Below are 144,179 nucleotides of genomic sequence, written 5' to 3'. Positions count from 1 at the left end.
CCTTGCAACACTCCTGGAAATATTCTGCAGTTGTTCTCTTTATTCTGTGTACTCTGTCACTTTGTGGCCCCATCAGCTGCAATGGGTCCAATTACCGTGTCTATGTAAATGAATCCCAGATCTACATATCTGCACCTAGTTTTTCTCCTGAGTTCCAATCCTGCATCACTGTCTATTAGACATTTCAAATTGGATGACTCATAGACGTCTCAAACTTAACATGTCCAAAACAGACCCAATTTTTTTTCCTCAAAACCACCCATATTCTTAACCCCTTCCAGGTCTGTGGAGGGTACCACCATCATATCACTCATACAGGCCCTCATCCCTCCTTATTTGAACTATTGCGATTGCTTTCTATTTGGTCTCCCTATCTCAGTCTTTTTTTTCATTGAAATCCATCTCCCACAAAGCTACCAAAGTGATTTTCCAAAAGAGTAGATCTGATCATGTCACTCACTCACATGCACACATACACACACCCACACATACACACACCCACACATACACACACACACACACACTAATACTCAATATGTTCTAGTGGCTCACTATTATCATATAAATTTCTCTCTGGCATTTTTAATCTCTTCACAGGTCAAGAAGTTTATATTTTATCCTAAAGGATATGTGTGGGCACTGAAATATTTTCTGCATGTTAATATGTTCAGGCCCATACACAAGGACAGTTATTTGGGTAATTGTGTGAAGGATACCCATGCTTACCTTCTTCTGACACCCTGGTTGCTCAGAAAACTATTAAATATAAAATTTAAAATAGTCCAAGTGATTGGTGATAAAAGTCTAAACTAGGATGCTGTCCATAAAAGCAGAGATGACTGGGCAGAATTGAGAGATATTTTAAGTGGAAGAATTGATAGAGATTTTCAATGCATTAGACGTGGGTGTCAATAGTTATGGACAATTCAAAGATAACCAATTTTTCAAGCTTTTATGATTGGGAGGACGGTACACCATTGACAGAAATAGGGAAGTTAGGGGAGAAGGTGATGTGTAGGGAGAAAGTGATGAGTTCTTGTTTAGATATTCTGAGTTTGGAACATTCAGGTAGAGCCATCCAGAAAGCTATGGATGATGTGGGACTGGAGTTGAGAAGAGCTCAAAGCTGAATATTTAGGCTTGGGGGTCATCAACATAAAGATGATCATTGAAGCTACGGGAGGAGATGAAGTTACTGAGAAAGAGGAGGAAGAAGGAAAGGAAAAAGAGGAAGAGGAGGAAGAAGAAAAGAAGAAGAGGAATCCAGGACAGGTTCTTGGTAGCATAAAAAGAAGAAAATGAACCAGTTTAAGAACCCAAGAAAAGGTAGGCAGACAGTTCAGAGGAGAATCCAGAGAAAGAAGTGTCATGGAATGATGAATGTAAATTGTTTTGCAAACTTTGAAGTGCCATATAAATGTAGGTTTCTATGAAAACTGAGATGAAAGAGTATCTAGAAGGACTGAATGATTCCAGTATCATATGCTTCAGGAATATCAAGGAGAATAAGGACTGAGAAAAGGCCAATGGATTTAGCAATTTAAAGGATTTTTATGACTGTGAAAAGAGTAGTTTCAGTGGAGTAGTGTGGTATGGAGGGTCTCTGAGAACTCTTTAATCTCTAATGATTCTGTAATGATACTCTATGATTCTGTCCCTTAGAATATACAGTGTTCATCACTTATATTACAGGTGAATACATTCAAAAATGAAAGGTTAAATGATCTCACACTTGGGCAGTGGCTGAAAATAAAACTCAACTAACACAGCTATGATGCAATGGAGAACAGTGCTGACTTTGGAGTAAGAGGGCCTGAGTTTAAATCCTAGTTTTACCACTCTTTTCCTCTTGGGTAACTCCCTTACCATCTCGTATGTGGCCTTGGGCAATTTATTTTACTTCTCTGAGCATCAGTTTCTTCATTTATAAACTGAGGACTTTGGACTAGATGACCTCACAGGCCCCTTCCAGTTCTAAATCTGTTTTTCTCCTTTTTTTTCAAGTGATCTTAAAACCAAACCCACCCACCTGCCCCCAACCTTTTTTCCTACCCTAACTCTCTGACATCTTTTTTACTACTTCTTTAATTTTTTGGAAATTAGTCCAGTTATGATAAATTTCTTTGCAACTCAATTTTGAAGGATAATAAGAGCTCACATTTAAGGTCTACAAAATACTTTCTTCATAACAATGCTATGGAGTAAGAAGTACAAGTCTTATTTGCCTCTATTTTTACAGATTAGGAAATTAAAACTTAGAGAGTTTTAAGTAACCTGTCTACAGTCATCCTGCTGGCCATTGTCAGAGCCAGGATTTGAATCCAGATCTCTTGACTCAAAATCCAGGGCTCTTTCTATTCCTTTACTGTGCCTCCCTTGATGGAAAATGTCAAGGGCCTTTTTATATAGCTAGCCCTATGGTTGTTTCCTTAATGTTTCTGTTACTGCAAGTGAGTTCAAGAGCTCCATCTAGCACCAGAGGGGATTATTCTAACCCTGCTTCCTTGCAGTCACTCATCCTGATAGTGTATCTATCTTTTATAATCTTATAATAATACCCTTGTAAATTCTCCCTGAGAAGACAACTGCTCACTTTGGCCTTGAGGGCTGTCTTTTCAGCCTGTCTAGCCACTCATGCAAGAATTTCATTTGCCCTGGGTTTGAGGAAGGGTGATTATTTATAAGTGTGTTCCTGTGAAATCAAGCTCTCTCCCTTCTGCATTAAATTTATGCACATTGTCTTTTCTTAACTTTTTTCTGTAGAATTTATGAGACAATAAAAAAGGGAAGCCTGAAAAATCATGATGACAATTTGTTGTCCCTGATCTGTAAATACTTGTCAATCTCACCTTTCCCTCCTTCAGTCCATGAAGCTCTCATTTTTCAAAACAGCTTTTCAAAGTGACTTTAGGAGCTAAATGTACGCTTCAAAGCTTTTCCAATCTTCTTGTCCTTGATCTCTTGTGCCAGGCTAGTATTTTCATATGCTTAAACTCCAAACAGTCATATTATCTATCTAAATATAATGGTATCACCTTTAATGTTACTTTTCATTTTTATCAACTCACTCTTGGAAACATTTGAAAAAACGTGAGCCACTTGGTTTAGAATTTCTTTGACAAGATATTCTTCATCTCCACAGAGGACAGAACTAGAGGATATGGCTTCAATTGGAGGAAGAGGGGTTTAGGCTCAGCTGGCAAAAAAGATCTTCCTGACAATTGTGAGGAAATTAAAGAGTGGAACATGATGCAAACAGACACCACAGAACCGTAATTCCTGGAAATTTCAAGGATCAGATAAGAATTCCTTATCTAGGAAGGTCTGGGTCTAGTCTTACAAGAAGGCAAAAGGCCGATTTAGTTGACCTCTAGAAAGTCTTTTCAATGTATAGTTCTATGATTCTATGAATCTACTAAGTAGCAATAATCATGGTCAACTTCTTTGCTTTTCTCTATTTCCCCCCTTTCAGAGTCAGCTATCCTAGAATTCTCCTTGATGTTCCTAATTCCCAACTATAAAATTATTCTTTCAGGGTTCCAGCAACTGATCAGACAGTGCCAAGTTCTATAAAGTGTGCTTAAAATTATGCTGTGAACTAACTAGAAAGTGTTGTGCATTTTTCTGTGAATTAACATATCTGAGATTAGCCATGATGGATTGCTTTGTCAATTACCTTAACTAAAATAATCTGGTTATATGAGTTTACAAAGAAATTTGCAGTGCTTAGCAATGCATCAACAGCTTGACATTCCAGACTCCTTTCCAAAAGCCCAGAGCTAACCAGAGCAAAAAGTTCACCCCACTTAGAGGATACAGTCCCTGACCAAAACTCAGGAAAAGAGGTAGTGTGTCCTGTTCAAAAGGAACTGGTTAGATAAAGGGACCACCACCAAGATGAGCACTAGGTGAGCACTTGAACTGTACATAATGAGCCTAAACAGGTATTTAGCAATACCCATTTTTAGAATGATAAAAGGATTAGAGGGATGAACTGAGGGTGGAAGGAGATAATTCAAGAGGTAGAACTTCATGAACTCTCATAAACACATGCACACATAAACACACAAAGACATTCACATACTGCAAAATGAAATTCTGGAAACCCTAGGGTTAATGCCCCACAAGAACTGAGCTGAGTTGTTATTATACCCTTTGAAGTAAGTATTTCTTTGTAAAAACTTATTTATTAGTGGTTAAATGTAACTAGGGTACAAAGGGTCATCCCCTAGCCTTGAGGGAACACCATCCATGGGTGTTACAGCCATTGGCAAAGAGCCTAGACACCCCGCCCCCCCACTCCTTTAAGGGTACCAGAGGCTTGAGAAGGAAAGAGATGTAACACACCTGGCCTTTTCATGCAGTAGGGGCCAGGATAGTCAGTGTTATACTTGAAGAACAAAAAACAAAACTATAGAGAGTAGACCAACAATTCCGATGGAATAGGCCTATAGGGCTTTGTTATTTTGTTTTGTATAGACAAAATGGATGACGACATTTATGATAGGATTTCAGGAGAAAGTCAAATGCTTATTCCCACACTTTATCACTTACCCTTTCCCCTCCCCACCCCCAAAAATTCTTCCTTTGGTTAAAGAAATTCCTTTCTCAAAATCTCATTCCTTTAGGTTAGGATAAGCTAGCTGTTAAAATACAAATGCCAGGTAAAAATAATAAGTCAGCATTAACCAGCTTGTTATTATTAAATTTTCATTGTGAGCATTTATTTACATCTCAAATCAGCAATCACCACAAATCAGGTTGGATTTTTATTGTTGGGTTTTTTTTCTCACTACGTGGACTCTAAAAAGTATTAATAATGCAGATTAAATTTAAGAGCACATGTACACATACATTCTCCCTCCTTCCCAGCCTGGTTGTTAAACATTTACCAGTATACCCCTGTATTGCTCTAAAAACACTGCTTGAGCTCAGCAGGAGGGCAACAGAAGACCGAGGTAATGAAGTCATCACCAGACTAGAGGCCTGCTGACATAGGCTAATAATATCAATAACTAGTATTTATATATCATTTTAAGGTTTGTGGTGCTTTACATCATTATCTCATTTGAACGTTACAACCCTTGTTTCTGAGTAAGGTAACTCACAAAATTACAGAGCTCAGGGATTGGAAGGGTTATCAACAGCCATCTAGCCCAATCCATCTATAACATACCTGACCAAGTATTCTTCATGACTCTGCTTGAAGACTTTCAAGGAGGTAGAAACCATCATCTCTTTAAGCAGCTCGATTTCCTTTAGTTTTGAGTTATTAGGGAAGGGGGAAGTACTTTAAAACTAGAGGGTGCTGTTGTTTTGCACTTAAGCATGAGAGTTTTCAAGGACACATGAAGAAAACTGTTTGTAACTGATGTTTCGGCTAATAAGAATTCACTTATAACTGCAGTATGATGTACCTCTCCTCCAAATATCTTAAGGTTCATGAAAGAATAGACTGGCACTTAGCCAGACTTACAGTCAGTGGTTTTTTTTTTTTTTAGCGTTTATCATGCAAAGCTTTAGGGTTGTCCAAGCAAAGACCAATTGTGCAAGGCTCTGTCTTAGAAAAACAAAGGATTGCCTGACATCTTGTCTAGTATTTCTGATAACCTTTGTAAATAAGTAGCTATGATACAAAAGAGAGTGAGATAAATACAACTCTGAGCAAAATGCTATGAGAAATCTGAGGAGAAAGAGAGATCAATTTTACCTGAATGGGGAAGGGAGAGATAAGAAAGGCTTCATGGAAGAGTCAGCACCTGAGTTGGACTTTGAAGGAAAAAAGGGATTTTGACACATATAGTTGGGGGCTATGGTGGTAAGAGGAAAGAGTCTATACCAGGAATGGATTAAAATGCTAGCAAAAGTAGAATAGGATAAGGATAGCAGGTGGAAAATAGTCTAGTCTGGCCATAATATGGAACACGGGGAAAAGAAGAGATGTGAGAAAAGGTGAAAAGTTGGGTTTGACTTAGATTGTGGAGTACCTTGAAAGCCAAGAGGACTATTATTGCAGGGGACTCCTGAAAGTTTTGTAGCTCCAGGCTTTTGTATAGTCACTCTTCATTCCATTTGGTTTATTGTGATAACCCTGGTGGTAGCCAGGATTAGGAAGAGCAGAAGAGATGGGAGCAGTTTTAGAGTCTCCATCCCAACATCTTCCAGGACATCTAAGTCAAGGACCCAATAAGATCACAGTATAATACAGAATCACAAAATTTTAGAGTTGAAAGAGACCTCAGTAGCTTCCTAGTTTACCCAATGCCTAAACAAGAATGTATACTACAGCACACCTGGAAAATATTAATCTAAGCTTTGATTAAAGACTTTTAGTAAGGAAAATCCACTGCTTCTAAAAGCAGCCCATTGTAAACTATATGCTCAATATATAAATTATATATTTCAATATATAAATTACATATTTAGTACCTAAACTAATTTATATATGCAATGCCATCCCAATTAAAGCACCAAAATTATTTTACTGAATTAGAAAAAATAATGACAAAATTCATTTGGAAGAAGAAAAAAGTCAAGAATTCAAAAGAACTAATAAAAAAAAATTAAAGGAAGGAGGCTTAGAAGTACCAGATCTTAAACTATATTATAAGGCAGTAATTATCAAAACTGTCTGGTACTGGCTAAAAAATAGAAAGGCAGAATCAATGGAACAGGGTAGACATACAGTTTATAGCAGCAAATAAATATAGCAACTTTGTATTCATCAAGTGTAAAGACTTAAGACTTGGGATAAGAATTTATTATTTTGTAAAAATTGTTGGGAAAACTGGAAAGCAGTATGGTAGAAATTGGTCATAGATCAATATCTTACATCATTTACCAAAATAAAGTCAAAATGTCTAGATATGGTTTAGATATAAAGAAAGATATTACAAGAAAATTTGAGGAACATGGAACATTTTAATTATCAGACTTATGGATAGGTGAACAATTTATAAATAACCAAGACATGGAGAGCTGAGTAAGGCATTAAATGGATAATCCTGATTACTTTAAATTAAAAAAGTTTTTGTAAAAATAAAACAAATGTAGCCAAGATCAGAAAGAAAGCAAAATACTGAGGAAGAAATTTTATAGACAGTTTCTCAAATAAAGGACTCATATCTCAAATATATAAAGCTTTGTCAAATCTGTAAGAATGAGTCATTCTCCAAAAACAAGAAATTTTCTGATGAAGAAATCAAAACAATTTATAGTCATATGAAAAAATGCTCTAAAACATTATTAATTAGAGAAATGTGAATTGAAACAAACTTGAGATATAATTTTAAACCTATCAGAATGGCTAAAAATGATAGAAGGAGAAAATGACAAATATTGGAAGGGATGTGGAAAAATTGGGACACTAATTCATTGTTGATGGAATTGTAAATTAATCCAACTATTTTGGAGATCAATCTGGAATTATGCCCCAAGAGTTATCACGCTTTGACCCAGCAATACCACTATTAGGTCTGTTTCCAAAGATGATTAGGTGAAAAAGGAAAAGAGCCTATATGTTCTAAAATATTTATAGCAGCTCTCTTTGCGGTGGCAAAGAACTGGAAATTGTGGGGATGCTTATCAATCGGGGAATGGCTGAATAAGTTGTGGTATATGATTGTGATGGAATACTACTGCGCTATAAGAAATTATGGGCTACTAAATCACTATTGATTAGAGAAATGCAAATCAAAATGACTCTGAGGTACCACATTACACCTATCAGATTGGCTAACGTGACAAAACAGGAAAATGATAGATGTTGGAGAAGATGGGAAAATTGGAACACTAATGCATTGTTCGTGGAGTTGTAAACTGATCCAACCATTTTGGAGAGCAGTTTGGAAGTATGCCCAAAGGGCTATAAAAATATGCATAGCCTTTGATCCAGCAATAGCACTTCTAAGGCTGTATCCCAAAGAGATCATAAAAATGGGAAAAGGACCCACATGCACAAAAATATTTATAGCAGTTCTTCCTATAGTGACAAAGAATTGGAAATTGAAGAGATGACCATCAATTGGGGAATGGTTAAACAAGTTGTGGTATATGAATGTAATGGAATACTGTTGTGCTAAAAGAAATGACGAGCACGCAGCCTTCAGAAAAACCTGGAAAGGCTTCTATGGACTGATGCTGAGTGAAACAAGAAGAACCAGGAGAACACCTTACACAGTAATAGCCACATTATGCAATGACTAACTTTGATAGACTTAGCTCTTCTCAGCAAAGCAAGGATCTGAAATATCTCCAAGAGACTCATGGTGGAAAGTACTATCCACCTCCAGAGAGGGAACTTTGGAGTCTGGATGCAAATCAAAGCATACTATTTGCTCTTTTTTTCCCCTTCTGTTTTGTTTTGTTTCTTCTTTCTTGTGGTTCCTCCTATTAGTTCTAATTCTTCTTTACAGCATGAGTAATGTGAAAATATGTTTAACAGGAATGTATATGTAGAGCCTATATCAGATTGCATGCTGTCTTGGGAAGGAGGGTTAGGAGGGAGGGGGAAAAATTGGGAACTCAAAAATTTATGGAGGTGAATGTTGAAAACTAAAAATAAATAATTAAAATACATTAAAAAAATAAAAACTTTTAAAATAAAAAAGAAATTATGAGCTCAGTGATCTTAGAAAAACCACGGATAAACGCACAAAATAATGAAGAGCAAAATGAGTAGAACCAAGAGAATGTTGTATACATTAACAGCAATATTGTTTTAAGAACAACTTTGAGCAAATAAGTCATTTTGATTATTACAAATACCCAAATTAACTGCAAAGGACATATGAAGGAAGATTATTATATGTATCTAGAGAAAGAACTGGTAAATAGAAATATATATAGAATGATTTTACACACATATGTGTATCTATATATACATATTTGTGTCTAATGGTAATCATCTCTAGGGTGGGGGAAGGGAAGAAAAAGTGGAAAAGAAATTTATATGATAACTTATTACATATTTAAAAGGAATGACAAGTTGTAGATAATAGATCCACAGTTTCATGTGCAATTATCTTTTTATTATACTATGTCATGGAAATGCTTGTTTTATTCCATAACTTAAAATTTAAATAATTTTTTAAAAAGCAGTTCATTCTACTTTTGGACAACTCTGTTTGAAAGTTTTTCTTTACCTCAAGCATAAAATTTCTTCTTTGCAAACTCTACCTGTTTCCACCTTCTGGGACCAAAAAAAAAAGTATATATAGAAAATCCCTCTTCCACATGATGATGCTCCAAATAACTTGAAAATAGCTATCACACACCTCAACTCTTCTGTTCTCTGGGTTAAATATCCTCGGTTCCTTCAACTGACCCTCATGTGGCATGGACTTCACCATTTTAGTTGCCTTCTTTTCAGCTGCCTCTACCTTATCAAAGTCCTTTGTAAACAATTATATTAGAGTGCAAAAATCCAGATGTATCTGAGCATGGTGAGACCATGCCTTCTTATTTCAGAAGTTAAGCCTCTTTTAATGCAGCCATGATGCTTTTTTCTTTGGACTGCCATATCACAATGTTTGACTCATTAATTTTATGATACTAATATCTCTAGCTCTTTTTCAGACAAATTGCTATCTAACCATAGCTCTCCCCATTTTGTACTTATGAAGTATGGTAATAAACCCAACAATCTATCCCTTTCTAATTTTATCTCATTAGGTTGATCCTAATATTCTTGCTTGTCAAGATCATTTTGAATTAGCTTCACCTGAGGTACCAAATTTCTGGCCATAAATTATTAAACTACATTTCACTATCTATTTTTAAAATGTGGATGTTATACTATTTGGTGCATATGTTTAGTGTTGATATCACTTTATTGTCTATGGTACTTTTTAGTGAAATGTAGCTTCCCTGTTTATGTCTTTTTATTAGATCTATTGTCTGAGATCATGATTGCTACCCTTTTATTTTTTTAAATTTCATTGAAGCATAACAGATTCTGCCCCAGCCTCTTACCTTTATTCTGTGTGGGTATATGTGTCTCTGCCACAAGTATGTTTCTTTTAAACAACATATTGTCAGATCCTGGTTTCTCTGATAAAGGCCTAATTTCTTGAATACATAGGGAACTTAGTCAAATTCATAATAATACAAGTCATTCCCCAATTGATAAATTGTCAAAAAATATGAACAGGTAGTTTTCAGATTAAGAAATCAAAGCTATCTATAATCATATGGAAAACATGGCCTAAATAACTAATGATTACAGAAATGTGAACTAAAATAAAACTCTGAGGTACCATCTCACACTGATCAGACTAGTTAATATGACAGAAAAGGAAAATGACAAATGTGGGAGAGGATGTGGGAAAATTGGGACACCAAGGCACTGTTGGTAGAGTTGTGAACTAATCCAACCATTCTGGAGTACAATTTGGAACTATGTCCAAGGGGCTATAAAACCATGAATACCCTTTGGCCCAGCAATACCACTACTAGCTCTGTATCCCAAAGAGATCAAAAACAAAAAAGAAAAGGACCTATATCTACAAAAAATGTTTATAGCAATTCTCTTTGTAGAAGCAAAGAAATGGGCATTGAGGGGATGTCCATTAATTGGGAAATGGCTGAACAAGTTGTGGCATATGATTGTAATGGAATACTGCTGTTCTCTAAGAAATGATGAACAGGATACTTTCAGAAAAAATCTGGAAAGACTTACATGAACTGATGCAAAGTGAAGTGAGCAGAAGCAAGAGAAGCAAGAAGTAAGAGCAATATTATATGATGATTTAGTGCAAATGACTTAGCTATTCTCATCAATACAATGATCCAAGATGATTCTGTAAGACGTAGAATGAAGGGTGCTATCCATTTTCAGAGAGAGAACTGATGGAATCAGATGCAGATTGAAGTATACTTTTTTTTTACTTTATTTTTCTTGGTTTGGTTTTTTTTTGTCTGTGTTTTCTTTTGCAACATGGCTAAAGTGAAAATATGTGTTGCATGATGGCACATGTGTAGTCAATATCTAGTTGACTGCCATCTCAGGTAGGGAGGAAGGAAGGAGAGGATGTGGAATTCAAAAAAAATTTTTTTTTTAGGCAATTGATATTAAGTGACTTGCCCAGGGTCACACAGCTAGTAAGTGTCAAGTGTTTGGTCTGAGGCCAAATTTGAACTCAGGTCCTCCTGACTTCAGGGCCGGTGATCTATCCAATGCGCCACCTAGCTGCCCCTTGGAATTCAAAATTTTAAAAAATGAAAGTTAAAAATTGTTTTTGCATGTAATTTGAAAAAATAAAATACAAAAATGTTGACATTAAAAATGTATGAATGCATTCAAAGGAGCAATTTATAAAAGCTTCATGGGCTGACTATGAGATTGAGCAGTGTACTACTGTCTAATACAGTAGATTATGCACTTGTAGTATTAGGTAATCTGCTATTATCAGGCAAGTTGCTATGCTTTTCAAGTATGTTTTGTTAAATCAATACATCAAAATATCTTGGAAGGAAATTTTTTTGGGATCTAGATGTATTATTTAAAAGTACAGAGATTCCTCAGTGTGGAAACTTCCCTCACTGCTGCCAATGGGCAGCTCATCTGCAGTGTAGTCTTAGAGATTTGGTATGTATGAGAGGAGGACTTGAATCAAATCTTTCTGGTTCCAAGGCTGATCTCCAAACCATCATTCCATTCAGTCTCTATTATATCTACTAAAGATAAAATTATATGAATTAAAAAGTTGGATTTCTTTCTGCCAGAAAGGGTCTATTAGTGTTGTATAATGAATAGAGCACTAGGCTTTGGGAATGTTGGACATGCTTTGCCCAAGGACACACAGCAGGTAAGTGTCAGAGGCTGGGTTTGAACTCAAGAACTCCATTCTTTCCACTACATTGTTCTATCTTTTATTTTTTCTTGTTTAGTTCTGTGATTTCTTTGGAATAGGGAACTCCTGATGAGGAAACTCCTGCAACAGTGCAGAACTTTGGCTGTTCTGCAACTTTTATATTTATAGAGTTGCTTAGGTTAAATGACTAGCCCAAGGTCTCTCAGCTGATATGTATATTAGGTGACTCTGAAACTCTCTCTATGATACCACTCTGCCTCCTCGCTGCTGCCTTTTATATAGTTGTGACAATGTAATTAAACTGCTTACATCGAGAACTACTTCAAAAATCAGATCACACGACTAATAATAGCTATCATTTATATAGGGCTTTAAGGTTTGTAAAATGCTTTGCATGTGCTATCTCATTTGAGCCTCACAGCAACCCTATGAGGTAGGTGTTATTATTATCTCTATTTTATAGATGAGGAAACTGAGGCCCAGAGAGGTCAAGTGACTTACTCAATGAAAAAGCTAGTAAGAATCTGTGGGCAGTTTTGAACTCAGGTCTTCAGCACACTATCTGACTCTTAGGTATGAAGAATAAGTAAACAAGCTCTGGATTATAGGATTAGAGCTGGAAGGGACCTTCCCTTTACAGATGAGGAAACAATGGCTCAGAGAGTGTAAGCGACTTGAGCAAGGTCACTCAAAGATCAGGTGATAAAGCTGCAATTTGCCCAAAAGTTTTCTGGTTCCAAAGACGGCACTATTTCTACTCCAGCAGCAGTGCTGGAGAATCTGAAAGTAAGATGGCAAAGCTTGCTCAGTATCACCACTTGGTCAGGCCAGAAGGGCTAACCTTACTTGCTGGTTCTCCCACATTGACTTCAGATGGGGTTCAGGGGAGGAACAGGCATTTTTTAATACCTCAGTCTGAGTAGGGAAGGCATTAGTGAATACCTAGTGGCCAGATGTGGCAGTGGCACCACTCAGAAGCCAGAAAATGCTAGTGGGTCTGGGAGAAGAGCAAGAAGGAACAGAGGCAGGAACTGCTATGCATGTAGACTTTGGAACAGCTGTGGATGTCTCCATGGGAGGCATTCATTAGTTTTCTTGTTCCCCACCATTTCTCCCTCCCCAACACACATCATGTGACAATGTGCAGATTAGGGATCTGTAAACAAATGGATGGACAGGACTATAGCAATAGATGATTCTACATTTCCAATACATGCCTCAAAATTGTCTTTGAGGAAGTAAAGTCTCATTACTGAAGCCATTTCTGCAAAGGCATGGAGATGGAAGGTAGAGTATTGTGTATGTGAAAGTTTGTCTGGATTATAAAGTGGGAGGAAGGGAATAAAGTATAAAAAGTCTGAGATCATGTAGTTCAACCCTTTCATTTAACAGGTTAGGAAAATGAGGCATAGGAAGGTTGCAACTTGTCCAAGGTCACACATGTGGTAAGTGCAGAGCAGGTGTCTGAATGCAGGTCCACCAAATATAAATCAAGTATTTATCAATCAATAATCAATCAATCAATAAACATTTATTAAGTACCTGCTGTGTTCCAGGCACTGTGCTAAGGGCTGGTAGCATTGTCCTCAATGCTATTTATTTCACAGCATGCTGTCTCACAAGTAAGAGCGGGAAAGGAAATACAGCAGCTATATTTTTGATGTACAGATGTATCTGTTGTGGTATAATCCCAGAAATTTGTGATACAATTTCAGGCAGTCACTAGTAATGGGACATTAGTTTCAGTTACAAAACAGCAAGGATCTAGTGGATTACAGTAGTTACGCAAAACGAAGTGGTAATGTTTGTTGTGGTAGACAGAACATTGGACTTGGAGTCAGGAAGACCTAAGTTTGAACTTTAACTTTCTCTGTAGAACAATCAATCAAATAAGAAAATCATGTGATAACAATGTAGCCCATTCTTTTCCTCCTATTTAATGCTAGGCCCATCACTATATCCTCAATAACATGCATAACTCATGCAATATATGACATAATTTACATGCACAATAAGCAATATATTATGCCAGAACAATAAATTACTTCTCATGCCTTATTTTCTTCTTTAACATCCTGACTAGAACCTTGAATTCGAGTGATGTCCATGGCTTGAACTCCTGGGTCCAGGGGGGATTAACACTTGCACCTGAAACTGAGAAAGATAAAAGAAATGGATCAGAAACAGAAATATCCCAGACCTGTTTCTTGGAGCCATGTGGTAAAAGAAGAGAAGTGGGGGGAAGGTTTATAGCACCAGAACTATGGGTGAACTATGTGATATCACATAGGCCAGAGACTGAGACTGTCCTGTTCTAGAGGTTTTAAAGATTCAGAGAATGGTACTGTCCCATTTAGGAGGTTTTAAAGCTGGCAACCTGTTCTATCTAGGAAGCCCATTGAAAGAGGGTCTTCCCACCCTACTTGCTAGGGAAGTACAGAGAAGCAGAGTGCCTCCATGTCAGGAAATCTGGGCATGCTCCAAGCAAGACCCTTTCATATAGGCATTTAAACATATTTTAAGTAGGTGTTCATAGGGTTTAAAAGACTGCCAGACCGGGCTATGACAGAAAAGGTTAAGCACCCTTGCTATAAAGGATCAATTACTGTTTTTAGTTTTGATACAACACCTTATAGATGGTACTTAATACCCGTTTTGTTGAATTGAACCTTGGAAATCTTCCATCTTGATCAATTTTTTACTTTTTCAATCTGCAGATAACTTTATTATATAAACAAAAAGCATAACATCATCTTATATGCATTTATTTTATTATATTGGCTCAAAATTAAAATTGAATAACATTTTGTTCAGTGTGGCTGACATTGCTCCTCTTTCTGAATGGAAAATCATGAATTGCATATCCATAATATTATGGTGAATTCTGACATTACATTTTACAAAGAATATTACTAAGCTGGAGGGTATACAGTGAAGGTCAACCAAGATGGTGAAAGTTCTTGACCTAATGTCACATGAGAATTTGTTGAAGGGAATGGGTATATATATAGCCTGGAGAAGAAAAACTTGGAGAAGATGTGATAGCTGTCTTTCCATATAGAGAGGGTTTTCAAGTGGGAAGAGGGATCAGACACCTGTTCTGTTTTGTCCCAGAGGGCAAAATCAAGAACAATGGGTAGAAACTGCCAAGAGGAAACTTTAAGCTTAATGTCAAATTTCATAAAAATTGGAGCTATGCAAAATTAGAATATAGTACCTTGGAAGACAGTGGATTCTATCACGCTGAAAGTCTTAAAGTAAAGGCCAAGTGATTACTAGTTTGATCTGTTGAAGAAAGTGTCCTTCAATGGGACTGGATGGACACTGAAGCTTTTTTCATCTTAAAAATTATAGTCTAACCTCATGCTGTGAAATAGACTATTTCAAAATGTGGAGACTTTATTTCCTCACTGTTTCTAAAAGTAAGCATCACAAATTTAGAGGTAGAAGAGACTTTTAAATATCATCTAGTCCAACCCCCTCATTTTAGATCTGAGGGAACTGAGGTCCAGATACACATCTATATGTTAAGTAACTAAAGCAAGGTAATGCAAGTAGAAAGTAGTAGAGATTGAATTTGAACCCATATCCCCTGATTTAAGATCCAGCATTCTTTCCACTGAACTTACTGGGATTCTAGTGTCAGTTGTCATTATGACATCATGTAACTTGCTATTTAGAAGCTGTGAGTTAGTACAACAGAAAAAGTAGAAACCCAAACATTGTTTTTATGTCAGTGGTGGTGGCAGGATAATTAATATTATGTTGCATTATTTTTAATCTAAATAACCAAACTGATTTCATTAAGTTTACTGAAACTCAGTGAGATAAGTGCTATGTTTATCCCTAGCTCTACTCTTTCCCTTCCTTGATTTATCCTGTATGCCATTTCCAGATTATCCTTCCTTTTTCTCCTCATAATCTAAAAATCTTCATTTTTTAAAAACAGTCTTTTATGTCATGAATTAATGGGGGATTGGTTCCTACAGCTTGGGTTCCTTGCCATTGGTTCTCACAAAGTGTGCTTCTCTGAGTGGAACAGGCTGACCCTTCAATTGAACCCAGGTGACTTTTTCTTTGGCTTCCTTCTTCTGAACATTTTCTTTCACACACTTCAAGAAGCTCTCTCTGCTCAGAGAGTGCTTAATATGCTTAATACATACATTAATTCTCTTGGCTAGAATCTTGCCTTCAACTTGTTTGTTTACAACAATGCTTGTAGCATGCTGAGCAACACTATAAACCCATCCAGTTTTGCCATGGTATATGAGAATTCCCTGCTGAACTGTGCCCATACCATTGATACCTAATCACCCTTCTTGTATATTCAGATATACATAGCCAAAGGGAGAACCCCATATTTTCAAAAGGGCCTAGAAAACATGTATCAAGTCTCTCTCTCCTTTCCTTTTGTGTTCATCATTTTGGCAACTCACTGGAAGATGTTGGAGCTGGTGAGAAAGATAAGGTTATCCTTCCTAACTGGTATATTTAAGTACGGTCATGATTTTATTCTGCTCAAAAGTTTCACATGGCTCCCTAAGGCTTCTGCCATATAAAAAGTAAACTCCTGAGTCAGTGAAGGCGCTCCCCAATTTGGGTTCAAGGGACAGCTAGGTGGCATAGTGGATAGAGCACTGGCCTTGGAGTCAGGAGGACCTGAGTTCAAATCCAACCTCAAACACATAACAGTTACGAGCTGTGTGACCCTGGGCAAGTCACTTAACCCCGATTGCCTCAATTAAAAAAAAACAAATTAAAAAAACACAAACCCCTCCCCCCACAATTTGGGTTCAAGAAGATACCTTTCCAGCTTCATCTCACACCCTTCATCATCATGTACTCTAACTCAAAGCCCAACCCTGGATTATTTCCACCAGTCATTTTCTTTGTCCTCATGAATGCCTCTAGAGGAAGTAATATAGCTGTATTAGCTAGGTCCACTCCAAATTTATGTTCTCTAATTTCAATTGGATCCTCACTGCTACTCATCAGTCCTTTTACTCTGATGAACTATCATTCTTCTCCTAGTAGCTGCTGGAAACTTTCTTTCCTCATTATGCACTCTATTATCTCTCCTCCTCTTTTCTTTACTGAAAAACATTAAAACTGTCAATTGCAAATTCCCTCACCTTGACAATTCCACACTTTAAATCACCTCAGCATCATTCCCTGTTCTCTCCCTTTGCACCAGTTTAAAAGGATGAGGTCACCTTCTCCTCGCAAGTGCTAACTCTTGTGCTCGTGCTATAGAACTCATTCCCCTCCCCACCCCATCTCCTCTTGCAGTTTGCTGCTCTGATCATCCTCCCTCTTTCTCCCTAATTGCAAATTTTCTTTATCCATTGGATCCTTCTTTGCACCTTCAAACATGCCAAGTCTTCCATATACTTAAAGAACCCTCACTTGATACACCCATCTTCTCAAACAATAATTTTATTTTGCTCTCTGTTTCACAAACTCCTTTAAAAACTGTGTCAATATATGTTACCTCCACTCTCTCATCTCTCACTCACTTCTCAACCTTTGCAGTCTGCCTTCTTTTCCTACCATTTGACTATACTTGCTGTAAGACTGATCATGATCTCTTGACTGCTAAGTCCAATGACCATGACTCAATCCTAATCTTCTCTGAACTCTGAGACATTTGATACTGTTGAATATCCCGCCCTTTGTATATTCTTCCTCAAATGGATTTTCCTGATACTGCTCTATTTTGGTTCTCTGTCTATCTCTTTCAGTTTCCTTTGCAGGATTATTACTTATGTCATGGCCCCCCTGCGAGGATGAATCCAAAGTGCTGTCCTGGGTCCTCCCGCTATGTCCATGACTCCTTACTTCCCATGGATTCAGTTATCACATCTATGCAAATTAATTACAAATCTCTATCCCATGCCATCATTTCTCTCTTTAACTAAAGTCCCACATTTCCAATTGCCTCCTATAATTTCTACCTAGATATACTGTAGGCATCTCAAACTCAACCTATCCAAAAGAGAACTCATTGTCTTTACCATAAATCTGCCCCTCTCATCTTCCCTATTGTGTCAACATTTTCCCAGTTACCTAGGTTCACAACCTAGAAGTAATTCTTGGTTCTTCATTCTCATTATTTGATTATATCCAGTCAACTGCCAAGTTTTGTCGATTCTATCTCAACATTCCCTTCTCCCATCTCATACCACAAGCATCCAAATTCAGATTCTCAAAGCATTTCTTCTCCCTAGAATTCTGTTCTTATCAAGCAACCATATGAATATTCAATTTGTTTTTCCAGGTACTTTAATAGGAGAAGAAAGGGCCTTGCATAAAAAAAGATATTTGGGGATCTGAAAATTTTGTGGGCCTTATGTAAAGTAAAAAAAATGGTTTTTAAAATGAAATGGGTGACTTTTTAGCACAAGTGAATCTGGATAATGTGAACCAGTTGCTTTGTGGCCTATCACCCTTGCAAGAGCTAACTATCAAGATCTCAGAACTTTGTAACTGAGAAAACAGACAACAAATTCTAATAACTCTGCCAGGTTGTGGTACCTTGGGATAAATAGTCTTTCTTGTCTCTATGTACATTACAATAATAGGGTGGTACATACAACTATTGCTTGCTATTTCTGGTTGTTCTGCTACTAATTCACTAGAGGAGTGAGCCAAAAGGTGTGAGGGAAACACTTATCAGCAACCTTTCCCAATTACTTCCTTAGGACAGAAGGGGTGTGTGTGTGTGTGTGTGTGTGTGTGTGTGTGTGTGTGTGTAAAAATCAGATAGGGCAAGGTACTAACAAATGATTAATCTGTTCCAGCTTATGACTTTAGATATATCATTTAACATTAGTGGGTATCAGTTTCCCTTGCTCTAAAACAAAAAAGTTGGTCTAGATGGTCTCCAAAGTTTGCTCCAGCTGTAAATCTACTATCCTCTACTTTCTTCTCTATATGTTAGGGATGCCATATTATGTATTCACATTAATTACTAACATTACTTTTCATCTTTCCACGTCCCTGTTGACTTTTTTCAGCCTTATTTGACTATCAAGGCAATTTGCATGGCCAGGTATTAGGTCTGAGCTGGGGAAGGGAAGGGGGATTAGAAAAACAAATCGAAAGGTTCAAGTATTTATCTTCAGTCTCGAAAATACTCCTCAGGAAGTGCTATATTGGGGTATCTTCTCTATACCCTGAAGCAGGGGAAAGTTGAATGGAATTCAAGTGGCCTAACTTAGCTAGATTAGGAGTAATGGCTAGATATTCCTTTGAGAAGAGTATGCAAAGCAGGCTTGATATGTTGGGGCATTTTGTGTACCAGCCAATTAGGGCAGTAAGGTCTCCCTAATGACAGAGATGGACACATATTGATTAGCTTTGAAGTATGTTAGCCTGAGTTGTTTCCTTTCAAAAAATTCTTCACACTTCTCCAAGCCAGGGGCAGATCTAGTGGCTATAGCAATGGACAGAGGCGCTTCGTATCTAGGACCTTCAGGATATGAAACAAAGAAGGAACAGAGCCATGTTCATAAGACCATGAATTTAGAGCGAGTGAGTGACTTTAGACATCTTCTAATCCAAATCCCTCTTTCTATAGATAATGGTCCTGGGGCCATGAGAGGTGAAACACAAGATCAAAGTGAATTTTCTTGGAAGCTCTGTGTCTGCAGCTACATGGATGACTACCTGTCCTCCATCTAGGTGTGAGGGTAAAGAGGCAGCTAAGTGACATACTAGATAGTGTGCTGGCCTGAAGTCAGGAAGATCTGATTTTGAATCATGCCTCTGATACTTACTAGTTGCATATCTCTAGATAAATTATTTAACCTCTGTGCGCCTTAGTTTCCTCATCTGTAAAATGAGGATAGCAATAGCACCTACTTCATAGTGTTGTTGTAAAGTTCAAATGAGATTTTATGTGTGTATGTGTGTGTGTGTGTGTTATTCTGCAAACTTTTAAGTGCTATATAATAAATATTAGCTACCATTATCCTGTGGTAGAGAGAATTCTTTTTCAGAAAAGGTTGGACTACATGGCCATAGAGACCATCAATGAAATCAGGTTGTCCTGCATATATTATATACATATATACATATACAAATATATACATATATCGACATTGGCATATATTGACATGTATATATGCATGTATTGACATATACACATATATTGACATGTTCGTGGATTTCAAGATCAGTATGAGTTAACAATGCGACACAACAGCTGAAAAGTTAATGCAATTTTTGACATTAATAGTGGTATTGTGTTCAAAACAAGGGCGATTGTAGTCCCACTTTACTCTGGCAATGAGACTACATCTGGAGTGCTGTAGCATTTCTGAATGCTACATTTTAGGCGGGGCATCCGTAAGCTGAGGAATGTCCAGAGGAGGGTACCCAGGATAGAGAAAGGAGTGAAAACCATGACATACATGGACCAGGTAGAAGAAATATGTTTTATATAGCTCATAGAAGTCTTGAAGAAAATATGATAGTGTCTTCATTTTTTTGAGAATCTCAGTGGAAAAGAAATTAGATTTGTTCAACTTGTGCCCTGGGAAACAGAATTACAATAGGAGCAATGGGTTGAAATTGCAGAAAGGTTGAGATTCTATGATTAAAAGGGTCAAAAAATAACTTATTTGCCCAGTACAAGTAACATATACAGTGGATAAACAGAAATGAATGTTAATTTTATAGATAGCAATAATCCTCCGTAGAGCCAAGAAACCTGAGTTTAAAAAAAAAAAGTTTTAAAGAAAGAAAAATCATTGTAGGTCATAAATTTTGAGTTCTTACTTGAAAGATTAATTTTAATAGACTTTTAAAAATAAGTTACCTGTCATATATAGTATTTTAGATGGCAATAAGTAGAAATCCCTACCTATACACACAACAGAGTGAAGATATTAGAAAAATAGATTTAATATGTGAAGCACATTGAGCTCCTCCACAGAAAGTAACTATACAAATTGTTATTGTGACAAACTGCAGGGCACATTTTTTTAACTTTGTACTTTTTTTCTCAGAGTGATATAGTGATTCCTTGAGAGCTGGTAAGATGTTGTCATTCATTAAAACTTTTTGTAGCGTATTACCTAATAAATGAATGAATGAATGAATGAATGAATGAATGAATGAATGAATGAAAAACCATTTATTAAATGCTTACTATGTGCCAAGCATGGTACTAAGCACTGGGGAGAAAAGCAAGACAGGCTCTGCTCTCAAGGAGCTCACATTCTAATTGGGGGAAAGAATCCATAAAACATCACATTTTAAATAAAATGTTAACAACAACATGATGTAACAAAATAATGGATTAAATAGTAAAATCTGAAAGTCTTCTTTTTGCTTAAATATTTTTGTAATTAAAAAGAAAAAAAGAACCCTATGGATTTTCAGCTTCTATTCAGTTATTTCATGAAACAGTCAAAAATTTATTTTATTTCTTTGTGCAATGTGTCATTCTATATATCCTCACGTGACAATTAAGTATTTGGAGAATAGCTCTTTTCTGCATATCTTGAAGTATGTAGAGAAGGCAAAATCTTCTCTTTGCCTTTGGCTCACCTCACTTACCTACTTGACCTTGTGAAGGAATAAAACAAACATTTATTAAGCACCTGTGTGCCAGGCACTGTGCCAAGTGCTTTACAGACACTATCTCATTGATCCTCACAACCACCCTAGGAAATAGGTACTGTTATCCCTATTTTACCGATAAGGGAATTGAGGACCAAGTAACTTGCCCAGGGTCACCCAACTAATAAGCATCTGAGGCCAGATTTGAACTGAGATCCTGACTCCAGGTCCAGCACTTTATCCACCACCTACCTGCTTGGTCTAAGCTGAGTTTGTCATGCCGGTCTCCAGTCCTAAATCATCCCTGCCATTTGATCTCTCTGACTCTGGGCAGAGAGTTCCTTAAAGGCCACCCAGAATTATGTACTGGCACAATGCAGATTTATGCTGTCCAAGGGAGGCAGCATAGTGTGGTAGGACATGCATTGTCTCTGTAATCAGAAGACCTGGGTTCAAGTACCATCTATGATATATCCTACTTGTGTGAATCTAGGGAAATCACTTAACTGCTCTGGGCCTCAGTGACCTCATTAATAAAATGAGAGGCTTGGATTAGGTGACCTTTGAGGTCCCTATGAGCTCTAGACCTATGATCTTGTGAACTTGACCTTTCTGCTATAAATTAAATCTTATATCATGGCAGAACGCAACTCCGGACTCCTTTGGACTTGAATTGAATCTTGGAGACTCTTCAATCTTAATATCAGGATTATGTTTGCCACCAACTAGAAATCTCATAGAGAGATTTCTCTATGAGAATATCTGATTTTGGCTAATTTCTAGCACTCTCATTGCTGTATTCAGTCCTTCTCTTTAAGCAACAAGCACCTGCCTACATAAAGCACATTTATTACAAAGTAGATGGAAACCAGAAATGGAACTCATTTTGAGCCTTAGTTAGCAGGCGAATGAACATAGATAGAACCTTTCCATTCCTTAAGAGTCAATTCCTATACCTTCATTAGCAAACACAACATCAATGGAAGAAGTCTTTTAGTGTGAGTATAGTTGGGAAGATCAATGAAGTCAGAGTCCATAAATTCCTTGTGCTAGCTTCCCCTAGTAGTTTCTTTACTTATTTGTACTGGCACTTGTGTCCTGGTCTATAACCATTTTAGCCAAGTAGCATTTATACTCAGAAGACCATATTTATATTATTGTAGCTCTCATGCTCTTCTTGGCTCAGGTACTCTTCACTTAATTAGCAGCCAGGTCACACACATCATGTATCATCTCAGGTTCTAAGACAATCAAGTAGTATTTCTGACATTTCCTCATAAACTAACATAAATACATAAACTCATTAATTAATTAAAAATCTCTGCCCCCACACCAATTAAAAAATAGAGAAACTCCATGATTACTCTTTCTCAACTTCTCTAGTCTTACAGGCTTAAACAAACAACAATGTTATTAGTTATGTAGCTTGTTAACTATTTTAAAATAATATATGTTTCAACAATGTGTCACAACGAGAAACATTACAGTCAGAATAGCTTCTATCAATTGCAACAGTTTATTTCACCTCAACTCTGGAAACATAGTTCCACTATTTAACTCTCTCAGATTGGCAGTCAGTCTCTCAAGAATTTTCTTTAGAACACTTTTCCCACAGCATATGAGTTCAACTAAGTTCTTGGAGGAAATGCCTCTTCAGGCTTTCTTAAAGATAAAGGTAACTTGTCCAGTCTCTAAGGAAAGTTCTTTTGTTAATTTCTCTGGGTGCATCACATTCCTCCAGTCATGAGAGTTAATGGTCTTTAATGGCAATTAAACTGTAATTCTCCCCAAGATTCTATTCTTTCTTAACAGATAGGATTTGGATGGGTAGGCAGAGAAGTAAGTGCATTCTAGATGAAGAAGCAGCAAACAAGAGAAAGCAATAAGCAGTAAGGAAACTAGTCTTACTAGAGCAGAGAGGGTGTGTTGCTGAGTAATAAAATTGGATAACTCTCTGCTCTAGCAAGGCCAGTTTCTGCACTGCATCTTTCTTTGTTCACTTTTCTGTTTTTCCCATCTAGAATAACCTCCCTTCTCCATTGTCTACCTATTCAAATTCTATTCATCCTTCAAGGCTCCATGCAAATTCTACCTTCTCCACAAAACCTTCTCTAGTCATACCATGCCAGCTCCACTGACTTCTACTTTTTCTAGACTATTGCTGTGTATTGAATGTTATACAGCTTCACACTTATTTTTTTTTATTGTCTAATGAAAATTGGTCTTGTCTACCCAACAGAATGGAAGGCTGGAGTAATATTTTATGTTTCAATTCAACTCATATCAACAAAAACTTTTCAAACCTCAAATTCTTTTGTATTTCTGTATCTCCCACTGTGCCCAGGATAGTGCTAGGATCAGAGGTGGGGAACCCACAGCCTCAAGGCCACATGTGGCCTTCTAGGTCCTCAACTGCAGCCGTTTGACTGAATCCAAACTTCACAGAACAAATCCTCTTAATAAAAAGATTTGTTCTATAAAATTTGGACTCAGTCAAAAGGCCACACCCAAGGACCTAGAAAGCCTCAAGGCTGTAGATTCCCCTCTCTTGTTTAGGTGCTCATTCATTGTTGTTGTTGTTGTTGTTGTTGTTGTCATCTATTCTATCAAATATGATCTTCTATTTTTATTAACAATGAATGAATGGATAGATAATGAAAATGCATTTAAGTGTTTACTATGTGCCAGGTACTGTGCTAAGCACTGGGGATACAAAGATTAAAAAAGAGAAAGTCCCTGTTCTATTTTATTAGAGGAAAACAACACACATAGGAGATAGGTGAAGGAAGTTTTGTTCTTTCAAAGTAGAAAGGGGAGTGTGGGAGGAAGGTGGGGGGGTCTGGGTGGATGGCTAGATTGGATAGGAAGGTGAAACATAGTCTGATATCTAGGGCCAGACAGTTGATACAGTGTGTTAAGTGAACTAAACTATATAAACTTAGTCACTGATCAACTTCCCTAGAGAAAGAGATCCAAACATAAGTGACTAACTTCCTTAAGAGAGCATTGATTCAGGAAGACCTAGGTATGGAGGTCCAGGTCTAAGGAAGACTGGGGTAAATACTAGGTCTAGTGGAGAGGAGTGGGTCAGAAGGCATGTGTGTGTGTGTGTGTGTGTACTTATGCTTTTATTTGACAAAATTAATACATTAATTAACATAGAAAATTCCAGTTGCTCTAACTTAATAAAAATACCTCTTATTTGTACAAAAATTTAAAGTATAAAAAGCATTTCCCTCATTAAAATCCCATACAATAGGCAGTGCACATATTATTATTCCCATTTTTATAGTTAAGGAAAGTGAAGTTCAGAGACTTACCAGAGATTCTTAGGTCTCTGTTTTAGAGGCAGACCTGGTATCCTTACTCCAAATACCCGAGTATCCTGACCCCAAATCTAGTGTACATTCCATTGTACCAAGTTGCCTCCTAAGGTTAACCTAAAGAATCAATGTTAAACAATATTCACTAAAAATTCACTAATCCCATGGGTGCTTTTGTTGAATAGTTTCCTACTGGACATTATAAAGGATAGGTCAGAGATCAAAATTATAGACCCAAAGTAGGAATGCAAAAAGAAAGGGGGAGGAGGTAGAGTGAGAGAAAAAACTAAAAATTAGTTAACCATATGGACTTCTAAAGCTAAAAAAGAAGTGATTATGAATGAAAATAACATGGTGATAAATCATCACTACTGTTTCTCAGCCCACTTTGCCCACTTATTCATTTAAATGTAATTTCCTTTTCATTTCCTTTGTATCACTTTCATAGCTTTCCTTAGAAAACAGTTCCCCAGCATTATGCATTACACAGAGTGAGTACTTAATGTATTTTGAACTGAAACGTTGAATTGAATTGAATACCACTGAAGTAAAATAAACATTTATTGTAGCTTTTGGATAATCTTTGCTAAAGTGTAGAACAGGACCACAGTCTTTGGCAGAATTAGGTGCATTACTCAATAGGTTCTTAATACAAATATGTTGAAATAAAATGAAATTTTAAGGCGCAAATGAGCAAAGAGTTGATAATTCAGATTCATATGATATTTATATATAATTTTCATATTTGTATGTACCTACATGATAATCCATTTTCAAATTGCCTTTACATTTCCTCAAAACTTTCTCATCCCCTAGATTCTAAGTGTTTATTCTGTCTTCACTGCTCCTTTGCTATCTTCTCCTCCTCCTCCCACCCCCTACTTGCTTTGAAGAACAGCCCACAGTGAACTCCCTGGTCTCTTAATTCCCATAGGACTTATATTATTATTATTTCTTCCTCCTTTGGGAGGTGGCATATGAGCAGACCCTTGAAGGAAGCCAGGAATTCTAAGAAGTGAAGATAGCATGGAAGGGGTCGGGGAAGAGACTGTGCAAAGGGAAGGAGGTGAGTAATGGAGTACTAAGTTCAGGGAACAGCAAAGATTGGCATTTTGGCTGGAACGCACAGTGCATGAAGGAGAATGATGTACAATAAATCTGAAAAGGTAGGAAGGGTCCATATTGGGAAGGGTAGGCCTGAGATGGATGGAGATGAATGAATGGGGAGTGAGAGCATGGTAACAGATTTTTGCCTACTCAGTCAATGATAAGGAGAGGAAGAGATAGGACTTTGTAAGTTATAATGCAAATATATAGTATTGTTTGACTTTTAAGGGTACTGTGGTAGCAGAGTTACTTCTTTCTCAAGCAGCAGGGAAGAAGTGAGATTTGGCCGAGTGTTGGAGACCTGACTCCTAGACAAGGCACTAAGGACAAGAACTTTGTGTCTGAGACTCTTTGTCTTGAGCAGAGTAGTGAAGATGGGGAGCCTAGTATCTGAGGCTCTAGTACTAGGTTGCTTCTGGTCTAGAAACAGCTGCCCTATCCCAGGTGATAATGGATATTTGTAGAGTATTCAGCAAATCAGGCCTGAGTAGCTGTAGATTCTAGTGCAGAAGGTTATGAGTGGGGTTTAGGGGAAGAAGAGGATAAGGAATCTACTTACCGATGATGGAAAGACCATAGTCCTGGCTGGCCTTTGGTGGCTGATATCAGAGATGTTTGCACTCCTTTGTCTCATTGTCTTCTTTGTTGATGGGGGGAATACACATGTCCTTCATCTCCTCTACACCACAGTAGCTGAAAGGGGGCTGCAAGAAGGTCATGGGTTTTGTTGGTAGAGGGGAGGTTGTTGCTCAGGTACATTTAGTTGGTCATGTCACAGGCAGGTAGATACTGAGGACTGTACAGCAAATCTAACAGGGAAAATAAGTATGAGTATGAATGCTTCCAGAAAACATAGGAATAGAGCTCATTTCTAGAGCAGAAGCACCCTGCTAAAAGTTCATCTTTTGAGTCTCAGGTTTTATGGACTCTCACACTAGATTTTTTTTTCAAAATGTGATATAATGAAATTTTGAAAAATGTACCTTTAAAAGTAGAAAACAGATTTGTTATTTTGTTATTTTATTAAAAGATATTTTTGACATCTCACCAAATTTAAGATTTGAAAGTTATCAGAAATCAGTTATGGGGAACATGGGAATGAAGCATTTCTATCAGAATGTCTGTAAAAGTTTTGCAGTTGGTTTATATCTTCCTACTAACAACTCTCTTCTGGGACCGTTAGTGGTCATGGAATCTCTCCCTTGAAGCCTAAGTTGAATGAGATGGGGTTGGAGTGATACACCTAGTTCTCATGTTGTCATCCTTTAGGAATGGGGAGAAAAAGGAAAAGAAGATCTCAAAAATGGATGAAGCCCCCAGGTATAGACTTAGTGTGCCTATTGTAGTATCAGTGGTGGTAACTAGCAACTATATGGCACTATAAGGTTTATAAACCCTTTTATAAATATTATTTTATTTGATCCTCAAAACAACCCTGAAAGGTAAGTGCTATTACTTTCCCCATTTTACAGATGAGGAAACTGAAGCAGGCAATGGTTGTGACTTGCCCAGGGTTGCATAGCTCATTAGTGTCTGAAATCTGACTGACTCCATGTCTACCACTCTATCCACTCTTCCACCTAGCCAAATAATCATCTGCATTCCGCTATCCCATGCAATTTTGCTGCAACTACTGAGTCCATTCTACTTAGCCTACTCCCAACCTTCCCATTATAGACCCTATATTAGATGTGAGAACCCAACCTCAACCACATTGAAGGCTTGACTTTATTTCTAACAACTATAGTCTGTAGTTCAGCTATATTATGGGTTTAGTAAGCCTTTGAAGATAGGCTTAAGAACTGAACAATCAGTTATTGTATTGTTATTATCAGAAAACGTATTCAAAATTCTGGATGAGGGATTTAATAATGTGGTTTTGGAATATGAGTGCTACATTGGAAGTTGCCAAATGCTTGTTGTTCAATATGAGTTACTCCCTAGCCTTTATTTTATTTGTCTGTATATATTATATGTATATGATGATGTTTGTGCATGCCATTTATGCACTTATCTGTGTGTATCCTTTAATCACATGCATATGCATATATAGAACATACACAGTTAAGCACAGTAAAAGGCAGGGAGTGACTCATATTGACTCATAATGAAGTTGTGATCCACTAAAGCCCCTAGATATATTTCATATGAAATTATGTCTAGTCATGCCCTCCCTAGCCTGTATTTGTGCAGTGGATTTTTTAAATCAAAGTATAGCACATTATATTTATCTTTATTAATTTTCATCCACAGTACTTGTCTGTTTAGGTCTTTTTGTATGCTTACTCTGCCACACGTAAGCTATACTTTTCACCTTTGTATCATCTGCAAATTTGATAATCATATCACCTGCGCTGCTATCCAACTTACTGATGAAAATGTTGAATAGCATGCGATTAAGTTTTTTTCAAATTCAATTTCATTTTCAATTCCAAATTCTCTCTTTCCACCTCCTCTAACCATTGAGAAGGCAAGAAATAGAAAATCTATTACAAATATGAAGTCATGAAAAGCAAATTTCTACATTTGTAATGTATTGGGGGAAATGCCAGAAAAAAAAAGAGAAAAAAATGCTTGAATCTGCACTCTGAGTCTATCAGTTCTCTATCTGGAGTGTCCCCACAAACTTTAAATATCAAGATATCATAAATTTAAGGCTGGAAGACACCTTAGATACCATGTAGTCTAACTCTATAATTTCATGGGAAACTGAAGCCCAAACAGGTTTGTGATTTGTCCAAGGCCACATTTAGCAAGTAGCAGAATGAGGATTATTGACTTGGCAGTTACATCCATTTAATGCTCTTAAACGTAGTTTATTTGGCCTGATGACTTGAACTCATTGAGAATAATTAGGATCCATCTTACTATCTCTTCACTTGCCTTGGATTTCTGTTCTATCAACCATTTTTGCTTTGTTTACCCCTCACTCTCCAGCTGTACTTCAGACCCTAAGGACTTTGCCATCATAACAGCTGCCCTCTTACCTTTCTCTTGGTACTTGGGAGTTTCTTACTACACAATATCTCTGCAGCCTGCTCTCATCCCCTCCCACTGGTGAGTTCTATTTAGTACCTCAATTTGGGGATGGACCCAACATAGCCATGCTGCATTGCTGTCCCAGAAGAGCTTCTGACTGGACTTTACCACTCTGTTTGTGCTTGGTACCCCTCCCTATCCTCCTTTCAGATCTCTTTTATGTGTTGTCAAAACCCCCCTCCCATTAGAATGTAAGTTTCTTGAGGGCAGGAATTGTCTTTCTTTTTGCTTGTATTTGTATCACCAATGCATGGCATACTATGTGCACTTAATACATGTTTGTTATCTACCTACTGAGGTACTTACCTTTTCAGTTCAAAGATCATTCTTCTTGGCATAAAAAGCACAAGGAACAGAAGATTTATATAATTTTATCTTCTCCCTGCCATCCATTCCATCCATCAAGCAGTATATCTTTCTTTTCTTTGATTGTATTTTTTCTATCATAGATGAAAATCCAGTTTTTATTGTTCTTGCTATTAACAGCCTCTTTTTGTTCTGAGTTTTAGAGCTTCTTAGACTGTTACTTCCTCTCTTTTGTATTCCTCCTCAATTACCTACCCATGCTCTCATTTCCGATACATGTCTTAAAAATTTGTTGATTGTGTGTACATACCCACTGCTTTAGACAACTCCCTTTCTTCCTCAATGGAGTTACTTGCATTTGTTGTCAGAGCATTGTTCCTGAAAGCTTCCTAGCTCCCTTAGGTTCATTTCCTTTATATACTTTTAGGTCATGGAATGTCACATCTTTTGTCTTTCTTTGAAGTCATTGAAATATGTTCTTCTATGACCTAGATTTATATCAGACTACACCTCAATTTCCTCTTCTTATTTATGATGAATTCTTTTTTTCTTTTTAATTTACTTACTTTTAGTTTTCAACTTTCACTTCCAAAAGATTTTGAATTCTAAATTTTCTCACCATCTCCCCCTCCCCTACCCCAAGATGGCATGCATTCTGAATATCCCTTATCCTAATCTGCCCTCTCTTCTATCACCACCTCCCTTCTCTTATTCCTTTCCCATTCCTTTTTCCTGTAGGACAGGACTGATTTCTATAACCCATTGCTTGTATATCTTATTTCCTAGCTGCATGTGAAAACAATTTTTAACATTTGTTTTTTAAAACTTTAGGTTCCAAATTTTCTCCCTTCTCCCTCCGCACCCACCCTCACTGAGAAGGCAAGCAACTCAATACAGGTTATACATGTGTAGTCATGCAAAACACTTCCATAATAGTCATATTGTGAAAAACTAACTATATTTCCCTTCATTCTATCCTGCTCCCCATTTATTCTATTCTCTCATTTAACCCTGTCTTGCCTCAGAAGTGTTTGCTTCTGATTACCCTCTCCCCCAATCTATCCTCCCTTCTATCATCCTCCACTCTCTTATCCCCTTCCCCCCTATTTTCCTGTAGGGTAAGATAGATTTCCATTCCCAATTGAGTGTATATGTTATTCCCTCCTTAAGCCAAATCTGATGAGAATAAGATTCATTCATTTCCTCTCACCTTCCCCTCCACTGTAAAAGCTTTTTCTTGTACATTTTATGTGAGACAATTTACCCCATTCTACCTCTCCCTTTCTCCTTCTCCCAGTATAATCCTCTCTCACCTTTCAATTTTATTTTTTAGATATCACTCCTTCATCTTCAATTCACTTTGTGCCATCTATCTATCTATCTATCTATCTATCTATCTATCTATCTATCTATCTATCTATCTAAATTTTTTCCCTCCAACTACCCCAATACTGACAAAGATCTCATGAGTTACAAATACCATCTTTCCATGTAGGAATGAAAACAGTTCAACTTTAATAAGTCCCTCATGATTTCTCTTTCCTGTTTACCTTTTCATGCTTCTCTTGAGTCTTGTATTTGAAAGTCAAATCTTCTATTCATCTCTGGTCTTTTTATCAAGAATGCTTGAAAGTCCTCTATTTCACTGAATATTCACTTCCCCCCCTGAAGGATTAATTCTCAGTTTTGCTGGGTAGGTGATTCTTGGCTGTAATCCTGTCTCCTTTGACCTTTGGAGTATCATATCCCAAGGCCTCTAATCTCTTAATGTGGAAGCTGCTAAATCTTATGTTAGCCTGATTGTGTTTCCACAATACTTGAATTATTTCTTTCTGGCTGCTTGCAATATTTTCTCCTTGACCTGTGAACTCTGGAATTTGGGTATAATATTCCTAAGAGTTTTCCTTTGGGGATCTCTTTCAGGAGGTATTTGGTGGATTCTTTCCATTTCTATTTTACCATCTGGTTCTAGAGTGCCAGGGCAGTTTTCCTTGGTAATTTCTTGAAAGATGATGTCTAGGCTCTTTTTTTGATGATGCTTTCAGATAGTCCAATACTTTTAAAAATTATCTCTCCTGGATCTATGTTCCAGGTCAGTTATTTTTTCCAGTGAGATATTTCACATTGTTTTCTATTTTTTCATTCTTTTGGTTTTGTTTTACAATTTCTTGATTTCTCATACAGTCATTAGCTTCCATTTGCTCCATTCTAATTTTTAAAGCAGTATTTTCTTCAGTGACCTTTTGGACTTCCTTTTCCATTTGGCCATTCTGCTTTTTAAGGCATTGTTCTCCTCATTGGCTTCTTGGACCTCATTTGCTATTTGGGTTATTCTATTTTTTAAGGTGTTCAAATACAAGACTCAAGTGGAACATGAAGAGGTAAACAGGAAAGAGAAATCACAAGAGACTTATTAAGGTTGAACTGTTTACGTTCTTGCATGGAAAGATGATATTTATAACTCATGAAACTTTTGTCAGTATTAGGGTAGTTGGAGGAAAAAAATTATATGTATGTATAGGTAGATAGATAGATAGATAGATAGATAGATAGATAGATAGATAGATAGATAGATAGAGACACAGGGTGAGTTGAAGATTAAGGGGTCATATCTGGAGAATAAAATTAAAGGATGACAGAGGATTATATTTGGAGAAGAAGAAAGGGAGAGGTAGAATGGGATAAATTATCTCACAAAAAACAGAAAAGAAAATTCTCTTACAGTGGAGGGGAAATGGGGAAGGTGAGAGGGAATGAGTGAATCTTATTCTCATAGGATTTGGCTTAAGGAGGGAATAACATACACATTCAATTGGGTAAGGAAATCTGTCTTACCCTATGGGAAAATAGGGGGAGAAGGGGACAAAAGAACAGGGGCAGATTGAGAAAGGGGGTAATCAGAAGCAAATACTTCTGAAGAGGCACAGGGTCAAAAGAAAGAATAGAATAAATGGGAGGGCAGGATAGGATTAAAGGAAATAGAGTTAGTTTTTCACAACATGTGTACTATGGAAGTGTTTTGCATAACTGCACATGTATAACCTATATTGAGTTGCTTGCCTTTTCAATGAGGGTGGGTGGGGAGGGAGGGAGGAAGGGAGGAAATCTGAAACCTAAAGTTTTAAAAACATATGTTTAAAAAAATGTTTTCACGTGCTACTGGGAAATAAGAAATACAGGAAATGGGGTACAGAAGTCTGTCCTGCCCTACAGGAAAATAGAAGGGGAAGGGGATAAGAGAAGGGGGGAAGAGATAGAAGAGAGGGCAGACTAGGGGAAGGGATATTCAGAATGCATGCCATCTTGGGGTGGGGGAAGGGGTGAGATGGGGTGAAAATTTGGAACTTAAAATCTTGTGGAAGTAAATATTGAAAACTGAAAATAAATAAATTTATAAAAAAAAGAATATATTTTTAAGGTGTTATTTTCTTCAGTACTTTTTTGGGTCTCCTTTAGCAAGGTGTTGACTTGTTTTTCATGATTTTCTTGCATCACTCTCATTTCTCTTTCCAGTTTCTCCTCTACTTCTCTTACTTGCTTCTTAAAATCCTTTTTGAGCTCTTCCACAGCCTTGGACAAATTCTTATTTTTCTTAGAGTCTTTGGATGGAGGAGTTTTGACTTTGTTGTCTTCTTCTGGTTTTATGTTTTGGTCTTCTTTGTCACCAAAGTAAGATTCTATGGTCTGGTTTTTCTCTCTCTCTGTGTGTGTGTGTGTGTGTGTGTGTGTGTGTGTGTGTGTGTGTATGTGCTGTTTGCTCATGTTACCAGCCAATTATCTGAGTTTAAACTCTGTTAAGGCAGGAGTCTGCTTCCAGTGTTGAGAATGTACAGTCCCAAGCTTCAGGGATTTTATGCAGCCATTTTCAGAGATACTTCTAGGGACCTGTAAATTTTCAGTTCTTCCACGGTGGTACCATCAAGGGCAAGGTGTTTATTCCTTTCCTGGCTTGTGCTCTGGTCTATTAGTGACCACAAGCACTCTTTTCTGCCCTGAAACTGTGAGGAGGATTCTCTCTTCATCTCTGCCACAAGCTCTGCCATGCAAGTGGTCCTTGCCCCAGGATCACCACCCAGGACTGGAACCCAGCCACAAGCAAGGACAAAGCAAGAGAATCTTGCCTCATCACTAGCAAAGAGATCCCTGCAATCCCCCTCTGATCAGCTGCTTGATCTCCCCACCATCTGTGGGCCAAGAGCTCCGGAAGCAGCCACTGCCCAGTGCTGCACCAGGATTGGGGCTGGACCAAGTTTGTCTCTCACCACAGTCTGACAGACCTTTCCTACTGACCTTCTAAGTTGTCTTTGGTGTTTGTTGAATCAAGCTCCCCTTGATTCAATCCCTGCTTCAGGTTTGCTGAGGCCCAGTCTTTGCCTGCATAGCCCATGCCTCCCAGCCCAGTATGATAAACCTTTCCAATCAATTATCTTGGGCTGGAAATTTGTATCATTCTGGTTTTTTGTGGGTTCTGGTGCTCTAGAATTTGTTTAGAGCCATTTTTTACAGGTATTTGGAGGGGCTTGGGGAAGAGCTCAAGCAAGTCACTGCTTTTATTCTACCATCTTGGCTCCGCCCCATAACAAATTCTTCATGGAATGGTTACTTCTTCCAAAAGGCCCATCATTTCAATTTCAGTCACTAATTACTCCATATTGGTCAAAATAAAACTAGAAGAGCAATTCCCCTGAAGTCCATTAAATTTAACAAGCATTTTAAAATACCAATTATTTGTCTGGAGTTGTGCTAGGTGCTAGGGATACAAAAGCAAAATGAAATGGTCCCTTCCCTCAGGTAGCTTACATTCTTTTACAGGGAAACAACATGTACACACATGAGTAAATACAAAATATATACATATTAATTTCTGGAGTGAGGGCACGGGTCTAATATGAAGGAATAATATCTTTAGAACTTAGAAGTCATCTAATCCAATTTGGGGATTTTTGCAGATGAAAAAAATTGGGTTAAAAATGTAAGTTCCTTTCCCAAGGTTGCACTGGGAATAGCAAATCCAGGATTAGAACTCAGGTTCTTTGACTACACATACATTACTCTTCATATTGTGCCATACTGACTTCCCAAACATCTGTGGAGTCAGCTGCTTAGTGACTAAACTATTTAAAGAATGAATGTCCCTTGAGGGCAAGGACTTTTATTTTTGTATGCCCAGTGACAGTGCACAGTGATTGGTACATAGGAGGCATTTGCTAAACACATGTTGTTGGGTGAAATTGAATAATTCATTTAATTTTAAGTGTTATACTAGCCATATAAAAACAAAAATTTCACAAATACTTTACCAATAATTCTTTCCCAGGGAAGCACAAAGATAGTAAAATAAAATTAATCCTGACAAGACGATTTGTAAGACTGTTTAAATGAGGAATTTGAACTAAGCTGATCTTTAAACTAAAAATCAGAGCAAAATATACTAATTTGTGAACTTACCCAAAGTTTTATTGTATTGGATTTTAAAAATCTAACAAACCATCTTAAATCACAATGAAATCCATATGTTTTCTAAAACTATTGAACTGAAACATTACAAAACTTCCCAAAACCAACTGTAGTCCCTGGCTTAAACACGTATTTTCTTTAATTATTTTTGCTTAGTATCATCTGGGTTTAAAAAAACAAAATAAAGATAATCTAAGAAATATTTCATTATATACTAATGCCGGTTATTTGATTATTGAAGAAATATAGGAAAATGCTAAAAAAAATTTGTGATAAAATGTCTGTGATAAAAGTGAAAGCAAAACAATGCATTTATTAATTCTGTGCTCATTTTGAACTGAGGCAATGGGCTTTATGCATTTTTAAACAATTAAATCCCTTGGTATCAGTCTGAGATAGATACAGATGCTGCAATACTCTCCACCATCAGATTGCTATTGAGAATGAATCAGAGTATAAGTAAACTGTATAATGTCACTTGGTAGCTTGGTGAAACCAGGAATAAATGCTAGCCCTTTGGACTTCCCATTTAGTCCTCTTTCTGCCAGGCATATTGACTCCACTGAAATTTTATTGCTCTATGTTGTGAGCTAACTTATAAACAGGATAGGTTAAGTAACAATGTTGAAGATAAATTTACTCCTTATCTATGAACATGTGAAGAATGATAACACTTAAATAATTAGATCTCTGATAGCTGGGGAATAATATAGAAACAAAGCTGAGATTTCCTTACTCCTGTCTACTATGTTATTTTCCATCAACTACAATGAAAATTTATAGCTTTATATCACCAATTAAATTTGCTTTACTATGCATACAAAAGAGATTATATATTATGAATTATGTACCTAGGTAAATTGATAAGATAACACAAAGGGTATGTGGTAAAAAAAAATGCTACTTTTTAACAGAATATTATTTGTCCCTGTTCTATTGGCTAATGCCAAAGCAATCTGCATGTTCTCATTCTTTTTATTTTGAGCTAAATACTTTAAATACATAATTTTAATAGTAATTTTAGGAAGTCTTCATTTCCATTAGAAAAGTACTTTCTATTTGTATCTCATACACTTTTTGAGTTTGAGTATTTAAAAAGTAGTAATGAGTAAAATTTTAGAAGGAAAAGAATGTTCTTAGTATATTATAGTAGCTGAGATTCCTCTTAAGATCTGATAGCAAAAAAGATCTCTGGTCATTAATAAGCTGCATTTTCAAAAGAAGCAATTGGAAACAAGGAAATTCAACTATTTGAGAGCTGCATCTATATTGTTGGAGTACTAGTGTTATCTCTTTGGGTTACAAAAATGGAAATAGCTATTTGATGGATCATCTCTGTTTTTCTTTCCCCTTTTCCAAAGTTGTATTAGTGCCCTTGTTTTTTATACCATAATCATTTTCTGACTATAATCTACACCTAGCCCTGTAGACACCTTCATTGTAACAAAGAAAAACAGTTAAGTGGACAGGCACTTTATGAAACATTCTGATCTACATTTTTACACAGAGCAGAAAGTGTTTCATTATCTATCCTCTGGGATCAATGGTGGTCCTTGTATTTAATCTGAGATCAGCTGCCTTTAAGTGTTATTTTCATTTACATTACTTCAGTAATTTTGTATATTTCTCTCCTGCATCTTCTTTCATTACTACATGAATTCATAGTTCCTGGCACGAAGTAAGTGGTAATAAATGCTTTTTGACTGTGTGTCTATATTATATGTTTTCTCATGTTCCTCTGAATTTTTCATAATTTTTTCAATGATTTCATAGACCACAATTTGTTCAGACTTTACCCAATTGATGGGCACCCACTTTCCAGGGTTGTTTTTATTTTTTGTTACTATAAAAAGTCTTAGTTGTCACATTAAGGTACATATGAGACTTTGCTTTCTATCTATGTTGTTGCCATTACTCAGTCATGTCCAACTGTTTGTCGGACCAAAACCCATTTGGGTTTTTCTCGGCAAAGATACTGGCATGGTTTGCCATTTCCTTAGCCAGCTCGTTTTACAGATGAGACAAACAGGGTTAAGTGACTTGCCCAGATCATATAGTTAGTATGTGTTTAATGCTGGATTTGAACTGATGAAGATGAATCTTCCTGACTGCAGGCCCTGTACTCTATCTACTCCACCCCCTAGCTGTCTTTGATCTCCTTGCAACTGATATATACCTAGATGTGGGGGATTATTGTGTCAAAAGTTACCTTTGATTATTCCTTCTATCTCTAAACTTTAATCTTTATACATTGACTTCTTCCCGACTGCCTACAAGCATTTGCAGGTCTCCTTATCCACCAAAAATTTAAAAAAGTCTTCACTTTATCCCAATATTTCCTGATATTTTTCATTCTCTTTCACAGTCAAAGTCTAGACAAAGTTCTCTACAAACATTGCTTACACTTCCTCTCAACCACTCACTTTTCAACTTCTAATCTGGCTTCTAACCTCAAATCTCATGGAACCTACTCTTCCCAAGAGTATTAGAAATCTAATCTTGGTGACCTCCTTGGTTCCCACGGCTTCAACAATTTTTGTGAGGCAAATAATATTTAGATCTGTCCATCTAAACTTTTATCTTTCTCCTAAACTCTAGTCCCACCTCACCAACCCCCTGGACACCTTGTGATTCTATTGGGAAGATCAAACTTCATTTATCTAAAACAGAATTCATTATTGTCTTCCCTAAATTCATGCTTTGTCCAAAGTTCCTCTTTTCTGTTGAAGGCCCTATCACCTTTCTGCAACTCTAGTTTATAACTTTACAGGTGTCTCCATACTTCAAATGCAAACATTTGTGAAGTTTGCCCAATGGAGATGTCTGAGTCTTAGCACCTAAACTATATTCCTAGAACTTCTGGGTTTGGGGAATGCCTGTACAGACTAGCCAAGGACACTCTGGATTTGGTCAGAGCCTGGATCTAGTACATAGCAGGCGATTTTCACAGGATTATGGATTTATAATTTGAATAATTTGAAGGGACCTTAGAGGCCAATCCCTTCATTTTGCTAATTAGGAAACTGAAGTACAGAGGAGTTAAATAACTTGCCCAGGACCACAGAGCTAGTGAATGGCTGAGGCAAAATTTGAACCATGTCTTCCTTATCCACTATGTCGTGCTGCATCTGAACTTTTGATGTATTTGGATATATTCCTTTTGCTTCGATAGTAATGATTAAAGTATTATGCTTCTGCGGTTGACTCCATTGTGCTATACTCACCTAATTAAAACACAGCAGGACAGAGAAGGGGGGAAATTATTAAGGGGTGGAGCCGAGCCAAAAGACTAATTAGATAAATACACATAGACCTCAATCCTAGGCTTCACTAGAAAAGAGATGGAGCTGCAGAACAGAGGTAACCTGCTTTGAAAGAACAACAGAGAATTCAGAGGTTTTCCAGAATTATCTCGGTGTTGAGTGTAGCTCTTAATCAACAAGGGTGATTGTCAACCCCTCCCCCACTTCAATGAATAACATCAGGTAACAAGTTAGCAGTGTCCCCCTGGTGGTTAATGGGGGCTAATCTGCAATTATTATCACCCGGTGTGGGTTTTTTTTAAATCTAAGAGATTCATGTGGATACACCTAGAATTCTATGTATTTCCTCTACATTTTTATTTTAAAGAAAATTTTGTGATTCTTTCGAGAAAGGTTCCTCTCTCTCTCTCTCTCTCTCTCTCTCTCTCTCTCTCTCTCTCTCTCTCTCTCTCTCTCTCTCTCTCTCTCTCTCTCTCTCTCTCTCTCCCCCCATCCCCCTTTCTTGGTTTGTTTTCCAGTTGGAAATCCCTTCTTGAAAGTAAGTACTGTTTTATTCTACCCTTAATTTATCCAAATCTTCAAATTTTATATAAAAACTATATAGTTTGCCATTGATTCATATTGTCTAATTGAACCTCTCATTGTGCTAATATCCTAAATTTATGCCATGGCTACAAATTTGCATGGTTTCTTGTTTAAGTGTTGATATTTGCAGTGCACTTTGAGAATGAGATTTAAGCTAAAATGAGAAGTATCAGTGCTAAATGTTTAAGAAGTTTATGTGAAACACAAAATTGAATTTAATCACCTTTAAAGAACTTTTGAAACCAAGTATGCCTATTTACACCAAAGACAAAGCTTTGGGAGGCATTAATGAATGATTTGGGTGAAGACTTGGAGAGGCAGACAGTAGTATATGTTAACTGAATCAACGGTTCATTTTAGAATCTCTGAAAAGAATAATGGTGGTGGAGAATACCTGGAATACCGGAGAATACTAGACCACCCATTACAAAGGCCAAATATATTGAGGTGATAGTTAAGACTTTCCTAAAAAGGGAATCTCTGAAGATGCTGTGAAATGCATGTATGAGAGAAAGTTGACTTCTGGAAGTAGAGAGCAAGTTGGATACAAGCCAGAGCAAGGACTTTCCCTATGGCAAGTTAGGATCCTTCTCAGAAAAGTTTCCTTTCCATCTGTGAGGATCCATTTGAATCTTAAATAGAATATGCTATAGAGACATAATAGTAGTGGCTGGTGATTAAATTGGAGAAATGAAGAAAACTAATGAACAGTCTCAAAGAACAAGTATTCAATTTTATATGCAGTCTGAAAACAGGAATCTAATGTCACAGTAATAGAAATTTTGTAAATGCTAGAAAAAATGATTTGGCTTTGCAAAGAATTGACAGCAAGCTTATGTGCAATTCCTGAATATTCACCAGCATAAATTATAGAATTCTTCCAAATTCATGCTGCATGTTGAGATCTGGCTTTGAAGGGAGCAGTGAAGGCAGATGGATGATGTCATCTATCCATATTCCAAGTAAACACTGGGCAGGTACAGTTCCAAGGACTTCTGATTAGACTCAAAAACATAAAGCAGTGGGTTTGATATGAGCTACTAGATCCAATATGACTATTTGAGGAAAAATCTGATTTCAAAGGGAGAGAAACTGCAAGTTTGCTGTCTAAAATATCTTCATATGTATGGGCGATAAAAGCGAGATAACAGAAGATCCCATCATCCACATCCAAAGAGGGAAAGCTTGATGAAAAATGTAACACTGGGCAACTGTTCCCCTTGGTGAAAAAAGGCTAATGACCACAAGCCATAGAAGCCTCATATAAGTACACTATTATCAGAATACAAAGAAGATCATATTTCTGCTACAAATATGTACTGACTACCACTGGTCACAGTCACAGCTAATAAATTGCAGAATATGGACTCAAAAGCATGTTTTCCAGTTCCAAGTTCAGTGCCATTTCTACCATATCACACGCAAAAAAAGATGGAAATTAATGAATAATAAGAGAATTGGTCATGATCTTGAGATACAATCATTTCAATCTCATAAAAGAATTGCTAATTAGGACATGCATATAGAGAACTTGGCCAATCTTATTCTATAGTTATTACAGTTAGACACATAATCTTACATATAAGTATTTGAAAGTACGAAGAAGTACGACAGTAGAAAGGATACTGGATAGGGAATCAGTAAAGCTTAAGGCTCTAGTACCGACTCTAATCACTAACTCTCCAGGTCTTGGGCAAGATATAATCTCTCACGGCTTTGATTTCATCACCTCTAAAATGAAGGGTTTGGACCAGATGATCTGCGAGGTCCTTCCCAGGTGTAGGATTAATTAGGCTTGCTGCACTTATGCTTACACATTCCTTCAATTCCTTATTGTTTTCCTATAGAGTATTCATCTCTAGAATTAGAGCTGAGGACTAGGGAAAGGCAAGGTAGGCAGCCACCCAGCGTACAACAGATGGGGGTGGATATAATTTAGTTTTTTTTCTTTTTGGAAAGGCACATTTTTTAATTCCAGAAAATTCCATTTTAATGGTTGATAGTATACCCTGGGTAATAGTCACATGTGCCTCTAGTGGACATCAACTCACAAGGGAGGCAATTTTCAAACGTTTCCTAGGGAGCACAAGTCCCACACAATGCCAGTTTGTTTAGAATTTGAATCATCATTGTTTTTACTGTAAACTACTTGTGTCTTCTCCATAGTAGGCCCTTAATAAACATTTATTGAATTTAACTGGTCAGACAATGCCTTCCTTTCTATCATTCTTCAGTGTATATTGTACATTGTAAATACTCAGTACACGCGTGCTATTATCTTGATTAAAAAAAAAAGTCATCCATGTTAAATTTGCTGAACGGGGCCTGCCTCCACAGCTTTTCTGAATTGTTTAAACTTACCAAAGTAAGACAAAACTTAGTTTTGTCTCAAAAGCCTCACAACCATTGAAGTATGTGTGCCATTGCGGACGACAACCCCCAAAGTAAAACGCTTGCTTAGGTTGGTCTCCTCCCGGGAAGTAGAATCAGTTATTAGCCGGGAAGGAAATTTCCTTAAACGAGCTCTTGGGAAGGGTCGAAGGGAGTTTAAACTTTCCTCTCCTCCCCTGGTAGCGCCCGCTCAGGTCGGCCGGGGGCTGAGCCTAGCATTTCTGGAGGGACTCTTCACTGCCTCGCCCCAGAGGACGGGAACACCAGCTGGGGGGGCTCCTGCTCCTCGGGACATCCCGGGAGTCTCCCTCCAATTTCCCCCATATGTCCCCACACAGGGAAGGGGGTAACATCCGGAAGGGCGGGAGCACGGAGAAGAAGACAGGCTTTTGGGCCCGGGCCGCGGGCTGGGGGTGGGGGGCACGGAGGGCGGGGGAGGGATAGGACGCCGCCGGTGTGGGGGCGGCTCCCGAGGCGGAGGCGGCGGCGGCGGCGGCCGCGGTGCACAGACCGTAGCGCGCTACCGCGGGCCGGCAGGAGGAGGGGGGCGGCGTGGGGCAGCCCCGCCTTTTCCCCCCGGAGGAGCTGCCGGGCGGCCATATTGCGGAGCTGTCTGCGGTGGCGGCGGCGGAGCGTCTCCTCTCCGGCAGCCCAGCACTCATTTCAAACCCGGGACCGCTGCCCTCTCCGGGCTCTGGCGGCTCAGTCCCTCGTCGGCAGGAAGGGGACGAAACCGGCAACTCCCTCTTCCAGCTTCGACTTTCCTGGGCTTCCCTCCCCCGCAGAAAGCGGCGAAGGGGGAGGGGAAAACGAAGTTGGTGACAATCCCTTCCCAAGCCCCGCGGGTCCCCCGGCCCCGGACGGAGGGGGTCTGTGCCTAGCCAGCGGAGCTTCGCCCTGGGCTTTGGCGGAGAAGTGCGGGCGGCGCTTCGCCGGCCCTCGCTCCCTCGCGCCTCTTGCTCCCCTCGCGCCTCCGGCGCCGCCGCGCGCACCAGGTGAGCGGAGCGGCCGGCCCGTGGGGGGAGGGGCGGCGCCCGCGCAGCGGGCTCTCTAGGGCGGCCCAGGTCCGCATTTCTGCCGGGGCAGTAGTCCGGGAGGGGACCCTCGGGAGACTGACCTCGACCTAATGGTTCAGCCGGGAGCAAAGTCCGGGAACGACGTGAGGGGAGGGGGACTTCGGGGCCCGGGACTCTGCTGGTGGCGGGTAGAAAGGAGGTGAAGTTTGCGTGTGGCTGCGGGTAAGGGGACTAGTAATGAGCTCTTCTGTTCCCTCTCCCCCCTCTCCCGCCATATATGTAATATATAGCATGCAAACGTGTGGGGCACTCATTAGATATGTACGTGTATACTCATATACACTTAGTTATTAGTAAAAAAAAAATCCGACGTCATTCTAAGCTGCGAATTTATTTTTCATTATTCTAAAATGTGGTTTGTTTCACCTTTCTCTTCCTTGCTTGCCACTACATTATTTCTCTTTCAAATTCCTCGTTTCTCTCCTTCAATTCCCTTGCCCCCCCCACTAAACACACACACACACACACACACACACACACACACACATATTCATTCTCACTCACTCTCACTCAGAAGGCTCTATTTGATTTGGGATTTTATTGGCTCACTATTTTTTCCATCTGTAGAGCACTTTAAAAACACTCATATTAAGAGTGACATGGACTGAATTCTTAAAGATAAAATAGGAATTATGTAGAATTTTTCTCTTTCAGCTTCCAGGATTGTAAAGGGGTGCTCTGTTATTAGGTGTGCTTAATTAAGGTCCTGATTGGGCAAAGGATGTTGCTTTTACAACACTTTTTTTTTGTCACAGCACAATTCTTCTGAGCTCCACCTCTCTCTTCACCCCTTCACTCCCCTCGCCCCCGCCCTTCCCCTGCCGCCTCCTCCCCCATAACTGCAGTAGCGCCGCTGCTGCCACTTGGAGATTGCAGGCTGCAGCATATTGTGGCAAGCAGAGGAGGTGCCTTGGCCGACGGGCCGTTCTAGCTTCACTCTCCCTCTTATGAGATCCTTACCTGCTGCTGCTTCAAATGGCTTTAGTTTCGCGACTTGTAAGCGTCATATTAGCTATTTCGTATCAGTGTCATCTGTTGTAATTACAGGTTATGCGAATTTTTCTTATCTTTGTGAGTTCCATACTTTGCAAAATCAGCTTTGAAGGTGAACCAAACGTTTATTATGTCTCTAGAGTTAATTGTGACTACAATGGAGAATACTGTCTTTAAACTTATTAAACGTTTAATTTGTTTTAAAGTTAGGATGGTTTGTTAAATGTGAACTTTTCCAGAACCTTTTGAAGTACAAATTTTGCAAAGTAAATCTTAGTGCAGGGCATCGTAACAGGCCCCCGGCTTCAATACTGGCATGATGTAAATGTGATGGCATTAAAAAAAAGTACGTATTGATAAATCGCTATTGCCTTCTATTGTTTACAGAGTCCACACATTAGAAATACTAAATACTGGTTTGCGCAGTGGGCAGAGCTCTGAATGAACAATTGTTCTGTGTGGAATACTAGATAAATAATGCTCTTAGCCATTTGGGTAAAAGCAAAACATAAGGTTGAGGAAAAGGAAAAAAATGTTGAAAGCACTTTTTAAAAAATTCAGGATGCTCTTGCTTTCTATCCGCATGTTTTAATCATGGGATTTTTATAATGTAAAGGAGAGTTTATCTTTATTTTGAGTTAGCTGAAAATGTATACTCTTTTGGGAAGATTTTATTGTATATGATTTTCTTAGAGTGTGCTGTGTGATTGAGTTAAGATCCTTTCCAACTCCAAAAGCTTCTGTTTATCAGTCCTTAGGACGGTGTTGAGTTAGATAGTAGGCACTTGTTGAATTATTATTAGCACTTCCATATTTCGTGGAGCTGTGATTGGGGTGGTAGTGGTGGTGAGATCTTGATTGTAGTTCTCTTGACTGTGGTCTTCAGGAGTTGCTGGGACTATTTTCAGCTAATGATGAGCCTCTTTATTAGTTAAGGGAAAATAAAATACAAGAAAACACATGTAGCTCTTAAGATATGTAGATTTAAATACACATATTAATCCTTTGCCCTTTTAAGGAGAAAGAGGCAGAAACATGTCATTTTAAAATTACAAAATTAAGTTTAACTTAGAAGATTTTATAAAGTGGGGGAGAAAATGCCTATGGGGGATTTACTTTGGAATTAACTTAGAATGGAGTGGTTCTCATTTTAAGATGTTTTAGGGGGTGAGGTGAACTTAATAAACCTTACTGATCTAACTTCTGGCTCTCAAGGGAATTAGAAATAAGGAGGGAGGGTTGTTTCTTGTTGCTTTTGCTTTCCCAAGCACAATTAGGAGAGAGTTGGACTTAATCAAATATATTAGTCTTTGTCATGCTGGCATTGTGATTTATCCTTTATCCACATTTGTAGCCTGTTATTTCCAGGTTATCATTGTTCTTGAACAATTACTTTATTGTTGATTTTAGTTTTACAAGCAGAAATTTCTTGTTAATAAAATTTGATTATGAAATCTTATTCTTCATACTCCTGTCATTTAAAAATGTGAACTAATCTTTATTAGTACTGTAAATAGGCAAATTACGCCTAAGGTTGAGAGAATTGGTCTGTGCTGACAGGTTGTTTCTCATGGAGTGATGTAGAGTTGAAGTGATTCTGTTTTTGCTTTGTGAATTTTGAAAGCTGGAAAGGCCTACTTCCTCTAGACAGAATGACTTTACATAGCCTGTCTTATTCTGCATCTGTTGTAATGTGGGAATAGACTGTTATGAACCAACTTTCCTGAGATTCAGACTTTTTCTGGAACTACAGCAGAGTTACTCATGTCAGTCAGTAGACATTTATTAAGCACCCACTAAGTTCCAGGCACTGTGCTAAGTGCTAGGGGATGCAAAAAAGAGACAAAAGACAGTCTTCCAGCCCTTCATATGTCTATTTTGAACTTTATGGCTCCATTGAGCAGTTAAGGACCATGTTGGGAGCCTCTACAAATCTTGGCATTCTTCCATGCCAGTGTTAGATCACATCCTTGGTGCCTTCTCAGCCCCCCCCCCATCCTTGTCTGGATCATTTTTTCTATATTCATGGCCACTTTTAGTCAGCCTCACGTTGGCAACTCAGCCCTGTTATCTTGCCACTTGAAAATCTTGCCTCTGAAATTTACTGTCAAGAACTGTAAGAAACATTGTTTTGGTATATTACTTCTGTGTTATACTTGCACACCAAAGAGTGCTATTATAAGCAACTCTTTTACTGTAACATTATAAACCTTAACTCACTCTAGAAATGCAAGTAATTGTTACAACTTATGCCTGGGGGAGAATCTGAGCAATCAGTACATAGATATTTTTGGGTCTTAATGTGGGAAAATTTAGGTGTACATTTTAAATAACCTTACATGTCTTCAGGTTTGCTTTTTATTTAAGGAATACCCTTATACAAGATTGAATTAAGATAATATAATATGGATGACTTTAAGTGGTGGGAAAATAAACTTAAATTAAAATTAAGATATTGCATTTTGAATGATAATATGAACATATGATTATGTCATTAAATATGAATTCAATAAGCATGTCTTACATCCTTTGATTACAATTTCTTTTTTTTATATCAACAATAAATCAGCAGGTATTTATTAAGCACTTATGTGCCATTCTGCTAAGCACTGGGAATGCAAAAAAAGGGGGAGGGGGGACAAAAAACAATCTGAGCTTACCTTTATAGCAGCTGTTAGGTGGTGCAGTAGATGTAGCATGGGACTTGAAGTTAGGAAAATCTAAGATCAAATTCTGCTTCAGACACTTATTAACTCTAACCCTGGACAAAGCCATTCTGTACCTCAGTTTCATCATCTGTAAAGTGAGGACAATAATAGCACCTACCTCACAGAATTGTTGTAAGAATAAAATGAGGTAACATATATAAAGTGCTATATAAATACTAGCTGCTGCTGCTCCTATTTACTACTACTACTATTACTACTTCTTCCCTCTCCTTCTCTCTTCCTGTCTCCCTCTTTTTTCTCCCCTCCCTTTCTTCTTTCTCTCCTTTGTCTTTCCCGTCTCTCCTCTCCTTTGTCCTTTTCTTTTCACCCCTCTCTCTGTCCTCCTTTTCTCTCTTCTTTCTGCCTTCCTTTTATCCTTTCCTCCTCCCCCTTCTCTTTTCCTGTCACCCTTCTTCTCTTTCCCTCCTTCCTTTTTCTCTCCCTCTCTTCTTTCCCCCCCTCTTTTCCCACCACTCCCCCCCTCTTCTGTCTTCCCTCCCTCTTCCTGTCTGCCTCCCACCTCTCTCACATACACACTTTCTCTTTTGGTCAGGACCTGTAAAATCATGGTTGTGCTAACTCCTTTCAACTGTGAAGATCAGCAGCTCTTCTAATTTGTAGTCTTAGAATTTTTGCCAAGAGCACTGAGAAGTAAAATGACTTGGGGGTAGCCATATAGCTAGTGTGTGTCAGAGGCAGAAACTGAACCCAGTTCTTCCTGACTCCAAAGCAAGTTTTCTATAACATCATGTCTCTATTTATTTATAGTTATATTAAGGGGTTGTTTTATGTCTTTCATTGTCAGTATTTTTGGTAGTTATAGATAGGAAGAAATCTTGGAAAGAAAATGTAGAATATATAAAACATGATTTCATTTCATTACTCCTTTTAATAATGAACTCTAGGGCTAAGTATGTTATTTATTCTACAGTTACATGTTCTAGGTATTGATTTTTTCATGTGCAATCAATATTCATCAGAAAACAAATATAGTTTCAGTCTTATTAAGGTATATTTAACAACACACCAAAAATATTAATATTGGAGGGTTAGGAGTGGGTCTGACCTTCCTCCCTTACTTCAGCCTGAACAAATTCAGATTTGATGGGATGAAATGAGGCAGTCACAAGTCATTGAACAAGTAACAAAAGTTTACTTAGTTCCTGGTATAGCAAGGATGTGCAACAAATATACAGTGGAACTTCATTTCTATATGAACATGTCTGGTCAGTAGGCCAGGATATGGTGACTCTGGTTTTCAGACATTCACCAAATTGGAGCAGCCCTAAGCTCCGCATGGGTTGTACCTTTTTTGCCCTTTGGTGACCAGGAAGCAACTTCAGTTAAGGCAGCACAGCTTGATCCATCCATAGGTCCTTTCAAGTCCTTGGCTTTTGTTACCTTTTCCTAGCTCATATTTGTGGGGAAGAAGCACTGGTAGATATTGGTCCTTTCACAGGAGGCAGTTTAACACAGTGGAAAAGTGCACAGAACTGAGAGTTTAAAGACTCGGTTCCTAATCCTGACTGCCACTAAATAGTCAGTGGACCTTGAACAGGTCATTTGGCCTCTTTAGGTCTAAGTTTCCTCATTTGGAAATGATGGGATTGGATTAGATTACCTCTAAGGCCTCTTCCAGCTTGAAAATTCTATGACTTTATGAATTATTTACAAGTATGAAGCAGTATAATTTAAATTTAAGATATCAAATGTAACAAGTTTTGTGATCTTAAAGCTAATTTGTTGCTTTAAGAAAGCTAAATTCTTTGATACTGTTCAAAATTGAGAGAACAAGGAATATTGGAAGATGGCTTTAGATACTGTATCTAAAGAGTAGTGCTACAGTATTATGTTAAATTTTCAGGAGGGTCATGGGATTTATGGCAGGTTTAAGATAATGTTTTTATAACACTGAGATAGGGAATAATATTCCTTGTAAATAGAATAGTTGTGATATTTACAGTGAAGGGGACCTCAGTTTCCCCAGACAATTTTTGTTCATAAGTGAAAAACTGAAGACAAATGAGTCTGCTCTAAGCCAACTCTGTGTGTGTGTGTGTGTGTGTGTGTGTGTGTGTGTGTGAATCTGCTGAAATCTGTGCACCTCTTCTCAAAATTTTATATTCATAGTTGAAGGAAATGCTCAATTTCAGCTAGAGGTTAGTGAAAATAAAGATGTGCTATTGTTTTCTTGTAAGAAGCTTTGAAGGGCAGACATAGCCTTACATCAATATGAGGGGCAGGTTCTTAGCCCTTGTTACATAGCAATCATCAAAAATTCATAGTGAAAGTAATAGAATCAAAGAGTATGACAATTTGAAGTTACCTTAGGAACATCTAGTCCAATCCTTATTTTAATGAAAATTCTGTCTACAACTTCATGGGCAAATATCTTTTAGCCTTCACTTGAAGACCGAAGGTATTTAAAGAACTTGCTTTCAATCATTCAATAAAAAAAACCATGCATTAAGTGCCAGGCACTAGAGATACAAGTATAAAGTAAAACAGTTCCTGCTCTCAAGGAGCTTATATTCTATGGGAGAATAGATGTTCACAGGTAAGTAAATACAGGATATATACAAATAAATCAAAATGTTTCAGAGTGGGGCACTAATAAATGGAGAAATCCAGAAAAGTCTCTTGCAAGAAGTGGTACAAGTCACCTCTAGAGGTTTTCTTCTTCCTCATTCTGAATTTCAGGGCTGGACTCTTGATGTCATTCACCCATGGTCTCCTTTGCACCAGGCTATTATGAAGAGTTTCTTTACTGAGGCCAACCAACTCTCTACTTGTGTCCATATCCTTCTGTCTCTCTTCAGTCACTCTCCTTGACTTGAATCTCGCCTTTCCTATTTGCTCTAGATCAAGCCTGCGCAACATACAGCCTCTTCCTGTGGCCTGCCAGAGGATTTTGTGTGGCCTGCGAAAAATGTAGGGTTGCCACTGCTCACTCTCCGGTTTGTCATGTGGCCCTTAGCAACCAGCTATCATCAGTCTATAGTCCAGGACTGCCAGCTATCATCAGTCTATAGTCCAGGCCTGCACACCTGCGGCCCTTGCCCACTTAGAGAAAACATCCTCTACATTTTTCCCAGGCCACCAGAAATCCTTTGGCATGCCACAAGCAACCCAAGGGCCTCAGGTTGTACAGGCCTGCCCTAGTCTAACTTATCTGCAGCCTGAAGAAGTTTAGCCTGTTTTAATTTTGGCCCTTACCTACTGCCAAGTTGTGCAGGTCTGCTCTAGATTAATTACTTCTATTCCCTCACTTCTTTTTTTGGGGGGGGGTTTCAGCTAGGCAATGGGTCACACAGCTAGTAAGTGTTATGTGTCTGAGGCTGGATTTGAACTCAGGTCCTCCTGAATCCAATGCTGGTGCTGTATCCACTGTACCAACTAGCTTCCCCTCCCTCACTTCTTAATTCCTTTACGTCTGGCTTCTGAATTTGTGACTTGACTGAATCTAATCTCCAAGATCCTTTTAATTGCTAAACTTAATGAAGGACAAACTACAACAACAAAGGCTTTTCTCATTTCTCATCCTTTTTTTTTTTACTCTCTCTGCAGTTTTTGACACCTTTGATCACCTCTTATTCCTGCATATCTTCCACTTCTTCCTGATTGTCTTAATTGACTTTTCCTTCTCTGTCTCTTTTGTTGAATCATCATCTTTGTTTCACCCTCTAATCCTGGCTATTCCTCAAAGTTCTTCCCTGAGTTTCTTCTCTTCTTTGTAGTCCCTTGAGGGTCAATTATCAGCTTTGTAAAGGGCTCCCAAATCTACATATCTAATCCTAACCAACATCTCATATATATATATGTATGTATATGTATATATGTGTATATATATATATGTATATATGTATATATGTGCATATATATATATATATATATAAAATCTCACTCACCTATCCAATTTCGAGTCCTGTCAGTTCTGCTTTTGTAACATTTCTCCATATAACTCCCCTTCCTGTGACACTTCCATCACCCTGGTTCAAGTCTTCATCACTTCATGCCTGGACTATTGAAATAGCCTTCTGGATAGTGCCCTTCCCCCAAGTCTCCTTCCACTCTCTTTGAGATTACCTCCTCTCTGCCTTCCTCTGAGATTGCCTTCAGTTTACTCTTCTGTGTATCTTGTGTGTACATTGTTGCATGTTGTTATTTCCATTAGAATGTGGGCTCCTTGAGGGCAGGAATTGGGTTTGCCTTTCTTTGTGTTCTTTTTATTTAGCACTGTGCCTCTCACATAGTAAGCACTTAATAACTGCTTATTGATTGACTCCTGAACTCCCATCCTGTATTACCAATTCTGTATAAAACATCTCTATCTGAATGTTCCATAGACTGATCAAATGATTCTTCTCCTATCCCATTCTTGTTCTCCTTCTCCTCTTCTTCCACTCCTTCCCTTTCTTCGTCTGCTCCTTCTCCTTCTGTGCATCTTACTTAGAGTTGAGTTGATTGAAACACTGAGAGGTCAAATGATTTTCCCAGAGTCACCCAACCAGTATGTGAGATCTGGGGAACTCAGGTCTTTTTGACTCCAAGGTTCACTCTCTATGCACTGTAACACATTGCTTCTCATCTCAAACTTCATATGATCAATACAGAAGGGCATCTCCAATATTCCAAGTCACCCAGATTAAACAACCTTAGATCAACCTTAATTCTTTACCTTCCTCAATCCTTATGTTAATTCAGAGGTCGTCTTCTCAATTTTACCACCTCAACATCTCTTGCATCCATCTTTCTCTTTAACCACACAACCACCATTCTAGTATATAATGCTTACTCATTTTCTGAAATAGACTCCTAATTGGCCTCCTTGCTTCCAGTTTCTTGTCTTTGAAATCTTACCCTTCACACAGCTGCCAAAAGAATCTTCCTAAAACACAAGTGTGACCATATTACCTCCATGCTTGAGAATCTTTCCAATTTCTTATTTCTTGCAGAGAAAATTCAGACATTTGAAAGTCCTTTACAGTCTAGTTCTTGCCTGTATTTTCATACCCCTCCCGCCCCCAGTATGTTTCCACACTATATGTTCCAGCCAAACTCATCAACTTGGAGTTTACCAAATTTGGCATTCAGTTTCTTACATCTTTACCTTTTCACAGGTTGTCCCTCATGTCTAGAAAACACATTTTCCTTCCTTATACATCTTAGAATCCTTAGCTTTCATCATCTTAGTGCTGTTTCCTAGTCAAGTCAGCTAGAATTTATTAAGGTCCTACTATGTTCCAGGCACTCTACTAAAGCCCTGGGGATACAAAGAAAGGCAAAGACAGTGTCTGTGTTCAGGTAGCTTACAGTCTAATGATGAAGGCAACATGCAAACAAGAGATATACAGGGATATTTTGGAGATAATTTTAGACGGTAGGCACTATAGGATTTTTATCTGAGACTTGAAAGAAGCCAAGATGCTTAGATGAGGAGGACATAGTTCAAGGCATAGGAGACAACCAGGGAATGTCTTGTGCAAGGAACAGGAAGGAGAATCTTGAAGTAGGGTAGGGAATGGATGAGGGGGAGTTTGTGATGAAGATTGGTGGCATGGCTTGGATATGGCTAGGAAGTGAGGTGGAGGCCTGGATCTAGAAAAGATAAAGTAAATTCTGAGTCCAGGGTATTTCTTAGGGACAGAGTCTCAGGTTCCAGTAGAGAAGATATGGAGATAATGCCACAAGTGGAGAAGGCATGATGTGGAGATAGAGGAGGTATTGACAGAAATGTTGAACAAAGATAGATCCCTGAGGCAATCCAGTAGAGACTTCCTCCCAGAGTAACTTGGATCCATTAATTTTCATTAAAAGTCATTAAACCAGTTTTGAAACTTCTTAATGATACTAAACATCTAGCTCATGTCGTGCCATTTATATAAGGGTTACATTGCCTCTTCAAGGCTATTTTAAAAGAAATCTCTCTCTGCCTCTTTCTCTCTTTTCCCCTTCTTCCCCTCCCCCTCCCCTTGGGAGAGCCTTGAGACATCAATTAGAGGCTATTGTCCTAGTCTGGGCTTAAGGTAATGAGGACCTAGACTAGAGTGGAGGCTATTTGATTAGGGAGAAAGGGACACACTTGAGAGATGTGAAGGTAGAAACAACATGATTCGGTAATGGATAGGATCTGTGGGGCGAGTGAAAGTGGAAGATGAGAATAACACTGATGAATTAAGGGTGGAGGATAGTATAGAGTCAAGTTAGTTCACCAATGGGGCAAGGTAGGGAAAGAAGAGTGTAGCTAGTACAAAGATGATGGTCTGGGGGAACAAAACTAAGGGCTGGATGGAATGAAGGTCATTATGAGGACAAAGTACAGTGTTAGGGGTTATAAGACACAGGTAAATATGGAATGATAAAAGATATGATCAAGTGAAGGAATTTCCCAGATTACAAACCTGACTTCCATGTCCATGAAACACTTTGGAACACTTGTGAATAATTACAAAATCAAGTGTGCCCATATCTGTGTGTAGCTGAGGTAGAGAGTAGATCATGGGAACTGAGTGGATTGAGGAACCAGGAACTCAGGGTAGTTGATGGGGGTATTGGTATGTATGTTGAAGTCCTATAGGAGGCCAGGAGATGGTGAGAAGACAAAAATTGTGAGTTGGACATTAAACTCATTGAGAAAGGGAAGAAAATATATTGGTGTCAGTTGAATACCAACATCTGAATTGGGTTATAAATTAGAATCGCGTAAACTTTTAAAGGAGAAGAGGTTGCTTAATTTAGGCACTCAATGGAGATTCTAGAGTGGCAATGGAGAGTGCCATATGATGGAAGGAGAAAATTTTAAGATGAAAGGAAGTTTGCTAATTATAGAACAAGTATTCTGGAGGGTATAGGGATGGAATATGCAGATTTGGAGTGGGACAATGAAGGAGGAGGGTTGAGGTAGATGGCATGAGGAATTAGCAAATGGGAAATGGTCTTTTTAGGCAGCTCAGGATTGAGCATCACTGAGATGGTGAAAGTATAAGTGGGTGAGATTTGTAGTAACAATTCAGTGGCAATTCAGGTAGTTTCAGTAGAGCAAGTGCTAAGTGAAAGGGGGTGAACTGAAAATGGGATCATTACTGATTTATAGGTTCAGAAATTTTTTTAAATAAAAAAAATTCTTAGGTTGGAGATGATGAGATGACACATAGGTAAAAACGTCCTGAAGGCATGGAGCCTTGGTGGTACAGGATTGAAGCTTAGGAACAAAGTTTTGGATAGGAGCCATCAAGGTACAGTAAAAAAGGAATTGGCTTTGGAACCAGGGGACCTAGGTTCAAATCCTTCTCACTTGTATGATTTTGTGTAAGTCACAACATTTTGGGGCCTCAGCTCTCATCTGTAAAAATTCAGGGGTTGGATTAGGTGACCTCTAAGGATTCTTCCTTATTAGGTATGGTCTTCTTGATGCAGCTGTGAAGGTTCTTAGTGAACACTCTCCACAAATTGTGCCTTAAATAATAACACTATAGAATATTACAACTAATTAAGTAGACAGATTATGTTGCTTGCTATTCCTTAGGTTATTATTTTTGCAAAATTGCTTAAAATTCCTAACAAAAACCAATTTGGGGAAATTTAAAATAATTTGCTCTCATTATGTAATTCCACAGTGGTAATCTATGTTTCTGCAGGATATTTAAGAACCTCAATGACATTAATAATTGACTTTTTATAACACTTTAACATTTGAAAAGCACTTTAAATATATTATCTCATTTTGCTTACACAACAGCCTTGTGAGTTAAGTACTTCACTCACTGTTACCCCCTTTTATGGATGAGGAAACCAAGGCTCTGAAAGGCAAAGTGATTTGTCCACAAACTCAGGGTTAGTAAATGTTGGAAGTGGAATTAGGCAGGCCTTTCCTGACGCCAAGCCCACAACTCAGTCCACCATACCAAAATGTCATGAATTTAAAAGAAAAAAAGAAATATAGATATCATAGGATTTTTATTTACAATTGTTAAGCCTTTTTAATGAATAAAATTATTTACACAATCAGGGAAACTAGATTAAAATCCCAATTCACCACTAAAATTGAAAGCTCCTTAAAACTCCTGTGCTTCAAATTATCAATAAGAGTTCTCAATAGAGCTAAATACTGCCTAAGCCATATGTTCACTGAAAAGATAAATAAGATGCATTTTGTTCTTCCCCTCTACTCTAGGAATGTACCATACAAATAAAAAGATAAAAGCTCCCAAATTTGGTTTATACCTTCACTAAGTAAAGAATGATTCACTCAAATTGTGTTGGTAGCTTTTCAGAATTAAAAAAAAATTCTTAAGAACCATGGTTGTCTTCAGCTACTGACAAAACAGTTTTCCTGTGCCACTTTAAAATGGAGGAGGAAGGCATAAAATTGAGAATTCAGAGGTGGCAGTTGTACCAGGGGAATATAGGCTGCTAGAATTGTCCACAATCATATCTCGTTTTGAAAGAGTGTAAATTAGAGTTATAATATAAAAGCATAAAAAGGGAAAGCATTTTCTCAATATGTAAAATACCTTATGTGGATTTACCATAGTCTTTGTTCACTGGGGAAGGGGGAGGGTAGGGAGAAGCAGACTCATTATGCAAAAATACTTTGCACTCCTTTCAGTATCAATTCCCTTTCCACCTGTGAGGTAAAGAAAGAGGTGGTATTATGTTTTGTCTATACAAGTCTTATATTGAGCTATCAATAATTGATACCAGACTATCCAATTTTGCTATCAAGATTTTGTTCATCCCCAAATATATCTTAAGTGTTTCTTTTTACTCCAAGCTAGCCTTCTGAAATTAAACAACCTCCTCCTCCCATTTCTGAACACATTTATGACTTTCCTGTATGATTGTTCCTTTGGAGCTCTCCCAGATAAAATATTTTATCAAACTCTTCTGTCAATGTCTTTTTTTGGAGGGGGAAAGGAGGGGGAATTGGTGAAATAGTTAAGGTATATGGTGTATATATATAGCAATCAAATGTAAGCTGAAACAAATTTTAAAATTGTGATTATTCAAAAATACTGAAAGCACTGAATAAACTGGCCATTAGGACTACTCAGTCCAAACAACCAACAGAGCTTCTTAAAGCTGTTGGAAGATCCCCTTACTTGATATTATCTGTTCAGACGGCACCTCTAAAGATGTTTTGAATACTCATTCACACCCAAGATAATTGAGGAAATGGCATTTGAGCACTTACATGTGGTAACTGAATTCAGTCCATCAGGTTTGGGCCAACCATAGAATACCAGTACTTTGTGATTGCTGAGGTGCTGTCCGAACTCTTAAAAAATGAAAGAGAAAAGATGCCTAGCTTCAGAACTAGAGGCAAAAAAATGTGGTTATAATTCTTTTTCTTTTAAAAAGGAAAATAGGTAGTTTTTTTCAAGTAGAGGTAAGCAATATTTAATATAAATTAATTTTTAGAAAGTTGTAATCAGTATATCCATATTACCTTATTGTTTTTCTTAAAGTCATTTCATATCAGTGTATTCACTTCTTGATGTAGACTTCCTAATCACCATTTTAAAGTAGCAATATAATATTCCATTGTTTAGCAGTTTCCTCTTTTCCTCCCCCATTGTTGGACTTTGGGATTGTATCTAGTTGTTAAAATCTATCATAAACGGTGCTTCCAGGAATATTTTGTGAATTTTTTTGGTGGGCGGGGAGTGATATTCCCAGAAATGGAGCATCTTCTTAGCGAGTGTTGTAAAGCACTTAGCACAGTGGCTGGCACATAGTAAAGGCTATATAAATGTTAGCTTTTATCAATATTTTTCATCTTGTTGAATTAATCCATTACATATTTAAAGTTATATGTTGGTTTATATTTTTCTCCATTTGTCTCTTTGTTTTTGGCAAATTAAGATTCTTTCCCCTTTCTCTTCCTCTGTAAGGACATCATCACTTCGGTTATTTTTGCTTAATTTACTTTGAGGTAATCTTGTTTCTACTTTCTCTCATCTCTTCATCTTTAGCCCCTCTTCCTTCCTTCAAATATTACTTTTTTCACTTGTTTTGGAGTTTTGCTTCATTTATTAGTTACTTTTTATTCTTTCCTTCTATCTAGTTTTCTAATTCATCCCCCATTTTTTTCTCTCAGTTAAGTAGTCAAGCAAAATCCCCTTTCCTCTCTTCCTCATCAGCTTGTTAGTTCATTTAATTTTCTGTACCTTTTTCTAAAAAAGGATTTCTTGGTCTTTTTTTCTTTATTTCTCTTTCCTTTACATCTACTCTAGATTTTATCCTTTGACTCATGGCCTTATACTTTTTCCTTCTTCAGTCTCTATTCCTTATAGAGTTGAAGTTTTTAACATACCTATTTTGAGTTCCCTCTTCTAAAGTTTTTATGTTGTTGTCTTGTAGCTTTTTGCTACTCTCCCCCTTTTTTCTGTTGTGTCTTACTCTTAGAAATACCAGTTTCTGCCAGAGATAGAGAAGATAGGATTATTGCTTCATGGTAGAATTTTCCTATGTGATGGTGAAGTTCATTACTATCCCTTGCTCTCTTTATGATCATTCTCCCCTCCTCCAATTTGCTATGGCATCTCTTTGGGTCCATGCCTTCCCATTTGTCTGGGTGTCACCTGCCCCTGGGAGCTCTGATTCCCCTTCTGATTAAGGATGCTGTCCATAGAGGCACAACACTTGGAAGTGTAGTGGTCTCCCTGAGCACTAAATTCTTGATGATTATATCCATTGTATGATGTCAGTCTCCCTTTATAGAATTTCTTTCTTTCCCTTCTAGGAGCATAAGAGTCCCTCTTACCAATGAATCAAGATTTTCCCTTTTATTTCTCCTTGTTTAAATTCCTCCCTTTGGCTCCATGTGTGTTCCTGGGAGACTATAAGTTATTAAACACTTGTCATTGACTTGAGCAGCATATATCCCATATTCCTTTTTATCTTCTTTCTTCCAGTCTTCCTTTTATGGACATCCTATTCTGAATGTTAGTCCCACAAAAAAAAATTGACCTGTAGTTGAGTTATTATTAATGTTTGATCTCAGATGTTTCAGGGCCATTCCTCCACTTCTACTTTTGCTTGATTTCTACTTTCATCTTAGTATCCTTTTGCTGCTTTAAATAATAGTTAACATTTATATAGTGTCTATCATGTGCCAGGCACTGTGCTAAGCACTTTACAAATAATAGCTCACTTCATTCTCACAGCAACCCTGGGAAGTAGATACTATTATTATCCCCATTTTACAGATAATGAAGCAGAGGCAAACAGAAGTGAAATGACTTGCTCAGCTTTTGAGTGTCTGAGGCTGGATTTGAACTCAGGTTTTCCTGACTGAAGGCCCAGTGCTCTCTCCACCGAACCATACAGAATCACCTTGTGTTATTTCAGTTTCCTTTTTTTTTTTTTAAATTGAAGGTCTTTCTCTGGTCACTTGAAGAATTTGTTATTTAAATTGTTGAATTTAAACACTGTCTCAGAGTTTGCTGCATAGGTATTTTTTGGTTTTTTTGTCTTTTCCCTAGGATCAATTGTTAAATTTTTTCCATTTGCTCTTTGTTTTCTGTGGTCAGAAGTTCTGAGAGTTTTCTATTATTTGTTGCGTTATAGAGTTCAGATTTTTTGACTTGTCCTGTTCTGAGAGATTTAATCCCTAAATACTCTCTATGCATTCTGTCTTCAAGATCAATATGTTTTGCTTGTATGGAGATTATGTTTTCTTTTAATGTTATTGTTTTTTGCTTCTTTTCTTCTAGATTGTTTACATCATTGTTTTTGTATTCCTTATCTTTTGTTCTCTTTTGTTTATTTGAAGAGACTTGCCACTATGAATTTAAGTTGTTCTATTCTGCTAATTATTTCTGCAGTGCAGCCCCTAAATTCTACTTTTATAAAATATCCTACTGTGGTTTCATACTCTTCTGGGAATCCATAGGGTCCTCTGCCTTATTAGATTCTGATTCATTTACCTTTGTCTTGCTATATTTATTCATAGATATCTGGAGTCGGAAGATCTGGAGGCCATATTCCCTTCTGCTATTAATATCTTCCCTGTTGACTTATCAGCTTGTGCTCAAGGCTTTTAACTGAGTTTTCTTCCTCTAGAGATCTTTATCAGTTTCTTTTTTCCCCTCATATTTCCCTATTTGTTCACTTTTTGACCTCTTCCCTTTTGAAGGCATATCCTCCAAGACCTAGTACTCAAAGCTGTTTTAGCCTTTTCCTATTCTGGTGAATTTGCTTTTCCTATACTGGGGCATTTTTTCACTTGCCTGTGTACTTTGTAGTTATTTTGAATGTATTTTTAAAAAAATTTCTCCTCCTGATATCTTCCATTAATAATATGTAGTTAGTTTGATGACTTCTGTGGGTATATTTTATAAACCATTGCTTTTATTTCATTTTAGTTAATTTTTTCATTGGATTAAAGGATTATAGATTTATATCTGGAAGGCACTTCAGAGGACATGTAGTCCAACCCTCTCATTTTATAGATGAGGAAATTGAGACTGAGAGAAGTTACTGACTTGCTTAACATAACATAATAGTATGTGGTAGAAGTAGTATTTTTTTTTTTAGTGAGGCAGTTGGGGCTAAGTGACTTGCCCAGAGTCACACAGCTAGGAAGTATCATTTATCTGAGGCCAGATTTGAACTTGGATCCTCCTGACTCCAAGGCCAGTGCTCTAACCACTGTGCCACCTAGCTTCCCCATAGAAGTGGGATTTTATACTTGGTTCTTTGGACTATAAATCTATTGGTAAAAGCAATAATAAACTAATAGAAATAGTATTCATCTGGAAATAAGAAATTTGCCCTTTTTTGTCTTTAACCTAATAATTCATTTTTTTGTTGTCTTATCATTATAACCAACATTATTAAAATATATTTGCTTTACTCTTGATTTTATTTAAAAGTCTTTTTCCATTACAAGTAATACTAGCTTTTGGTTTTAGATAGAGCTTATTGTATAGAAGGAAGAGTCAGTTATTCTTATTCCTAATGTTTTTCACATGAATGAACTTTGGCCATTTTTTTTCAGCATCTCTTGATGTAATCGTGATTTTCACTGTTTATTAGTATGATTACTTTTGTAATTTTGCTAATGTTGAACCATTCCAGAGTTCCTAGCACAAATCCAATGTGATCGTGGTGAACAACTTTAAAAAACATCACTATGGCCTTTTTGTTAATTTTTTTCAGTATTTTTGTAGCAATATTCATTAATGATATTGATCTCTCTCTATATTTTTCTCTGCCTTATCTCCTAGTTCTGGTTATCAGGACCATATTATCTTGTAAGAATTTGGTAGTAGGACATCTCTATTTTTGCAAACAAGTTATGTAATACAGTGATTGCTATTTCAATGTTTTATAGAATTCATTTCTAAAGTCAGTGTAGGCCTGGGATTTTTTTAAAATTAGAATTCATTTGTGGTTAGCCAGTTTTTGAGATAAGATAATTTAAATTATCTTTTATTGTGTATATTTTTATATTTTTGTCAATATTCACAGATTGCAGTTAAGTTTTCAGTTTTGTAGACATATATAATTGAATATTATGGTTTTTGATAATTTCCTTTATTTCCTTTTTGTTATGGATTCCCCCTTTCCATTTTTGTTTCTGGTAATTTGGTTTGCATCTCTTTTTCAAATCAGTTGGTTGGTTTGTCTCTTTTGTTGATCTTACTTTTATTTATCATCTCAACAGTCTTCCCTCTCCCCTTTAATACCAACACCTTCTTTTGTAACAAATAGCAGAGTAAAGCAAAATAAATCTGCACCTTTGGCCACGTCCAAAGGTATATGTCTCATTCTGTGTAGTGGTCCCATCTCCTTCAGGAGATAGGGAGTGTGCTTCATTTTTAGTTCTCTATAGTTTTGGTTGATCATTGCATTGGTCACAAGTAAGTCTTTTTAAAGTTGTTTTTCTTGATGATGTCATATCATTCAACAGTTATTAAGAACCTACAATGTACTAGGCACTGGGAATATTATACAAGGAATGAAGCAATTTTTACTCAAAATGAGCTTATATTCTAATGGGGTAATACAATACAACATAATTATAAGATTAATAAATAGAATTATATGCAAAGTAGTTAAGTATATGGAAGAGAGGGTCATTGACAGCTGGAATGGGATCAGGAAAAGCTTTGTACAGAAGATGTTACTTGAGTTGCATCTTAAAAGAAGATATGGACTCTATGAGGCAGAAATAAGAAAAGAGAGGTGTGTGGGATGGCAATTTCAACAGCACAGAGATAGGAAATGGAGTATCATGTGTGAGTAACAGGGTAGGCCAGGTTTGGATAGCAGAGCACAGAAGGGGAAGTGTGATGTCCAATAAATCTAAAAAGATAGATTAAGTCAATATATATAGGGCTTCAAAAAGATAAGCGGAGAAGTTTGTGTTTTATCCTAGAGGCAATGGGAAACTACTGGAGTTGTTGAAAGGAGAATAACATGGTCAGATCTGTACTTAGGTAAAATTACTTTGGCAGCAAGTGTGTAGGGTGGACTAAAATGGTGAGAGACTTGAGGCAGGGAAACTAATTAGGCTATTAAAGTAATCTTGGTGAGAGGTGATAATGACTTGAGTTAAAAAGTGGTAGCTCTGTGAGTGGAGAGAGTTTTGGATGGGACAGAGCTTGTCAAGATAAAAATGGCAAGATGTGACCACTAATTAAATACGTGGTATGAGGAAGAATGAAGAATCCAGGATTATGTTGAAATTACCAATGCAAGATTTTGGGAAAGATGGTGGTACTTTTGACAGAAATACCGAAGTTTGGAAGAGGGGATGATTTAGGAGGAATGAAAATGAGTTCAATTTTAGGTATGTTGAGTTAAACTGTCTCTAGGACATCCAATTTGAAATATACAATAAATGCTTTTTTTACTTGTACTCAGATACCAGCAACATGGGTAAGTGCCCATAGTCTTTATATAGTTAGAAAGTTCTGCAGCTGCAAAAGAAATGTGAGAAACAGTACAAGAAAGCCAATTTAGGCACTACTTTGAAGACCAAGCTATTTGGAGGCCATCCCATGCAATGGAATTGTCTTGCCTGAAAAAATTATTATGGAAGCCAAATAGCTCAATTTTGCAATCTGGATGGGTATCAGAGATGGCTTAATTAATAGTGTGTTCTTGCGTGCTTATGCTCTTTCTCTCATGTATATATGTAAAACTATACACATATGTAAATGTATATATATACCTCTGGATGTATAGCTCTGCTTTTCTTTCCAGTGTAGGCTGCTGAACTTTATTGAGAAAATGAAGTTTTGGTTGCCAGATTGTCATCAAGGTCATGCATGCCATTAATAATAGTCTTAATGCCTACTTCAAGGTTATGAAAGTTGCTGTTATTTCTTTTTTGGCCATGTATAAAGTCATGAAAGAGTGAGCAAGACCATAAAAATTGTATGATGCTATTTTCATGTAACAAATGTATGTAACTTTTTTCCTACCTTTATAAAATGATTCTTCAGAGTTGGAATAGCTACTTTTTTTTTGTCAATTATCTGACACAAATTAAGTTCCTATGTGCCAGGCATTGTATCGGATGCACAAATAAAGTAATTGCTACTCACAAGGAACTTACATTCTATTAGGGGGAGATATCATGAACATGTAGAAGTACACATAGACAAAATAAATACAAAATACATAGTTGGTAATTGGGGACATTGTGTTGTTAGTGAGAAGTTAGATAGCCACCTGTCATCAGTATTTGAAAGGGGGCTCCTACAGAGGGCTAGAGGTTGTGCTAAAGTCTCTTCCAATTCTTGGAGTCTAAGATTCTAGGCCTGGCAAATCAGAACTCTTGAGAGGACCAGAAGAAGCAGATAAGTAGTCTTCTTAGAACCCAGAATCTTATAGAACCATAACATCTCTTTTCAAGCAATGTAAGAAATATCCCTTTAAACCAAATACTACATAAGAGTCTTGGGAGTTCAGAACCAGTCTCTAAGCCTATCTAACTTTTGTTTTACTTAAGTGAACTTGATGCTGAAAGAAGCCTAGCTCAGTCTCCAGTGGATATGTGGTCAAAGGATATGTCTGGGTAAACAGTCTTCAAAAGAACTACAATAAAGGCACTAGACTTGGTGTTAAGAAGATCCTGGTTCAAATTCTGCCTTAGACACAACATTATATAACCCTGGGCAAGTCATTTAACCACTCTGTGCCTTATTATCTTCATCTGTAAAATAGTGGGGAGTGGGCTTGATGGCACCTGAGGTCCTTTCCAGTATCTTTGATCCCATGAACAATCATGTGGAAAAATTTCCAAATTACTACTAATAAGAGAAAGATACATCAAAACAATCTTGAGTTATTGCCTAACACTCAGAAAATTAGCAAGGCCAATAAAAATTGAAAATGGTCATTGTTGAAGGGATTGCGGGAACCCAGATTTTATACTCTTGGTGGAGCTGTATTGGTCCACCAGTACTGGAAAACAAGTTGTGGCTATGCTTTTTAAAAGTGACTGAATTGTCCATACTCCCTGGATGATTGCTACACATATCCCAAGGAGGTCAAAGACAAGGGGAAAAAAGTCCAGTCATATATACCAAGACATTAATTTCAAGCCTGATTTGTATTGATAGCTTACTTATCAAAGATTCCTTATACCAGTGCCCAGTCCAATAATAGAAAATGTCACTGTAGCAACTTTTGTAGTAGCAGAGAATTGGAGGGCAGCTAGGTGGTACAGTGGATAGAGCACCAGCCTTGGATTCAGGAGGATTCAGGATTGAGTTCAAATCCAGCCTCAGACACATAGCACTTACTAGCTGTGTGACCCTGGGCAAGTCACTTAACCCCATTGCCTATCCTAAAAAAAAAAATTGGAAACAATAGATGTCTGTCACTTTAGGAATGGCCAAATAGTGGTATGTGAATATTACTGCAACATAAGGATAAATAGGTATTAAACATTGGGTGTTGCATGAGAAGAAACAACTGAATTGGCACGAAATGAAGTAAACAGATCCAGTAAAGCAATATATACAGTGACCAAAATAATGAAAATGAACATAAAAAAAGTGAAAATGAATACCATATGATAATAATAACCAAGCTTAGACTTAAGAAAAACTGAGAAAATGCCCCTCACTACTTTCATTGCAGACAGTGGTGGAAACATTATGGGTATTAGTTCTGTTGCACTACTTTTTATTTTCAATTCTTTAAAAACGTTTTAAAAAATAAACTTTTATTGATATCTTTTGTTTTTTATATCCTCATGATTTCGTCCATTATCCCTCCCCGTCCCAAAGGTAATCTGCCTCTTAAATTATGCCTCTCTTACTGACTTTGTTAGCAAAAATCTTTAATAGTTGGTAGCAGCTTAATGATGTTTAACAATAAACAAGAACTTATTAAAACCCTACTCTGTGCTGATTTTTCAGGATACAAATCCAAAAGTGAAATAGTTTCTACCCCTGAGCAGGTTATAGTTTACTTGGAGGATACAACATGATATTTATGAATGAAGTCAAACTTTTTTTTTTTGTATTTGGTTAATTCAGTTTTAAGCAGATATCACAACTAGTTAGTCCAGTGACTTGAATTGGGAAATTAATCTGCTTTCAAAAACAAGTACTGGGGTGGAATAACTTAGAATCTGAGTTTAAATATTTACTGGAATATTTGAATGAAAATGTCCTCTTAATGTTAACCAAGGACAGTTTAGGCAGCAAGGATTTGAGGCCAATGCGTTAAGAGCATTTTTGTTTCCATATATGCAATATTAACTGATTTGTAAAAGGATCTGAGAGAGTGCGTGGCATGCATGTGTGCACGCGCGCGTGCGCGCCACACACACACACACACACACACACACACACACACATACACAGTGTCTATGTATGTTGCATGTCAGGTACTTTTATTGAGTTGAGATGGATTTGTTCCTTGCCTTCACCCTACCAAAAAGAAATGTCTAATAAGCAATCCAGGACTGAAGCTTGGGAGAGAGACAGGCTGGATGTCTAGATTTGGGACTCATCTACTTGGAGATAGTTTCATCAGCTCCTGTGTGTTTAACTACTAAAAGAGAGTATAGATCGGGGGTTCTTACTCTGGCTCCTTTGAATTTTAAAAAAAAATCAACTATTTTAGTATATTTAGTTTCCTTTGTTATCCTATGTATTTTATTTATGCATTAAAAAACATTATTTTGATAAGGAGTCCTTGGTCTCACTAGACTCCCAAAGGGGTCAACGGCACAAATTTTTTTTTTAATTTTCCAAAAACTCCTGATATCATAGAGGGAGAAGAAAAGAGAGTTCCAGCCAGAACCTTGGGGAACAATCACAGCTGGGGGCATTATATTAGTGATGAACCACCAAAGAAGACTGAGAAGAATTAGTCAAATGGTTGGACAGGTAGGAGGTGAGCCAATAGAGAGTGGTATTAAAAAAACAGGAAAGGATAGAATATCTAGGAGGAGATAGTGGACTGCTGTCAAATGCAGCAGATAAGTTTGGGAAAGAAAAGGATTAGGACTGAGATAAAACCATCAGATGTGTCAATTAGATCTTTGGAAAGAGTAGTTTCACCTGGGTGAGGTCAGAAATCATATTGTAATGGGTTGAGGAGTGATTGAGAGGAGAGGAAGCACAAGATAAACCCAGGAATACATGAACAACAATTATAAAACACTTTTCACACAAAGTCAGATCTAAACAATTAGAGAAATATTCATTGCTCATGGGTAGGCCAAACTAATATTAAAAAAATGACAATTTTACCTAAATTAACTTATTCAGTGCCATATCAGTCAAGCTACTAAAGAATTATAGGGCTAGAAGGTAATAACAAAATTCATCTAGGAGAAAAAAATGTCAAGAATATCAAGGGCATTAGTGAAAAAAAATGTGAAGGAAGGTGGCCTAGTAGAAGCAGGTTTTAAACAATGTTATGATCATCAAAACAATCTGGTACTACTAACTAAGAAATAGTGGTGAATTAGTGGAATAGGTTAGGAACACAATACACAGTAGTAAGTGATCATGGTAGTCTAGTTTTTGCTAAACCCAAAGATTGGAGCAAGAGCTTCACCATTTGACAAAATTTGTTGGGAAGATAGAGAGCAATTTGGCAGGTACTAGGCATAGACCAACATCTCACACCATATACCAAGATAAAGTCAAAATGGGTACATAATTTAGACTTAAAGAGTGATATAGCAAATTAGGGGATCATAGAAAATTTTACCTGTCAGATCCAGGTTTAAGGGAAGAGTTTATGACAAAACAAGATAGGTATTGTCATGGGATAATTTTGATTAAATGAAAGTTTTTCCACAAACAAAACCAATGTAGTCAAAATTAGAAGGAAAACAAAACATATTCCTACTTCACCTCCCTCCCTCGTTGTGGCAGGATGGTATGGTATGAGGGAAGATACAACCAAATCAAATGACATACTAATTGTAAAGTGCCTGGCACATAGTAAGGGCTTAATAAATGCTTGTTCTCCCCCCCCCATCCCAAACCCGCCCGAGCTCCATGCTGGAGAGTATAGCCAGAGTTGTAGTTTGATGAGTTATTCATTGTTGTCTGATTGTCATTGATTCTGTATTAGTTTATACAAATCTTCCTGTTTCTCTAAATCTATCCCTTTCACCATTTTTTTATTTTTAATTTTTAAAATTTAATTTAATTTTATTTTTTACCAATTGCATTGGTAAATGTACAGATGTAAAAATGGTAAAAAACTATTTTTAAAATTAATTAAAAAATTATTTTGGTTCTAAATTCTGTCTTTCCCCTCCCCCTTATTGAAAAGGCAAGTAATTTGATACAGGATATACATGTGCAATCATGCAAAACATCTCCATATTAATTATGTTGTGAAAGAAGACACAAATGACAAAGTAAAAAGTGCGCTTTGATCTGCATTCAGACTCAAGTTTATTCTGTGGAGGTGGTTTAGCATTTTTCAATGTAAGTTCTTCAAAATTGTTTTAGATGAGTATATTGCTAAGAATAGCTAAGTCATTCACAGTTAATTATCATATAGTATTGCTGTTACAATGTACAATGTTCTCTGATTCTGCTCACTTGACTTTGCATCAGTTCATGTAACTCTTTCCAGGTTTTTCTGAAAACATCTTGTTCGTCATTTCTTATAGCACAATAGTGTTCCATCACAATCATAATAGAACTTCTTCAGCCATTCACTAATTGATGGGTATGCCCTCAATTTCCAATTCTTTGATGCCATAAAAAGAGCTGCTATAAATATTTTTGTACAGATATGTCCTTTGCCTCCCCCCCCTTTTTTAAATCTCTTTGCAACATATTCCTAGTAGTGGTGTTGCTGGGTCATAGGGTATGTATGCACAGTTTCATAGTCCTTTGGGCATAGTTCTAATTGTTCTCCAGAATGGTTGGACCAGCTCACAACTCCACTAATACTGCATTAATATCTCAATATTTCCACAGCCCCTCCAGCATTTGTCATTTTCCTTTTCTGTAATGTTGGCCAATCTGGTAAATGTGAAGTGGTACCTAATAGTTGTTTTAATGTGCATTTCTCTAATCAATAGTGATTTAGAGCCTTTTTTCATATGACTAAAAATTGCTTTTATTTCTTTGTCTGAAAACTGCCTGATCAAGTTGTTTGACCATTTATTGATTGGGAAATTATTTGTATTCTTACAGATTTGATGCAATTCTCTATGTATTTGAGAAATGAGGCCTTTATTAGAGAAACTTGCTGTAAAAGTTTTCCACCAGTTTTCTGCTTTTTTTTTTTAATAATCTTGGCTACTTTGGTTTTGTTTGAACATTTTAAAGTAATCAAATTATCTATTTCACATCCCATAATGCTCTTTTATCTTTTGTTTGGCCATAAATTCTTCCCTTATCCATAGATCTGATAGGTAGACTGCTCCATGCTCCCCTAACTTGTTTTAGGTATCACCCTTGTGCATAAATCACATAGCCATTTTGAACTTGTATTACTATATATACAGTGTGAGATGTTGGTCTATACCTATTTTCTGTCAAATTGTTTTCTAGTTTTCCCAGTAGTTTGTCAGATAGTGAGTTCTTGTGCCAAAGAATCTTTGGATCTTTGCATTTATCAAACTCTAGATTATTATGGTCATTTACTTCTATGTATTGTGTACCTAATCTGTTCCACTGATCCACCATTCTATATCTTAGCCAGTACCAAATGTTTTGATGATTACTGCTTTGTAATACAGTTTGAGATCTAGTAGGGCTAGGCCACCTTCCTTCACTCCTCCCCCCCCCCCTCCCCGATTCTCTTGATGTTCTTGACCTTTTGCTCTTCTGGATGAATTTTGTTAGGTTTTTTTTTTTAGCACTATAAAGTAATTCTTTGGAAGTTTGACTGGTAAGGTACTGAATAAGTAAATTAAGTTAGGTAGAAATGTTATTTTTATTACATTGGCCTAGCCTACTCATAAGTAATTAATATTTTTCCAGTTGTTCAGATCTGACTTTATTATATGAAAAGTGTTTTATAATTGTGTTTAAATGGTTCCTGGGTTTGTCTTGGCAGATAGATACCCAAATATTTATATTTTATATTTATGTTATATTGTGGTTATTTTAAACATAATTTCTCTTTCTGATTCTTGCTGGACTTTGTTGGTGATATTTAGAAATGCTGGTGTTTTATGCGGTTTTATTTTATATCCTGTAACTTTGCTAAAGTTGTTAATTATTTCAGCTAGTTTTTTAGTAGATTTTTCTAGGATTCTCCAAGTATACTATCATATCATCTGCAAAGTTTTGTTTGCTTCTTGCCTATTCTAATTCCTTCAGTTTCTTTTTCTTCTCTTAATGCTATAGCTAACATTTTGAGTACAATATTGAATAATATTGGTGACGATATCCTTGCTTCACCCCTAATCTTATTGTGAAGGCTTCTAGTTATAGATCCATTATAGATGGATTGCTTTTAGTTTTAGTTAGCGATTAGGAAAACTCCATTTATTTCTATGCTTTCTAGTATTATTAATATGAATAAGTGTTATATTTTGTTAGAAGTGTTTTCTGCATCTACTGAGATAATCATATGATTTCGGTTGGTTTTGTTTTTAATATGGTCAGTTATACTGATAGTTTTTCTAATACTGAATTCCTGGTGTAAATCCCACTTGGTCATAGTGTATTTATCTTTGTGCTCTGTTGCTTTAATCTCCTTGCTAGTATTATTTAAAATTTTTGCATCAGTATTAGGGAAATTGGTTTAGTTTTCTTTCTCTGTTTTTGCTCTTCATGGTTTAGGTATCAGCACCGTATTTATTTCATAAAAGGAGTTTGGTAGGACTCCTTTATCTATTACAAATTATTTAATATTGGAATTAGTTGACCTTTCAGTGTTTGGTAGCATTCACTTGCAAATCTGTCCCATCCTGATGCTTCTTTCTTAGGGAACTCATTTATGACCTGTTCTATTTCTTTTCCTAAAATAGGTTTATTTAGACACTCTGTTTGCTCTTCTGTTCATGTAGGCAGTTTATATTTTTGTAAATATTCTTCCATTTTATTTAAATTGTTAAATTTATTGGTATATAATTAGGCAAAATAACTCCTCATCATTGCTTTGATTTTGTCTTCATTGGTGGGATATTTACTGCTTTCATTTTTTCTCCCAGTTCAGGGGTGGAGAACCTGTGGTCTTGAGGCAGAACAAATCCTTTTATTAAAGGGATCTTTTTGGATTCTGTAAAACTTGGACTCAGTCAAAAGGCTGCACCCAAGGACCTAGAAGGTCACATGAGGCCTCGAGGCCACAGGGTCTCCACTCCTGCCCCAGTCATTTGGGTTTCTTCTCTCTCTTTTAAAAATCATATTAGCCAATGTTTTATGTGTTTTTTATTTTTTTCATAAAACCAACTCCTAGTTTTACATATTCTGTGTTTTCTTACATTCAGTTTTATCAACATCACCTTTAATTTTTAGGATTTCCAATTTGGTGTTTAATTGAGGATTTTTAATTTGTTCTTTTTGTAGTTTTTTTTTAAATTGCATACCCAATTCATTGGTCTGTTCTTTTTCTATTTTATTGATGTGAGCACTTAGAAATATAAATTTCTTCTTTTTTACTGCTTTTGCTGTATCCCTTTGGTTTTGGTATGCTGTCTCATTATTCTCTTTGATAAAATTATTTATTGTTTTTGTGACTTATTCTTTAACCTGCTCATTCTTTAATATTAGGTTATTTAGTCTCCCATTAATTTTTAATCTGTGTTTTCATGGTCTCTTATTAAATATAACTTTTATTGCATTGTGATCAAAAAGTAAGCATTTAATATTTCTGCTTTTCTTCATTTAACTATAAAGTTTTTATGCTCTAATATATGATTAATTTTTGCATGGGTGCCATATACCAGTGAGAAAAGATATACTACTTTTTGTTCCCATTCAGTTGTTTCCAGATATCTATCATATCTAGCTTATCTGTGATTCTGTTCATCTCCTTGACTTCCTTATTTATTTTTTTTGGTTAGATTTATCTGGTTCTGAGAGGAAAGGGTGGAAGTTCCCCACTTATAGTTTTGCTATCTATTTCCACTTGTAATTCATTTAGCTTTTCCTTTAAAAATATGGGTGCTATAGCATTTGGTGCACATAGGTTTAGTATTGATATTCATTATCTATGGTATCTTTTATCATTATATAGTTTCCCTGTTTATCTCTTTTAATTAAATCTATTTTAGCTTTAATTTTTTTCTGAGATCATGATTGCTACCCCTGCCTTTTTTGCATCATCTGAAACACAGTACAATTCTACTCCAGCCCTTTATTTTTACATTTTATAAGATTCTGTTTTTTAATCCTCTGTGTTATCCATTTCAGTTTTGTGGGGATCTTATCCCATTCACATTCAGAGTTATTATCACCAGTTCTGCATTTCCCTCCCTCCTTTTTTTCTTCACTGTTTATGTTTCTATCCCTCTTTTTGTCCTATGCCTCTTAAAATATCTAATTCACTTCTAAGCCAGAGGTTCCCAGACTCAGTTGGCCTACTGCCCCCTTTAAAAAATTTTTTTCTCAGCACCCCCCCCCAGAAATCTACTTTTTAAAAAACCCTTTAATGGTTTAAAAAAATGTACATCATTTCAAAAAATATGAAAAATATATTTTTTAAAATGATACCTTAAATTTAACAATTTATTGTAAATTTGTGGGTTTTTTTCCTGCATTGAAATTTTGTATTGTAAACAAGTCATCTCACTTGCATATTCCTGCCAATGCATGCTGGACTTCCCTACAATGTTTGACATGCTCACCTGCCAACACTTGCTTGTAAACACCTGTTGGCAGACTTGACCACTGAGAGGTTATAACTTGCATTTTGTGTTTATTTGAAAAATAGTGTAATCACTACAACTTTAACTCTGCTACACAGCAGATGAAACATGTACAAATGGTTTTTCAAATTTTTCTTCTCCTCTCTTCTTTCCTTATGCTTCTACTGCCCCCTTATTTTTATTCAGTCCCCCCCCCCATTACACCTGAGGCTACTACTTCTCCCCTGGATCACTCCAGCATCCCACTGGGCGCGATGTCACCCATTTTGGGAACCTATGTATGATCTAACCAATGACTCCCTAATCCTTAGTCCTCGTAAGAGTCCCTCCCTTATCCTATCTTCTGGATCTCCCGTTCCTTTGTAAGTTAAGAAGACTTTTATACCCTTTTAGATGTATATTATTCCCTTTTTAACTCAATTCTGATGAGAATAAAGTTGTGGTACTATCAGCCTTCCACCCTGCTCCTACCTTCACTGTAATAGTTCTTCCATTCACACTTCTTTTTAGAGATAGTTTTCTTTCTTATCATATTACATTCAACTCAGTTCTGAGCTTTATTTCTATGTATCCTCTTTCAAATTAACCAAGTAATGGTAACATTCTTAAGTGTTAGAGATAATGTTTTCTAATATACAGTTTGACCTTTTTAAATTCCTTATAATTGGTCTTTAGTGTTTACCTTCTAATGTTTCTCCTGATTCTTGGGGGTCAAATTTTACATTCAGTTCTGTTTTTTTTCTCACAAATATTTGAAAGTCCTTTAATTTGTTAAATATCATTTTTTTCCCCATGCAGAATTACACCCAGCTTTGCTGGTAAGTTATTCTGGGTTACAAACTCAGCTTCTTTGTACTTTGGAATGTATTGTTCCATACCCTTTGGTCTTGTAATGTAGAAGATGATAAATCTTGTGTTATCCTGACTGTAGCTTCATATTTATTTTTTCCCCATAGTTGCCTGTAATACTTGTGAGCTTGAAACTCAGCTGTAATGTTCCTGTGAGTTTTCATCTTGGGATCTCTTTCAAGTGGTGATTGGTGGATCTTTTCAATTTCTATTTTACTCTCTGGTTCTAAAACCAAAAGGCAATTAATTTTCCCTAACATTTTCTCAAAGTATCTAGTCTAGTTTCTAGACTTTTATTTTTTATTGTAACTTTCAAGTAGTCCAACAATTCTTATATTGTCTCTCCTCAATCCCTTCTCCAAGTCAATTCTTTTTAAAAATGAGATGTTTTCATTTTCTTCTATTTTTTTTTTCATTCTGTTAATTTTGTTTTATTAGTTTTTGGTGTCTTATGAAGTCATTAACTCCCCCTTACCCAGTTCTAATTTTTAAGGAGTTATTTTTTTCCTGTAAATGTTTGGATCTCTTTTTCCAGTTGGTTAACTTTCTTGATTTTCTTGTGTTTTTTTTTAGTTTTTTGCTTTTTAGTGAGGCAACCGGGGTTAAGTGACTTGCCCAGAGTCACACAGCTAGCATATGTTACGTGTCTGAGGCCGGAGTTGAATTCAGGTCCTCCTGCCTCCAAGGCTGGAGGTCTATTTACTGTGCCACTTAGCTGCCCCTGCATTCTTATTTTTTTTTTGCCAATTTTTTCTCAGCCTCTCTTATTTGATTTTTAAAGTCCCTTCTAAGGTATTTCAAAAACTCTTTTTGTACTTGTGACCATTTTACTTTTTTCTTTGAGATAGAAGTAGCTGTTTTAACTTCACTATTTTCTCCTGAATTTGAAACCAGATCTTCTCTATTACCATAGTAGGTATCTATGGTTGGGTGCTTTCTCTTTTACATATTCTTTTTTAAAAAAAATAATGGATTATTTCTTAATTGTTAACTGTGTTAGAGTTGGGCTCTGATCCCAAGATATGAACTAATGCCTCAGGCATTAGGTTTTTTTGTGCTGTTGTTTTCTGAGCTCTCTGGAAGCCTGATTTCAAGTACTCCTCTCCACCCTTGAGCCACATCAGGGCCCCAGCAATGCTCTCAGTTCAAATGCTCTTACTTCTGTAGTCCCTCCCATGGCTATAAGCTTCTGCTCACTCCTCTGCATGAAGCCAAAATTAGGACTCAATTTTCCTGTGAGTGTCCAGAGTCAAAAGAGCCCATGCAGTTCCTCTGCAATAGCACTCATTGGTGTGCTCTTGCTCCTCCTTGCCCAAAGCCACAGCCTGGGTCTGTCTGGTCCAGTGCCATCAGTGGACCCTGCAATCTTCCTCTGTTAAGCTGTCCAATCCCCTTACTGTCCATGGGGTGAAAGTTCCTCCAACTGGTGATGCTGCCTGACACAGCTGCCCCCAGGGTTTGTTGTTTGTTGATTCAGTGGTATGAACACTTCATTCAGGCCAGACCACCACTCTGGGAGATCAGATCTTTCCAAATGTTCTCCCAAGTTGTCTTAGGCAGACAACTGTTTTACCCTGACTTTTAATTATTTTTGCCACTAAAAGTTCACTTTAAGGCATTGTTTTAAATTGTTGGGAAATGTAGCAGAGCCAGGTAATTTCCTGCCTTATTCTCCATCTCCCAAAATCCTTCTGGTAGATTCTTTCAATTTCTATTTACCCTGTGGTTCTAGGATATCAGGGCAATTTTCCATGATAATTTCTTGAAATATAATGCGTAGGCCCTTTTTTTGATTCATGATTTTCACATAGTCCAATAATACTCAAGTTATTTCTCCTTGATCTGTTTACCAGTTTAGTTGTTTTTAAATGAGATATTTTACATGTTCTATTTTTTTCAATCTATTGATTTTATTTTATTGTGTCTTGGTGACTTTTATGGAGTCATTAGCTTCCACTTGCCCAATTCTAATTTTTAAGCAATTATTTTCTTGAATGAGCTTTTGTACCTCCTTTTCCCATTTGGCCAATTCTATTTTTCAAGGAGTTCTTTTCTTCAGTGGATTTTTGTGCTTCTTTTAGCATTTGGCCTATTCTGTTTTTTAAGGTTTCTGTGTCTCCTTTACCAAGCTGTTAACTCTCTTTTTTTGATTTTGTTGCATTACTCTCATTTCTTTTACCAATTTTTCCTCTACCTCTGATTTTTAAAATTATTTTTTGAGCTCTTCAGCAATCCTTTTTTTGGGGTGGGCTGGGAGGGTGAGGACAATTTACATTATTCTTTGAGGCTTTGCATGTAGCTGTTTTGACATTGTTGCCCTGTTCTGAGTTGGTGTTTTGATCTTCCTGTTGCCATTGTAAATTTATGGTTAGGTCTTTTGTTGTTGTTGTTTTCTTGTTTTTTCCAGCCTATGTTTTTAGCTTTATCTGACTTTTAACTTTATCTGAAAGTGACTCTCCCTCCATGGTGCAGGGAACATTGTCCCAAGCTTCAGGGTGTTTTTTCAGAGTTGTTTTCAGAGTTAGTTCTGGGCATCTATACATTTTCAGTTTTTCCAAGGTGGTGTGATCTAAGGAGAGGTATGGTCTGTGCTTTCCTGGTCGGTGCTCTGGTCTGTGAGCAACAACCAGCACTTATTTCCATCCTCAGACTGTGACTGAGGTCCACATGCTCTAGTGTGCTAGTGTTCCTCCTAACCCTGTGATCATGACCCAGGCACAGTGACTGGGTGGGTAGTGCCACAAAGTCATGTACCCAGTGCCAGCAGAAGGCCACCTGTACTTTCCTTCTGACAAGTTGTTCAACCCCTTTACCTTCTGTGGGCTGATAACTTCAGAAGCCACTGCTGCCAATTCAGTCACCACCCAGGCCTGCTGTTGGCTTGCTGGAGTCCAGCCTATGCTGCACTATGCTCCACTCTTACCCAGTGAGACAGACCTTTCCTTCCAACCTTCTGAGTTATCTTGGGCTGGAAAATTGTTTCACTCTGTCATTTTGTTGGTTATGCTACTCCAGAATTTGTTCTGAGGCATTATTTTAAAGTTGTTTGGAGGGGAATTTGGGAGAACACAAATGAGCTACCTTTATTTTGCTATCTTGTTGTTTCTTATGACTATTTCTGGCTCCCAGGGGGAAAAGTGCAAGAGAAAGGTGAATACATGAGCCAAATGAGGAGAAGAAAATCAGGTAGGTGATTTGGAAGAGGTTTGGACTAAGGATTGGTTTATAGGCTGACTTTGGGGAGTAAAAATTTGGCAAAATTTGAGGTATAGAAAACTTGAACAACAAAAATCTCCTGACCCAGGTACCAGTCTGTATTCTGCTTCCAGGTTATAAAAGAAGTCAGATCAAGCCCAGTTAAGGATATAAAAGTATTGGGAAGTACTAGGGAATAGAATCTGAAGAAGTAACCTCAAGGAGAGTAATGAGAAGGTATATGTATGGCAAGAAAAGGTAAGTTAAGTCAGAAAATGCCTAAGAAAAAATTGGAGGATTAAGTAAATTCAGTGTGATAGAGCAAAATGGTGGGACAGTACGTTGGCAGAGGGCTTAAGAGGAGGTGGGTGTGTCTGAGAATGTGGAGTTATTTAGACAGGAGAAGAATTTGAAAGATTTTCAAATGATTTTGGGTGTTAAAAATTTTAATTAGCAACTTAGGTGAAGGTATAAATACTCACAAGTACTAGGTATTTAAAAGAAATAAGGCTGAAAATCTCAGCCATTATGGGAAAGTGCAGGAACTTGTACCAACTGTTCAAGTGGACTTCTTCCCGCAGTAGACTTCTCCCATAGTAGTTTGATTGTTATATGTCTTCCAAGTGTAGGATTATCTTCCTTCTGGGCAAGTGAAGGTATTTGAATGTCTGAATGCCACTTCATGATTCAGGTTGATAGGGAGAATAAAATGATCTTAAGGGAAACAAGTGTAGGAGGAGAGACTTGACCCTTGTTAATATGTTGTAGAGTGGTTAAGTGTTACACAAAGAAGAAAGGAAAGGAAAGGACAAATGCACAATTAAAGCTTAAAAACAGATGTGAGGCTTTTTCTGAAGGGAAAGGAGCTTGATGCTCTGAGGAGGAAGAAGCTACTTATCTATCCAGGAATACTGTAGTAAAACCACAGAAACTAAGTAAGAGATTATCTAATAAAGGGCAGAGTAAGAAGAGAATAGTAGTAATTGATTCTTTTTTCTGGGGGTATCGAGGCAGCTATTTCTTGACCTGATAACGATAGAAAGGTCTGTTGTCTTCCTAGGACATGCATCCAAGACATTTCAAAGTGTGTCAAAGCAGATGATAGCTACCTACTTCTAGTGACTCATGGGTGTAAATAACACTTTCAGAAGGAGCTTGGAAAGTATTGATTAAAGGAGCCTGAATTCTGATTTCCTCACTGTTTCCCATTGAGGGCAAGGGATGCAGAAAAGAAAAATTAATTTGGGAAATGAACAGCTGGTTAAATAGGTAATGTCTGGGAATGCGATTTGGATTTCTAGCTCACAGTTTGCAATACAGGGTTGACAGATTCCTGCCCAGAGATAGAATACATGTAATAAAGACTAGCAAAAATATTTGCTGTGTGTATATTTTCAAAATGAGATAATAGAGAGTAACCACAGAGAAGAAAGACTAGCAGCTGACACCTAGAAATTCATGGGCTATAAAATCTTTAGAAAAAAGCCAGCAGTAAAACCCCTGGCCTTCAGTGGCTGTAAACAAATGCCCAAAGCAACAAAGAAGAGGAACTAGAACTCTTATCACTGAGGCATGATGGAATGAAACCCACTACTGAGACTATAGCTCTGGATGGATGTACCTTATTCATAAAAAAACAAGATAACTAAAAGGGAAAGGAGATGTGAAGAGTAGCATTGTATATTAAAAAGATATACTTAAATAGGGAATCCAGGAACCAGAGTGAGGAAGTATGATAGAGAGTATTTGAGTAAAGGTCAAAAGAGGGAGAAACAAGTGATTTTTGTCACTGAAATATGCTACAAAATACCTGGACAGAAAAAGGAAATACACGAGTTTGGGAAATGGACTTTAAATGTGTCACAATGCCATCATATGATAGTATTGAGGGAATTCACTTATCTAGGCATCTACTGGCACTGTCTCCCAAAAGAAGAGCAGCTGATAACTTCATGGCTTGCCTTAGTGATAAATTCATCCATCAAAAGATATAAGGAACCAACAAGGGAAATTCTGTTCTGAATTTGATTCTTATTAACATGAAAGAACTGGATGTTGGGGATGGAGTGAATGATTCAAACCTTCGGTGGAAGTGAACATCCTAGAGTTTATGGCAAAGTAGGAAAGGAAATCTAGGCATAGTCTGTTTACCCTAGATTTTGGGAAAGCATATTTCAAAGGGCAGCTGAGTGGATCAGTTCTGGGCCTGGAGTCAGGGAGATCTGTGTTGAAATCTGACCTCACATACTGAACTAGCAGTGTGATCCTGGCCAAGTTACTTAACCTTGATTTCCCTCAGTCCACTGGAAAAGGAAATGACAAACCATTTCAATATGTTTGCCAAGAAAACCCTTTGGACGGTGTGGTCCACAGGGTCACAAAGAGTTGGACATGAGTAAATGATATGAACTCAACATAACAAGTATTTCAAAGAGTTCAGAGGAAAGATAGATAGGATCCCATGAAGTAGAATGTTTTGGGGGGTGTCAGCCTAGGGGAGGGATGGGAGATTCTCAAGAATGAAAGTGTAAAGACAAAAGGACATAATCACAATGGGTATGTTTGTGTATGTGTGTGAGATGGGTTTTGTATGTGGACACCAATGTAGAAGCATAAAGAACTCACTAAAAAACTTAAATTTTAAAGGAAAGGGACAGAAGATAAAAGGAAGACCAGGTAATAGAAGATGAATATAAGAGCATGGCATAGTTTAGTAAAAATAGTGTGAGGAATGCTAAAGCTCAGAATAAACTTTATCTGGTGAAAGAAACTAAGGATGACAAAAAAGGGTTTTTCATTTGGGGTTTTTTTGTTTTTAGCTATTGCAGACATAGGACCTCTACTTAGGGTGGATAGGATGATAACTGACAGCACATGGAAGGTAGAATTGCTCAGTTTTTATTTTCTTTTTTCTCTGTAAAAGAGAATAGCTTTTACCCTATAGGTGTTAAAACAACAATGGCAAACACAAAATTGATACCCAAGATAAATAAGGAGATAGTAAGAGAGTACTCGTTGCTTTTGATGAATTCAAGTCACCTGGCCCAAATGAGCTGCAGTATGCTTAGGACCTGAAAGAACTGGCAGATATGATTGCTGAGCCACTGTCAGTGGTATTTGAGAGATCATGGAAAACAGATTATCGCAAGGTTAGCTTTCTGTTTTCTTTTTTAAGAGAAGAGAGAAGAGTCCATAAATAGGCCAATGAGCTTGACTTTGATTCCTGGGAAATTTCTAGAACAGACCATTAAAGACATAGTTGGCAAACTTCTAGAAAGGGAAATGATGATTACAAAAGAAAAAAAAACTTCATCAAATATAGGTCATGTCTCATTTCCTTTGTTGACATAATTACTAATTTCTAGTTGATGAGGGGTAATACTGTAGAGATTGATAAAATACTTCATACTATTTCTGCAGTGATGATGGAGTGATAGAGATTCTTTAAGAATGATTCGGAACTGGTTGGAAGGCTGGACTAAAAGAGTAGTTATTAAGATGCCTTGTCACATTGACATTGAATCTTTAAGTGGAGTACCTCATGGATCTGAGCTTGGCCTTATAAAATTTAGCATTAATGCTGTGGATACCAACATAAATTTTATACTCATCAACTTGGCAGTTTGCATAAACCTCAGAGTGAAAGCTAACAGTACTGGATGACGGGATCCTAATGGGTTTTGACAGGCTACAGCATAGAGCACTTAAATCAATAGAGAGTAAATGTAAAGGCTTGCACTTGGGTAGGAAAAAAAAACAGTTAGCTTCACAAGTATAAGATGTAGGACTCATGGATAGATAGCAGTTGTTCTGAAAAAAGAACTTGGAGTTTAAGTGGACTACTAGCTCAATATGAATCAGCATTGTGATGTAGCAGCCACAAAAGCTGATATTGCTTTAAGAGGGGCATAGATTCCAGAAATAGAGGGTTGATTGTCTCAGTGTATTCAGCCCTCACCAGAATTCCTCTAGAATTCTAGACTATTGTGTTCAGTTGAGGGTACCACAATTTGAGAAGGACATTAATAAGCTGGAAAGGTGTTCAGAGTAGAGCAATCAAGAGAGTGAAGAGCTTTGAGTCTGTGATATATATGAGGATCACCTGAAGGAACTGTTTAGCCATGTTTAAAAGAGGGAACATGATAGCTGCTGGCCAAATATTTGAATATTTTTTAGGTGGTACAAGAAGCAGTGGCTAGAAGCTGCAAAATGACAAAATTGGGCTTGTTAGGGAAATTTTCTTCACAATTAGAGTCATCCAAAATGGAATGGGATACCAGGAGAGGTGTCAGATTCCTCTACCCTCTCCCCCACCTCCCCATACTCCAGAGGTTTTCAAGCAGAGGCTGGACAAAAACTTGTCAGTTATGTTTAGTGGGGATTCCATTAATGTATGGATTGGCTTAGATGACCACTGAAGTATTTTCCAACTTTCAAATTCTGTACTTTTTTGAATATTTTATTACATTACTATGCAGTGATTTGTTTAGTCATTCCTCAATTATTGGACACCCCCTTAACTTCTATATCTTTGCTACAACAAGAAGTACTGCTGTGAATAGCTTTGTCCACGTGGGTTCTTTTCTTTCTTGATTTGATCTCTTTGTGATATATATGGGTGGTGGTAGTGGTGGTAATAATAGTTATCTCTTCTGCATTTCAACTTTCCCCATCATGGTTTCAATCAGGTCGGTATAAGAAATTAAATAGGAATTTTGGGAGAGTTTTGTGGAAGTTGCCGATAACACACAAAGGCCAGCAGATGACATAGAGAAAGTTAAAAATTCAGAAATGCCTAAAATTTATGTGTAGTATTGCATAATATCAACACACTTTATCTCTTAATATCAACATACTTTATCTCTTAATACCATAATAATTAAAACTCTGCTACAAAGGAGAGGCCTTTACATGGATTTTCCAGATCATGTGGGTGCCATGCCCCTAATCCTCTCCCCCCCTCACAGTGATATGAAAGGGATAAGTGTAGTAGTCATAATTGTTGTTCTGAAGCAAAGGGTTTGTATGGTTTTTAGTGACATAGTTCAACACTGCATTCCACAATGACTGGACCAATTTATAACACCACAAAATAGTGCCTTACTGTGCCTGTTTTCTGCTAGCCTTAACATTTATCATTTTCATTTTTCTGGAGAGGGAGGTAGTTTTCTGGCCTGATGCATGTGAGGTAGAATCTCAGTTATTTTAATGTGTATTTCTTTAATTTGTAATGATTTGGAGCTTTAATGTGGTTGTTGATAGGTTGCATTTTTCCTTTGAAGATTTCATATCCTCTGATCATTTAACAATTGAGAAATAGCTTACTCTTGTAAATTTTGAGTTAGTTCCTTAAATAACTTGAAAATGAGACCTTTATCCAAGAAATTTGCTATAGATTTTCCCCAGTTACCTGTTTCTTTCTTATTTAGCTGCATTTACTTTGTGCAAAAGTTTTAAAATTTATGTTATCAGAATTGTGATCTTCTGTGATCTTTTTTTAACCCATAGTTGGTCATGACCTCTCCCCCTGCCCCAAATCTGAACGATATGTTTTTCCTTACTCCTCTTAATTTTTTATGTTGTCACTCTTTTTTTTGGGGGGGGGCTAGGCAATGGGGTTAAGTAACTTGCCCAGGGTCACACAGCTAGTAAGTGTTACGTGTCTGAGACCGGATTTGAACTCAGGTGTTCTGAATACAGGGCTGGTACTCTATGCACTGCGCCACCTAGCTGCCCTTTGTCACTCTTTACGTCTGATCATAAGCTCCATCCATTTGGAGCTTATCTTGGTATATAGTGTAAGGTGTTGGTATGTATTTAGTATTTTAGTATATTGTTAATTTTCTTAGCTGGTATATATCTAGATTTCTTAACCAAATCATTTTAGTGAATACTGCTTTGTAGTATAGTTTGGGGTCTGATGCTACTAGGTCCCCTTCCCACTTTTTTTTTCTTTGTTTCCCTTGAGATTATTGACTTTTTGTTCTTTCAGATAAGATTTATTGCTGTTTTTCTAGCTTGGTAAAGTAATTCTTTAATAGTTTGATTGGTACAGAACTGAAAATATCAGTTGAGATTGTATTGTAATTTTTATTATATTGGCTCAACCTACGTATCTATGAGCAATCATTGTAATCTCCAGTTATTTAGGTCTGACACAATGTGTTGTAGTTATATTTAACTCTTGTGTGTACCTTGGCAGTAGAATCCCAAGTATATGCTACATTCTGTAGTTAAATGGAATTTCTCTTTCTATCTCTTCTTACTAGATTTTGCTGATAATATACAGAAATGCTACTGATTTGTGTGGGTTTAGTTTATCCTGCAACTTTATTAGTTGTTAATTGTTCTAGTTAAGTTTTAGTTGATTTTCTAAGGTTATCTGAGTAAACCACCATATCTTTTAAAGTGCTAATTTTATTTGTTCTTTCAAAGGAATTTGCTTATTCCCTCTTTTCTTTATCTTAATGCTATTTTCAGAATTCCTATTGCTACATCAAATGATAGTGGGGGATAATAGACATTCTTATACTTCTCTTGTATCAGAACATTCTCAAGTTTGTTCCTATTACATGTAATGCTGGTTCTTTATTTTATATTTGCCAATGAGTTTGTGTTGAATTGAATAATTGAATTGCCAGCCCATTTTGTGCCATGAATGTAATTAATTTTTTTCTTTATTGCTTATTCTGTCAGTAGGTGAGAGACAATTTCCAAGAGAGATGTGTAGATTTTATGAATGAATATTTTGATGTAGAGTTAGATGAAAGATTCATGGATCTGAATTTAGTCTCAAGTTAACAGTATGTTTAGAGTATTTTGTGACATTGCTAAAATGCTTTCTAAACTATAAAGCTCCAAAACCTGCTACTGCTGCTTTTAGTTTGACTCACTGCTTTATATTGGCAAAATATTTATTTTAGAAAGAAGATGTTTATGAAGTTGTGAAGCCACAGATAACAATTTTTGGTATTAATAAGAAAATCATAATTATTGTCAGGATTTTCTTCAACCCTCAAGGGATAAGTGCTCTTAAATATTTGTTTAAAATGTTAAATTTCTTTTATTTCAACCAATATAAATTTTTGGATACTTCTTGATTTTGTTTAGCCAAAGATTTAAATTTTTCATAGAAATTTGTCAAATACACACAAATGAAAATAGTTTTCAGGATATTCTGGTTCTTTATTGGCAGGAGGTGGCTGAGGGATAAAAATTCAAACCTATGTAAGTTAATATATTGTACCATCTCTAGGCAGAAAGAAAACACATGTGGTTCCAACTCTTCCACGTAGTAACTGTTAGACAACTTCAGATATGAGAACTCCCTCAAATCAATGAAGGTTTCAGTTTTCCTCATAACTTAGTAGATAAGCCGTATTAAACTGCTTGAGGCACTTCAAAATTTTATTTTGTCCAGGGTCATAGGGAATTAGAGGCAGGATTTGAATACAGGTCTTTCTGACTCTAAGTCTGGCACTCAGGTCACTATGCCACTTTGCTTTTCAAACCCTTGTGGTAATTCCACTCTCTGGTCTCATTCCAAATATATTTAAGTACTTCTAGAGAGTAAAATCTTTCCAAAGCCGTTTCCTATATGAGTCTTTAGTAATGATCCTGACCTTTTGTTACTGTTTTGTTTTAAAGAGAGAGTAGAAAAATGGCTAGAGGAAATTGAAAATGGGTAGTGGTCTTAGCTGTTCTGAAGAGTAAGAGGCCTAATCCTGTCAGAATGGTGCCTTCTTAAATGCAGATTTGCAAAACTAATTGGGAAATGTTTAACAAAATACACAAAAAGACATTACAACCCAATTAATGTTAATTTGTGGTTTCCTTAGTCCCTACGTGGCTGCAGGGATGTTTTCTTTTTGAGCTTGGCACCACTGGTGTAGTGGAGAAGTTTGGCTATGGAAGCAAGAATATTTCTGTCAGGTTGTTCCTCTGATGCATGGTTGATCTATTACCATGAGCAAAGTTTTTAACATATCAGTATTGGAGGGAGAGGAGAATGGGAAGAGAATAACAATTTATATAGAACCTACAATGTACCAAGCACTGTGCTAAGCGCTTTTACAAATATTATTACATTTGGTCCTCATAACATCCCTGTGAGATAAGTGCTATTTTACAATTGAGGGAACTGAGGCAAACAGATTAAGTGACTTGCCCATGAGTCACACAGCTAGTGTCTGAGGCTTGATTTGAACTCGGGTCTTCCTCACTACTATTCACTAATACTAAAAGTTACAAGGGAGTTGCAGATCTGCAGAAGTTGAGGGGAAAGTCCACACTGGGAATTCCTCACACCTAGAAATCATAGATTCAGAATCCCCAATACCAACTCACCCTTCAAAAACAGAGAAAGAAGAAAGAAATCCTGCCAATAATTAGAAAGCAAAATTGTTTACTTCTTTGAAAGCTTATGTCAGTGCATTGAGCATTTAAGAGGTCATTTCTGAAGAGGTATGGTATAATGGAAAGAACCCCAAAAAAGAAGTTAGAAGAAACAAGGTTCAATCCTGAATCTGACATTACCCAAGTATTTGGTAAATTATTCACCACTCTCAGCCTTAGATTCATCATTTATAAAATTAGGAGGTTGTATAAAGGTAATTTCTGAGGTCCCTTCCACTTATAAAAATGTCATAAATTACACATGCAGTGGTAAAATGTTTTGTGTGCTGATTTTTTTTAATACTTTATAAGAGTATAGTACAAATGTAGTAGTTTTTAAAACTGCTTCAGACTTTTTTAAAAAATTGGGCTATAAACCTTACTCATTGTAAATTTTATTTGCCAAGCATCCTCTTGTCTCAACTTTGCCAATATAGGTTTTACATCATGCTGCCTTACATGATTTTAGTTTCTGGAATTGTTCCTCCAACCCTCATAATTTTCATCTGTTCAGCAAGTATCTCTTGAGCTATTACTATATTTTAGATGTCTGGTGTTAAGGGGAATACAAAGATATGTAGACATGATCTTTGTCTTCAAGTGGCTTACTGGTAGGAAATAATAAGATAAAAGGCTGCAGTATAAAGCAACTAGAAGGGCAGGGACTTGTATTTGTATTCCCCTAGCACAGTGCTTTGCACTTAGTAGTTGCTTAATAATCGTCAATTGAATATGCTGGGTAGTATATGTCAAGTACTGAAGAATGCAGTATCTTTTTGTGGTGACTAAAAACTGAAAACTTAAGGGATGCCCATCAATTGGGGAATGGTTGAACAACTTCTGGTATATAAATGTGATGGAATACTATTGTGCCATAAGAAATAAGGAAATAGATTATTTCAAGAGAAATATGTAAAGACTTATATGAAGTAATGCAGAGGGAAGTAAGCAGAAACAGAACAATTTATGCTATATCAATATTCCAATAATGCACTGTTTTAAAGACTTTTATAAACTGATAAAAATTAAATGAGCAGAACTATGAGAACAATTTACATAATAAAACAGTGTAAAGAGAAGCACCTTGAAAGCTATAAGAACTGTATAAATGAAATGACTGTCATATAGCCAATGAGAGAATGTTTTGCTTTGACTATGCATATTTGTTATAAACAATTTCTTTTTCCTTTTCTTTTTTTTAAAATGGGATAATAGGTGGGAGAAGAGAAAATCAGTTTAATTTTTTAAAACTACTTAAGTTAAAAAAGTTGGCAGAGTAAGGACAGATTGTTTCTGGTTGAAGTTATCAGGGTACACTTCATGGAAAAGGTAGTATTTGTGGTCTCTCCAGAATGCATTGGGTAGGATTTTAATGGGAGAAGAGAAAATACATTCCAGGCATATATAAATACAGGGACAGTTAGGTGGTATGGTGGATAGAGTGCTGGACCTGAATAGTTGATGAATAGTTTTAAAATCAGTAGCAGAGATAAATATGGAGTAAGTGGGTTTTAAAACCTTTTCGAATTCTTTCAGTGAAGATTTTACATGTTATAACTAGCCACTGAAGTGTTAAGCCACTCAAAATTCTAACCAGTGAATGCATCTTTATAGGTAATTTTCTGTCATTAATGTTTGAGGAGAATTGACATGTTATTGTCACTATCCAAACCCTCTAGGATATTAAAAAGTGACAGGAGTTTGCTTTGAATTTCAGCTCCTTTTTTAGGGTTTTACAGTTGATTCTTAGGTATAGTTCTCAGTCATGGAAACATAGCAGTGATGGATATCTTTGAATACAAAATGCTCAAAATTTTTTTTTGCCTATTTAAAAAATGTTGCCAAGATACCATTTATTTGGTGTAAGTACAACAATAATTTTGTTCTGAGAATTACAAACTATAGACTCTAGGTGCTTTACTTCACAAAGAGAGTCAGAACAATTGAAAAAATTAATATGTTTCTTAAAAACTGTAACAATTTGTTATTAAGCTGAAACTACTATAAAAAGAATAACAAAGCAATGACCACCAAAAAAGCACTAAAATTTTTTAAAAATTTAACCAAGAGTAATCAGAATCTCAATGTTTATTAACTAATGTTTACATATTTTATATCATATAATTGAAGCTACCACGTATAAGAAATTAAAAAATAAATCATCTTGAAATCTAAGCTACATATTCTAGGAATACAAACTTTATAATGCAGAAATATTTGTGCATGGTAATTAGTTGAGAAAAGCTGTTTTTGGCTTGCAAGAAATGTTTTCCAGAATTCACTCTAAATGATTAACAATCTTTAATTCTTATGTGTAGCGAGTATCTTGTTTCATCTTCTAATTTTTTCACCTCTGCTTGGGCCACAAGGTCAGCAATATTTTTCTCCAGAACATTGATGTAACTGCTCATGTTACAGTTCGGTTTCTGGCCTTACATGGTCTGAAACTTGGCCTGCATCTGCTGAATAAGCATGTGATTCATAATGGTCAGGTCCTTCATGGTTTTAGGGTCCACCTCCACCATAGTGCTGGCTCCTGACAGTCAGTCAGCTTCCCAATTGGTCTTCAAGGCCTGGGTGTGCCTGCACCTTGGGAGCAACCCCAGCTTTGCTGTCTCCTCACTATCTCACTTTCTGACAGCTAACATAAAAACATAGATTTGAAGCTAAAGGAGACCTTGGAGGTTATTTAGTCCAGTGCCCCCATTTTACAGATGAGGAAACCTTAGGTCCAGAGAGGCTAATTTTCCAAGTTCTCACAACTAAGTAGCAGAACTAAGATTTGAGTTCAGGTTTTTGACTCTAATTCCATTGTTATTATCACTATACCATTGCTAAAATAGCCTCTGCACTATTTTTGCCCCCTTGGTCTAACCAGAACAGATCTAATTCCTGTTCTACATGACAAACTTTTTGTATCTGAACACTCTTATCTCTCTCCACTCCTCAATTTTCTCTAGCCTAAATGTTCCTACTTCTTTCTACGAATCCTAATATAGCATACTTTTTACTTTTATCATTATGGGTACTCTTTTCTGAATGTACTTTAGATTGTTTGGTGCCCAGAACTAACTAGAATACTCCAGATACAATCTGACCAAAATGGAATATGATAAAATCATCATTTCTCTTGTTTTGGATGCTGTGCCTCTGTATGGCTTAAGGTAGCGTGGACTCTTTTTGGTTTCGGTGGGGAGCAGTGATTTCACAAGAATGGGATAGATCCATATGAAAGGTTGTAGAGGAAGACACAGTATGGTTTGATGACTAATTGGATATAGGAGGTAAGAGAAAGAGAAGTATCAAATGTGACTTAGATTTTGAGCCTGTATGACTAGGAATAGAATGGTAGCTTTAATAGAAATAGGAAAGTCAGTAATAGATATTGGTTTGGAAGATAAATTCAATTTCAAACATTTTGTGTTTGAAAACTAGTGGGAAAAGCAGGTTACAGTGTCCACCATACAGTTGGAAATGTAGGGCAAAAAATTCTGGAAAGAGGTCATGGCTAGAAATATGAAAGGGGGACCATTAACATGGATGTGATGGTTGAAACCATTGGAGTGGTTGAGATAACCAAATTAAGAAAATTTAGAGAGTAAAGAGAGTTCTGAAAACAGAACCTAAAGGAATTCTCACATTGGGAGGATGTAGGAGTAGAAGGAAGAGGAGAACCTGATAGAGGTAAGAGAAGGAAAGGTTCAGAAGAATAAAGGTTGTTTTGCATCAAGAAGCCAGTGGATAGTTTTAAGGAAGAATGTTTTCAAAAAGAACATGGAAAATAAAAACTAAAATTGGGGGAAAAAAAGTCCTTGCCCTTAAAGAGTTTACAGTCTAGTGGCGGATCACACTACTATAATGTACAGCATCATATAAGTGAAAGGAGTTGCAAAGAGAAAGAAAGTGAGCTTTATGAGGTTCTAGGGAGAAAGTCATTATTGACCTGGGAAGTTTTTATGGAAGAGATAGCATCTGAATTGGACTTTAAAAGATGGACAAGGAACTCAACAGGTATATAACATTTGGGAGGGTTTAAGATATAAGGAAGAGCTTGAGCAAAATCACAGGCTTAAAAGATATTTGCCAAGTGATTATTAAAAAATGTCCTAGACAGGAAGGGTAGGTTGCTTCAGTTTGAATGTGATCAGGCTTCATGGAGGAGGCAGCGTTTGAATTGGGTCTTAGAGAATTATGGAAAGGTGGAAGCATGTTAGGACAAAAGGACCCAGATCCATCCCTTTTCTTCCACACCCTAGTAGAGCTTGGAAAATGCTCCAGAAGGAACAATGATAAAGAAAACCAAAGAGAAACAGCTAGAAATTCCTTTACCCAGTCTATGATTGCACAAAAAGACTGCTACTATCTTGCAGAAGCTCTCAGTGAAGATAAATCAGGGGAGACAGAAGACAAAGCATACAGCAAGAGACAGGACCAGAGCAGCTCCTGAGCCCCAAGGAGGAGGGGCTAGATCGGAGGTTCCCAAACTTATTTGGCCTACTGCCTGCCCCCTTTTCAAAATGAAAATTACTCAATGCCCCCCCTGGAAATATACTTTCTTTAATCCTTTAACATTTTTAAAAATTTGCATTATTTTTAAAACAAGTATTTTAAAAATGACACATCTTATATTTAATAATTTCTTGTAAATTTGTGGGTCTTTTCCTTCACTGAAATTCTCATGATCCAATATTGCATCATGTAACTATATAGTATTGTATTGTAAACACATCATTATATGCACATATTCTTGCCAATGCATGCTGGACTTCCCAACAATGTGCAACAGGCTCACTTGCCAACACTTGCTTGTTAAGACCTGTCAGTGAACTTGACCACTGATGGGTTATAACTTGCATTTTATGTGTTTATTTGGAAACAAATATAATCACTATGACTTTAACTTTGTTACACAACAGGTGAAACATGTACAAATGGTTTTTCAAAATTTTTTTCTCTTCTTTCCTTATGCTTCCACTGCCCCCTCATTTTTAATCAACACCCCCTAATTGCACCTGAAGCTACTACCCTCCCTCCCCCAATCATTCCAGTTCCCCCTAGGGGTGGTATTGCCCACTTTGGGAACCTCTGTGCTAGATCAATACCTAGCATCAGGCATCTTGTGCCCCAGCTTTTGCAGGAGATAAAGCCAAACCAATAGCTAGTGCAGGGCTCACTCCTGAGCCTCCACAGGAAGCAGAACCAGATGAACACTCAGCTTAGAACCCATTCCTAAGCTCCCATAGGAAACAGGACCACATCAGCACCCACTGGGAGTTCACTGCCCAAAGGATCCACTCTTGACCCAACATTCATGCAGTGTGTGCCTACGTGGAACCCAGGAAGGTGGGCTTGAACCACAGCAGGAGATAAAACCAGACTAGTGTCTGGGCAATCCACACCCAAGCCACAAAAGAACCATAACAAGAGAAGGGACCAGGGCAACATCTGGAAAGCAAAACATCTGGGGTCTTCTGGGAGGCCTGCTACCAGCAAAATCCATGTTTGGTTGGAGCCAGTAGACAGGGTCTCAGAGTCAGAGTAAACTCAAGATTTTGGGTTGAGTAAGGAAAAGGAGGTAGAGAAGGAACCAGGGCCAAAAATCTACATTAAGCTACCTGGAGAATGAGCCAAAACCCAGGAATTGCTGCAGAAAATGGGGCTTAATCCTATCATATTCAGGACCAGGCAGGACCTAATGTATCCTAGAGTATGGAAAGGAGCAGAGTCTGACTCAAAAACAAAGCCCTGATCCAGAAATTGAGGCTGTAGATATGAATAAATAGGAAAAAAATGCTGAACTCATTGAAGAAATACCTTGGACTGGGAAAAGCCCAAGAGGTAAACCCAGAGGAAGAGAAATTTTCCAACAAGTTCAAGTAGAAACCTCAAAAATAAAGAGTCCTGTTGCAAGGGTTGTAGGAAGGAAATAAAATGAGATACAAAATGTAATGTTAAAAGGGAAAAACTAAGAAGGAGAGAATGAAAAGGGGAATGACCTAGAACAGATTCGTGCAAAAACTTTACCCAAGAATTTAAAATTCTCAAAATTGGAATAGGTCAAGCAGCAATAACTGAGACAGGAAAAGCTAAGCCAAAATACAGAAATTGAAAGGAAAAAAAAACACAGAAGAAAATGTAATAATCTGCTATAAAAACAACTGATCCTGGAGAACAGGTCAAGGAGAGATAATCTAAAAATCATGACTAAAGAAAAGAGCCTAAATACCAGTTTTCAAAAAATCATAAACAATAACTCCCCCAACCTGTTAGACACAGGGAAAAAATTAAAATATGATACTATCCATTTTACTTCCTGGAAAAAAAAATGCCACTTTGCAAAAGGCCAGACACATCATAGCCAAAATCCATCTTTCAAGTTTTTTAAAAAAATCCTGCAAACAACTGAAAAGTAGTTCAGATACTGAGGATGGACAGAATCACACAAAACTTGATGCCTCTATCTATGGTCCAGGAGAAGGGGCTTAGGAATAAAATACTTTGGAAGGTTAATGATAAAGGATTGTAACTGAGAATAACCTCTCCAACTAACCAGGTGTCTTTAAGAGTGGTGGTAGTGGAGGAGGAAATGGATCTTTAATGAAATAAAAAACTTCTAGGTATTACTGATGAGGTAGGAACTGAGTAGAAACTTTGAATTGCAATTGCTGGAGTCAAAAGAAGGAAAAGATATTTGATCAATTAGAAGGGGCTATATGATGATGAATAGTATATCTTCTAATAAAGATAGAAGAAATATATCCTTAGAACCCTAATGTCTTTAAGACCCAATGGCCTTTTTTTTTCACACTGGTACTCTTAACTCTATTCTTATGGCCTCTTTCTCCCTGAACTCCCTCAATTCCTCCATTTGAAGAAGCACCCATGCCTGCTCTGTTCATTTTAAACTCAACAAAGCCTGTGACTGCTTGGATGACCTTTCCACCTGTTTAGGGAGGTAGGGTAGGAGTAAAGAAGTGGAGGTAGGCATGCCAATGTGAGGAGGAGGCGGTGACCTTAAAGACATCAAGGTTTGAGGACACTCAGAAAGCACTTTGGAAGATGTTGGGTATAGACCAACATCCCATACCATATACCACAATAAGGTCCCAATGGGTATGTGACTCAGACTTAAAGAATGCCATCATAAATTTAGAAGAGCAGAGAAGAAAGTATCTTTCAGAACAATGAACAGAAGAAGAGTTAATCACCAAAAAAGAGATTGAGAGGATCAGAGAAGATACTTGTGCTCACATAAAATTTTAACAATTTTGTACAAACAAAACCACTGCAGTTAAAATTAGAAGAGAATCCATAGAGGGAAAAATCATTAGGGTAAATTTTTCTGATAAAAGACTTGTTTGAAAGATCTATAAACAACTGATTCAAATTTATAAGATTAAAAAACAATTCCCAAATAGATAAAGGAAAAAAAAACTAAGCTGTCAATAACGATATGAAAAAATGCCTCAAATCACTAATAAGTAGTGATATTCAAAAGAGAACAATTCTGAGGATCCACCCTATCCATTGAATTGACAAAGATGACCAAAACCAAAAAAAGGAGGAAAAGACAGTTTTTGGAGGGGCTGCTGGAAAATAAGGCACATTTCTGCATTGCTGGTTGAGCTGTGAATTGTTCCAGCCTTTGGAAAGAAATTTGGAACTATGTCCCCAAAGTCACTAAACTATGCATTCATCTAGTGATACTTCTACTATGTTTATTACCCCAGAGAAATCAAAAGTGGAAGAAGACCCATGTGTAGAAGAATATTCATAAATCCTCTTTTTGTGGTGTTAAGTGGAAACTAAGAGGATGCCTTTCACATGGGGAATGGTTGAACAAACTGTGGGATATGAGTGTAGTGAAACACTAATTTGCTGGGAGAAATGATAAAATAGTTTCAGAGAAACCTGGAAAGACTTATATGAATTGATCCAGAGTGAAGGGAACTGGACAATTTATACAATAATAATTATATCATAAGGACAAGCAACTTTGAGAGATTTAAGAACATTGGCCAACCACCTCCTGACAGGTAATAAACTCAAGTTCCCAGAGGAGACACATTTTAAGACACAGTCAACGTGGGAATTTGTTTTGCGTGATTATGTTTATTTGTTAGAAATATTTTCTTTTTCCTTTTCTTTCAATTTGGGAGGCAGGAAAGATTGAAGAGGTTAGGAAAAATAAAATAACAGAATAGAGGGCTATGGAAACTTATTTTTGAAATACACAGAAGAAAACAAAGAAATCCAGAAGGAATCATAGCCAACCAGGATAGTAATGAAGTATTATTTAAAAAGCAAGCTGTAGACTTTTGCTTCCGGGAGCCAAGACGGCAGAGTAAAAAGTAAGTCGCTCTCACCCTCCTGTATCAATACCTCTGAGAGCCCAGAAAATATTGCCCCAGGAAAAAACCTGGAACAGCTGGCCCAGAAGAAAGATGGGGTGCAGCAGTCTAGTAGCCCAGGTAGTTTGAGGGATCAATGGGAAAGGCCCTTCTTGCCCTGGGGGAAGGGGAGCAGTATGGAATGGGAGATGTCTCAGCAAGCTAGCAGAAAGTCCCACTTCAGCATACCAGGAGGAGATCCTGAAACCCAGGTGGTGGAGCAGGCAAACACCAACACCTGGACCCCTGAGTGCCTCAGTAAGGCAGGGGAACTGGTGGAAACCAGCTCAGAAAACTGCCAGGTGCATCGGCATTACACAGTAACTGGCATTCCACAGTAATCTGGTCTCCCAGTGCCTCAACAAAAAATAAGGAAGCAACACTACAAAGGACCCCAGGCAAATAAACACTGTACAACATCCATCTGAAAGAAGCTGAAGAAGGCTAAAAGAAAGGAAAAGCAGGCAACCTAGAGTTGCCCTAGAGTTCCAGCCTTGCTGTTTCCAGACCAACACCAGGTACTCTGCCAGAACCCTACAGCTTCCAACTGCCAACATCAGAGGCCCCAGCACACAAAGCCAGTGACCAAGCCCTAGGCTCCCAACACAAGAAGGTGGGTCAGTGCTTTTGCTCCCCAGCAGGAGAGCTCAATCTCTTTAAAGGCCAGGAAATAAGCAAACACCATGAGCAAAAAGAAACATACCATAGATTCATAATATGAGAAGTGAAGATAAAGACAGAAATTCTGAAGAGGACAGCATTGTCAACAAACCCACATCTGCAACATCAAAAGGGAATATGAACTGGTCTGAAGCCCAAAAGGCCTTCTTAGAAGAGCTCAAGAAGGATTTTAAAAGTCACATGAGAGAGGTAGAAGAGTCCTTAAAAAATATAATTGGCCAACTGAAAAAAAAGTACAGCAAAGAAAACAAATCCCTAAAACATACAATTGGCCAAATAGGGAAGGAGGAACAAAATCTAACAGAAGAAAACAATCTGCTAAAAACTATAATCAGGCAAATGGAAGCTTGATGACTCTATGAGAGAGCAAGAATTAGTCAAACAGAAACAAAAAAAATGAAAAAATAAATGAAAACGTAAAATACCTTATTGGTAAAATAACTGACCTGGAAAATCAGTCTAGGAAAGAAAATTTAAAAATTATTGGTCTAACTGAAAATCACAATGAAAAAAAGAGCCTGGACAGTACCTTTCAGGAAATCATAAAGGAAAATTGCCCTGAGGTCCTAGAACCAGAGGGTAAAATTGCCATAGAAAGAATCCACCAATCACTTCCTGAAAGAGATCCCAAATTGAAAACGCCAAGGAATATAGTAGCCAAATTCCAAAATTACCAGGTCAAAGAGAAAATACTGTAAGCAGCCAGAAAGAAACAATTTAAATATCATGGAACCACAGTCAGGATTACACAGTACCTTGCAGCTTCTACATTAAAAGACCGTGGGCATGGAACATGATATTCTGTAAGGTAAAGGAGCTTGGATTGCAGCCAAGAATCAACTACCCAGCAAAAATGAGCATGATCTCTCAGGGGAGGAGATGGATATTCAATAAAAGAGGGGACTTCCAAACCTTCCTGATAAAAAGACCAGAGCTCAACAACAAAAAAAATTGGTATTCAAGTACAAAATTCAAGAGAGAAATAAAAAGGTAAATGAGACAGAAAGATACTGTATGTTGTTGACAAGGGCAAACTATTTACATCCCTACAAAGGAAGATGACACCTGTAACTCTTGAGAACTGTATTGTTACACCATGTTAAAGGGGTATATACATAAAGGGGGTGGATATAAGTTGACTTTGATGTAATGATAAAAAAAAAATCTAATCAAGTGGGTTAAATGGATCCAAGTAAGTGGATTAATCTGATCTAAGAAAATGTACTGAGAAAGGAGAAGGCAGACAAGGGTAAATTACATTACAGGAAAAGACACAAAAACCTATTACAGCAGGGAAAGAAGGGAGGGACATTAACATTCTTTGAACCTTACTCTCATCAGATTTGGCTCAAGAAGGGAATAACATAATCAGGTATAGAAATCTAACTTTCCCTATAGGCAGTGGGAGGGAAAAGGGGAAAGAAAAGGGAGGGGGGATAGAAGGGAAGGAAGAAACAGTGAGGGTAAAGGGGAAGAAAAGAGTGACACACACAGGGCAAAGGTAAAAGGCTGGAGCAGAATATATTGTACTTTAGCTGAAGTGAAAAAAAAAAAGCAGGGGTAGCAATCCTGATCTCAGACAAAGCAAAAACAAAAATAGATCTTATTAAAAGAGATAAGGAAGGAAACTACATCCTGCTAAAAGGCACCATAGACAATGAAGTAATATCATTACTAAACATACATGCACCAAATGGTATAGCATCCAGATTCTTAGAGGAGAAGTTCAGGGAGTTACAGGAAGAAATAGACAGCAAAACTATACTAGTGGGGACCTCAACCTCCCCCTCTCTGAACTAGATAAATTTAAAATAAACAAGAAAGAAGTGAAGGAGGTGAATAGAATATTAGAAAAGTTAGATATGATAGACCTCTGGAGAAAATTGAATGGGGATAGAAAGGAATATACTTTTTTATCAGGCACATATACAAAAATTGACCATGTACTAGGCATAAAAACCTCACAATCCAATGCAGAAAGGCAGAAATATTAAATGCATCCTTTTCAGATCATGATGCAATAAAAATTATATGTAATAAAGGGCCATGGAAAGATAGACTAAAAAATAATTGGAAACTAAATAATCTAATCCTAAAAAATGATTGGGTCAAACAACAAATCATAGAAACAATCAATAATTTCATTCAAGAGAATGACAATAATGAGACAACATACCAAAACTTATGGGATGCAGCAAAAGCAGTTCTTAGGGGAAGTTTTATATCTCTAAATGCTTACATAAATAAAATAGAAAAAGAGATCAATGAATTGGGCATACAACTAAAAAAACTAGAAAAAGAACAAATTAAAAATCCTCAACTAAACACCAAATTAGAAATATTGAAAACCAAAGGAAAAATTAATAAAATTGAAATTAAGAAAACTATTGAACTAATAAAAAAACTAAGAGCTGGTTTTATGAAAAAACCAATAAAATAGATAACTTTGGTTAATTTAATTAAAAAAAAGAAAAAAACCAAATTACTAGTATCAAGAATGAAAAAGGTGAATCCACCTACAAGGAAGAGGAAATTAAAAAATAATTAGGAACTATTTTGCCCAACTATATGCCAAAAATTTGACAATCTTAGTGAAATGGATACATATTTACAAAAATATAAATTGCCCAGATTAATAGAAGAGGAAGTAAAATACTTAAATAACCCCATCTCAGAAAAAGAAATTGAACAAGCCATTGATGAACTCCCTAGGAAAAAATCTCCAGGGCCAGATGGATTTATAAGCAAATTCTATCATTTAAAGAACAATTAATTCCAATACCATGTAGACTATTTGGGAAAATAAGTGAAGAAGAAGTCTTACCAAATTCTTTTTATGCTACAAATTTGGTGCTGATGCCTAAAACCAGGAAGAGTCAAAACAGAGAAAGAATATTATAGACCAATTTCCCTAATGAATATAAATGCCAAAATTTTAAATAAAATATTAGCAGATAGATTATAGCAACTTATCACAAGAATAATACACTATGACCAGGTAGGATTTATACCAGGAATGCAGGGCTGGTTCAATATTGGGAAAACTATCAGAATAATTGAGCATATCAACACCAAAAGTAACAGAAATCACATGATCATCTCAATAGATGCAGAAAAAGCTTTTGACAAAATATAACATCCATTCCTATTAAAAACACTAGAGAGTATAGGGATAAATGGAGTCTTCTTTAAAATAATAAATAGCATCTACCTAAAACCTTCAGCAATTATCATATGTAATGGGGACAATTTAGAAGCATTTCCAGTAAGATGGGGGTGAAAGAAGGATGTCCATTATCACCACTGTTGTTCAATATTGTACTGGAAAGGTTAGCTATAGCAGTAAAAGAAGAAAAATTGAAGGTATGAGAATAGGCAAAGAAGAAACAAAGCTATCACTCTTTGCAGATGACATGATGATATATACTTAGAGAATCCTAGAGAATCAAGTAAAAAACTACTTGAAATAATAAACAACTTTAGCAAAGTTGCAGGCTGTAAAATAAACCCACATAAATTATCGGCATTTCTATATATTTATATGCCCAACAGCAAGAGATAGAAAAATTCCATTTAATCTTACTATAGACATTATAAAATATTTAGGAGTCTGCCTCCTGAAACAAACCCAGTAAGTGTATGAACACAATTACAAACACTTTTCACACAAATAAAGGTCAGATCTAAATAATTGGAAAAACATCAGTTGCTCATGGATAGGCCAAGCTAATATAATAAAAATGACAATTTTACCTAAGCAAATTTACTTATTCGGTGTCATGCCAATCAAACTACCAAAAATTATTTTATAGAGTTAAAAAAAATAATAACAAGATTCATGTGGAAGAGCAAAAGGTCCAGAATATAAAGGGAACTAATGGAAAGAAATGCAGGGGAAGGTAGCCTACCCATTCCAAATCTTAAATTGTATTGTAAAGCAGCAGTCATCAAAACTGCTTAGTATGGGTTAAGAAATAGAGTGATGGATCAGTGGAATAGGTTAAGTATACAAGACACAGTAGTTAATGACTATAGTAATCTATTATTTGATAAACCCAAACCCCTCAGCTTCTGGGTAAGGACTCACTCTTTGACAAAAACTGCTGGGAAAACTGGAAAAAAGTATGGCAGAAACTAGGCATAGATCAAAATCTCATGCCATATACCAAAATAAAGTCAAAATGGGTTCATGATTTAGATATAAAGGCTGATACTGTAAGCAAACTGGGAGAGCAAGGAATAGTTTACCTATCAGATTTATGGAGAACAGAATTCATGACCAAATAGGAGATGGAGAACATTACAAAAAACAAAATGGATAACTTTGATTACATTAAATTGAAAGGTCTTTATACAAATAAAGCCAATACAACCAAGATTAGAAGGAAAGTAGAAAATTGGGAAAGAATTTTTACAACCAGTGTCTCTGATAAGGGCCTAATTTCTAAAATATATAGAGAATTAAGTCAAATTTATAAGAATACAAGTCATTCCCCAATTGATAAATAGTCAAAGGATATGAACAAACAGTTCTCAGGTGAAGAAATTAAAGTTATGTATAGTCATAGAAAAAAATGGTGTCTCACTATTTATTTGAGAAATGCAAATCAAAACAGCTCTGAGGTACCACATCACAACTATCAGTTTGGCCAACATAATAAAAACAGGAAAATAATAAATGTTGGAGAAGAAGGGGGAAAATTGGAACACTAATGCATTGTTGGTGGAGTTGTGAAATGATCCAACCATTTTGGAGAGCAATTTGAAACTACCCAAAGAGCTATAAAAATGTGCATACCCTTTGACCCAGCAATAGTACTTTTAGGGCTATATCCCAGAGAGATCATACAAATGGGAAAAGGACCCATATGTACAAAAATAGTTACAGCAGCTCTTTTTGTGGTGGCAAAGAATTGGAACTTGAGGGGGATGCCCATCAATTGGGGAATGGTTGAACAAGTTGTGGCATATGAATGGAATGGAATACTATTGTGCTATAAGAAATGATGAACACGCTGTTTCCAGAAAAACCTGGAAAGACTTGTATGGTCTGATGCTGAGTGAAGTTAGCAGAGCCAGGAGAACTTTGTACACAATAACAGCCATGTTGTGTGATGACTAATATTGACAAATTTAATCCTTCTCAGCAATACAAGGAACTAAGACATCTCCAAAGGCCTCATGATGGAAAATGCTGTCCACAAAGAAGAAAGAAGTATGGAGTTTGAATGCAGATCAAAGCGTGCTATTTGCTATTTTTTTTCCTTCTATTGTGTTTTGTTTCCTCTTTCCAGTGGTTTCTCCTTTTGGTTCTAATTCTTATTTACAACATCAGTAATGTGAAAATGTTTAGTAGGAATGTGTATGTACAGCCTGTATCAGATTGCATGCCATCTTAGAGAGGGTGGTGGGGAGGGAGGGGAAAAAAATTTAAAACTCAATAGCTTATGGAGGTGATTGTAGATAATTCAAAATAAATTAATAAAAAAAAGTGGAAGAAAAAACAAAAGCAAGCTGTGCTTAATAAAGATCTGCATTCTTCTATGTTCTATTCTATATGAAAGTTTGTTTTAGTTGATTTTTAAGTTCAGAATTTTTAAAATGAGATTAAAATTGCCCAGTGGATGGAGAATGGGAAACATTTATTTGAAGAAAGGTTGTGAAAGTGAAAAGGGGGGGAAAAGCGTATAACTTAAAGATACAAGAGGAAGTTGAAGGTCTATCTGCTTGTTTGCTTGTTTATTTTTGGTCAAACCTTGCTTTATGATAAACCAAATGATTGATCCAAGAATTATTTACTATATATTTACTATATATATATATATATAATTTTGTGCACAGAGTACGATGGAACATAGATAAACTACTTATAAGTGTGTATAAAGGAATTTAAAATTTTGAGCTACACAGTAAAAGCAGGTGCTCAGTTTGCAGCCTTTAAAAAAAAACCTTTCTTGATTAATGCAGATGTATATCTTGTAGGAAAACCTGGTTTAAAAAAATCTGGATTTTAAAAACTGATAAATTAAGGAGAAAATATTATTTGACAGAAGAATTACTTTCTGAATTCCTTTAAGTTATTCAGTCATCAAACATTTATTAAGTACTTAGAATGTGTCTGACACTGTGCGAAGCTCTGGGGATACAAAGAAAGGCAAAAACTAAGGGATAAAATCATATAAGGGCTGGGCATGGTAGTGCCCATCTGTAGTCTCTGCTACTGGGGAGGCTGAGGCTGTTGGATCACTTAAATTGGAAGTTTTGAGCTGCAGCAGGGTTAAAAACCTGTTGGGTATCTGCATTCTCTAGCACTGATGCTTGTTTAGGAAGTTATTATCAATATGTTTCTATTTTTACTTAACAGATCCATTGAACTTGGAGAACTACTAAGGACAAGAAGAAGATACAAAGAGAAGTAAAAATGCCGAAACCAGTAAGTGTATCAGTTAATCTCTTTTGACTTAAATCGATTCTAGTAGGTTTCTCCAATGGAAGTAAATATTGCATTTCCATCATTGCCCAAGATCTTATCAGATGTCATGAATTAAGAAAATTTGAATATAGTTACATAATTCACTTTGATTATATTTGGGAGACCTTAGAAAGAAACCTGTTGTGAGTTATCAGTTTGAGTGTTTATTTGATTTAATTTTTTTTTATAATTTTTTTTAAGGCAGTTGGGGTTAAGTGACTTGCCCAGGGTCACACAGCTAGTGTCAAGTGTTTGGTCTGAGGCCAGAATTGAACTCAGGTCCTCCTGACTTCAGGGCTGGTGCTCTATCCACTGCATCACCTAGCTGCCCCTAGATGATTTCATTTTTAAAGAAAAAAAAATATTTAATATGTTGTCTTACCCAAGCTGCTTTCCCTCCAAAATTATTTTTACAAAACTTTAAAAGAGGAAAATGTTGTAGAAAGAGTATTGAATTAAGTCCTTGGTTTGAATCTTAGTTTTGCTATATGTGTTAAAAGTCATTTATCCTCTCCAACCCCAAATGGTCTTTAATGTCTCATCTAGCTCAATAATGATGATGATGGTGATGATGATGATGATGATGATGAATAATAGCTAGCATTTATATAGTGCTTTATGATTTGCAAAGTGCTTTATAAATATTCTTAATTTATCCTTATAACAAGCCTGGCAAGTGGATGCTGTTGTTATCCCTATTTTCCAGATGTGGGAACTGAGGCAGACAGAGGTTAAATGACTTGCTCAGGATCACACAGTTAGTGTCTGAGGCCAGATTTGAATTCAAGTCTTCCTGAGGTCCAGCATTCTATCAACCACCCATGAGATTTTTATGTGAAATTATACTGTATGAATTCAGTTCATTAGTTAGTCAGCAAGTAATTTTTAAGTGTCTGTTATATACAAAGCAATGTGTTAGGCTATGGTGATTAAAAAAAGACAAAAATAAAAAACCATCCCTGTCCTCAAAGCACTTATATTCTGCAGTTGGTTCCCCACCTATTTGATTACAAAGCTTAACTTGACTGGTGGCAACAACTTAATGATAGGGATGATACAAGAATCCACATTATTTTACCCTTTTTAGGATATTTCACTTATCCTTTAGCCTCTTCAGTTTTTAATCCCAAGAAAATATGCCTCTTTTAAAAAAGAGTTTTATATATATAATTTATTTTTAGTTTTCAACATTCACTTCCATAAGCTTTTGAGTTTTAAATTTTCTTGCACTCCCTTCCCTCCCTTCCATAGTTTTATATGAATTTGACCCTCAGAATAACCTGATAAAGTGCATAGGTATTAGCAGTATTATTATCTTAATTTTCCATATGGAGAAACTGAGGGTTTCTTATCTTTTATCCCGGAGAGATTAAGTGATTTTTCATGTTCATATCATGTAAGTTTTGGAGGTAGGATTCAAATCTAAATCTTATGACTTCAGATCCAACTTCTTTATGTTATACAATGGTGTCTCTATAAAGAATTATGTTGTAGTGCAAATGGCCATTTAATGAGTATTTTTGTAAATTGGGATTTATGGATCCAAACTTTAATACCTCTGCTGAATTCCATTCCATCTTCAGCAGCTGCCTATTCACCTATACCTTGATATTCCATTGACGTCTTAATCTCAATACACTTAAAATGAAGTTCATCATCCAGTTAGTTGGCAGGTCTTGCTGATCCTATCTCCAGAGCATCTGGCTCCTTCCTACCTTTCTAGACTTATTTCATATCAGTCCCTTTAATGCACTCTGCACAACCTGCTCACTGCTCCCCAAAATGGATGCTCTAAGCCTTTGTACACAAAGGCTGTTGCTGTTCCTGGAGTACATTTTCTCCCTCTTCACCCTCCCTCCTAGAGTTCTTAATTTCCTTCAAGGCTGAGTTTCTGTTCAAAGCCTTCCCTGAATTCTGTAGTTGGTTAATAGTCTTTCCCCTCAAATTACCTTGTATTTACTTACCTATGTACATACTATTTCCTTAATAAAATATGAGGTCCTTGAGACTAAGTACTACTTTTTATGCTTTATCTTTGTATCCCGAGTCCTAGCCCAGTCAATAAACATTTATTAAGCCCCTACTACGTGCCAAGCCTTGTGGTAAGTAATAAAGATACAAAAAGACACAAAGACAATCCCTACCTTCAGTCATACTCTAATAGGGAACAGGAGTGGGAGAGTGAAAAGAAGGGGAAGAACAAGCAAACATATATGTATGAACAAGATATATACAGGATAAATAGGAAATAAATAACAGAAAGAAGGCATTATAATTGAGAGGTTGGGAAAGCCTTCATGTAGAAGATAGAATTTCACCTTTAAAGGAATCCAGGGAAGGGAGTAAGCAGAGATAAAGAGGGAGAACAGTCCAGACATAGGGGCAGTCTGAGAAAATGTCTGGAGCAGAGACATAGGAGTGTCTTTTAATGGAAAAGCCAGGAGACCTGTGTCACTGGATTAAAGAATATGTGTTAGAATAAGGTGTAAGAAGAGCAAAAAGGTGTGTGGGGGGGAAGAAAGAGTCCTAGCTTAGAAGGGGCTTTGAACACCAAACAGACAATTTTGTATTTGATCCTGGGAGTTAGTTCTTGAGTAAGGGAGTTGACCTGGTCAGGCCTACGCTTTAGAAAAATTACTTTAATGGCTAAATGAAGGATAAATTGGAGTGGGGGAGAGACTTGAGGCAGGCAAAACAAAATGAGTATAAAAGAATTTTAATGTTGTAAGTTTGTAGCATTATACTTCTGAAGTTATTGAAGATTAAAACTGCACTAAGACTTTTGAGAAACTATATCTCTGAGAGAGTAAAGAATTAAAACTAATCTCACAGAGATTATTATGTGCCAGTTTGCAGTGTTCTGTATTAAGCCTTTGGGGAGATACTAAAATATGCAAGATAAGCTTTTTTAGGTAGGGAGCCTACATGATAATAGAGGGATTGTAATTTAGTTGCATATTGTTTAACAGTTCTTCGCCAGTTATAAAAGTTTGTCATATGAATAGCTTTATAAAAGATAAAGGTACTTATTTAGCCCAGTATTGAATAAAAATGCTTTTTCATTTTGCTTACTTTTTTTTTTATTGCAGATCAATGTAAGAGTGACTACTATGGATGCAGAGCTGGAATTTGCTATCCAGCCCAATACAACTGGAAAACAGTTATTTGACCAGGTAAATTTATTGCCCATGTACATTTATTTTCACCATGTGGCTTTTAATGAATTATATCAGGTGCTTTTAGGTACTATTTTCCGTCTTCTCATTTTATACTCATCACTAATAATATTATTTGTATGGTATATGTATTTTTTTTGCTAACATTAACATTTTTAATTACTGATCACTGGAACAGGCCTTCTTTTATTCTTTTTTTCATCTTATTTATGTAGGGCAGTACACATTCACAAAATGAAATTCAAAGAATGTTTATTGAGTTCCTTATGTAGATTGGATACCACAAAAAATGAAATGCTATTAATTATACTTTGTGATTTTCTGCTTTTTTGTGCTATATTTGTTCTTGTTACTATATTATCACTATATTTTGTTACTGCTTTTGGTACTATATTAGTACAGGTGCAGTACCTTTACTTTGAGGCATCTAAATAGTGTAGTGCATAGAGTGCTGAGCTTAGAGTCAGGAAGACTTGAATTCAGATCCAGTCTCAGACACTAACTTTGTGACCCTGGACAAGTCATTTAACCTTAGTTTCCTCAGCTGTAAAATGGGGATAATAAGAGCCTATCTGTCATGGTTGTTGTAAGGATCAAATGAGATAATATATGTAGAGTGCTTAGTACATTGTCTGGCTTATAGCGTGCTTAATAAATGCTTTTTTCCTTCCTTATCTCTCATGGACAACATCATTCAACAAGCTATTTTCTTTTGAAGTTTGCAGTATCCCAATCTTCCATCCAATCCAGATAATGGTGGTTATCCTATATTGGTCCTGAGGTCATTTGCAATTCTTTCTCAAGGAGTTCAGTATCTAATTTACTGTCTTCCTCTCTTTCCCAACTCCTGCTCTTATATTCTCTGACTCTCCCTAACTGTTCAGTTTCTCAGTCTCCATAATTCTCATCATCTATTCTTCCATTCTACCTCAACCACACATGTTCACATACTGGATCACCATTACTCAGATATCTTACATTTGCCCAGTTTAAAACTCTGCTGTTCCTCTATCTGGCTATTATCATTCTATTTCTCCATATGCTGCACCTTTTCTAAACCCATTCTTTGTCTTTATTGAAACTACCAAGTCCTCTAACTTTCAGTGCTTTCTCAGACCATTATCTCTGATCTGATTTCACTTCTTTCTGTCTCTATTCTTGACCCTATAGTTAGTCACTTCATCTCAGCACTGCTGTCTTTTCTTGCCTCTTTGTCTTATCACCACTCATTTTTTGCCAAAACTTAGCCATAGATTACTCCTACTCTCTGAGTCCTCAGTTCCTACTCATGTACTGCTGAACAGAGGAGAAAGTCATACACGTACAGGAAGACCCTGCTGATGAGGTACATTATAAATTAATATTATTCATCCTCAACTAGGCCTTCACTGCAACAAGGCAAACCTTCTATTTTTTATTTTTTATTTTTTTTCCTCAGTTCTCTGTCATACTCTCCATAAAAGCTTTTCTAAATATTTTCTTTCTCTCTTCAAACCCTGTCTCAACTGAAGACCTAGTTCCTATTATACTGAGAAAATTAGAATAATAATTATAATATTTATCATTTATGCAGTACTTTAAGTTTCAAAGCACTTTACATGTTATCTCATTTGAGCCTCATGACAACCTGGGAGGTAGACGCTATTATTATCCCCATTTTACAGATGAGTTTAAGTGCCTTGTCAGTGGTCACACAACTAGTAAGTATCTGAGGCAGGATTCAAACTTTGGTCTTCCTGACTCCAAGTCTAGCACTCTATACACTGTGACACTTAACTGCCTCATTGAGCAACCATTGTTACAGTACCTCTTTCTTAAAGTTTGTAAAGCACTTCACAGATGTTCCCCCTCCTCTTCTTTTCAAACCTCCTTATGTCATCCCCCCATGTCTGTGACTTTTCTTAGCCTCTCAGAATAAGGTGACCTTTCTTTTTGTTAAGGCCAACCTCTCTACAGGTTCACCTGATCTCTTGCCCTTGTGTTTTCTCCAGCATATTGTAACTTTATTCTCTCTAATCTTCAGTCTCTTATTTACTGTTTTTTTCTCAACTGACTTTAGATGTGCCCAAGTATCTCTCTTCCTTTAAAAAAATCTTTACTAGACCCTACCATTCCTTCAAGCTGTTGTCTTATACCTCTTTTCCTTTTCTTTGATGAACTCAGAAAAAAGTGTCTGCAATCTCTGCCTGTACTTCTTTGTTCTCACTCTTTGTCTCTTTGCACTGTGGTCCCTACCTGTCATTCAACTAAAACTGCTTCCTTCAATCTCCTATTTAACAAATCTGATTTTTTTTTTAAAGACTGCATGCTTCTTGGCCTCTCTGCTACATTAAACATTGTTGATCACCCTCTCCTCCTGGATTTTTTCTCTGGGCTTTTGTGACATTACTGGTTCCTGGTTCTCCTCTTATCTGCCTAACTGTTCCTTCTCTTACTCTTCTTTGGTGGTTCTTCATCCATATTATCACACCTAACTGTAAATGTTCCCCAAGGTTCCATCCTAGGCCCTCTACTTTTCTCTATATATACCCTCTCAGTGAACACATCACTTCCTTTTCATTTAATACTTATTCTTAAACTTCTGACTCCCAAATCTACAATATCCAGTTCCAGTCTTTCACCTGAGCTTCCATCTCATATCATCAATTACCTTTTGGACATTTCACACTGAAGGTCCTGGAGCAATCTGAAACTTAGTCCAAAACATAACTTATCATTATTCCAAAACCCACCCCTATTCAAAACTTGCCTATTTCTGTTGATAGCACTGTTATTCTTAACAGTATCGCCGGCTTGTAATCCTTGTATTATCCTGGGCTCCTTACTCTCCCTCACCCTACATATCTTAAAGATTTTCCTTAAGCACAATTTGACACCCCTCTCCCCAATTAAACTCAAGTGTTATCATGTTGCCTTAAAATCAAATGTAAATTCCATTATTTAGCATTCAAAGCTCTACAAACCTGGCCCCAGTCTGTGTTTCCAGACATACTGCACATTTTTCTCCGTTTCTTCCACATGCACAACACCTGTTTGTGTGCCTTTGCACTGGCTATACCCTATGCCTGGAATGTATCTTCTCCTTCTGCCTCCAAGAATCTTTTTTTTCCCCTGAAGATAAAGCTGAAGTACTACTTTCTCTGTGAAACCTCAGCTGCTACAGCCTTTTTTCTCAATTACTACCTTTTGTTAATTTGTATTTAGGCTCTTTATATTTATTTGATATATATTTAGGAATGTCCTTGTTACTTCTGATGGGATTGTTTCATTTATTGTATTTATTTTTTCTGTACCTAGCACAGTGCTTGGCATATTATAGGAGCTTAAGAAATACTTGTTGGTTGATTGATTCATAAAACTTTGCTCTATTCAATCCAGCATAAAGCATAAGTGCCTACTATGTGCAAGGCAATGGTGATACAAAAAGAAAAGTGAAAAACAGTTCATGCCCTCAGGGAGCTTATATTCTACTTATCAATCACATATTAAACAGCTTACTAAATATAAAATAAAATGAGGGGGAAGAACTCTATCTCTGAAATAACTGCCACCACACACTGGGATGCTCATTGGCAATAGATTTGGTTGTAAAATGTGCTTCAACATATGACTTGTGGCTTGGAGGTGTGGGTTATATTATGTACCTTACCTTTTAAATATATCATAAAAACTCAGTCTTAACCAGAATGTATATATGAATTCTTTTGCAAAGCATAGGATATTTTTGAACTGTGTTTAAGGCCTTTACTACTTTCTTATCTTTTCGAAAGTTTGTTGTATAGTAAATATTCTTAAATTCAAGCACATGTATATCCATTTAGCCTTCCTCAAGCAGTTTCTGAAGGTCTTGGAGGCCTGAGGAAAGGAGGATACCAGGAGGGTTTTTTCCAAAGCACTGCAGGAAGCAGAACAAAATTTGACACAATAAATCACAGTTTCCTTAGCAATTATATTCACTGCTATTTTGAACATTGTGATGTACATTTTTAAAGATGGAACCCTCATAGTAAAATGTGATGTGGATCCACTGTGAATAATCAACTAACACTGATCTGTTTCTCTGTTTTTTTTAAGGTGGTGAAAACAGTTGGCCTGCGTGAAGTCTGGTTTTTTGGGCTGCAATATGTAGATAGTAAAGGCTATTCAACTTGGCTTAAGCTAAATAAAAAGGTAAATTATATGCAATGATTATGATCATTATAGAGGCAGCTAAGTATAGTGCCTAGAGTGCCATACTTAGAGTCAGGAGGACTTGTTTTGAATCCTGCCTCAGAACCTTCTAGCTGTGTTACCTTAGTCGAGTCATTTATCATCTCTTCAACCTTATTTTTCTCATGTATAAAATGAATTGAATAATAGCATCTGCTTCACAGGGTTGTCATGGTATTCAAATTAGATAACATATATAAAGTGCTTGGCAGACTTTAAAGGACCATATAAATGCTAGCTGTTATATGTTTACTGTCAGTATTTTGTCATAACAGCATCTGTGTAGGTATACTAGTTTATTGTCTGCATATAAGCTGTACATTTGTCCCTCCCAAACTTGTCTAAAACCTAAATAAATATTACTTATAATTGTGCTATGGGGGAAAGGAAAAGCATTTACATAGTGGCTACTAAGTAACAGGCGCTGTGCTAAGTGCTTTACAAATACTATCTCAGGGGGTGAATGCTATTATTATTACCATTTTACAGTTGAGGAAACTTAGAGAAACAGAGGTTAAGTGAGTGGCCCAGGGTCACACAGCTGGTAAATGTCAGAGGCAGGTCTTGAACTTTAGGGAGCTCCTCTAATACCAGGATAAATCATCTTTGGACTGCAATTGCAATTCCCTGCTTCTTCCTAAATTCTCTGACATTCATTGTTCAGTTCATTATTTTAAAGGAAGGTCTGATCCATTTATTTAGGAGAAGCATTTGAGCTTTGCTTGGCAAATTAACAGTATTGCCAATAATAACATAAGAGAGAAAAGTGGTTAGGAATTTGTAAGATGGGCAGACAGTCAAATCACTGATTGGTTTGCATATTTTTCTAGAATTCTGCTTTTTTTCCTTTTTAATGTCTCCATGTTTTATGTTTAACTAGGGTTGGCTATGTTTGCAAGTTTATCTTAAATTTATTTAAGGCCTTTTGTTTATATATTTTTTAAAGTGTCATAGTCATTTCCCTATATTTCACTTCCCTTCTAAATCTCTTGTGTAGGAAATTAACTGACATAGCAACTGCATTTCACAGTTCCATTTAGTTCATGTGTGCAAGGCACTATTTTTTGCTTCTGAAGTTACCAAGACGCAAAATATCATATGTATATACTATAGTCTTGATCCTCCTGTGGCTTGTTATCTAATGGAAAAATAAGATGCAGGTATAATGTGGTAAAGGCAAGGGAGAGCTCTGAACAGTGTATTCTAGTAGAATTTGAGGAAGGAGAAATCAATTTTAGCTGAGACTATTAGGTTTGTTTTCTTCATGAAGGAATTTTTACCTGTGCTGGGCCTTGAAGGGAGAGAAGAATTCAGGGATGTGGAAAAAGTATGATGAGTGTCAGTGTCAGGCATTGTGGCAATATGAGTAGAAGGGGTTGGATTCAAGAGATGTTATTGAGATATAATTCACATGATTCAACAACTGATTAGACAAAGGGTATGAGGAGGGAGTTTAAAAGGATTCCAAGATATCCAGCCTGAGTATTTAGAAGGAGCCATGCTACTGTAAACAGAAGTAGGTAAGTTGAGAGGATAGGCATGTTGGACATGGTAATTCGATGATGAGTTCAGTTTTGGATTGAAATGGTTGTGTCTAGGAGGCAGTTGGAAATTCAGGACCAGAATGGAACTAATATAAATTTGGGTAGTTATTTATGTAGGGAGTATAATCAGAATATCTAAATGCATATTTTTCATATAGTAATTGGGGAAATTATTTTTCATTGTACAGCAATATGTTTTTTTCTCCATTTAAAGAAGTTATTTTAGGGATTGAAACCTATATTTGGAGTAAATTGTTATAAGTAGTTGTTTTAAAATCACTCTCTTGAAGTTTTTTTTTTTAAGGATAGTCAACTTTGCTTAAGTGAATATGCTGTTAATTTTTTTTCAAACTTGATTTAGTCATCAACATTGCATACTAGAAAGAGAAAAAAGTAAGTAAAAGTTATATATCCAACTCACTAAAAACTATATGCCAAAATGTGGTCTTTTAAAAGAGATTTTAAATTAAATGAAATTTTAAAGTGAGTAGGATTAAAGATTTTGACCAGAAATAAATGAATCTTTAAGATAAGTTGACCAAAAGATTATTAAATTAAGTTGTATTTAGTTAAGGCTACTTTAGAGCAATACTTGGAACTACACATAGAATCAGAATTCTATGCTGTTTCAGAATTCTTTCCCCTTAGATATACTTAAATAGAGGTTTAGATCATAGTGTAAGATTTCTGCTATTGATAATATTCAAAACTACTATTTAAGGTAACACAGCAAGATGTAAGGAAAGAAAATCCTCTGCAGTTCAAATTTCGAGCTAAATTCTTTCCTGAAGATGTGTCTGAAGAACTAATTCAAGAAATAACACAGAGACTTTTCTTCTTACAAGTTAAAGAAGCAATCTTAAATGATGAAATATATTGCCCCCCTGAAACTGCTGTTCTTTTGGCTTCCTATGCTGTCCAATCTAAATATGGAGATCATAATAAGGAAATTCATAAACCAGGCTACCTGGCTAATGACAGACTACTACCTCAACGGTAAGTGAAAAATACTTTTTTATTGTATTCTTAATTGTTGTTAATGTCTTTTGTTTTTTATCTCACCTTCATTTTCAAATATACCTAAGGACCATGGTTCATCATAATTATGTAGCATTTTGTTTCAGTGGTTTTCATTTATTTTCTTTCCATTTGCATTGTTATGGACATTGTGTACATTGTTGACAGATGCCTTTATGCTGTCATTTCTAAAAGGCTTCCAAAGTTGGTAAATAAAGTTTTTCATGTTTTAAATTTTAACTAAAATCATGATTTGATTGCTGTTTTGGAGTAAGACAGTCTATACAGTAATTACTTAGTAACCAGTGTGGTTTTTCACAACTGGATTTTATAAATAATAATCTGGCAGCACTAGATGGAAAATTTTGGTGCTTAAGTGGGGGACTTGGAAATGCTGTTGTTTAGTATAGATCTGACCACATGCAGAGAGGTGCTTAGTAAGTATTCTTCATAATAACAATTACTAATCTTTGTATCTTCTGTGGAAATATTTTAATTTCTATTTTAAAGAGATAATTTTATATCTATAAGTGAATCAAAAACTGTCACTGGAGATTTTTAGGCCATAATTTTAGGAATGATCTCTGCTGCAAGTATCAGAAGATGTTATTAAGAATTATATTGTGAAGCTTGGCCAGAAATTTAATTACTGTTCTCTGTGACTCAATTGAAAACTTCCTAAATCCATTCCAACATTAGTACTGTGGTCAAGGAACCTTAGGTGTTCCTTTCATTCATTGTACAGTGTTATAGATAATGAAAATTACTTATTCTTCTTCTGAAAACTAATTTTATTAATTGCCTGCCATTTTAAGAAACATATAAACCTCATCTTGAACATGATTTTTTGATTATCTATATTGAGAACATATAGGCAAAGATGAGTCCTCCTCCCCATGGGCTACTATAGAGGTAGAAAAATATCATTTATGAGAATATTGCTTTTTTCCATGAGTTTTAATATAATTTCTTATTGATTTTTCTGTCTCATATAGTGCATTTATATAAGAAGAATTAGATTGTGATGGAAGATTTCAGAAGGTGATAGCTTGATAAGTGAGGGACAGATTATTATTTTCATGGAAACAATTAAAGAATGCATTAATGAAATAATATGGAAACATTGAGACACATAGTTGAGAAAATATGAAATCTGAGATCATAAATGAGAAAAATATGTGAAGATGTTTAAGACAGTCTCAGTGTACAGCAGCCTAACAGATGACAAAACCTAGGCTCATGGAGGTTATGATTATACCATAGTGTCAGGAGAAGTATTTGAACCCAGGATTCTTCTGACTTCAAGTCCAGAACTCTCTTTGCTATGCTGTAATGAGCAAATGGAAGAAAAACCAATACAGAGATTGTATAATTAAATGCTAGTCATATTGTATCAATTAAGCATAGAAGTGCTGGGGTCATGTGTAATATAGTATTATTCTTTCTAAAATTAGCCCAGTGGAGATAAGATATCACTGTCACTTTATCTGTCAGTGTGGATCTGGTCATGATTTGTTTTTTCATGGAAGAATAAATTTTGTTAGAGATGGGGAACTAGGTTTGGAATTTTTGTTCTATAATAAATCCATTACTTTTCTTTTGACAGTATGCCTAAATCGAAGTTATAGGCATCAGGTAGCTCATTGTCAACAGTGAAAGACTCATTCAGTTCTCTTGTTTAAGTTGAAAATAAATTTGGAAAATAGAACATTTCAAAATAACTTCTATTCAACAAACTGAATTTTTCTTTACTAGTTGTATCTGAAGTACAGGTAAGTGTTATAGTTGGCAATGCATTGGATTTGGAGTTAAAAGAATTGAGTTCAAGTCTTCTGGACTCCAGATGCAGCACTTTATCCACTGTCTCATTAAATGTTAATTTTCTTGAAAATAAGGCAAGTCATTCAATGTCTATGAACATTAGTTTCCTTGATCTTTATTATTAACTTTTCAATGTTATTATGGAGGCTCAGATGACATCATAAATGTAAAGCATTTTGTAATTGTAAATCATTTACTATGTCAGCATTTGTGGGCAGTTATTCTGTTTTATGTGCAACAAAGTTGATAAATTTGAAATTTAGTAATATTTTATAGTATAAACAATGAACACGAATCTTAAAGCATAAACCAAAATGCATATATTAATGAGAGCCTATTTTATTCAAGGGCAGATAGGTGGCGCAGTGGAGAGTACAGGCCCTGGAGTCAGGAGAACCTGAGTTCAAATATAGCCTCAGACACTTAGTAGCTATGGGGCCCTGGGCAAGTTGCTTAACCCTGTTTGCCTCAGTTTCCTCATCTGTAAAATGATCTGGAGAAGGAAATGGCAAACCATTCCAGTCTCTTTGCTAAGAAAACCCCAAATGAGGTCACGGAAAGTTAGACGAGACTGAAATGACTCAACAACAATTTTACTCAAGCTCTAACTTCAGAGTTAGTGTGCTTCAGGAAGAAGTCGGAAACCCAAAGTCATACTTTGGAAGGTCATAGTGGTGTTATACAAACCCTGTAAGCCCCCAAATTCAACAACAAATAACTGGGGGAGTAGGATTTGATGGTTCAACATAAGAGGTTTAATGGAAGGGGATGAGTCTATCCTGAATCCATGTAAAAAGAGGAGCAATGTTTTGGTCTAACTGATGTTCCTATAACCTCTTTTAAAAAGGTAGCTCTAAGTTTATGAGCACTTTCCTTGAGAACAGAATATTTTTCTCTAAGTTCATATATGTTTCCCAGAAGACTAGGAATTTTCTAAAATGTCTTCTACCTTGCAATTTAAAATTCTACTGCATTTGCTAACAGTGGTGTAGGAAATGGGAGTCACCAAATAAATACAACTTTTTTTTTGAGAAATTACTATCATTTACCCACTTTTTCCAAATAGACGTAAATCGTGGTGTTTGTACATGAATATTTTAATTAGAAACTAATGAACTATGATAATTTAATGTAACAAGTTTGGAAGCATATGTGGTTCAGTAATCTAAGAAGAGAACTGGGACTCAGGAGTAGTGAATTTGAGTGTATACTGTTTCACTTTTTTTTTTATACTGATAGGGAAGAATGTATGTTTTTTTTTTGGTTGTTCAATTTATTAATATGTAAAATGGTAGAAAGTGGGAGAGGGTCACAATAAACTACCTCTGATAATATCTTTAAAGAATATATGAACATAAATTCATAGTAGTTGAATGATTTTAGATGTGTTAAGTTATATAAGCTTTCATAGATTTTTTTTTTCTTAATAGAGTGTTGGAACAGCACAAACTGACAAAAGAACAGTGGGAAGAAAGAATACAAAACTGGCATGAAGAGCACAGAGGGATGTTAAGGTACTTCAATTTTGAAAATTTGTTTTCCCCAATTTTTAAAGTTTTTTTGGTTTTATGAAATTTGTTATTGCATCAGTTCTTCAGAAGGTATAATTTGTTTAAATTTTTAAAAATTATATCCTAAATTTTAGCAACAAAGTGAATTTTTCATTTTTATCTTGCTACTGTATGTTCAATTTGCCCTGAGTAAGTCTGTTATAATTTAGCATTATCTCAACAGGGAAGATTCAATGATGGAATATTTGAAGATTGCACAAGATCTGGAAATGTATGGTGTCAACTATTTTGAAATAAAGAATAAAAAAGGAACTGAATTATGGCTAGGTGTTGATGCTTTGGGTCTGAACATTTATGAACATGATGACAAGTAAGTAAATTGCATGCCAAACTAGTCATGTTTATCATAAGTAATTGTTTCTTTCTCATTTATTTCAAAAATGATTTTGCTAGCTGCTTTAGTTTGATTAAAGTTTAGTTGATGGCTCACTAAAATTACATTACACTCCTACTATGTTTTTAACCTATGTTTTCAGGTTTGACTTCTTTTCAGAGTATTTATGAAATGTGATTGTTCAGTTCACTGCCATAAATCGAGCATTTATGTTCATTCATCACTATTACTTTAGGGCAGAGTTGAATATAGTACACACTTAATAAATGTTCATTGAAATTAAATTGGACAAGTCATTTAAAGCTCCCTAGGATTAAATTTTCTCATCTATATGAGGACATAGGCAGCTAGGTAGTAGAGTAGATAGAACAATAGCCTTGGAGTAAGGAAGAAGCATTTTCACTTTGTTATCCTTTTATGAAGTGTTAAGCTGTCCTTAATGCAATTAGAGAGCCATTAGCCATTGACTGGCCAAAGATTAGTCTAACCCTGTCTTTTTAAAAGGACATACTTTTTTAAGGTATAAAATCAGTTTAAGGCATCTCCAAGGACCTTCAGTAGCAAAGAAGAAAGAAGAGTTACACCTGGCAGTCATCTACTGTAGATTCCTCATTTTTTAAGAGAAAACCAAGATAGCAAAATAGATTTACACAAGATTACACAGCTAAGTAGTGGCATGACTAAGACTATAAGCCAAGTTTTAATTTTAATTCCAGTGGTTTTTTTTTAAATACATACACACATATGTAATTTTAAGATGTATTTTTATTGACATCTTGTTTTTATATTTGACCTTATATGTAATGTTTTACACCCATAATTCCTCACCCCTGAAGGGATGAGGAGAAAGGTGCACTTTTTTATCTCTTCTTAGGGGCCAAGTTTGACCATTATAATTATACAACTTTGAGTTTCATTTTTATTTTCTGTGTTTTGTACAATACACATATATATGTATATTAGTGTTTCCTTGCTACTTCTACCAGTAGCAGAGAAGCACATTTTTATATATATAAAATACAAACCATTGTGTGTGTATGTATGTGTGTGTGTGTGTGTGTGTGTGTGTGTGTGTAATTTAGTTTTTTCATTAAAAATAAATTACATTTAGGCACACATTGTATAGGTAGAGAGACCCAGCCTTAGAGCAAGGATGACTTGTGCTCAAGTCCTGCTCTGACATATATTGGCTATGTAATGTTGGGGTGTTCAAGGAGGACTAGCCACTTCTGGGGTGCCAAGCTCCTTTTCAGAGCTGCTCATTTACCTTTGGTGTTAACCTGGCACTCAATTCTCATCTATGACTCCAAGAAGCTATAGCATGCCCAGTGGCTACATCTGGTAAACCAGTTTTGCAGACAGTCTGAACAAAGTTGAGGGGTAACCAATGGGCTTCAAACCTGTTAGTGCATTAGGGGGATGTCTACACCAAGCATGAGAAGACTAACCCAGCAGATGTGCTGATGAGAATAATTTGTTCCAGTGGCCATGAAGGTGACTGAAGTAGGCCCTGTGAAGAGTTAGAGCTTGGTCAGACATCAGAGTTGCCAAGGTCGTCCACTGCATCCCAGGCCATCGCCAAGTCTTGCCATTGGACATTGGTGACTGTGGAAGAGAGTGAGGTGGATGACTTTTGCAACTCTGTCTCACTTAAATCCAATTTGGATAGGAATATGATGTCCTTGGTCTTCAAAAAGGAAAGATAAACAACAACTTGTGATCTTGAGGAAGTTATTTAACATTCTTAGTCCTCTAGACTGATCTCTAAATCTTTAAATTTGAGAGGTTTTCATCTGCATTGTAGAATGAGTTTACTTATCTGAAAGTTCCCTATACCAGTGAAATCATAGGTCTGTTGCTATTCCAATACTACATCATAATAAAGTTTGAGAGAGAGAGAGAGAGAGAGAGAGAGAGAGAGAGAGAGCGAGCGCACAGAACGTAATGGTTAAAAAGGTGGTCTCAGAGTCAGGAAGTCCTAAATTTGAGTTTTACTTCTTGACACATACTAGCTTTGTGACCTTCTGCAAATCACTTAACCTTTCAGTATTTTAGGACAGGAGTTATTAACCATTTTGGTGTGTCATGAACCCTTTTGCCAATCTGTCGAAGCCTAAGGGGAATGGTGTTCTTTCTCAGAATAACGCTTTTAAGTGACTAAAATAGAATATGTTGGATTACAAAGAAAACCAATTATATTCAAATAAGGATGTACTTTTTTTCCCCATCCAAATTCATGGACCACCATGAAATCTATCCACAGATCCCATGGATGTTGGTCAACTCAAGTTAAGAATCTTTTCTCTGTGTAACTCTTTGAGGCCATAAGTTGTACAGAAAGTGGCAACCTGCATTGATAGAGGGATTTTCCTCATCTGGGAGCTTCTTATTCCAGTGAATTCGCAGGTTTAGTCCCTATCCCTGTCTTGCAACAGGAGACATGGAAGAAAATTAAAAGTATAGAGCAAAGAGCAATGACTTAGGAGGTAGATGCCTTGAGTTCTATTTATGGCTCTGCCACTTATTAGTTGTGTGATCTGGGATATATCATTTATTTAGTTTACTAAAACTGATTAATCCATTGGGTGAGCCTGATAGTACATAGAGTATTTTTCTTCTCCATTGAATGAAAGGAAGTGAATTTCTCAATCTCTTTGGGACCATGCTGGATTTTTGTAATGGCATTCAATTTCTTTTCAGTTTTTGCTCTTTCCATTTAAATTGTTGTTTTGTTTAATGTTGTTATAGCTCTGCTTACTTCATTTTGCATCTTGTACTTTTCTATATTCTTCATAATCATCATTTCTGACAGACCATTAAAATTCTGTTATATTCATGACTAGACTTTGTTTGGCCATTCCCTTATTAGTGGACGTGTGTGTGTGTGTGTGTGTGTGTGTGTGTGTGTGTGTGTTTTATTTCTATCTCTTTGCAACTACAGAAATTACTTTATGAACATAAAAATTCAAGCTATGTCAGTAGCATGTTAATATGTATTACTGCCAATTAAGATATCCTAAAAGTCTGGAGCTACAAAATTTATCCATTCAGGCTGTAATAACTAGTGCAGTTATTTCACCTGCATATGTGCTTATATTTCACACTTCATATGGGATTAAGTTCAAATTCCTATTCTATCACTTTATAAACTTTGATGCCTTGAGCAAGTCAGCTGATCTCTCTGAGATTCAGTTTCCTCACCTTTAAAAATCGGGAGTAATAGTACTTGTACTGCCTACTTAGTGGGTTAATGGAAACATGAACTGCTATAATGTATGTAAAGTATTTTGGAAACCTTAAAGCACCAGATAAATGTCAGTTTTTGTATGTGCCCCCTTGATAAAAGTCTACTTTTCATTTTAAAGATTGACACCTAAAATTGGTTTTCCCTGGAGTGAAATCAGAAATATTTCATTTAATGACAAAAAATTTGTCATAAAGCCGATTGACAAGAAGGCGCCTGTAAGTAAAAATCTTGTCCCTCCCTATGTATCTTTTACATTTATGCTGAATTGTTTCATGCCTACTATGTGTAAGTCACTATGTTAGGAAGTAGGGAGAGAGGGGTTATATGTGTAAGATGTAGACAAAAATGGAGCAGACTTAGCCCTTAAGGAGCTTCCATTTTACTTTGAGGATACAATAGGTACATAGATGAGAAAACAGACAATATGACCAAAGTAATACAAAATTCATAATGGAGAGAACGCTACACCTGGGTCTATCAAGAAAGGGCTAGTGGAAGAGATGGCATCTCAGCTATGCTCTGTAGAGAGTATAAACCAGGGGAAAAGAGTAGGGTGCGCATTCTAGACTTAAGGGATTACCCTGTGCAAGGGGGTGGAGGTGGGAGATGAAATGTTGTATACAGTGAACAGCTTGGAAGCCAATTTTATTGGAGCATACATCAAATGAAGGGGAGTAATATGAAATAAGACAGGAAAGATAGGAAGCCAGATTGTGAAAGGCTTTCAAAGCCATGCTGAGTAGTTTGTATATCAGACTAAATAAAGCAATCATAGACATTTATTAGGTGCCTACTGTGTGCCGTAGAGAATTGTGCTAGTTATGAGGTCTATAGGCAGAAAGGATAGCCCTGTTGGCAACTGTGGGGATCAGGAAAGGTAGAGCTTGAACTAAAATTTGAAGGAAATTAGGGATTCTCAAAAGTGGGCATGGAATATGGCCATTGTAAAGGCACAGGGACTACAAACACGGTTATGTGTAAGGAATGGCAAGAAGGCCAGTTTAACTAGAGTGCATGAAGAAGAAGGATATATAATAAAGCTGGAGAGGTAGGTGAGAGCCAGATTATAAAGGGCTTAAAATATTAAACAGAGGAGTATAATAAGATCTTCGTTTTAGTAATATCATTTTGGCAGCTTGAAAAAAAAGTGGATTGGAGAAGGACGGAAGTATGAGACCAATTAAGAAGCTATTGCAATAATCCAGATGAAAGGTGATGAAAATATCAATTATGGTTGAAGCTTTGTGAGTGCACAGATTTGAAAGATGTTAAAGGAGGATAAATGAGACTTGGAAATTGATAATGGGGATGGAGAGTGGTGAGAGGGGGAGAGAGGAGAAGCCAAGGATGGTTCCAAGATTATGAAAATATGTGGTGCCCTCCAAAATGATATCAAAGAAAAGAGATTCTCATTTATTAAACTTCTGTTTTCATGGTCTAATATTCTCAATGGTGAAATCATTTTGCCTTTTAAATTTTATTGAAGGGGTATGTAATATAGATTTAAATTTAATTGAGCAATATTTGTTGGAATAAAGTCAAAGTCATGTAAAGAGGCTGTTAGTGGCATTTGAATAATGGTTGAACATAGATCAATTCATCTGAATACTCAGTTTAAAAATTTTTTGTGTGTAACTGTTTTGTTGACTATAATGCAATCCAGGTATTGATCATTCATAGTATTTTTATGGTAATTTACAAAATTGTAAGTTATAGACTTACTTTTTAGGTGTTAATGTAACTTGAAGACTTGAATTTTAAAAATTTACAGGCTGGAGCATTTAATTTTTTAAGTTGTAGCACCTATTCTGTTGATGAAATAGAACATCAGAGCTGAACATTATGAAGACATAAATATCCATAGGGAAAAAAGCAAGGATTCAATATTCTTTGACATTTTGAGTCTGCAGTAGATATTTTTGTGAATGAGTAATAATTTAGTTTTTACATTGCTGGGGAAAAATCCCAAACAATTGGGACCAAGCAGAATTGAGTCTCTCAGTTATAATGATCAGGGACTGAGAGTTACTTTTGGAAAAGTAGAGGGCAAAACACAAATGGGACCCAATATGTGACTCTGGAATTTAAAGGGAATCATTTATTATGGGGCATTTACCATGAGTCCTGTGAGATTTCAGCTAATTTCCTAGTTAACTGTTAAACTCTCATATTAATGTGTCAACATTTAGTACATGTTTTTGGTGATGGACTATCCATTCTATGGAAGTTGTTAATTTAAAATAATTTATATTTAGGATTTTGTTTTTTATGCACCTCGTCTGAGAATCAATAAACGGATTTTGGCGTTGTGCATGGGAAACCATGAACTCTACATGCGAAGAAGAAAGCCTGATACAATTGAAGTACAACAAATGAAGGCTCAGGCTAGAGAAGAGAAACATCAGAAGCAGTTGGAAAGGTATGAAATTTTGCAGTATGTAACTTTTAATTGATACTTCAAATTTAAATTTTATAGAACATTTCCGTGTCATTGAAAAAGTTATGTAGACATATGAATGTTCTAGAAGTACAACCAAATTCTCCTTTAAGATACAGGTTTGTAATTATAAAGTTTGAAATCTCAACACGTAAGGATTGTGAGAGTAGCCTTTTATAACATCACTGAATTGGTTTCCCTCTGCCCTCTCATACAATCCTTGTTGTTCTACTGTTGAATATCTTTTTGGAAGCATTAAAGATCTTCAGCTTGTTTTACTCGTGCTTTCCAGGTAATAGTTTTCAATAATTTTCTGTCTTTTTGTGCTACTATAAAAACTCACCAGATAAGTCATAGTATAGAGTTGAACAACAGCAGCACTTTCTTATAACAATAGTAATTTCCAAATATTGTACATTTGGAGTTCTTTAACAGAAGTTAATTATGCTAAATTGAGACTTTTAAAGTAAATGGTTATTGGTGAAGAAACCCTTCACTAATTCTGAATTTGCAGACTAGGGTTTGAAGTTAATCTTTGCTAAAGGAAACCCTTTCTTTAAAGTCCCTCATGGGACCCACTAGGTTAAGAATTTTGTAAGTCTTAATTTGAATTAATATATGTGTTCAGTGGTAATGAGACTGCATTAGAAAAAGTCTATACATTTTTTTAATTACTTAAATTGCCCTTCCTATCAATGACTCCCAATTATTGAAGTTTCATTGAAATGCCAAATATCTCTTATTTTCGTAAGGAAAAGCATTAATTTTGTCACAGCTGACTTGTACTTTGCTTTAGATAGAGAAAAATGATGACGTAGTAAGACTTAAACCCTACACTAATTGACTTTAAGTCACCCAACTTTTATCCAGAATAAGGTCAAAGACCATTTGGAGCATACTTCTGATAGCCTTGAGGGCTCAAATGTAGGAAGAGAGAGGGCAGGGTATTGATTTTCTATGCTTTAGTGTTCTAATATATGCTTACCCTCCCAAACATACCCCTCTCCATAACCATTATTATACTAGCTGTTGCGTCATGAAACCATTTATTGTACCTCTGATATGTATGCTAGGTAACTTCTTTGTTATAGTATGTACATTAAACATAATAGAATCTCAGAATTGCAAGGACCTCAGATGGCAGAGGCCATCAAATCTAAGCCATTTCTTAACAAGGATTCTCTTCAAAACATTTTTGACAATTAAATGTTCTTTTTGTCTTTTTCTGGGACCCACATGGGGTGAAGAGGGGAGGCAGAAATCTTTTGAAATAGCCCATCTTCCACTTTTGGATGACTTATTGTTAGGGAAGTTTTTTTTCCCTCTCAGATATCAGTCCTAAATTTGCCTCGTTGTATCTTCCATCCATTGTTCATAGTTCTGATCTCCAGGACCAAGAAGAACAAATCTAATCCCTCTTCCACATGATAGGTCTTCAAATAATGGAAACAGCTGTTGTGTATCATCTTGAGTCTTCCTCCGACTATCCCTAGTTCCTTTTGTGTGATGCCTTTCAACATCCTGGTTGCTCCTCTCTGAATACTCTGACCCCTCTCAGTGTCCTTCTTTAAACGTGATACACAGAAACCAAAACACTTATTTTAGAGATGGTCTGACCAGGGAAGAGTGCATGGTATTATCTTATCTACTTACCTTACCATCCATTTCTGGAGATTACATTAGCTTTATTGTCTATTATGTTACATTAACTCATACTGAATTTGCAGTCCACTAAACCCTTGTATCTTCTTGCTTTTTGGTGAGGCAGTCGGGGTTAAATCACTTGCCCAGGGCCACGCAGCTAGTAAGTGTCAGGTGTATGAGGTCAGATTTGAACTGAGGTCCTCCTGACCCCATAAACCCTCATAACTTTTTAAGAAAAATAGTACTTAACCACAGTTCCCCTGTTTTGCAAAATTGATTTTTTTAGCCCAAATTTTATTCATGTCTTCCATAAATTTTCCCCATGCAATCAAAACACTGTTGGCTAGGAGTCTTACTATAGGTAATGATGATGTTGATGATGATAATAGCTAAGTAGCATTTATGTATAGGAAGCAGCTAGGTGGTACAGTGGATGGAGTGCTGGGCTTGGAGTCAGGAAGACCTTAGTTCAAATCCATCCTTAGACGCTCACTAGTTGTGTGACCCTGGGCAAGTCACTTAACCTCTGTTTACCCTAATCCACTAGAGAAGGAAATGGCAAACCGCTCCAGTATCCTTGCCAAGAAAACCCCATGGGCACTATAGTCTGTGGGGTCATGAAGAGTTGGGTGTTACTGAACAACTGAATAACAAGAAGCATTTATCTGGCACTTTAAATATGTAACTTAATGTTAACCTCACAACAACCCAGTGATATAGATGCTATTATTATCTTCATTAAGTGACTTACACAGTCACATAGTAAGTTTCTGAGGTAGGATTTGAACTCAGGTTTTTTGGACTCCACATTTAATCTCTCTCTGCAGTACCTTAACATCATGTATAAAATGATTATGCATATGGGATTTGTATCAGTTCTGCCTCATTCTTAGCACGTGATTATTGGCCTGGCTTCTTTTATGGTCACGTATTTCTTTGACAGTATTGTTTATACTACTTCTACTCATTCATTTGATTTTGTTTTTTAACATTTTAATTTAATATTTATTTTTAACAACCTCATTCATTTTTAATATGCTGCAGCCTACTAACACCCGCCACACAACCTTATATCTTATTAAATTTGGCTCAATATCCTAGACTGTCAAGACTTTTAAGGTCTTGATTCTGCCTTCCAATATGTTAGCTATCCCTTCCAGGTCTGTGTCTTCTTTAAAGTTGATCAGTGTGCCATCTATGCTTTTATCCAGGTCAATAATAAAAGGCTCAACAGCACAATGCCAAGCACAGATCCCTGGGCCTCTCAACTAAAGACTTAAAAAAAACCCCAAACAAACAAAAAACCCTCCAACTTGTTGATGACAAACCATTAATGATTACTTTTTAGGTCTTGGCCGTTCAACTCATTGAAGCTCTCTAGCCCGTATCTCTCATCATGAATTCCCAAGTAAATGTCTATGGAACTCTCCAGATCCAGTAATTTAATAACTGTTGTCAAAGAAGGAAATATGGTCTGACATGATTTGTTTTTAATGAATTCATGCTAAATCTTTGTGATCACTGCTTCTTTTCCAGATGTTCATTAACCATCAATTTAATAATAGACTAGAATTATGCCAGGATAACTAGTCAGATTCTCTAGCCTATAGTTTGCAGGAGCCCTTCTCTTCCTGTTTTTGAAAATTGGGACACTTGCTATTCTCCAATCTTGTTGTACCTCTCCCATTCTCTGTGGTTGTTCAGAGATTATTGACAGTGGCTTAGCAATGTCATCTGCTAGTTTTTAGTACCTTAGGATGTAGTAGTTCATCTGGGCCTAGTGATTTGAACTCATCAAGAGCAACAAGGCATGATTTTATTCTCTATCTATTTTGGTTATGAACTTCCTGTTATCCATTTTTGTTCTGTCCTATCTAGTCTCATTGTCATTTACAGAAAAATAGAAGCACAGTAAAGAATAGTGCTGCTCCTCCTCTTCATTATCTGTATCATTTGGAATTGTTGGCTTTAATTATCACCTCTATCTAGGTAACTCCCAAATTTATATCTTTATACCTAACCTCTCTCCAAAGTTCTAGTGCCATTTCTACCTCCCCATTGGTTATTTTCACCTGGATGTGACATTGGATGTGACTCAGTCAAACATATCCCAGACTGAACTTACCCATCCTCTCTTTCCATATCCAAACCTAGGATCCCTTCTCTATTTGTAGCATGGAAAAAAGAAAGACTTGGGCTCCCATCTTGGGGTACCTTATTTATTGTGTCCTTATGCAATTCACTTTACCTTTCTGATTTTCAATTTCTCATTTCTAAAATGAATGTGCTTTACTGAATGATCACTAAGGGCCCTTCCAGCTCTAAATGTTTGAAAAATCAATGAAAAAAGGCCTATGTTGATGTCCTAACATCTTCCTGGTCATTAATTTCACAAACTCAAAGTCAGTTTTTACTTTGATTATCCTTACCCTTACATATACCATCAGCTTTCATATCTTCTTACCTAGACACATAACAATGTAAGTTTGTTTACTTATAGCTTCTTCTCCATTGCACGTTTCATGTTGCTTGGCCAGTAGGTCAGTGTGTGCTACTAATGTACTACTGCAATCCTGTTAATATACTTGGAAACCTTCAGCCACTTCCAGCTCCCTAAAAAATAAAGTATAAATTTTTGATTGCATTAAGGTCCTCCATAGTTTGACTCCAACTTATCTTTCTAGTGTCTTGTTCTACTTCCCTAAAACATTCTGTTTTAGCCAGACTGGACTTTTCTTTGTCTTTTACCTTTGTCTTGTCATGTCCTATCTCTGTGAATCTATCTACTTTTCCTATCCCCTATGCCTATCCCCTTCCCTTACCTATTGCCAATTACTGATTTTCTTTTAGTGCCCATCTCTTCCCTTCACCTGATCTGCCTTCCCCCTTTGGGTGAAAATAATTTTCCTCTCAAATTTCTTAAATCACTTTTTCTAAACTTTTCTTTTGTACTTCAGTTTCCCTTGTTACCACAGTTATTATGCATATGTATTTCCTCCATTAGCTAGTAAAATTCTTGAGTATTTTCTGTGTTTGTATTGTATTCACCATTGTATCTAGCACAGTGCATTCTACATAATTGTCTAATATATAGTGAGGAAATTGAAGACAAAATGCAAGAGAAGTAGAATCATTTAGAAACAAATGGGCACCAATGGATGACTTAAACTAGTGTTTTTAGTTTTCTTTTGTGATTGAATTAGAACTCAGGTTGAAATGTTGAAAAACAGCCAGGATTTTTGTGTTAAGAAAGCTTTGGTTTGTTTTGATTCCTAGCAGTTTAGAAGCCTAGTCAGTACTTCGAGTTTGCCAGTTCTGTTATTGTCAGAAACCTACAAATACCTAAAATTATTCCTTCACTTTTAGGCATTAAAACCCTTGTAGTTTACTTTGATACTTTAATACAGTACTAGGACTATATTCTACTAATCTGTTCAAGACCATGGAATCCTACCTTACCTATGTGTTTCCTACAAGCCCTTGCTTCTGCTTTTTCTTGTGAATAATTTCAAGTGAAAATTAAGTCACAGTGAACATGAAAGTTTTTTTGCATGGTCTTATCTTCAAGACTTTAAACTTCTAAATGTGCTGACTGGCTTAAGATTGATGTCACTTCTGTAACAGCTCCCCTTTCCACATTCAAAAAAGCATTTATATATTTCCCCTAGCTTTAAATATAAAGTAGCCTTCTTGTTTTGTTGTTTTCCATTAACAGCTAAATATTTTTAATTCTAATAATTGATTTATAGTAATGTAGTTGCAACTCTTTTTAAGGGCACAGCTAGAAAATGAAAAAAAGAAGAGAGAAATAGCAGAAAAGGAAAAGGAGAGAATAGAGAGAGAAAAGGAAGAGCTGATGGAACGTTTAAGACAAATTGAAGAACAGACAATGAAAGCTCAGAAAGGTAAGTTTCTTTGAAAAAGGCTATAGCATGGTTAATTTAATAGCATATCTGTAGACTTTACCACTGACTTTTAAAATTAGTTTTGTTTACAATGGTGTCAGTTTTGTCATTTTTTTCAAAGTTAAAGCCTGCTCCAGGAATAATCTGTTTTCCCCCTAAATTCAAGGTTAAAAGGACATAACTAGAACACTATATTCAAATCAGATTTCTTCAGTATACAGCAGAAGGCATGCTGTATTCTAAAAATATATTTTTATCAAATAATTTCATGTACTTAATAAAGGAAATGCCAGTGAAATCTCGAGTGCACATATACATTTCTGTGAGGTTGCATAATGTTGCCAGGTCCCTTAGTTGCTGGGAGTCAGAAGCAGGTCTTGAACCATCATCTAACTGCAAGAATGGCTTTCCCCAGAGAATGCAAGTCCTGATATTTCCTACATGCCCACTCCCCCCAAAAACCCCTACCACCTGTGATCACATACCTTAATGAATTGTATGTGCAAAAAGCATTGTAGAGGGCAAAGGAACCAACTGGAAAAAGGGACATGTTTATTTCTAAGAAGTGGTACCTAAGAAGATGAAATAATTTATTGTATTTGTTTCTGTAATTTCTTATAGTTTTTCAAAGCAGTTTCCTATATATTATTTTATTCTTTACAACAATGCTATGAGTTAGAGAGAATATTATTTTCCTCATTTTCCTGATTATCCGACTGAGTTACATGGAGGTTAAATGATTTGTCCGAGGTTACATGGCTAGTTAACTGATAGAACAGGAACTAGAACTCAGATTTTCTGATTCTGATGACATTGCCTCTCTGCTGTAACCATATTTCAGCATAATATAAAATATTATTAATATAGTTTAATGTTTAAAAATATATTATTGTAGTTTTTGGATTTTGTAGTGTCACTCAATTTTTGAGCGTTTCATTTTGTTGTTATTTCATGAATGGGAGCTATACAGTAATCAGTTCTAGGTGGAGACAAGTTATGAAGTACCTTGTATTGCAATATATAACCAATGATGAGCTTCAATGAAAGCAAGCGTAAGAGGTGTCATTAGGAAAATGTATGATGAGATGAGAAGAGGAGTCCATCATGTAATGGAGGGTGAGGGATGCCAGGTGGAGAATCCCAGTGCTTCACTGGCATAATTAGGGTAATGGGAGAAAGCAGGAAAGGTCTCCAGCCCATTGGATGGGCAATGTTTATGACACATTTATGGGAGGACAAGAGTCACATAAGAAGGGTGGGTATGCATGGGTGGAAGTCTTTATTCTAAATTAATTAGATCATAGATCCATTTAGCTACATAATGATACAATAGTTAACATTTACATTGCACTTTAAGGTTTGCACAGTGCCTGATGTTATTTCATTTGATGACAACCGTGTACAGTAAATGCTGTTGTCCCCGTTCTACAGATGAAAAAACTGAGATTGTAGGAGGTTAAGTGGCTTGTCCAGGGTCACTAGCTAGTATGTTTCTGAGAAAGGATTTGAACTCAGATCTCCCTGACTGCTATCCCACAATTCTATCCATTCTGCCACTTAGTTGCTGAATATTAAGCAGCATAATATGTGGAGGCTTTCAAGTAGTGAAGTTGAAGGTTACTGAAGGGAGGGAGGAAGTATCAGGGAAAATTTCTTGGAGGGTGGTATTTGAATTGAGTTCTAAAGAATGAGTACAAATTCAGTAAACACATGATGAAGGTATTTCAGAAATAAAGTACAGACTGAGCAAAGGCATAGTGACATGAGAATGCAATGGTTTTTCTGTTGAAAAGAGTTAATTGGTTTAGGTGCTGTATAATGTTTGTGAAGATAAGTGATATAAGTCTGGAAAAATAGGATGGTACTAGATCATGGAGAACCTTGAATACCCAACAAGCATTTGAATTTCCCTCCAAAGGCAATAGGGAGCTACTGAAAATATTTGAGAGGAGGACCAGAGATACAAATAAGGAAAATTATTCTGGCAGCATTATGAAATTAGGAACACCTGTAAGGAGCATATTTTAATCGATATTCTAGGTGGGTGAAAATTAGTACATGAAGTAGGGTTGTTGTGGTAGTGCCAAAAAAGAGAAGCAAACATGTATGTTAGATGTTGTGGGTGGTAGAAGACAAGAAATTGAATGTGAGAAGTAAGGAAGGGGAAGGGAAGGAGCATTTATATAGCACCTCATGTGCTTAAATATTTTATAATATATGATCCTTACAACAGCCTTGGGATGCAGGTGCTGTTATCCTTATTTTACAGTTATACAATTAATGGATATGAAAGTGATTGGCTATACCCAAAGAGTAATTTTTAGTTGCTTGATGTTAACTTTGAAAAAGGAAGGTGTTTAGTTGAATGTTCCAGGGATCTATCCTTGTCTTTATTCTAAAATGTTTTTATTCCTTAATTGGAAAAAGACACTGATGGCGTACTTACCACATTTGCAAATTATAAAAAGCTAGGAGGAATTCTTAATATGTTGGATAACATATATAGCATTTTGAGGTTTGCAAAATGCTTTATATTTATTATCTCATTTGATTGTATGATAGGATTTGGATCTAAAAAGATCTAAACAGGCTAGAACTTTGGTTCAAATCTAGTATGATTAACTTTAAAAGAAACAAACTTAATTTTCCTCTTGGGTTCAACTTTACAAGCATAAAGGGAACAATTGTCTATGCAGGTATTAGTCTGAAAAATGGCATGCAAACCCAATGATAGTTGACATTGTGATGTAGCATCTAAAAAATCTAATGCAATCTCAGGCATCATTGATAGAGATAGTATCTAGAGCTTAGGAAGTGATAGTCCTGTTGTACTTTGACCTGGTTACATCAAATCTTGATTTAGTCCTCAGTGCCACATAGGCCTTGATTGAAAACCAGGAGATGTTTTTGTTTGGAAAAGACAAGATGAGGTGAAGTAGCATTTAACTGTCTTCAAGTATTTAGTGGGCCAAAAGGATGAAAATAGAATTAAAAATGTTTGGTTGGAAAAACCCCCTCTCGCAAGTACAGAAGTATGCTCAATAATTAGAGATTGCAACCAGGAAGATTTAGGTTTGTTGTAGGAAGGAAAAATTTCTTAATGTTTGGAGCTATTCAAAAGTATAGATTGTTATCTCAGAGCATACTACTTTTTGTCAACCCAGTGGCCTTTTCTTAACCCTCATCCTTCTTGACCTTTCTGCAGTATTTGTCACTATTGACCATTCCTTCTTCCTGTCTAACTTTTCCCTGGTACTGCTCTTTCCTGATTCACATTCACTGTCTACATCTTTGATCACTCTTCACTCTTCTTTGCTGAATCATCATCCTTGACCCACCCTTCTTGCTTTAATACTCTTAGGTTCACGAACAACTCCCCTCCTCCCCTTCCACCTGCCTCCTTTTTAGAAACAGGCAAGAGGGAAAGAGAAGGGAAGGGAAGGGAGCAAGCATTTATTCAGTACCTATTATGTTCTAGGCACTTTAAAAATGTGCTCTCATTTGATCCACACAACACTTTTAGGAGGTAGGTGCTACTATTATCCTTATTTTTCAGTTGAGGAAAATGAGGCAGACATTAAATGGCTAGGGTCACACAGCTAGTGAGTGCATGCCTGAGGTTTAATTTGAACTTGGGTCTTCCTCAGTCCAGGCCCAGTATTCTCTCTATTGAGCTATCCATCTGCCTCTAAAATGTAGTACCTAGCACTAAAAAACTACTTGTCAGTGGGGAAGGTTGCTATACCACATGGGCAGTCATGATAGCCAGCATTAGATAGCTCCTAAAAGTTTGCAAATGCTTTATAAACACTATCTTGTTTTATCCTTCTAATAGCCCCGGGAGGCTAGGTAGTAATTAATATACCCCCACTTTACAGATAAGAAAATTGAGGCAGATAGATTATGTGATTTAGCTAGTATCACATAGCAATTAAGTATCTTAGGTTGGATTTCAATTCATATCTTCCTAACTCTAGGTCCAGCACTGTTCACTGGGCCACCTAGTTGTCTTCAGCAACAATGGAAAGGATAAAAGTAATAATTAACCTTTAAATAGCACTTAAGTTTTGCAAAGTGCTTTATTTTTGTTATCTCAATTGTTATTCAAAACAATACCATGAGGTAAATTTTCTCCATTTTACTTAGAGGAAACTGCGTCTCAGATTAAATGACTAGTCAGGGTCACACAACTAGTAAGTGTGTGAAAAGAGATTTAAACCTAGGTCACCCTGATTCCAAATCCAGCGCTCTATCTACTATGTCACTGTGTCTCAGGATTTCATTTTTGCATGTGAATCATAACATCCTGTAATAAGTATCCTTTCTAGATGTTACAAAAGGGTCAGGTGCTTATTAGAACAGAATTCAGAGTTTTTAAAATAGCATTTTCTAATCAGACTAGCAAAGACAGAGTAAAGAGGAAATTAAAGTTTATAGCCAGAGTACCTGAAGGAAAAAAACCTGATTTAAAAAAAAAAGAGTTGTCTCACTTCCTAAAGAAACAGAAGAAACTAATTCAATGCAACATTTTAAATTAATTCTTTCCATGTTAGAAATTATTATAGTCAGCAAATACTATTTTTGAATTAATATTATTTCAATTTATATTCTGATAGTTTTTATTCAAGTAATGTTGCTTTTGAATTTTGTAACAGTATTAATATTTCTGATAAAGAACTTATATTAAACAAAATATTAAAATGGAAAGGATGTTCCTGGCAATTATTATTAGGAACTTGTATATTTTCAATTTTCTGATTTGAATTGAAAAGGATCTTAATTTACTCTTTTTTAAGCAAGTAGAGCTTGTGTTAAATTAAAAACATACACATTCAGAGAGAATTGTTGTCTTGTGACCTTTATGATAAATCTCGTCGTCTGTAATCCTGCTTACAGTTTGGGATTTTTCTCTTAACTAAAGTGATTTGTACTCCACTAATTTCACTAATATTTATTTGGCAGAACTAGAAGAACAGACTAGAAGAGCCCTAGAATTGGACCAGGAACGAAAGCGAGCAAAAGAGGAAGCAGAACGGCTGGAGAAGGAGCGTCGAGCTGCGGAGGAAGCCAAGGCTGCTCTAGCCAAGCAGGCAGCTGACCAGATGAAAAATCAAGAGCAGCTAGTGAGAAAATTGATACTTGTTTTACTTTATTGAGTAAAGTAACACATTTTTACTGTTGAATGGAAAGCAAAAAAACCCCCAAAACGCTGTATCACCTCATGTTCAGTTATCCTTGTGTGAACTGGTAAAAGAGCAGCTAGGGGGTACATGGATAGAGCTCCAGGCCTGAAGTCAGGAAGATTCATTTTCGTGAGTTCAAATCTGGCCTTAGATACTTAGTAACTGTGTGACCCTGGACAAGTCACTTAACCCTGTTTACTTCAGTTTCTTATCTGTAAAATGAACTGAAGAAGGAAGTGGCAGAACACTTAGTATCTTTGCCAAGAAAACTCCAAATGGGTCATGCAGAGTCAGACGTGACTGAACAACAACAAATGGTGAAAAAAGATTGAATTTAAAACACACATAAACAGAAAAAAGTAGTAAAAAATCTTAATTGTAACTAAATTAAACTTTTGTGAGATTGTGTATTGGTCCTAGCTTTTCTGCTGGTGGAGTCTGAGTACTTTTGAAATTACTTGTATGGGTCCTTGATTACTAAACTGTTTTGATAATCAAAAGGATTAAAAGAACCTCTAGTGGTGTGTTCTTGATAGAAGAAATAGCTCTTCACCATACAATTTAACTATCTGTTTCTTTTGTGAACCATGCCTCTAAAATTTACCTTTGCTATTTTGATGAAACTTGCCTTATTGGAAAATTTCTATCTCCCAAGACTATCACTCAGAACACTTGTGTCTGTGAAAGACAGTGTTTCATTTGTTGTTTTATAAGAATTTCTTGAGATAAAAGCTGAAATTTATTTTAAATAGAAAAAAAGTTTGGGTAAAACAGATAGTAAGTTGACTGGTTCATTTAAAGTACACTCTAAAGATTTATGAGCTGTTCTAAAATGATGATAGGTATCAGAATAATAATAGGTCACATTTTCCTAGTGCTTTTTTGTTTGCAAACCACTTTCCTCAACACTCCCATCTCAGGAAATACTCAGTTCTTATTTTGAATGATGGAAGACTACCAAGATAAAGTTTGCATAAATAGTTTATCTGTAATATAAGAAAGATTTTGTTGATCTACTTGATTAAGTGATTATAGGTGGTGGGTTTTTTTTAGTATTGTTTAATTATGAACTTTATTTTAGGCAGCAGAACTTGCTGAATTCACTGCCAAGATAGCACTTCTAGAAGAAGCCAAAAAGAAAAAAGAGGAGGAAGCTTCAGAATGGCAACACAAAGTAATGATGACTTACATGTTCTACTTTTACATAACAAAGTAATTAAAAATGCATCTATATTTAGGAATCCCCTAACTTCCATGGCAAAATAAATTCACATCACCAAAAACAATTTCCTTTTATTCATTCATATGGTTTCAAATGTAGCTGCTTGAATTTCATTTGCAGTTTTTAAAATCAAGCTATGTATATAGATTTACAAAAAGAATATAGCTCTATTAACCTGTTAATACTATTTGCCATACTACTTGGTTTGATGGAATTTTATATTAAATATATTTTACAAGTTTCATGAGGTTCAGGGATATTTAAACTTTTTTTCTAATGTTCAGGCTTTTGCAGCCCAAGAAGATTTAGAGAAGACCAAAGAAGAACTGAAAACTGTAATGTCTGCCCCTCCCCCACCTCCCCCACCACCAGTCATTCCTCCAACAGAGAATGAACATGATGAACATGATGAGAATAATGCTGAAGCTAGTGCTGAACTGTCTAATGATGGTGTTATGAATCATAGAAGTGAGGAAGAGCGTGTTACAGAAACACAGAAAAATGAACGTGTGAAGAAGCAGTTACAGGTATTAAATTAATATGTTAAAATTAGAGCTCAAGTTTATATATATGCGATTTATTTTCTTAAGACTAACATTTTCAGAAATTTATAGGCTTTTTGCCTTTTTTTTAACATTGGCTAGTATTGTGAATAGTTACTGGTTACTTTATTCTGTATTGGCAAGTTTATTGTACAGATTTAGGATTGATTTGTATATAATATTAGTAGATGCTAATGTAACAGATTGGCACTTTTTTACCTAGTGTTCACACAGAAAATATTTAAGTATTGCTTATTCTTTAAAAAATTTGATAATATCTAAATATTATTTTAAAATTATTTAGTCTCCATTTCAGGTAGTAACAGAATAATAGTGAGACTAGTATGGAGATTTTTTTAACATAATTACTTTGAAAATATTACATGATCTAAAAGTCTTTTGAATAGATTTTTTTTAATTAAAGGAAATGACAGTTCTTTTCCTCTTTCTGTTTAACAACAGATATATTAAGTACCTGCCATATTAGGTATCAGCTAGGTACTGGGGAGAGCCCAGGTTTAGATGATCCTAGCCTTCCTGGAGTTTCCATTTTAATAGGGAGATATCTCATAATAACTAGGATCAAAACTGAAAATGTGAGTACTGCTAGTCATTGTACTTCTTCAGACTCTCTACTTTCAGTTATTTTACTCCTTTCTGACTTTTAGTACTAGTGAGAAGAGATTAAGCTATTTGTGAAAAAGAGAAACTAAAATAGGATAAGATCTAGGTAGTAACAATTTCGGAAAGTCTCAATAGGTAAAACAAAACTACTTTAGTAAAAATGTTTTTCTTCTACAGATTTTATATCTTGAAATAACTTTGCTTCGTAACCACTGCCATAAGGAACAAAATTGAAAACCTTTATACAAAAAGATTTAGGATTTGGGATGAAGACAGCAAGCAAATTTAGACTTACATGCAGCACTATCATGTTATTACCTAAACAGATTGAGAAACCTGATTCACCTGGCCTCTCAGTGACTTTCATATTTCATTAAACATTTGCCAGTAAGGTCAGACTCAGTGTAGAAAGGACCATGACCTTGCCACATAAGATTTATGAAATAGTTGTTTTCCTCACAAAAAAGGCCTTTAAGACAGTGGAAGGGGATTATGCAATTAGCAAAATGATTTAAAATCTCAGAACTTACCCTAAAATTTTCTTTCAGGTGAAAAGCCAAAGATTTGCCGTTCATATAATTTTAAGACATCAAGAAGCCATAAGTTTTGTCAATAAATTAAGTAAATATGCATCTTTTTTTAATATAGGCATTAAGTTCAGAATTAGCCCAAGCCAGAGATGAAACAAAGAAAACACAAAACGACGTACTTCATGCTGAAAATGTTAAAGCGGGCCGTGACAAGTACAAGACGCTACGGCAGATTCGACAAGGCAATACAAAACAACGTATTGATGAATTTGAAGCAATGTGAGAGCTGTTATTTTTGCATATATGTTCTTCATAAGCTGAACCACCAACAGTGAAAAGCAGGCCTTTGCAGATTTGATGGATTGCATCCCACCTTGCCAAAGCACTTATACCAGTTTGACTGTGGTGGTTAAAAAGACAAATTTAAGGGAAGCTATTCAACATTAAGGCAGTATGACATTATGCTTGATATTTGTTTTCTTTTCTCTTTCTTTTCTGGCTGAGGAATGAGGAAGCATGTTCCATCACCTGTCACATTTTCCATTTTCATTGTTTTTCCATTTGAAGATTAACACTAACAATAATGACTGACAAATGTGTGTTTGATCTTAGCACTTTGAGAATTGAAAAGGATTCTGGCAATAGGGACTTATGAATGTTTAGGTAGGACACTCCGTTTTCCCCTCTCCCTTTCACATTACTCTCTGATATATTTCAGCATCCCTTTACTCATCCAGTCATCCACCTACCCACACTTTTCTTTTGGTGCCCTTTACACCTCTTGCCATACACATATCCAGAGTTCTGCCTTTACACAAATCATTGACCTTCAGTCTTTTATGAATGAGGGCAGGTAGCAAAGTGGGGTGCCTTGGCCCAATATATAAAGAATGCAAAAAAGTCTTATAAATATCTGAGTGGTGTGGTGTGCAGCTGTTTATTTTTAAAACAATTCCACTTCATTCACATAATTAGAAATTAGATGTGCTTATTTTTTTAGTAAGTTCTTCTTTCTTACATAAATTGCTTGGTGTTTAATCTCCTGTCATCCTTTGATGGCCTTCCATGCCTTCTAGTTCATAAAGGTCTAGACAGCAGGCAGTAGTACTAAAAGAGAACTTATGGATGGAACACTTCCTGCAAATAATGGACTACTGAAAGGCTTGAGTAATATTGTTCTTCAGATATGCCTTACTAAAGAAAAGTATGTATTTACTGATAATTTATTTGCATTGACAAAAATCTAGACCTTTCTTGCAGTGGAGCATATGAAAACATCAATTCCAAAGAAGGGGGCAGTAGTATACTACCTCATAACTATATACATGATGACTGGTCTTTCAAACACCATATAAAGTTGAGCATGGAGGCTGTAAGTTTAATAATTCATAGTGATTCTTTTAGATCACAAAATAGGCTTCCTCAGAAAAAGATTTCCTTTTTCTTCAGGAGATTTTGTACTGCTCGTTGTTTAACTGCCTTTTTGTTGAGTTAAATTGTAAAAGTTTATGATTTGTATTACAATTGTGAGCTCTCACTGGTATACTCTTACTGGAGGGGTGTTGTATGTTTGGGAAGGGAGTGTGTGTGTGTGTGTGTGTGTGTGTGTGTGAGAGAGAGAGAGAGAGAGAGAGAGAGAGAGAATGAGAAAGAGGGAGTGACTGGTGGGGAAATGCTGCCCTTACATTAGATGAAGAAAATTTATAGTTCAGTTTCTTGGCATAATTATTTCATGATCATTTAGGCATACTTAATATCTGAATCATTTTGCTTGTTTTTCTAAGCCTGTTAATGAGGAGACATTTGAATTGTTAATCATATTTTTGTGTGTTATACTTAGTTTATATTAATTTCAAATATGTCCTTCGTAAGTAATCTTAAAAACTAACATGGTCTAAATTGTTTTTCTTCATTGTAAAGTGCCCATATTTGGAGTTAAGGAGGGAGAAAAGCCTTATTTTCTCTGAGGGTGGTTCAGCTACCTTCTGTTTGGTATTAAGTACTCAAACTTACATTTATCTATTAATATTGCCATTTTATTAAGCATTTTTCCATGCACAGTAAGTTCAGCTTATATCTGAAAAAGTTCTCTTGTGCTTTTTTAAAAAATTTATGCTGACTTCAAAAAGGAATAAGTTGGGCAGACATCATGATAAGGAAAAGTTGTATTTAATATATTTCAGCTTTGTGGGATCAAAGGTAGCTGGTTAACTTTGAAATGACTGGTGTGCAAACATGGTGCACATGCTTTGAAGCTTTGCTTTGTGGAAGAGAATGTTCCTACAGTGTGACCTGAAGTACTCAAAGGGACCTTGATAGAGATCCCAAGTTTGGTGCACTGAAGCATGAGCATTCATTCCAGTTTTCCAAAGTTTTGCCATAGCAGGTAAAATACTGTGCCTCCAGTGGATTCTGGGGTTTTTTTCCCCTTTGAAATAAATGCACCAACATTGATATGTCAGCTTAATATCAGTGTTGAAAAATTACTGGTTATAGTTGCTGTTCACAATCTATAATATATAGATTTGAATTAAAATGGATGGATCTAATCCATTTATAAAGCTGTCTGAATTTTTTCTAACGCAAGAACAACCATTTGTAATTTGGGTTTTCATAATGATCAAAGCAGTGTAGCTTCTCACTCACCATTGGGAGCACATGCTCATGCAGCCATGTTAAGAATACATTAATAATCATTTGATAAAGTAAATTTACATTATGCTTTTTGCCCTTAGTGAGAGTTTAGCATCATGATTTTATGTTGTTCAATTAAGCTACAATTACATCTATTATTTTGGATAACATTCATTGGTTAACAATAAAGAGATTAAAAGTTCATGCCTTCAAGGTTCACTGTTGTTATTTATTACTGAAATCACACCTCTTTTTTTGTTTGGAAGTGAGGCCATTGGCTGCTGGTTGCTAGTTCTCAATAGATGAATCCAGTTATCAGATTGAATTGGCTCTTTTGACAACACTAATTTGGCTATATAAATATTTCCAGCTGTTGTTTTCACTTAGGCCCTTGTTATGGAAGGTTGGTTTCATTGTCATTGACTCATTTCATTTATTAAAGTACAAAAATATTCATTACTGTACTGTCTTTAATTCTTTTTATAGAGGTATGTATTTTTAAAGTAACATTGCATTTATGGGTCAGGCTTAAAGCCTGAACCCTGATGACTGATATTTTTCATCTTTCTTATTAATCTGGGACACGTTTCTTAATAAATAAACTGACTTTTAGCATTCCCTAAGGATTATTGTACTATCCAGGTGTCCTTTCAGTTTATAGTTGAATATAATTTCGTTTTATTTTTCTTCTGTAGGCCAAGTCACTTAGATTTGTATAGGAATAGGATTTTCTTTTGTATTCAACTCTTGGAGAATGTTTTTCTTACCAACTGGAATTACTTTTCAAGGATATTAGACTCAATAGTAACTTGCTTCTGAGTATTATTAGAAAATTATTTTATTTTCTGCTGCAATAGAAATAAAAGTTTTAATCCTTCTTCACCTTCTTCTGAGAAAAGTCCCCTCTACTATCTGCCCAGCTTTGATTACTTTGCAGATTCCAAATTTCTTAGAAATAAAAATAAGGTAAGTTGATATAGAATTTCTTTCATTCCCAAAGCTTTTCATATGCAGGATAAAATTAAAGAATTTTTAAAAGACCAACAGGTAAGCAATTGAAACGATCTCTTGCTTACTTACTTTGGCATGCATTTTCTGGTCCTTGTAGTAGATCAAAATCCTGGTCTTCAAGATAAGTCTAAATGGGCAGAGCATGAGCCAATTTTCAGTTTGTTCTATTTTCTTGACTTTTGCTTGACAAATGAGTGTGGTCATCAAGTATGCTTAGATACTTTGAAAGACTCGTGAACTCATTGATGTGAGTACTCCCTTTACTGAAAAATTAATTCCCTGGTATTCAGCTTTCTGTTGATGATCCTCTCTCCACACTTAGCTAGACTGGTTCTTAGACAACATACACCAATTCATCATTGGCCCCATCCTTGAAGCTTTTCTAGCTTTGGTAAAACCTACAAGGCTTTTGTTTCACTGGGGGGTAGCCTTTGACTTTTCAGGGTCACCTCCACCTTGCAATGAGGCATCACAGTAAGGGTTTCATGGAGGATATCAAGTTTAATGATAGAGTGTGTGTGTGTGTGTGTGTGTGTGTGTGTATATGTGTGTGTATATGTATGTGTGTTTGTAAGTGTGTATATGTGTGTTTACTTTTGGAGGGTTCAATGCATCGTATGGACATTTGGAGAATATTAAGAAATACACAGCATTAGGTCACCTGTTTCTTACAGTTCTGAGTGCAGAGTAGCTAGGAACACTTTAATATTAGTAGTCTTTAATTATTGTTGATATATTTTGAAAGAAGTATGCCCTCATCATTTGTTATTCATATCAAATAATCTCAATTTTCAGTATTTCCTTGTAAATCCTATTTTAACCTATTAACCACTTTTGCTGGTCTCCTCTAAATCCCTTCCAACTGTTATTATACTTTTAAGAGCTCTAATTTTCCCTTTGAAAGGGCAATGAATCATTCTCCTTTGTCCATGTTTCTGGAGAGTTTTCTTAAGGTCTTTGTTTCACAAATTGAAATATTCTAATTTGAGGCCATATGAACTACATTTAGGGTTCTTGTACCTTCCATTAGGTCTTGGGGGGATCTTGAGGTGGAGAGGCATGATTGTAGTTCTCCATAGCATTCTCCCATAGTAGAATTTGGGTATTATTTCTAGAATTATCCAGTTCCCAAGGATTCCTAGGTCTTTGCATAATTATTTTTATGTCTTCAACAAATATGTATCAAGTACTAGGTGTGTTCATTGCACTTGGAAGTATAACTTGTAAACAAGGTTTGGGCTGAGGTAGCCTATTATTTGAATCTCTCTTAAAACATGGTATCCCAAGCTGGAAATACTTTTAAGACAAATCTTTAAAACATCAATTATAATTGTATTCTAGCTTTTTTATGTCATTCTTTTGTTAATGCATTCTAATAGGAGATTGCTTTTTAAAAACTACAGCATTGTATTATTTACTATGTTCAATTTCTGTTTCCAAATTCTTTTGTCCTTGTAGCTTAACAGTCATTTTCACCTGTGTGATAGGATCTCCATGATTATTACCCATTCTTTTAAAGTGACAAAATTGGTTAAGGTCGTATATTCATATTTTCTAGTATGTTAAAAATCCTATTCAATTTAGCATCATCTATAAACTTAATGAATACGGTCTTTAAGTGATTGTGATCATAAGTGGTCATAAATAATAGATAAGGCTATTATTGTAGCAGTTCTGTGTACCAGAATATTGTTTAGGTTATTTAATGAGAGACTGTGCTAATAGAAAAGCAAAATCCTTCCTAAAGTCTGTTTCATGGAGTGTCTATTTTCATAGCTTTAAATTTACCATGGTATCATTCTTTTATCATGGTGTCTTTCATTCTTTCAGTATAAAAGAGATTTTTTACCTCCTGTTTCCTAAATGTGGAAACATTGATATGTTCAGGGTGGGTAGGGGGAGCTGGGAGTGGGGAGGGATGGATTTAGGAGATGTTTATCTGGGCACACAACACTGTTTCATCGCTTTTCTTTCTGTCTTGAAAATCCCATTTTCTTCTAGTTGAACATTCTAATTATGTGTCCCAATGCTTAATTTTTTCTGCCTTCAACTCTTTTAGCCTAACTTTATGGTGATATAGGTGAAATAACTGCTGTATAAATATGGAAAGTAACTGTTTCACAGAGAAAATTAGTGGTTAATGACAGATGAAAACTGTTAGCATTAGTTTCTAAGCTGTTGCTATTTCCTGCTGAGTTACTCAGTTTTATTTTTTTCCAGTTGGTTGCTCTTGGCATAGAATCAATTTGATGTCTAGGGAAGTTTTCAGGGAAATGGAAAGGTATACTTCCCTGAGGAGCTTCCAATTTAACTGGTTACATAGGAAAGGCATTAATACTTACTCTACACATGGACAAAATCAATAGGTATAAAAATAGTAAAAGCTATATTGAAATCTACATAAGTACTGAATGTTAGGGAAGACCTGTAGGAAGAAGAAAGATATGAAGATTAATGGAATTATCTGAACACCACAGAAAAGATGAGTTTCCATAATATTTTAAAGGAAAGGAAATACAGATTCTGGCAGAGAAATGGGGTAAGGTATTAAAGAAATGGTAAATGGGATGTTCAACAGCTAGAGGGATAGCCATGTGCAGGAAAAGTAAGTCTTTTGATTGGAGTGGAGAACATCAACTGTGGCATGTTATGGGTAGATGAGAACATCTAGTTGGGAACATTAAATGGGAATGAATGAGGCCAGGAGATTGTAGAAGTCAATGAAACACAAGTGTTATTTTGATTTTAAAAAGCGTTTGGGATCTCTTTCAATTTTTAAAGAAGGGTTGATATAACCAAAACAATACTTGAAGAAAATTCTTACTACTGAGAAGGCCAGTGGTATGAGGAGGGGAATACTGCAGATCAGATAAATAAAAATCCATTGTGAAGCATTCAGGTGTTAGGTGGTTTTACTCAGAGTAGGTGGTGCAGTGGATAGAGTGCCAGGCCGGAAGTCAGGAAGACTTATTTTCCTGAGTTCAAATCTGGCCTCGGATACTAGCTGTGTGACCCTGAGCAAGTCACTCAACCCTGTTTGTCTCCTCTGTAAAATGAGCTGGAGAAGCAAATGGCAAACCACTCTAGTATCTTTGCTAAGAAAACCCCAAATGGGGTGATGAGTCAGACATAACTGAAAAACAACTGAAGTGCAAAGTTAAGCTACTTTTATCTCATTAAAAATATCTATATGAATTGATGTTATATTGATTCTATAGCAGCCAGTCAGTAAGCATTGTTAAGTACTTACTATGTGCCAGACACTGTGCTGAGTGCTAGTAAATTCTATAGCCATACCCAGCCACTTTTCCTTATGTTACTTAAATAGGTTTAAGTTCATAAAAGGACTTTATCCCTTACTTCCTGTTTGCTTGATGACTTCCTCCTGAGGGATTTCTTGCCTCTCTTCTGTTCCACCCTCTTCAATGTCCCCACTTAATTATAACCTTCCTCTTTGATCCTTTTTTTGAGGGTACCTTTAGAGAATGAAAATGTATCATATAGTTGTAATTTATGAAAATAGTTTATCTTTCCACATAAAGGATTGATAACACAATTACATGATAAAAATATAATAAAAATCAAGTTGACTGAGAGGTATCTAGATATAATGGGAAAAGAAATGGATCTGGGTTCAGATCACAGCTTTGCCACTTATTACCTGTATGACTTTAGGTAATTAACTGTGCCATGAGCTCCTTGAGCACAGAAACTATCCTTTGCATTTCTTTCTATCCCTAGCACTTAGCCTAGTGACTAGCACATAGTAAATTACACAGACTCTTTTCACTATCAAGGGCAATGGAGCCACCATATACAGACTAACTTCATTAATCACTAACTTCAGCCTCAGATATGTTGATAGAAAAGGAAGAAATGACATTGAAGCAAACAAAGATAGGAAAAGAAGAACTAGACCAAGTACATACAGGAGAGGTCTGTGCTAGAAGCAGCAAAACATGGATTCTCATTGCATCTGGAGGAAAAGAAGATGCCAAAGAAGCTGATAAGAAAACAAGTAACTCTAATCCAGATGAATAGTTTTCCATAGAAAGACATTTGAGAATTGTCTAAATATGCCTTGTATCCTTACAGAAGATACACAGTAAGCAGGCCTTTCCAAGGGGTGTTCCACTGTAGACCTCATCTTTTACCATCACATGACTGACTACAAGATGTAAAGAATACACAGTCCCACTGTGCTTATTGATTTTTTTTTTACAAAAGCACTTTATTTAATAAAGAGAAATTCTACTGTTTACTTTAAGCATCTCTATGACACATGTCAAAATTATACAAAATCTTTGAAAAATAACAGGCATAACTTTGTTTAACAACCTTTTGATCATTATTGTCCAGATATAACACAAGGAAATACATACTTACCTAAATTGTTGCCATTGTCATTGAGGAGGGCCAGCTTAGAGTTAAAATCAAGGAGGAATTTTCTATAAATGCTTCTTTTGATCTGTGATGTGCTGATTGCATCACAAGGATAAGATCCATAATTGTTTACAATTTTGGCCTGTCAATGTAGGAAAAACAAACTGGATGAAAAATGCCTGTTATCCAGGCTATGATAATACAGGCATATAGAAAGCCTACAGAACACTTACATTTGTATGTATCTCTTGTAGAGAAATCATAGCTGGACAATGAGTTGGCTCCAAAATTGAACAGAAGAAAAGATAATGGGATTGCCTTTGGGAAATTGCAAAATTCTTTTAGTGACTGCCAAGCTTTTTCCTAAAACAGAGGTCTTTTTTTTTTCTAAAAATAAAATTTCATAGACATTTTCTGTTTCTTACATCATCTTAGTATCCCATGTATTCCTTTTCCCCTCCTGAAGAACCATCCCATTTGACAAATAGAATTTTTTTAGAGAGGAAAAAAAGTCAGCTCAGCTGATTGATACATTGAAAAATTCCAAAAATGTGTAGTGTGTTAACACCTGTGGCTCCTCCAACAAAGGGGTAGGTTGAGAGCATCTTTGAACTTCGGTCCTCCTGAATCCAGCACCAGTGATGTAGCCACTGTGCCACCTAGTTGCCCCCACGCACATCATTTCTTAAAACAGTAGTATTCCATTACATTCATGTACCCAATTTGTTTAGCTATTCTTCAATTGATGGACACTGCTTTGTTTCTGATTCTTAGCTATCATGAGAAGTACTGCTCTAAATATTTAGGATTATGTGGAGACTTTTTACTTATTGATGAATTCCTTGTAGTATAAACCCAGTAATGTAGTCCTCTGATTCAAAGGGTATGGATAGTTTAGTCACCTCTTTTTTGTGTAATTCCAAATTGCTGTCCAAAATGGTTGCAACATTTAACAGATCCATTAACAATGGATTAGTAAGTGCCTATCTTTTTATAGCCCCTCCAATATTCACGGTTGCCATTTTTTGCCATTTTTCAGGTTATGAGGTGAAATTTCCAGGCCGTTTTGATTTGTATTTCTCATATGTTATTAGTGATTTGGAACATTTTTTTTCCCACATGGTTGTGAATAGAGTTCTACTTTTGAGAATTGTTTGTTCATATCCTTTGATCATTTATTTATTGGAAAATGGCTGTTAGTAATATATGTTAGTAATATGTATATGTTAGAAATATAATAACTTTTAGTAGTACATAGTGATACTAGTAATGATTAGTAGTAATATATTAATTATTTGTATATCTTGGATACCAAATATTTAAGAGACATTTTTGATACAAATTTTTTTTTCTGCATTCAATCACTTTCCTTCTTATCCTAGATGCATTGATGTTGTTTAGAAGCTTTGCGGTTTCAAGTAATCAAAGTTATCTATTATCTTTTGTATTTACCTCTTTCTTGTTTGGTTAAGGATGCATCTCTTATCTCTACCCACATACCCAGAGGCATGTGATCTGATTCTCTTTTAATTTTTTAATAGTGGCATCCTTAATATTAATGTTACTTATATTTTTAGAATTTATTATGGAGTGTGGTGTTAATTTTAGTCTAAGGCTAATTTCTGCCAGATTACTTTCTAGTTTTCCCAGCAGTTTTTTTCAGATGAGGAATTTTTTCCCTGAGCATAATTTATATTTTCCACTTTGTCAAACATTGGGCTATGAAGTTCTGTTGTTTCTGAATCTCCCTTGTCTAGTCTGTTCTGTTTCTCTTTGCTCTCTTATTCTCACTTTTTAACATTTTTTGATGACTTCTGCTTTGTAATATAGTTTGATATTTGGAAATGTTGTTACCCCCTTTGTCCTTCTTTTCATCATTTTCTTTGATACTCTAGATCTTTTGTTTTACCAAATGAATTTTGTTATTTTATTAAGTTCTGTAAAGCATCCCCTTGGTAATTTGGTTGGTAAACCATTAAAAGTGTAAATTAGTTTTGATAGTATTATTATTTTAATTATATTGACACAGCTAGCCATAAGTACTGAATATTCCTCCAGTTATTTAGGTTGTTTCTCTAAGGAGTGATTTGTAATGGAATCTGTACAAGTTTTTTGTGTGCTTTGGGAAGTTGATCCCCCAGATATTTTATCCATTTTGTAGTTTTCATAATATATCCCTTCATATCATTTCTTCCGATAGCATGATGGTAACACCTCCTTCTTTGGATTCACTTGATGCATAGTGGGGAAAAAAATTTCATTCCTTCAGTTTTATTTTGCATATGTCTTTGCTTTTTAAATGTATTTCTTGTAAGCAACAGATTATTTAGTTTTGTTTTCTTACCAATCTGTCACTCTTTTGTATTATAAGATTGTTTAATCCATTCACATTTGAAGTTATGAGTTAGATTTACATTTTCTTTCATCTGTCTCTAAAACTGCCTTTTTTTCAAGTTATGATTTTTCCCCTCTTCTGCTCTAAATACAGTATTATGTTCCTTACTTTACTTTAATCTTTTTTTAAGATGACCCTCTTTCCACTGGCCCTTTTCCCCATCTACTTATTCCCTTCTTGTTTGTTACCTCTTTCCCTTTAGATTTTGTTTATTAGTTCTCTCTGCTGCTTTTTATCTGGTTATATTTCTTCTGTCTTTTCCCCCTCTCAGTCAAGTAGATTCCACCCTTTTCTCCTCTCCTTCAGCCAGTCCTGTTCATTATTTTTTTTAAATTTCATTTTCTGTTCTCCTTTCTGAAAGCAATTTCTCACATTCTCTTCATTATCCATCTTGTCTCTCTCTTTACTAGACCCTCATTCTCTGATTCATGACCCCTATAATCATTCCCTCTTTCTCTATTCTCTGCATTCTTTATATAATCAAAGCTTCCAAGGTAGGGTCTTCCCTCGAGGCAATTTCTACCAGTGCCTTGTAGGGCTTACCTCATGGATTCCTCTTTTCCATTATGCCTCACTGTCAGAACAGTGCCAGATTTTATAGGTGTTATAGTAGGGCCCCTCATCCCACCCCACTGACCTCACAGAGTTCACATTCCCCCCCATTGCTACCCTTTATTTGACCTCAATGCATCACTCACTCCCTATCTCTTTCTTCACCTCTCTCCTCCCTTTTGTGTGCCCTCTCATGTTGTAATGTCCCACAAAAGAAGCATTCATCTGTAGGCTGGGTGTCAGCAGGTGGTTGGTTGTCGTCTTTCGTTCTTGAAGAGGACCAAAATCTATGTTGGGGTAAATATAACAGCATGTCCAGTCAAAGGCTGTACCACAGGTTAGGGACAAACAGTTCATATGAACATTGGGAGTGGAGATGTCTTCAAATTTGCTCTTTTCAAGTTTATGTCACCAAATACTGTAGATACTGTAAATACTGTAATGCCCCATCCTCTTCACTGTTACCTCTACCAGATTTCACACTTGTCTTCTTGTGCACCCTTTAGAAAGAAGTCTCTCACTGGTCTTTCTGTTGTTACTCTGTTGCTGTTGCTGTCCTTGCCTGCTGCATTTATTCATCCCTCTTATATTTCTGTTGTTTGGGGTGTTCGAGAAGCAAATGATCTCTTCAGTTCTGATTTTCTTTCTAAATATTTGTAACTCTTTATTACTTAACATCCATCTTTTGTCCTGTATGGTTAAGCTCAGATTTGCAGGATAGGTCAAGCTGGGCTACTTTTTTGAATTTCATTGCTTTCTACAACACATTCCCTTCCCTCCTCCTTTTTTCTAGTGGGTGTGGAATAGTTGTGTATCATTCAAATATCCTTTGTATCTGAAGGTTTTCTAATGGCAACTGAAATTTCACTTTCTACATTCCAAAGTTCTGGGCAGTTCTCTTCTCTTATTTCCTTCATTCTGGTGTTAAGATTTTTTTCGTCCTGTCATGTTCTTCTGGAAGATCCTTAGATTGTCTGTGATCTATGTCTATGATCCTTAGGTTGTCTTTATACATTCTGTCTTCAAGATCAGTATGTTTTGCTTGCATAGTGAGCATATCTTCTTTTTAAAATTATTATTATTACTACTATTACTTCTCTTCTAAGTTGTCCTTCACTTCTGTGTATTTGTATTCCCAACCTGTTTTCTCTTTTGTTTCTTTGGTGAAGCTTCCATTGCAGATTCAAGTTTTTCTATTCTGCTCATTATTTGTATTGTGTAGGAGATTAATGCTGCTCTCATAATTCTCATTTCTCTTTTAAACCACTCAGGAACTGTTCTCAAATTTCATAGAGTCCTCTGTCTCATCAAGCGGAATCATTTCCCCTTATTTTGCAATATTTATTCATAGATACCTGAACTCATTTACTAGATCTGGAGACTGTATTTACTTCTGTTGTTAGTTTTTTCTATTGATTTATCTCTTTATATTCAATGTGTTTGAGATTTCTTCTTCCTAAAATCTTGGGTTACTTTGAACCTTGTCATTGCCTCTACCTTATTTTCCTTATCACTCACTTCCTGACTCTCTTCCTTCTGATTGTAGTTTTCTTGGGGGCTGGATCTCAAAATGTCTCAGCTTCTTCCCACACTGGGAAATTCATGGTTCACCAACCTAGGTCTCTGACTGAACTGACTTTTGGGGTGGTCAGAACTGGCCCAAAGTGGGTGCTGTACATTTTCCCTCAGGTTTGGTGTAAAAGCTACACACAGACACACACAGACACACACCCCTAGAAAGAGAGATGGAAAATTGGGTTGTAGGGGTGAGTTTTGATGTGAGCCAATGTCATATCCTTAAGTTTGCTAACTGCAGCCTTGCTGCTGGTAGCATGAAAGGTTGGAGTGGGTGGTGTGTGTGCTGAGTGAGCTTCATGTCAGTGAATATCAGTTTCTGAGTTTTGGAGGATTTTTTTTTTTAGCCTTTTGGATTCTGCGTGTCCTCAACCATGGAAACAGTTAAAAATTACTTTATGTTTGGTGTATAATTTCTGTTTTGGAAAGTTTTGAGAGGTGATAGAGATCAGAGAAAATGTCTAGTCTGCCATCTTGTTTCTCATATGACCTGTTAAAGGCCCATGTTTTCAATCCTAAAATTCTTCAGGTGATGTATGACTCTGAGACATGGAACACTAAAGTTACTGGAGAATTAAAATTGATCATCTGAAGAACCAGGCTACAATATATTACAACATATTGAGCAGACTACAATATATTACAAAGAATTATGAAGGAGAAGTTGTATTCAGGATGTGATTAAAGTTACTTATGTGTAACAAAGAATGTGGACTGACGAGGTGGTAAGAGCAAAGAAT

General features: G+C 36.3%; 1 protein-coding gene across 1 annotated transcript; it reads left to right on the top strand.

Moving 5' to 3' along the window:
• Nucleotides 1-41,756: 41,756 nt before the first annotated feature.
• On the top strand, nucleotides 41,757-133,979 carry RDX (radixin). The gene is made up of 14 exons (XM_020996104.2): nucleotides 41,757-41,846; nucleotides 97,776-97,844; nucleotides 100,973-101,056; nucleotides 105,134-105,229; nucleotides 107,534-107,808; nucleotides 111,081-111,164; nucleotides 111,385-111,531; nucleotides 114,921-115,017; nucleotides 117,058-117,221; nucleotides 122,658-122,788; nucleotides 127,751-127,911; nucleotides 129,053-129,145; nucleotides 129,478-129,720; nucleotides 131,008-133,979. Exons 2-14 carry the CDS (start codon nucleotides 97,833-97,835, stop codon nucleotides 131,170-131,172), a joined length of 1,752 nt encoding a protein of 583 aa, XP_020851763.1. The 5' UTR covers nucleotides 41,757-41,846; nucleotides 97,776-97,832; the 3' UTR covers nucleotides 131,173-133,979.
• Nucleotides 133,980-144,179: the final 10,200 nt, after the last annotated feature.

The sequence above is a fragment of the Phascolarctos cinereus genome, unplaced genomic scaffold, assembly GCF_003287225.1.
Source record: "Phascolarctos cinereus isolate Bilbo 61053 unplaced genomic scaffold, phaCin_HiC Scaffold_726;HRSCAF=1367, whole genome shotgun sequence".
Lineage (NCBI taxonomy): Eukaryota > Metazoa > Chordata > Mammalia > Diprotodontia > Phascolarctidae > Phascolarctos > Phascolarctos cinereus.
This window is presented reverse-complemented; position numbering and strand designations above follow the sequence as displayed.

What these genes read in the sequence shown, in the direction of transcription:
- RDX (XM_020996104.2), top strand. An exon ending in GACAGACTACTACCTCAACG is followed by an intron (nt 107,809 to 111,080) that starts GTAAGTGAAAAA and finishes TTTTCTTAATAG; the next exon opens with AGTGTTGGAACAGCACAAAC. An exon ending in CATCAGAAGCAGTTGGAAAG is followed by an intron (nt 117,222 to 122,657) that starts GTATGAAATTTT and finishes ACTCTTTTTAAG; the next exon opens with GGCACAGCTAGAAAATGAAA.